This window comes from Oncorhynchus mykiss, chromosome 17 (genome assembly GCF_013265735.2).
Source record: "Oncorhynchus mykiss isolate Arlee chromosome 17, USDA_OmykA_1.1, whole genome shotgun sequence".
Lineage (NCBI taxonomy): Eukaryota > Metazoa > Chordata > Actinopteri > Salmoniformes > Salmonidae > Oncorhynchus > Oncorhynchus mykiss.
In genome coordinates this window covers 64469983-64591878 of record NC_048581.1, presented here as the reverse complement: position 1 = coordinate 64591878, position 121896 = coordinate 64469983, and the positions used below count along the sequence as shown (strand labels likewise).

Below are 121896 nucleotides of genomic sequence, written 5' to 3'. Positions count from 1 at the left end.
GGCTCTCATTGGAATGCATCCACAGCTATAGGGCCAAGAATGATGTATGTTTATTCTAGAACGACAGTAACCCCTGGGCCTGGGCAATATGGATGGAGCTTATTTGCAGCCTCACAATTCTTCTAGCGATCTCAGGACTGCACTTCATTCCAAAAAGATGTCTCCTTCCCTCTGCTCTCGTTTACTTCCTTTCACAGATCTGGATAGATGAGAACAACACACCGGGAACTAGGGTGAGTGATGGAGGCTTACACCTACCCAGTCGTCTCAGGTTTGTGAACGGGAGAGTCAAGTGAACAAGGGCAGAGGGGAGGAGATGCTATTTTTTTTTAAATGAAATGCAGTCCAACCTTCTTCCAGACACACCTTCAGTCCCAGAGCGACTCAGCTCCACACAGTGCCAGACATTCCAGTCTTACAGGCAGGCTGGTTTCTGAAGCACACTGGGAGAATTTCTCTCTCTCTCTAGCATTGTAAACCCAAATGTCTTCACTCTGTAACAGCGGAATCAATGTTAGAAATATGCCAGGGTTCAGAGTACTGAAGCCTACGGCATTCTCTTCCGAGGCAGAGACTTGTAGGAACAGCCTCCCACTGTGCCACAATCAACACCTTTATTTGGTGCAGAGACAAAGCAATAGTTTTACAATCTTTGAATGTCACTCCAATGAAAGAATAGATGGACTTAATAATGACTTCCCAATGAAAGCATGGACAATTTTGTTTCTTGAAATACACAACAACAACAAAAAGCCATGACTGAAATAATGTTTACATTTTCTTATCCTTTATTCTCATACATAGGAAAATAGCATTTCTGGTATTCAATTCTTTTTTTAACGTGTATTTCAGCAGAACTGAATTATTACAGTAGTTAGATAGAGTTACTGGGAGAGAGCGACCCATGGTTGAAAGTAAGGCAGAAAGGGGAATATTTACAATAGGACTGAATCAGAGGGACCCGATCAGCCATGGACACACAGCTGTGGTCGTGATCTAATCAAACAACTCATGTCCAAAGAAAGAAATACTGTTTCTGTAATGGCAAGATACCATGTAATGATGATGATTGCCAGTGATACTGATGATGTGGTGGTCCATTCTGAGTTTACCCATCCAAATGGGTAAATGTGTTTAAAAAAAAGGTTGGCTCATCATAAGTTCTGAATCACTGGGATGGATGGCAAATGTGAGTGATGGACTGGAAATTTGAGTACAATATAAGTGGGTTTAAAGCGCATGTACCCACTCTGGTTTCTCTGAAGGAATATGGGCCAAAACTGCTACCCTGAAAAGTCCATTGTTTTCTCTATATGGTTTCCTAAGTGCAGTAGCCTGTTGAAAAAGCACATTTTACACTCAAATCCAGAGATACAGCTTACATACTGGTAGCAGAGCCCTCAAGTCCTTGGCATAGCATTTAGAAAACAACTTTATTGTCCATGTCTTACAGCACACATCACACACAGTTGAGACAAGCACAGGGTCAAGCTGCAGTGCAGGGCCCCTGGATGGAAAGCATGCTGTGGGGTTAAGGGCCCAACAGTAGAAGAACATCTTTAGGATGTGAATCCAGCAGCCCTTCAGTTACCAGATCAATTCACACCTATTTTTCCAGTGCCCGCCACAGGATTTTAACCAGACACCTTTCAGCAACAGGTCCAATTCCTTAGCCGTTGGGCTACCTATAACTTTTCTCCATGCTTAACCCTCTCCTGCTGAACCTGCTAACATAAGTGCACTTGAGAACAGAGGGCTCATATTGATGAGGTGTGATGGGTTAACTCATTAACGGAAGAGTGAGTCTCATAATTAACTCCCGTCTGGCTGATCTGATGACCCCTCAATAACATTCCACAGTTTCACCAAGCACAGACACCACTGGATAGCTTAACGTACTGACTAAGGGTTTTTCTGGAAAGGAGCTTCTATATGTTCTGTACATGTAAATGTTATATTTTACAGACACAGATTGGACAACGATCAGCTGCCCTTTTCAGGTACAGTACTGTACACTATAAATGACTAGCTTTGCTTGCTGGCCTAACCTACTAACCTTTACTAGTGTAAATGACTAAGCACTTCTTCATATCGGATTGCTTTGCATTGAAAAGCCCATGTATAAAACATACAGCATACACATAAGTAGCTTTCGCCGAGTCTCTTTTGTCAGTTTAACATTGATTTCAAAGACATATAAAGACAGTAAAAGAGCTTATAGGTTTAAGAGTGTGGACCAGGTGGGCTACGGTGTCTGCTGGTTTTCACTCAGTTACTTGCCTTCAATCAGCATCTGACGCAAACCTGGGAAACCAGGTGGCTGTGAGTGGACTCTTAACTAACCAGTTATTACATAATGGACCAGTAAAGCACCATGGTGAAAACCAGCAGACACTAGTCTGCAGCCCTGAGGTCTTTTAGGGAGTGGGAAGAGGCACGAGGTCAGGGAAGTGGTGATAACAGTACTGAATTGGCCGTTAGGGTCAGGGGGGATGTGATTGGGCCAGAGGTTTGGCACTATGGGGAGCAGGAGGGGATATGTAAGAGATTTAGACTCAAACCTGTTCTCTGAGAGAATCTGGCAGCTCACATATCAACACAGTACTTTCAAATTTCAACTGGGCTAATGGCACAGATTATGGGCTAGAATGAGCTGGGCCAGTGGATTTACCTCAAACTGTCTTGAGGGTCTAACTCCTGAAGCAGATTCACAGAGCAATATAATATGTAGAATAGAATGTGTGACAGTGTAGTCTTTTAAACACAATCTAATGACATATACAACATTATCTTCTGAGAATTAGACCATGTGCAGCTGCCTGTCACACTTGTCATCTGCTAAGGGTAGCGAGGTGTGTGTGTGGCAGGGGGATTTGATTTAACCTAAAGGCCTGAAATCCGCTTTAAGCTGAACAATCACATCCTTGAGATGGCCGTTACCTGTTAGTTCACTGTTTAGCACCAGGACAAGCCCTCATCTGCTCTGCTGCAGGAGGGAGGAGAGGAGAGAGTAAAGAGGGCAGAGCTCAGCAGGGTCTGAATCAGATTCAGAACCCTACTCTAAGTTCTGGCCCAGGTCTGCTCCTGTAGCACCAGTGTCCTGATGAGGACTCAGACTCCCTAACAGGGCCTTCCCGGGGAAGGTCTGGGTGGATGAGTGTGATTAGTCTGTTCGCCTGTGGTCGGGTTGAGGTTGGACTGGGCAGGGTTGGGCAGGCACAGCCAGGGTGTAGGTGTGGGACCAGGCTGCTCTGAATTCTAGAGGCAGGTACTAATAATTCTGCCGTCCAGGTCAAGTGCTGCAACGGGGTTAAGGGTGACATCAGGATCACGACTGGGCTGAGCTGGGTTTGCTGTGTCGAGATGCTGGCTGGGTCAGACGGTAGTTCTGACGATTCTGCCAGGCCGGGGGCTGCGGTGCACCTTGGTGTGTTTGGAGAGGTGGTCACTGCGGGCAAACTTCTTCTCACACAGAGAGCACTCGTAGGGCTTGACCCCGGAGTGGGAGCGCCGGTGACGAGACAGCTCATCAGAACGAGAGAACCTACAGAGATAGAGGTGCTTTAATGATTTCTCAGAATTTTAATTGTTTCTACGCTAAACACTTAGCTCAGTTGGTTCCAGCTAAGTGTGTCAGGAGGCCTGCTATTCCCACTGTTTGATTGCCCCCAAATTAGAGCTCAGACCCAGCTCTGAGGGAAATAGGAACACAAAATGGTGGGTCAAACAGTATTTACAATATACAGTGCCGTCAGAGAGTATTCATACCCCTTGACTTATTCCACATTTTGTTGTGTTACAGCCTGAATTCAAAATGGATCAAATATGTTTTATTCTCACCCATCTACACACAATACCCCATAATGACAAAGTAGAAATTTGTACAGATTTATTGAAGATGAAATACAGAAATCTAATTTGCATAAGTATTCACACCCTTGAGTCACTAATTTGTAGAAGCACCTTTGGCAGGGATTACAGCTATGAATCTTTCTGGGTAAGTCTCTACGAGCTTTCCACACCAGGATTGTTTAACATTTGCCCATTATTCTTTTCAAAATTCTTCAAGCTGTCAAATTGGTTGTTGATCATTGATAGATAACTATTTTCAGTACTTGCCTTAGATTTTCAAGTAGATTTAAGTCAAAACTGTAACTCGGCCACTCAGGAACATTCACTGTCTTCTTGGTAAGCAACTCCAGTGTAGATTTGGCGTTGTGTTTTAGGTGATTGTCTTGTTTAAAGGTGAATTAGTCTCCTAGTGTCAGGTGGAAAGTAGACGGAAGCAGGTTTTCCTCTAGGATTTTGCCTGTGCTTACCTCCATTACGTACATTTTTTATCCTGAAAAACTACCCAGTCCTTGTTGATTAGAAGCATACCCATAACATGATGCAGCCACCACCATGCTTCAAAAATATGAAGAGTGGCACTCAGTGATGTGTTGTGTTAGATTTATCTCAAACATAACACTTTGTATTCAGGACAAAGTTAATTGATTTGCCCCTTTTTTTATGCCTTATTACTTTAGTGCCTTGTTGCAAACAGGATGAATGTTTTGGAATATTTGTATTATGTACAGGCTGACTTAATTTAACTCTGTCATTTAGGTTAGTGTCGTGGAGTAACTACGTTGCTAATCCATCCTCAGTTTTCTATCACAGCCATTAAACTCAAACTGTTTCAGTCACCATTGGCCTCATGGTGAAATCCCTGAGCTGTTTCCTTCCACTCCAGCAACTGAGTTAGGAAGGACAACTGTATCTTTCTAGTGACTGGATGTATTGATACACCACCCAAAGTGTAATTAATAACTTCACCATGCTCAAAGGGATATTCAATGCCTGTTTTTTTTATTTTTTTACACCCATCTACCAATATGTACCCTTCTTTGCGAGGCATTGGTAAAACTCCCTGGTCTTTGTGATTGAATCTGTTTTGAAATTCACTGCGCGACTGAGGGACCTGTGTGGGGTACAGAGATGAGGTAGTCATTCAGAAATTATATTAAACACTATTATTGCACACAGAGTGAATGCATGCAACTTATAATGCAAATGTTAGGCTTATTTAGGTTTGCCATAACAAAGGGGTTGAATACTTATTGACTCAAGACATTTCAGCTTTTCATTTTTAATTAATTTATAAAAAATTCTAAAAACATCATTCCACTTTGATATTATGGGGCCAGAAAAAAAGGAATCTCAATTTTATCCATTTTAAATTTGTGCTGTAACACAACACAATGTGGAAAAAAGTCAAGGGTTGTGATACTTCTGAAGGCGCTGTACAAACATTATAAGCATATCCTTTCACATCCTCTAACTACTTTAATAACCCTAAGCCCAATCATTTCCTTACAGAGCTCACTGCAGTTACATATTGGGAAACTGTAACTGTTAGCAACAGTGAGTGTGTTGTAATATCTAATATTTGCTGAGCTTCTTTATTGTTACCATTTCATACCAGCTCTACTCCCTACCTCTGCAGAGACAGAACAATATTTTCTTTATGCTCAGCTTTACAAAAGAATTACAGTGAAATACTGTATTTCAATATCCCAACAAAAATAACAACCGTCATAGAGCATCTGTTTGTCACTGTCATCATCATAACCACTTCATTTTAAACCAGTCATTACAGGCTTTTCTTTCTTCTCCCTCCGTTTTAGTATCCTATCACATGTTAATGGCTAGCCTATATGGTAATAAACTACATTTAACAAACCCAAGGTTCCTGTGTTTTCTCTGCATGTTGACTAGCATTGTTATGATTTAACCCACCTCCAGACACAGTCAGGCCAGCTGCAGGTGTATGGCTTTTCTCCGGTGTGTCTGCGGAAGTGGGCCTTCAGATGGCTGCTCTTGGTGTACATCTTCTCACAGCCCGGGTGAGAACATTTGTGTACCCTCAGCGTCTCTTTAGGAGGGGGTCTGTTGACTCTAGGGGGGGCCACAGATTTGACCACAACCCCTCCACTGTGACCCCCAATGACTGTTGCCCCAACAAGCCCCCCGGCAATCCTCACAGTGATCGGTAGAGGGGCAATCTTCACGTACTTCTGGTCTGGAGCGTCCGTGCTGGCTATGTTGAGAAGGGTGGCTGAGGTGGAGGGCACCTGTGAGGCCAGCAGGGTAACATTCTGCCCTCCGTGGAGTCCCAGAACCAGGTGGGCCAATCTCAGCCCACTGGATGCACCAGGAGGAGAGCCTGTCTGGGGGTGAGGCTGGGCCAGAGGCAAGGACTGGACCTGGAAAACCAGGGGTGCTCCCAGGAACACCGAGGGGGTGAGGGGGGATGGGCTTCGGGTGTGAGGGCAATTGGGGGTTTGTGGGCTGGGGGGTGACAGAGCATTGCTGGTCCCTGGCTCACTGTGTCCCCCTGAGGAGAGGGGTTGTTCCATGGAGCTGGAAGGGGAGGGAGCTGGCTCCTCTATGGGTTCACTAGAGAAGAGAACCCCCTCTCTCACCAGCTCCATCTTCTCCCTGAGGAACTCCTCGATGTCCTCCATGGTGGGAGAGAAGGGTGAGGGCAGGCGGGGGCTGAAGTCAGGCAGACCCTCTGTGGGGGACAGATAGAGTCGGAGCAGGCCCCCTTCCTCTTCGTCATCCTCCTCCTCTCCAGGGCTGAAGCTGAGTCGAGCCCCCATGTCCCCGGCCTCGGGACTGTAACAGGAAGTAAAGCTCCCCCCCTCGCTCCCCCCCTCACTGCCCTCTCCCTCTACAAGCCCCAGGGAGACCAGGCTAACACCTTCCCTAAAGAGGTCATTATCAGAGACCAGCGCTATGTTGCTTAACGACACCATTGATACAGTCCAGATACAGTCCAGATACACAGGAGAACCACGCTTCTCACTACACCTGCATAGAAAACGTTGGGGATACCGCAGTTAAAAACGTAAATGCTGAATCATGAATAAGAATATAATATTTAACACCGATTGAATTAAGTACCTAATTATAGGGCAAAATAAATATAATGGGGATGTATAGAAAGGGTAGTTGAAAGCATTCATTCTCGTAAGAAAGTCAAACTCATTCAATTGAATGCGTTTCATTAGCAAGATCTCTTTAGTTATTACCATTTCGCAACCTGGTAATAATAACTGAAACCTGACAATCTACAAACGACTAGGCCAAACATCCAATCCAATGGGATCAAGGCCTACACGCATGTACTGAAACAGAGCAAATCTTATCACCAAATTAAAAATAATGAACACGTTAGTGCTTTTTAATGTCATTCATACCAATGTAGCAAAACTCTGGATAATTAAATGGATACATTGTGCATAATAATGTGCCCAGTGTAAACAGTAGCAGGGTTGCCATGTGGGCGGTTTTCCTTTGAAAACCATATCGGCGGTGAAAATGTCATTTCTCTTTTATTTGTATTACATTTCACTGTGACCTACTACTACTGATAATCAGGGAGTGATGCAGGCTGTTGCTGAGTGAGTAAGTCAGTGGCCGTGTTCGAGGGGATCATAACCACAATATCATGGGTAAATTGTGACTGACCGATCTACAAATAATAATGAGTTGTTATTCCTGATGCAAGGTTATCAGTCAGTCGGCAGTCACCTGCATCGGCAGTCACCTGTTCGCTGTATCCTGACCACCCCCAGTCCTACCAATCATTACTAGAGCCAACACTGCAAGGGAGAGAAACTGAGAAATAATCATCCAACAGTTTCAGCAAGAGGATCGAACTATGTGCTTTCTCTCTGGGTAAACTATGTAGCCAGGGCTCAAAATTAAGGGCCCCCCGTCGTCCCGGGACGATAAATAAAAATGTCTGGGATGATATAAACAGACTCTAGGACAGTTCTAGGCCGATAGATTCTAAATCATACAACCACTGTACATAAAAAAACAAGTTAAGCAATGAGGCTAATGCAACAGATCAGAACATTTAGCTTAAAATAATGATGAACTATTTCTTCACATTAGTGCAGCAATGTGCACACAGCAGTACCCTACACGCGAATGTTCCAAAATGCAATTAGCGGGAATGCACCTTTCTAAAAAGCCACCACACATGCGAGGGGTTTCATGTGACAGAAATTAAAATATCCTTTTGAAATTTTGAAAGAGGGGAGATCTAAAGATGCAACAACTAGCATGGGTTGCTAATATGGATAAGTTTGAGTCTTTGCCTGCTGGACAATGAAAAAGTTGATTTGAAAATCAATAGAAAAATAGAAAATGTTGGTTTCAAAGGCATAAGGATTTTATTATTTTTTATCATTCCCTCAACATATGGTCTGATTTTGGCTAAGCTACTTTGAAACAAGGTAAGACATGCCTCATGAATAACATTTTAAATGTTATGGCTTATTAGTTTCAAAATGCTGACTGCCTCCACTCAGATTTCAAAGTGGGCGATGTGTGCGGTGCGCAACAGGAACTGGCCTTTCTCTCTGCTGTTGTGACCATTTCATCTGAACGAACCGTGCTTGGAGTATGTCAACAGAATCAAACCTTTAGATGTTAATGTTAATTATAAACTGTGTGATTCCAGCCCTGAATGCTGATTGGCTGACAGCCGTGGTATATCAGACCGTATACCATGGGTATGACAAAACATTTATTTTTACTGCTCTAATTTCATTGGTAACCAGTTTATAATAATAGAATTAAGGCACCTGGGGGGTTTGTGGTATATGGACAATATACCACGGCTAATGGCTGTGTCCAGGCACTCCACGAAGCGTCGTGCATAAGAACAGCGCTTGGCCGTGGTATATTGGCCATATTCCACACCCCCTCGTGCCTTATTTCTTAATTATTTGTATTTTATTTAACTAGGCAAATTACAATACTTTAACTAGGCAAATTATACTACATTATAATTGTCAAACATGACTGGCGTTTAGCCTATATTTAAGTAATTAAAAGTATCTTTAAAATGTGGCTTTGGTATCGGTGTGGACGAGAGGCTGTAACCAATATGCATATTACCTAGTCTACATTTCCATGTAGCCTAATTCTTTTTGTACATTTATGCTAAATAGATTTAAATATTATTCCAATGTCTTTTTAGAGGATTCTTTTGACAGCCCCATTTATCTATTTCGGTAGTAGGCTACTCTTATTAGCCTTTTAAATCTATGAATGACCTATGTCCTATGAGTAGACCCAATTTAATTTGGGACGATTCATCTTCAGTTTGGGACAGTTTAAAATTGCAATTTGGAACGATTTTGGGACAGTGATGAAAAAACGATTGAGCACTGTATGTAGCAAGTTAACATTGGTCAGAAAGTTGAAGTCAGAGGAGAGAGAGCTGCACGCTGCAGCACAGAGCGGAACCGATTAACTCCATTACTATCAAATTATAATAGCAGTGATTGATTAATAGTACAATAAACTCTGTTGATGTACTGGACTCATGATGGATGGTTTCTCTCCATTTCGCTTTCCATGTTGCTCCAGAGGGGTGGATGACTAGGACATCAGACTGCATCCACACATTAACTTACTTTAATTAAATAAAGGAAGCCAAAAAGCTAACTTTTTGGGCTTTTCGATTTATAGTTCAAATTAAATCATTTGGTGTGATAAACAATTAACAAAGGGATAAATGTAGAGAACAAGGTAAAGCAATTTTACCAGCTGTATTTAGATTGTCATTATGGAGACACCTATTGAATAAATGTGTCAACTCTTCACTTGCTGCGGAAATTTTTGGGGGGCCTAGTTCAGGCCTTGTGGGTGGGTTTTGAGCAATAATTGGCTCAACATTTAAGCTGGACCTGGCAACCCTGAACATTGGCCACATGACGCGCATATGTGTATCGGGCGCAAAACAACATGGAGCAGGACCGTAATAAGTGCGTATTACACCGAAGTGAAAACTGTAATACGCCTACAATCGATTAACTATCTTCGACATCCGCAAACAGTATTATTTACAACTTCAACTGCTTTTAAATTCAGCGTATGGGCAGGTGAGGCACATGGCAAAAGGGACCTGACTACAACAGCCAGACAGGAATTCACAAGTTCGGAGTGTAGGGTCAACCGAAAACAGCAAATACCACTAGTGAGGGTGAACTTACCGTAGATAATCATTAACTATATTAAAACCTTTCGAAATGACCGTCCTCGAAGTTTTTCGCCGTCTTATTTTTGCAGAAAGGGATCCCGTCCTTGCCACAGTTCCATGTTGGCATTATTTCTGTGGCCATTACATGACTGCATTGCTGTGCACTAGGAGGCATTGATCCAATTCCGCCGTTCTGATTGGCTAAGCGTACGGAGGCTCGCCCTAAAACAAGGGATTCTATTGGTTTCCGCTCGATGGGCGCGTTTTGCCATTATTTTGGGAACTGTCACTATTGTAGGTTCCTGTCCAAGTAGCCTACTTGAAGGGTGCCGCATTCAAGTGCTAATCGGAACTAGGAAACTGACATTTTCGACTTGTTAACTGGTCTGCTTGTCGTTATACACGTGTCGCCTTCAAACAGTTAACAAGTCGAACATTTCCAAGTTTACTAGTACGTGGCAAATGTATCCAGTGTTTTCGAAATGTCATATACAACGTGGCTCATTCAGTAACTATGTCAGTCATGAACTGAACAAGATGGTAGAGCTTTGCACTGCAGGTATGGTACAATGGCCCTTTTGTTCAACTGTAGGCTATGCATTGCTTAATTCGTATTAACAGTGACAGCCTTCTTCATGCTTAACCAAATGTTGGTGTCACTCAGCCCCGTGGAGAGCACATGTATGAACATGAAACTAGAGACCTCCATTCTGATGTTTGGGAGAGTGCAGCAATACAACCTTTGTATTGCACACAAAGGACTGTTAAAGTCATATCATTTAGATTACATATGAAAAATGTTTTAAAATATTTTATTCATAAAAAAGAGAGAATGCTTGCATATAACCTATTACCGTGTGTAACAACTTAACCTTCTATTATCCTGTGTAAACTTAACCTTCAATTATTATTTTTAAAACACTGGATACATGCAGTGAAATGTGTTGTCTTACAGGGTCAGCCATAGTAGTACGGCACCCCTGGAGCAAATGAGCTATTACCCTGTATAATAACTAATCCTTTCCCTTGATACAATTACAAACAGTTTAAACCGTGAAAAACAAATCAATATATTATGTAAAAATATTTACCACATTTTTGCATTAGGCGAAAGCATGTCTGAGGACACCATGCCAGGAAAACATGGAATAACTGTACATTTCCCACCTGATGACAATGTATTATGACATTCAAGTACATGGTTTAAAAATAAGGCATTTAGCTAGCAGCCTACAACAGAAACTGATTTACCTGCACTGAGTTCCCCGAGGAATAAAATGCCACATTCCCAATGCATACGTTATCAATACATACCATATCACTCTTCAAGTAATTATGATATCATAGCATACCGAAAACAGAAGATTTACATGTTGGGTTAAGGGATAGGTGACAAAGACTTGATGTATTATCCAAAACACAATTGGCACTGTTCATATGACTACCTAGTTCTTCATGTCAACATAAGAAACTATAAGGTTCGTAAGTTCATTACAATTCCAGATAAAGAAATGCCATAGTGGAATGAGACACCAACCAACAGTAGAGAAATACATCTACAAAGCTATATGAAATGTGCCCAGAAGTAACTGCACACAATGTGATTCTGTGGCTGGAAGAAAAAAAAAGGTATGTGCAGAAAGAATGATCCGTCTCTTCGATTGTGTTGTTAACCTCTACCTGTGTCAACACAGCACCTGTCTGTCTCAGAGGTGCTGATGTCAGAGCTGCAATCCCCAACCCTTTGAGGAGTCATACGGCATATTCTTCATGCTACGGGACTCTATAACGGACTGCCAAAGTCCAGTAAAAATCTACAATAGAACACAGATACCAACTAGAATCCACAATGGATTAATCCTTTTGCCCCCTCAGCGTTGGAGTGTCGCCCTTTGACCCTGTGAGCTTGTGGAGGTCGCTGCGTGTGAAGACGACCCCGGTGGAGCAGAGCAGGGACAAGAGGCTAAGGAAGCAAGCGGAGGCCATATAGGCACTGACGCTGTGGGATTGCTGCACTATGGATCCCAGACACAGAGCAGGCAGCACCTGCAGGGGAGAGAACAGAACATTACATTATTAGCCATAATTGTTGAGACAAATATTCGTCCCAAGCAACACAAAAACACATACAAGCACGCACAGGTCAACCGGTCTAACTTGTAGAGAGACGAGCAGCTGTCCTTACCTGGGAGAGCAGGTAGGCACTGTCCAGGATAGCCATGTCCAGACACATCCCTCTCTGAGGCACGGGTATGGCCTCTCCCTCTCTCTCCAGGGGCAGAGACACATGGGGGGAGGCAGAGGTGAGAAGCGGGGTCTTGCCATGGTCGGGGGTAAGGAGCGGCTTTGAGTTGGTGTGGTCGTCACTTTCTCCTTGGTGAGAAGGTCTGCATTTGGAGCTGGAGAAAAAGACCTGAGAGAGAGAGATGCGGTTTATCTACTGTGATTACTTCTGTCAGAACGTGACATTTCGGTCGGCGCCGGCCATTCATCTGGCTCCTGTGTGTGGGGGTTCTGCAGGTCTTGTCCCAGGCCTCTCACCTAGCTGCCCCGCTCTACCCACAGCGCCCCTGCTGGCTAGAGTGGTAATGTGTGTGTGTCTTACCCGTTTGTCAGAGTGGTACAGACACAGCAGGGTGTAGGGCAGGACCTGCAGCACACAGAAGGTATATCCAGTAGCTGCAGCCATGACAGTGACCATCACTACACTCTTTGAGAAGCTCATCACAGCTGTAGCTAACGCTAGCAGGATCACACTGCTAACGTAAACAGCCCGGGTGCCTAGCAACACCATCCAGCGCTCCATCAGGATGGAGCAGACCACTGAGATCAGGCACTGCAGAAACAGACCCACACTCGCCATGCGTACACCTGGTAGATACGAGGGGAGAGTAGATCTATGGCTGCATTGAAAATCTTATAAAAATGTCACAGGGTAAGGAGGAATGGAAAAGAAAAACGAAGAGGTCAAATTCACAGCAACTTTTTGCAGTAAATGAAAAGGATCAAGTAAATGTCTGCCCATCCTACCTTCGTCGTATCGTAGTCTCTCCTGTGTTCCAGGTGTAGCGTTGGGTACTCCACGGTACAGCCCCACTCCCATAAAGTCTGTATAGAACAGCATGAAGCTCATCAGAGCCATCCAGCTGAACAGCTCAGCTACAAACAGCCTCCGTATCACTGCCGGCAAGCTCATACACACACCATACACACGTGGCAGTGCCGACACGCACAGCGACACACACCACCCCACAGCCATCTGTACACACTGGGTCCGCGATAGCAAGGGGTGTCCACAGTATCGGCTCCTCCAATGGGAAGGGCTCAGGGTGGAACTAACGCTAACGCCTTTCCTGGTTCCCTCTCCTCCGGTCCATCTGTCCTCTGATATGAAGACTGTGCTGAGGAGGCAGGTGAGGAAGATGAGGGTGATCAACGCATAGATAAAGGCCTCCTGGCCACCTAGGTAGGCTGCTGTGGGGGCATGGCTCCAGTCCAGGGCTGGGAGCAGGTATCTAGGATGAGACAGAAGGATCACAGAGGTGCATTTTCTGGTTCTCTTTAATGACTTGATCTCTGTCCTATCCACTTTATCTCAGCGAGAGATGTAACCTGCCCCAGGCAGCTCCTGAGGCTGATCTTGAGAGAGAGGTCCCTTACCCAAGGCATCCTCCCAGGCTGATCATCAGTGAGTAGACAGAAAAGGCTCTTCTGCTCTCCTCCTCTCCAGGGAACTGGTCTGAGATCAGAGCTTCCAGCGGTGTGAAACAGGCCTGTCGAGAACAGTCATTTAGGTGCTATAAACTCCAGAAACACACACCACACACACAGTAAGGAGCACTCGAATAAAGTCAAACATCTACATCAATGTTATTGATTTAACAATAATTTGAGTTTCTGCTCCACCTGTCCTGAGAACTCCAGCAGACAGGCTGCCCCCACCAGCAGTATCCCCTCCAGCCATCGGGGGCGCTGTGGGTAGAGCAGGGCAGCTAGGTGAGAAGCCTGGGGCAAGACCTGCAGGCCCAGCAGAACCCCCACACATAGGAGCCAGATGAATGGCCGGCGCCGACCAAAACGACCACGCCACGAGTCACTATACGAACCGATCATGGGCACAAAGATCAAACCCAGAACCGGCCCGACTCCTGTCAGAGAGGTAGAGAGGGAAGATCTACTTCCAAGCTCAAGAACAAATCACTTATTTCAACCATGGTCATAGTGTTTACACCCAGGTCACTCATCCAGAACTACGGTCATAGAGTGTTGACTCACCCAGCACCATGGTCATGTAGCGTTCCTCCATGCCGGCCTGCAGCAGTAGAGGGGGGATGTAGAAGGTCCCTGCAGCCATACACACCTCCAGACCACAGGTTAAAGCATTCACCAGCAACAGCTGACACACACGGCCCTGCATGACTCAAAGTTGCTTCCTCTGCCTATACTTATAACATCCACTCTATATCTCAAGCTCTGGTCTCTCCCAAACAGTTCCTGAGACACCTGTGATACAGGAGTTTATAGTGACTGTGTGGACAGGACAGAATGCTCTTCTCTATGCATGTGTTCTAAGGGTGACTCTTCCAGAGGGAAGTCCTTGGGGTACCTGCACATGTAAACAAGTGGGTGGTGCAGAGGAAAAGGTGGCAGGGTGTGTGTGGCTGGTGTGTGTGTCCCATGCTTCTGTGAGGAGGTTCCAGTGTCTCTACTCAAGATAGTGGAAAACAGACAATATAGCTGACCGGGCGGCTTCCCCATGTATACAGTTGTCCGAGCTCACATTGGACTGGCAGACAGAGGTAAAGGTAGAGTTGTCTTTCTTGCTCCATCTATTTCGGTCTTACGCAGGTAGAGCAGCAGGGTCAATGGAGGTAAGAGAGTCCAGTCCTGTGGTCATGCCTGTTGAGGCCTGATGTAGTTTACTCAAGTCTGCCAATCGCCAGAGAAATCCACACATGGAAACATGGACCCTGACAGAAGTGAGGGAGAACAGGCCGACATGAATAGAGGCACACCGTGACAAAGGATACTATATCATATCTTTAGTCATTACAGGACACAACCAGCTTCCTAATTCTTCTATAGTAATGAGCTTGGTTCTATCTGCATTTGTCAAAATTGAGTTGACATAACATTGAACAGAACAAAGCTCTACCTATATAGTATTCTAAATATCCCAATTCATGTTGTTAGGATCGAAAGAACACAAGGCAAAAATTGCTGACACCATTCAAACCAATGAGGGGTCAGAACTTAAGCCAATTATCTAGGAAATCATATTTTTGCAGATACAGTAGAACCTTAGTCTTAAGCTTTCAATATTTAATTGCCCTAATATTGGGTCTGGACTCGGGACTCATTGGTGGGCTTTAGAGATGGGTCACAATGCTTAGCGACTGCCTTTAAAAAGCAATGAATCCATTTGCAAAAGGTCTACTTGGCATCGATATGAGTCAAACTGTTGTTTAGTGTGAAAATTTACTACAAAGTGTCAATATGATCATTTTGGTCAAAAAGTCAGTCTCATCTAAAACTCTGTTCGTCTTAACGGATAAATGAAGGTTGGGTTTTGATTTGACAATGTCCATTTGCCCACTAACATGGGCTAAACAGCTGCAGTGATTGCTCTCCATCCAACAGCATAGACAGTGCGACAGACCTGCCCAGCAGTTCTGAATTTGTTTTTATAAGACATCTTGACATTTTTTTTAACTTGAGAAATTCCTCACTTAACACCTGTTGGATGTTTTAGTTATGGAATTTTACATCCTCGGCAAAAAACGACAAATTCAATTACAGATTGAGTTATCTGATTCATTCTGGGGATTTTGAGAAAGTGAAATAGGCTTCCGTATCTACAGTGTCTCATGGGGGACAAACATCATTACCATACACAGAATCAGTCAGGAAACACCTCAAAGACAAATCAAATTGGCTCTAGACAGGTGAAATTTAAAGCTTAACACGGGGGGGGGGGCAAGGTTCTATTGTTAGCTGCCTCCTGTAACTTGCAGGGGAAACAGGATGGAACTCCAGTTGATTAAGATTCTAAGATGTGATGAACTCCAATAAGACTCTTCCGGTGAGCTGGAATGTACCTGCCCAGGAGGGAAATCAACTGAGTCACTGTGTACATACACCCTGTCGTGGTGTATGTAGTGGTTGATTCTCTGGAAGGGAAAAAGACCAGCCCCCCCCCACCAAGTTGAGTTCAGCCCAGCCTGACTTGCAGTGTGTACACTGAGGTGTGTCCTATTCTTTCAGTCACGCACACACAACCAAACCCTGACACAATACTTTAATACCTAGTATCAAAATATGTGTACAATGCCTAGATAAAAGGTGTCTGACTTGCATCAGGAAGAAACTGACTCCTAAAGACTTGGCTTCACAGTTGAGGCAACTTGACAAACGAGGGGAGGAATTTGCACATGACTAGTTTGTTCTTTTTTAATGTTAGTGACAATTAGATTGAGGACGAGTCAGGAACAGTAGCTCTCAGAAAGCAGCTCGGAGCCTGAAATGAGGATTTCACAGTGAGCTCTGTTGATTATTTCCCAATTATATTACAAATCAATTATTTATTACAAAACATCTTGACATTTCTAATTCTCTCACCTCAATGAATAAGGACATTTTAAAACCTACCCTTATTGAATTATGTTGAACATGAACCTTATACTGCAGTGGGCTAAATCAGGGTCACAGTGTGTTTCATCATAGTACTGCACAAATCTGCTTTAAATCAAAAGTATAAACTTCACACATATGGTTATGGAATTAGAAAAAATAAGACGGGTACAAACCATTTGACAGCGAAACACCAGATTTTTGGCATAAAAAAAATGTTATTAATATTTTTCAGAATTAAACTTCCCACTCATGAGGCCACTAGAGGGCGATTGTCATTTGACTGCAGGAAAGTATATACTACGTAGGGCCTAATATACTGCTACATCACTTTGACTATTACACTCTTCCTTGCATCAAAGAAAGGTTGTAAAATCAATAAAATTCAAAACTCACTGTCCAACCATAAAATAATCCTGTGTCTCTCGTAGAGCTGTGTCCACTCCTCATGTGCCCATGTCCGTCATCACTCAGGAGGAAGTAAGTCGTGTGTGTGTGTGTGTGTGTGTCATTTCCCATCAGCCAAGCAATGCTAGGCGTATCTAGGAATAAACCACATTTCTAGGTAACACACCTGTTGTGATGTGTGTTGCACCTGTCGTGAGGTAACACCTGTAACCTATTGTCAGCTGTCGGGAGTGCCAGGCTCAGGTTGGGAACTGGAATATCAGCATCCCCATCACGTCCGGGAGAAAGGAGTCACATCAGCAGGGCAAACAACCACAACAGTGTCCCTGCCAGCCAATAGCAGCAGAAGGGTGTGCCCTAAGAACAATGGTCACAACTGATTATAGAAAACCATCTCCTCAGGACACACTCCTGACAACAAACCCCTTAGAACAAGGGTTTCTAACCCTAGTTCTGGAGAGCTTTAGGGTGTAGCAACTTCTGTTACAGCCCAATATAATTGACTCAACAAATCAAGGTTGTTTTGATTGGTTGACTAGTACTGTAACAAAAGCCTACACATCATGTAGCTCTCCAGGACCAGGGTTGGTGACCACTGCTGAAAAATAGACACTCTCTCTGACTCTCAGTGTAAAGATCTAATGATATCCCAGAGGTAAAGAAGCTATCAGTCAGTCACTACCCAGCATGGATGTTTACCGAGGCCGCAATAAAGCTGAGAATCACATCCTGGTCCAACAGACCCACACCTGCCAGGGGAGCGTATCCGTGACAACAACAGGTAGGTAACCTAAACCACCAGGACAGTGAGAGGACACTGCTTCAATAAATCCAAATGAGAGGGCATTGAATGGTCATCATGTTACCAAAGAAACCCAGCTCTGAGCCGTAGCTTCCTTTTCACTGGCACAGAAATTCCGGATGGGCATGAATAATGTTCTAGTCAGGAGAATCAAGTGTTGCTTAACATGAGCAGAGAAATGAGTAATGTAGTAGAGCAAATCAGCACAGTGCTCAATGCTGAAACAAGCACTTTGAAGGCGAACAACACCAAAGTGTTCATGCGGCAGTTATTAAAATTGCTGAATTAAGGGAAAACGGTGCCTGAGGTCACACACACACACAGTCAGTTAACAGGAACTATCAGTGTAGCAACAAAGGATCCTTCATGAGTATGTTTATCCTCCAAAAACAATGAGAGCACCCTGAGATCTTCATCTCTGAAAAATCAGCCCCCATTCACTGGACACACTACATCATTGCAATGTGGATAATATTTGTCAGTTCAAAAGACAGTTGAATTTCCAATGTGTTAGCATTATGCTTCAACCATCTAAAAGCACAACCAAACGGAAAAATAATGTCTGATTTTTGGTTTAGTTGTCACCCAAATGTCGATCACTGTGCTTTCAACCATTTAAAAGCACAGCATTTTTCAAATCGGAATACAATGTCAGATACTTTATTTATAAAATAGATTGTTTTCACTGTTAGCAGAACCAATGGACCTGGAATGCACCAAGGCACTCTTCTTTTAATGAATAAAAATGCCTGTTTTTGTATGGCATGTTCAATGAAACAATTTTTTTTTTTTTTAACTCTGAAGCATTTCGGCTGCTTGGCCTTCATCATGGAGTAAAGATTTCTTGGAACAAAGCAGTTTCCAATCAACCCTGATTTGAGAAGAGGGAGTAGTTACAGAAGAGTCAATATTAATTGGACAACATCTAGTAAACAATACTATCAAATCAAAGCGCTGGCCTTACCGTAAAATGTTTACTTAAAAGCCTTTAACCAATAATGCAGTTCAAGAAATAGAGTGAATAAAATATTTACTATAATAAGAAATGTATAGTCAAAGTAACTTCAAATTTAAAGGAGATGTATCTACTGCTTGGATAGTTCCATCTGAGCCACTGGCTTAATCACATTCTTTAACTGCATTTTTGGTTGAGTTGGAGACATGAATCCAACATATCATTTGTTAACTTGTCGACATGTTAAAAGGGTATTTATTGTATTTCCAAAGTGATATTGAATTGTGTTTGGTTGTCAAAGCAACCAAATATCAAAAAGTTAACTTGGATAGGTCCATCTTAACTTAAAACAAATCAAACTCCAAATGCACTTGAAATAAAGCTCGATTTGATTTAGTCATTTTCTTTAACTGTGGTTGAGATGGAGACGTGACTCCAACATATCAATTATTCATTTGCAGACAAACTGAAATTAAAGCCAGACTAATTAGTGGCACAGACGCAGAAGAAACTCCTTCAAAATGTTGATATTTGGTTGCGTTGACAACCAAACAATTCAAAATCACTAAATATCATTACATTTTAAATCAACCAGAGCTTAAAACCCCAGGTTTATTTTTTTAGTTGAATTCTAGGTTAAACTGAAACAATAGCAGTTGAGGACTTTGCAAATGCTTTAGGCTGAAATAACGTAATTGATATATGAATGATAAAAGTACGGTCACATTAAATGTACTCTGTTAAACCTACCCTTTAGAATGACTTTGATAGCAACAGTAAATCGATTTCGTTTAAGTGGAGATCTCTCAAGAATCTGTCTCACTATAGCACATTGGTAATAGTCAGTGACAAATATCATACCTGGGCTGGGCTTGGTTAACACCTTGGATGGGGAAACCAGAGGGTAGCTGTAGACAGATCAATTCTCCAGGAGGAGATCTGCCCAGCCTATTGTTTTATTGCTGATAGTGGATATAACGTTGAAAATCAGATGTTGCTTTAAAGCATGGGTGGGAATTTCCAGTCTTGATTGGTGTCACAGTTTAGCCTCAGCCCCAGCTAACACACCTGACTCCAATGATCACCTAATCATGATCTTCAGTTTAGAATGCAGTTTGATTAATCAGCTGTGTTTGCTAGGGATGGAGAAAAAGTGTGACACCAATCAGGCCCTCGAGGACTGGAGTTCCCCACCCCTGTTTTAAAAGTTACAAATTAAACATATTTTATACAAGGTTTGTCCATGTTAAGATTTGGTTACCATGATGACCTAATCCTGTTGTTGAAATGTTACCCTCAACAACAGTTAATGACTTGTTGAAATCCAATGTTTTTTTCCATGTAGATTCCATGTCACAATACGTTGACAAATGACATTGAAACAATGTTGATTCAATCAGTTTGTACCCAGTGGGCAGTGAAGTGTTTAGATACCCCCATTGTAGTCTAAGGTGCATCTTCTGAGTTGTGACTTTCTGGCCATACTAGAAAGGACAGGGGTCTGGCACTTCCTATCTACAAACCCCATTAAATTAGTCTGTTCTCATAGGCTAGAGTAACATAGTACATTTAAATCTGGGACACTCAAATTAGTATGACATTATGTTTGGTATGGTGACATAAGAAACAAGGTTACACAAGGCAAAAACGAAAGCAGGGTGAATGGTTGGTGTGGATTTGTGGCAGTATAATGCAAACTTCTAGCAACGAATCTCATCATGGACAACTTTTTCATTTTTAGCTAATTAGCATTTACTTACTACTTTTGAGCTACTTTGCAACTACTTAGCATGTTAGCTAACCCTTCCCCTGACCCTAACCATAACCCTTTAACCTAACTCCTGACCCTAACCCCTAGCCTAGCTAACATTAGCCACCTATCTAAATTGGAATTTTTAACATATCATACATTTTTTAAATATTAACACATTGTACGAATTGCAATTTAACATATCATACGGATTATAATTTGTAGCATATGATACAAAATTGATGATGGACATCCACAAATGAATACATACCATATGAAATGTAACATCATATTGGCATGTACCGGATTTACATTTACTATGTTGCGTCTACCCGAGTCCAGGAGGATTCAATTAAGACAGGTTGATAAAGCAGAGATGAGTTTTACTCAGGGAAGATGGCGGGAAACGGATGTTCTGTTTGAAACTGATGACGGGTTGGGTGAAGATGAGAGTGAGAACGAGTGGGTTACAGTCGTGATGGAAACTAAGAAATCCCTAGATTTGTTTATAGTCAGAGTGAAGGTTTTGGATCAATGTTACTTGGGGGATCTGTTTGAAGTCACGAGGAGTATCATGGCTGTGATGAGTGAGGTGAGAGTCACAACAGCTGGTATTCCGATTCTGTCCGCGGATCAGAAGAAGCGTGCTTTGTGCCTCAAAAATATATTTGTATATAATGTTGTATATGGATTTCCAAAGCAGGGCGACTGTCAAGGGGGTTATCTCTGGGGTTGCAAATTAAGTGAATGCAGATGACATACCTGAGGAAGTAGGTGAAGTGATTAGTGCATGTCGACTGACCTGTATGGTGGATGGAGTAAATAAACCCACTTTGTCCATATTATTGGTTTTAGGACGAGTCTATCCCTTCTCATGTAAAGCTAGGCTTAATGAGATACCCTGTAAGAGCTTTTGTGCACAAGCCCCTCCAGTGTTATGAAGGCAAAAGATTTGGGCATGTACCAAGTGTATGCTGACGGAAAGAAAATTGTATGCCAGCTGAGGTTATATGTTGCAACTGTGGTGGCGAACATGCGCCCTAATCCCCAGATTACCCTGTTAGGGTGAAGGAGACTAAGGGATTTCCAGCATGTCTCCTATCTGGAGTCGGTGAGAAGAGTGGAAGGAGCAAGTGGCGTTGAAGACGCAATGGTAATTGAGACTTCACAAGTGAATGTTTCTTGGCAATCAAGGGATCCTGATATATTACATGTGAAAAAGGTGGACTTTGTAGCATTTATTGCAATGGTCATAAACAGTACAGCACAAACAAAGAAGAAATCTGAGAAAATTAGAATTATTGTGAGTGCAGCAGAACCCTTTTTTGGAGTCAGTGAGTTTACAGCCGAGGCATTGCAAGAAATCCTGTCAAAGGATGTTGCGCCCTCACAGGCCCCTGAGCCTTTGTAGGAATGTGACTTGAATTGAATTTTGTATGAAGCTGTTTTTTCCCCCTTTTTTCCAACAATGGATATTTTTTCTATAGTTTACCACCCATACAGTAGGTGGCGGCATGCACCTCTAACGCTTGTTTGCGGACCGCCATAATACCATAGAAAAAGAAGAGGAAGAAAGCGTAGATGATGGATGGCCCAGCCCATCTGAGCAAGTAAGTTTAACCCATCTCAGTATATTTGCAAATACTAAGGAACATTTTAACAGCCAACAACAGTGGACTGGACTGCAGTATATTATCAGAGTTTCTAAACCTAGAAGCACAACATCGCAAGACTTCTGAGAACCACAGGAGGTTGGTGGCACCTTAATTGGGGAGGAAGGGCTCGTGGTAATGGCTGGAGCAGAATAGGTGGAATGGTATCAAATACATTAAACACATGGAAACCATGTGTTTGATGCCATTCTATTCCACGTTCGAGCGGATCACTTTTGTCAAGACGTTGATCAACGTTGGTCACCACCTTTCAAAGTGTGTTGCATTATGGGTATAAAAATTGTCAGACTTGCGACTACATGTCGACTGCATGACCTTTACAACAACCATGTGATCAAACGTCATGAACTTTCGACTGCAGCCAACTGGACATTTCTATAGTTTATCCTCACCAACTGTAACTTGAAGTCGGAACCAAAGCATTGTGGGAGATTACCTTCTTTTTTGGAAGCAAAAGGCACGACATGCTCATAAATGGTTGATGTCACCACCTATCGTTGGTTATTAACAATGCATGTTTACTGTTTTGGGTGGATAACTATTTAGAGCTTAAATACATCTTTATCCTTACATGTGATCCAAATTTCTAACATAAATAAATGAAATATCCTACTTGTGACAATATAGCTAATGTATTTATCTCGATGTTACTGTAATGTTGTGTCCCATGTTATAGCCTACAATTTGTCTTGTCTGTATTATTGTCACCAAACAAATTCAAATGTGTTGATTGTCTATTAAGTGTGAATAAAATGGAATACATATTGTAGGCTATATATGGGTTATTGTAGGGGATATCTACACTGGCAATTTTAGAGGCTTAATCTGTGTCTGGGAAACTGGCCCTGAATGAGCAAGTACCCCAGACAAAAATTGTGGGGTCAATACCAAGTGTATCTGCTTGGCATATTGTTTATTCAGTATGTGAACTGATGTACATGTAGTCTAATCGTTTGCATAGTGTTTACACAGTAATTTCTATGAACTAATGTACATGTAGTCTAATCCTTTTCATAGTGTTTACCCAGTAATTTGTGAACTGATGTACATGTAATCTAATCCTTCTCAGTGTTTACCCAGTAATTTATGTGAACTGATGTATATGTAATCTAATCCTTTTCAGTGTTTACCCAGTAATTTATGTGAACTGATGTACATGTAATCTAATCCTTTTCATAGTGTTTACCCAGTAATTTATGTGTACTGATGTATATGTAATCTAATCCTTTTCATAGTGTTTACCAAGTATGTGAACTGATGTACATGTAGTCTAATCCTTCTCATAGTGTTTACCCAGTAATTTATGTGAACTAATCCTTCTCAGTGTTTACCCAGTAATTTATGTGAACTGATGTATATGTACACTAATCCTTCTCAGTGTTTACCCAGTAATTTATGTGAACTGATGTACATGTAATCTAATCCTTCTCATAGTGTTTACCCAGTAATTTATGTGAACTAATCCTTCTCAGTGTTTACCCAGTAATTTATGTGAACTGATGTACATGTAATCTAATCCTTCTCAGTGTTTACCCAGTCATTTATGTGCATGTATAGCCTAATCCTTTTCATAGTGTTTACCCAGTAATTTATGTGCATGTATAGCCTAATCCTTTTCATAGTGTTTACCCAGTCATTTATGTGCATGTATAGCCTAATCCTTTTCATAGTGTTTACCCAGTCATTTATGTGCATGTATAGCCTAATCCTTTTCATAGTGTTTACCCAGTAATTTATGTGCATGTATAGCCTAATCCTTTTCATAGTGTTTACCCAGTCATGTATGTGCATGTATAGCCTAATCCTTTTCATAGTGTTTACCCAGTCATTTATGTGCATGTATAGCCTAATCCTTTTCATAGTGTTTACCCAGTCATTTATGTGCATGTATAGCCTAATCCTTTTCATAGTGTTTACCCAGTAATTTATGTGCATGTATAGCCTAATCCTTTTCATAGTGTTTACCCAGTCATTTATGTGCATGTATAGCCTAATCCTTTTCATAGTGTTTACCCAGTAATTTATGTGCATGTATAGCCTAATCCTTTTCATAGTGTTTACCCAGTCATTTATGTGCATGTATAGCCTAATCCTTTTCATAGTGTTTACCCAGTAATTTATGTGCATGTATAGCCTAATCCTTTTCATAGTGTTTACCCAGTCATTTATGTGCATGTATAGCCTAATCCTTTTCATAGTGTTTACCCAGTCATTTATGTGCATGTATAGCCTAATCCTTTTCATAGTGTTTACCCAGTCATTTATGTGCATGTATAGCCTAATCCTTTTCATAGTGTTTACCCAGTCATTTATGTGCATGTATAGCCTAATCCTTTTCATAGTGTTTACCCAGTCATTTATGTGCATGTATAGCCTAATCCTTTTCATAGTGTTTACCCAGTCATTTATGTGCATGTATAGCCTAATCCTTTTCATAGTGTTTACCCAGTCATTTATGTGCATGTATAGCCTAATCCTTTTCATAGTGTTTACCCAGTCATTTATGTGCATGTATAGCCTAATCCTTTTCATAGTGTTTACCCAGTCATTTATGTGCATGTATAGCCTAATCCTTTTCATAGTGTTTACCCAGTCATTTATGTGCATGTATAGCCTAATCCTTTTCATAGTGTTTACCCAGTCATTTATGTGCATGTATAGCCTAATCCTTTTCATAGTGTTTACCCAGTCATTTATGTGCATGTATAGCCTAATCCTTTTCATAGTGTTTACCCAGTCATTTATGTGCGTGTATAGCCTAATCCTTTTCATAGTGTTTACCCAGTCATTTATGTGCATGTATAGCCTAATCCTTTTCATAGTGTTTACCCAGTCATTTATGTGCATGTATAGCCTAATCCTTTTCATAGTGTTTACCCAGTCATTTATGTGCGTGTATAGCCTAATCCTTTTCATAGTGTTTACCCAGTCATTTATGTGCATGTATAGCCTAATCCTTTTCATAGTGTTTACCCAGTCATTTATGTGCGTGTATAGCCTAATCCTTTTCATAGTGTTTACCCAGTCATTTATGTGCGTGTATAGCCTAATCCTTTTCATAGTGTTTACCCAGTCATTTATGTGCGTGTATAGCCTAATCCTTTTCATAGTGTTTACCCAGTCATTTATGTGCGTGTATAGCCTAATCCTTTTCATAGTGTTTACCCAGTCATTTATGTGCGTGTATAGCCTAATCCTTTTCATAGTGTTTACCCAGTCATTTATGTGCGTGTATAGCCTAATCCTTTTCATAGTGTTTACCCAGTCATTTATGTGCGTGTATAGCCTAATCCTTTTCATAGTGTTTACCCAGTCATTTATGTGCGTGTATAGCCTAATCCTTTTCATAGTGTTTACCCAGTCATTTATGTGCGTGTATAGCCTAATCCTTTTCATAGTGTTTACCCAGTCATTTATGTGCATGTATAGCCTAATCCTTTTCATAGTGTTTACCCAGTCATTTATGTGCGTGTATAGCCTAATCCTTTTCATAGTGTTTACCCAGTCATTTATGTGCATGTATAGCCTAATCCTTTTCATAGTGTTTACCCAGTCATTTATGTGCGTGTATAGCCTAATCCTTTTCATAGTGTTTACCCAGTCATTTATGTGCGTGTATAGCCTAATCCTTTTCATAGTGTTTACCCAGTCATTTATGTGCGTGTATAGCCTAATCCTTTTCATAGTGTTTACCCAGTCATTTATGTGCGTGTATAGCCTAATCCTTTTCATAGTGTTTACCCAGTAATTTATGTGCATGTATAGCCTAATCCTTTTCATAGTGTTTACCCAGTCATTTATGTGCGTGTATAGCCTAATCCTTTTCATAGTGTTTACCCAGTCATTTATGTGCGTGTATAGCCTAATCCTTTTCATAGTGTTTACCCAGTCATTTATGTGCGTGTATAGCCTAATCCTTTTCATAGTGTTTACCCAGTAATTTATGTGCATGTATAGCCTAATCCTTTTCATAGTGTTTACCCAGTCATTTATGTGCGTGTATAGCCTAATCCTTTTCATAGTGTTTACCCAGTCATTTATGTGCGTGTATAGCCTAATCCTTTTCATAGTGTTTACCCAGTAATTTATGTGCATGTATAGCCTAATCCTTTTCATAGTGTTTACCCAGTCATTTATGTGCGTGTATAGCCTAATCCTTTTCATAGTGTTTACCCAGTCATTTATGTGCGTGTATAGCCTAATCCTTTTCATAGTGTTTACCCAGTCATTTATGTGCATGTATAGCCTAATCCTTTTCATAGTGTTTACCCAGTCATTTATGTGCATGTATAGCCTAATCCTTTTCATAGTGTTTACCCAGTCATTTATGTGCATGTATAGCCTAATCCTTTTCATAGTGTTTACCCAGTCATTTATGTGCATGTATAGCCTAATCCTTTTCATAGTGTTTACCCAGTCATTTATGTGCATGTATAGCCTAATCCTTTTCATAGTGTTTACCCAGTCATTTATGTGCATGTATAGCCTAATCCTTTTCATAGTGTTTACCCAGTCATTTATGTGCATGTATAGCCTAATCCTTTTCATAGTGTTTACCCAGTCATTTATGTGCATGTATAGCCTAATCCTTTTCATAGTGTTTACCCAGTCATCTATGTGCATGTATAGCCTAATCTTTTTCATAGTGTTTACCCAGTCATTTATGTGCGTGTATAGCCTAATCCTTTTCATAGTGTTTACCCAGTCATTTATGTGCGTGTATAGCCTAATCCTTTTCATAGTGTTTACCCAGTCATCTATGTGCATGTATAGCCTAATCCTTTTCATAGTGTTTACCCAGTCATTTATGTGCGTGTATAGCCTAATCCTTTTCATAGTGTTTACCCAGTCATTTATGTGCATGTATAGCCTAATCCTTTTCATAGTGTTTACCCAGTCATTTATGTGCGTGTATAGCCTAATCCTTTTCATAGTGTTTACCCAGTAATTTATGTGCATGTATAGCCTAATCCTTTTCATAGTGTTTACCCAGTCATTTATGTGCATGTATAGCCTAATCCTTTTCATAGTGTTTACCCAGTCATTTATGTGCATGTATAGCCTAATCCTTTTCATAGTGTTTACCCAGTCATTTATGTGCATGTATAGCCTAATCCTTTTCATAGTGTTTACCCAGTCATTTATGTGCATGTATAGCCTAATCCTTTTCATAGTGTTTACCCAGTAATCTATGTGCATGTATAGCCTAATCCTTTTCATAGTGTTTACCCAGTCATTTATGTGCATGTATAGCCTAATCCTTTTCATAGTGTTTACCCAGTCATTTATGTGCATGTATAGCCTAATCCTTTTCATAGTGTTTACCCAGTAATCTATGTGCATGTATAGCCTAATCCTTTTCATAGTGTTTACCCAGTCATTTATGTGCATGTATAGCCTAATCCTTTTCATAGTGTTTACCCAGTCATTTATGTGCATGTATAGCCTAATCCTTTTCATAGTGTTTACCCAGTCATTTATGTGCATGTATAGCCTAATCCTTTTCATAGTGTTTACCCAGTCATTTATGTGCATGTATAGCCTAATCCTTTTCATAGTGTTTACCCAGTCATTTATGTGCATGTATAGCCTAATCCTTTTCATAGTGTTTACCCAGTCATTTATGTGCATGTATAGCCTAATCCTTTTCATAGTGTTTACCCAGTCATTTATGTGCATGTATAGCCTAATCCTTTTCATAGTGTTTACCCAGTCATTTATGTGCATGTATAGCCTAATCCTTTTCATAGTGTTTACCCAGTCATTTATGTGCATGTATAGCCTAATCCTTTTCATAGTGTTTACCCAGTCATCTATGTGCATGTATAGCCTAATCCTTTTCATAGTGTTTACCCAGTCATTTATGTGCATGTATAGCCTAATCCTTTTCATAGTGTTTACCCAGTCATTTATGTGCGTGTATAGCCTAATCCTTTTCATAGTGTTTACCCAGTCATTTATGTGCATGTATAGCCTAATCCTTTTCATAGTGTTTACCCAGTCATTTATGTGCGTGTATAGCCTAATCCTTTTCATAGTGTTTACCCAGTCATTTATGTGCATGTATAGCCTAATCCTTTTCATAGTGTTTACCCAGTCATTTATGTGCGTGTATAGCCTAATCCTTTTCATAGTGTTTACCCAGTCATTTATGTGCATGTATAGCCTAATCCTTTTCATAGTGTTTACCCAGTCATTTATGTGCGTGTATAGCCTAATCCTTTTCATAGTGTTTACCCAGTCATTTATGTGCGTGTATAGCCTAATCCTTTTCATAGTGTTTACCCAGTCATTTATGTGCGTGTATAGCCTAATCCTTTTCATAGTGTTTACCCAGTCATTTATGTGCGTGTATAGCCTAATCCTTTTCATAGTGTTTACCCAGTCATTTATGTGCATGTATAGCCTAATCCTTTTCATAGTGTTTACCCAGTCATTTATGTGCATGTATAGCCTAATCCTTTTCATAGTGTTTACCCAGTCATTTATGTGCATGTATAGCCTAATCCTTTTCATAGTGTTTACCCAGTCATTTATGTGCATGTATAGCCTAATCCTTTTCATAGTGTTTACCCAGTCATTTATGTGCATGTATAGCCTAATCCTTTTCATAGTGTTTACCCAGTCATTTATGTGCATGTATAGCCTAATCCTTTTCATAGTGTTTACCCAGTCATTTATGTGCATGTATAGCCTAATCCTTTTCATAGTGTTTACCCAGTCATTTATGTGCATGTATAGCCTAATCCTTTTCATAGTGTTTACCCAGTCATTTATGTGCATGTATAGCCTAATCCTTTTCATAGTGTTTACCCAGTCATTTATGTGCATGTATAGCCTAATCCTTTTCATAGTGTTTACCCAGTCATTTATGTGCATGTATAGCCTAATCCTTTTCATAGTGTTTACCCAGTCATTTATGTGCATGTATAGCCTAATCCTTTTCATAGTGTTTACCCAGTCATTTATGTGCATGTATAGCCTAATCCTTTTCATAGTGTTTACCCAGTCATTTATGTGCATGTATAGCCTAATCCTTTTCATAGTGTTTACCCAGTCATTTATGTGCATGTATAGCCTAATCCTTTTCATAGTGTTTACCCAGTCATTTATGTGCATGTATAGCCTAATCCTTTTCATAGTGTTTACCCAGTCATTTATGTGCATGTATAGCCTAATCCTTTTCATAGTGTTTACCCAGTCATTTATGTGCATGTATAGCCTAATCCTTTTCATAGTGTTTACCCAGTCATTTATGTGCATGTATAGCCTAATCCTTTTCATAGTGTTTACCCAGTCATTTATGTGCATGTATAGCCTAATCCTTTTCATAGTGTTTACCCAGTCATTTATGTGCATGTATAGCCTAATCCTTTTCATAGTGTTTACCCAGTCATTTATGTGCATGTATAGCCTAATCCTTTTCATAGTGTTTACCCAGTCATTTATGTGCATGTATAGCCTAATCCTTTTCATAGTGTTTACCCAGTCATTTATGTGCATGTATAGCCTAATCCTTTTCATAGTGTTTACCCAGTCATTTATGTGCATGTATAGCCTAATCCTTTTCTGTACAGTGAGTGTTTTGTACTTCATGTGACTGAATTAAATTCTATTCTTTACATGCTGACTGACAAAAGCAATAAAGGTTGAGAATTTAAGAAATACACAGCAGGCTGAAGTGATGCTAACATGCAAACAATTACCATACAGTAAGAATCCTTGTGGACTCAATCACATTCGTTACAATTCAATGTTGCACAATCACAAACAATAATGGGGAAGGTACAAGGGCATGAAGTAATGGCAAACAACAGAGCATATCCCATATGCTGCAAATAATATATATATATATATATATATATATATAGCCTACATGATGAGATTATTATGGACAAAAGAGCGCGATTTTTTTTATTTGTCAAATGGCAGCAAAGCATTGATTATCACGTCAACAGAATAAGACCCTTGATATTTATTGGAAAGCAGCATCAAGCTCACTTTGCAACATCACCACCCTGTGAAGTTTATCATAATTGAATCTGTAGGCTAATAAACTGCATGCTTTCCCTCCCTGACTTAATGGGAGGACCATACATGTCATCACGTGACTCCAAGTTTACTTCCATATAATGGTTACTATATCAGTATTTGCGCATAAAAGCGTTTTCTACCGATATTTCTAGCATACCTCGACACAAAAGATCCCACCTTGTCTAGCATATTTAGTTTTGTTGACATTTTGTTGACATTTCCATCAGGCCTGTCATTACATGTTTTATCCAACATGTACTTTACTAGCATAAAAAGGTTGGACGGAAACCTGGTTAGAGTTGGGTTTCCTAGAAACAGCAGAAGATTGGCTGTTGGTGCATGTACTTCCACCCTGACTTTACTTGTCCACTTCTGTCCAGTCGACTTGTCACTCAAACACGCCAAATGAGAGAAGTGAAATATTCTTCCAAAATCTAAAGGCACAACCTAGATTCGAACCAATGTCTTAAGTAGTTGAACATGTTATTACCATAACCTTCTTAAAGTGACACATTTTCATTTTTGTCAAAAACAACTTTATATGAAACGAATGCCTCTGATTTGAAGACCAGTGGTGTAATGTACTTAAGTTAAAGCACTTTAAAGTACTACTTAAGTCGTTTTTGGGGATATCTGTACTTTACTATTTATATTTGACTACTTTAACTTCACTACATTCCTAAAGAAAATAATGTACTTTTTACTCCATACATTTTCCCTGACACCCAAAAGTACTCTTTACATTTTGAATGCTTAACGGGACAGGAAAATTGTTAAATTCATGCACTTATCAAGAGAACAACCCTGATCATACCTAAATACAAATGCTTCATGTGTAAATTATGTCTGAGTTTGAGTGTGCCCCTTGAATATCATCCGTAAATTTTAAAAACTTCTGGTTAGACTAATATAAAGAATTTGACATTATTTATACTTTTACTTTTCATACTTAAGTATAGTTTTGAAATTACATTTACTTTTGATATTTTAAGTATATTTAAAATCAAATACTTTTAGACTTTTGCTCAAGTTGTATTTTACAGGGTGACTTTCAATGTGGCACCCAGTTCAATGCGGCCTCTGCATGCTTCTGATCCCCTGAAATTGCGTCACACCCTTCATATCAAGCATTTTAGGATCCAGCATAAATGGGCTTTTAGACCCGATTACGTGTATCTACGCATGAGTTTGGGTAGCCAACGTCGCCTATAAGGGTGCTCGGCTATTTATATTGGAGAAGCAGTGTTAGCCTATATTCATACTGTACTGTCTTTAATGTCTTTGATATTAGTGTAGTCAAAGCCTACTTTCTGTAGATTACATGTAAAATGAGCACAATTCTCACATTGATGTTTGAAAAGTAGCCTACTTTTTGTGCTTACGAAGTTGTTTTAAAACACGTGTTTGTAGTTCCTCGTTCACAGACAGGTTAAGAGCTCATTCCGGAAATGGTAGGCCAAATCGTGATGTCAATACTTTAAAAAGGCTAATGCATTAAACGCACATAGCCTAATTAAACCAAGCTCGCAAACAATACATCAAAACTAATTAAAGAACCAAGTAAAATGACAATAGACTGTTCTAGGCTGACTAAAGCACAGTGTATACAACCCTGGAGAAAAAAAAATATATAATTTACCACATAAAACTCTTCTCGATCACTTCTGTACAAAATGAGAGGTGCGTTTAAAGTTACTGTACCTGTTGAACCCTTGTTGTGGAACCAGTGGCTTCATTCTGCGGAGCCTGTGCGCGCACTTGGAGATGCTTCCCTGTTTAGTAGCGGAGCCAGATTAAAATGTAACTGCCTGACTCTACTGCAGTGGGATTGGACAAAGAAAATTAGGTAGCTATAACCCGTTCTATATCAATATGAGGAAAACGTTCGATGTTAATTATGGGCCATGATAGGATAATTATTGATTATAAAAATAATTCAACAAAGTGTCCACCTATCTAGACTACTAAACTTCGTTTTTTTAAAGCAAACTCACTGCAGAGCTATGGGAACATACTAATGTTCTGTAGACCTATAGTGGACTGACTGAGACTTTAGTACCTATACCTTTTTATGACTAGGCCTAGGCTATTGATGTGACTAAGGTAAACAAAGGAGATGAGGCCGCTAGACTAGACTATTGTGATACAGCCCTGGACTGCATGAAAACAGTGCCACTGTGTGGCTAACAGTGAGTAGTGCACACATTGGGCCCTTGGAGAAAAAGGCTCTTGGAATGAGCCTCACATAGGGTTTTAAAGGGAGGGTCACTTTCGAAGTTTACCAGTACACTACCAGAATGTTGTTAACTTTCAAGGATTTTATGTAATTATTCACAAGTGGCCCTTTTGGTTACTTCAGATTATCTCAGTTATCTGTAATTATCTCTGGCCCTCTGTGTGGCTGGTCTTCTCATTTTGCCATAACTTTGGAAGTATGGTTGGGTCATTGTCCATTTGGAAGACCCGTTTGCGACCAAGTTTTAACTTCCTGACTGATGTTTTGAGATGTTGCTTCAATATATCCACATGATTTTCCTTTCTCATGCTGCCATCTATTTTGTGAAGTGCACTAATCCCTCTTGCAGCAAAGCACACCCACAACATGATGCTGCCACCCCCGTGCTTCACAGTTCGGATGGTGTTCTTCGGCTTGCAAGCCTCTCCCTTTTTCCTCCAAACATAACGATGGTCATTATGGTCAAACAGTTCTATTTTTGTTTCATCAGACAAGAGGAAATTTCTCCAAAAAGTACGTTATTTGTCCCCATGTGCAGTTCCAAACCATAGTCTGTCTTTTTTTAATGGCGGTTTTGGAGCAGTGGCTTCTTCCTTGTTGAGCGTCCATTCAGGTTATGTCGATATATGACTCGTTTTACTGTGGATATAGATATTTTTGTACCTGTTTCCTCCAGCATCTTCACAAGGTCCTTTGCTGTTGTTCTGGGATTGATTTGCACCAAAGTACGATAATCTCTAGGAGACAGAACGCGTCTCCATCCTGAGCGGTATGACGGCTGCGTGGTCCCATGGTGTTTATACTTGCGTACTATTGTTTGTACAGATGAACGTGGTACCTTCAGGCTTTTGGAAATTGCTCTCAAGGATGAGCCAGACTTGTGGAGGTCTACAAATTTTTTTCTGAGGTCTTGGCAGGTTTCTTTTGATTTTCCCATGATGTCAAGCAAAGAGGCACTGAGTTTGAAGGTAGGCCTTGAAATACATCCACAGGTACACCTCCAATTGACTCAAATGATGTCAATTAGCCTATCAGATGCTTCGAAAGGCATGGCATAATTTTCTGGAATTTTCCAAGCTGTTTAAAGGCACAGTCAACTTAGTGTATGTACTTCTGATCCACTAGAATTGTGATACAGTGAATAATAAATGAAATAATCTGTCTGTAAACAATATTTGTGTCATGCACAAAGTAGATGCCCTAACCGACTTCAAAACTATAGTTTATTAACAAGAAATTTGTGGAGTGGTTGGAAAACGGGTTTTAATGACTCCAACCTAAGTGTATGTAAACTTCCGACTTCAACTGTATATCAAATGATTATGTAAAATAAAATAAAATGTATGACAGCTTTTTTTTTTTACAAACTTTTATTTATTTTACTATGTCAATATGTCTTTGTTAATGTGTTGGCACCAAAACAGAGTTAATTGAAAATGCCATTGTTGCTTAATGCTTTTTTAATTAATTAGGCTATTTTCTCTTTAACCATATGGTCTATCCACTAGAAACTCATGAACAATATGGACACAGATAGAACATTTATACTATATATGAATACATTTAAAAGTTATTGAAGTATAAATTACCAAAGTTACCCAAGATTGCCATAGATGACATGTTAATTACCAAAATTACTAAATGTTCTGGTAACTTTGTTAAAATACTTGGTAGCTGTGCAACCCTACTCGCACATGAAACACAGAGCTCGACATCACAAAACAACTAGTTAAATCCGTATAAAAAGTAGGTTGCCTTTATTAGAAGCCGGGAAACCAAAATGTCATCAACATCATTGTTGTCGTTAATACTTTAAGACCACAATATTGCCTTCGTCATCATTACCATCATCGTCGCTACTCACTTTTCCACAACATGCAAAATATTCAACAGTTCAGCGTTCCCATTCCACAACACTAACAAAAGCTTCTCGGCGCAATCACCTGTAAGAATCACAATTTTGCTTACATTTACATTGCCAGTACAATTTAAGATACATAGAAAAAAACAAATGAAAAGCAATATAAATGCAGGGATATTGAAGAAAGGATGGGAAAGAAATAGCAAATCCATTGTTTATCATGGTCATGTGTTCATGTTAAACAGGGGGATTCAAATCTGGGCCTGGAGGTACACAGCACTACTGGTTTCAATCCTTCCCCTGATTCAAACCTCTTACCATGTAAGAGAGTTCTCTGGCCAACCAGTGACATGAATCATTTGATTAACTAGCAGAAAAGAAGCCTAAAAGTATGGACCTTATAGCCCTGTGTGGGATCCCCTACTGGCTGGACACAGAAACCCCACACAGTACAAGCATTGTGTCATTCAGGAACATGATACAAGCCCTATACTAAGGTGACCAATCCAAATGAACTCCTAACCCTAAGGCCCATGTGGAGCCAAGGCTTGAATAGGCAATTTGGTAATCAATAACGTTTGATTTTTGTCATAAAAATGTGCTAATACCCATCTTTGATCTACAGAAGTGCTTGGACCTATAGGGGCCAGTTTGGAGTTAGGCATGTAAAACACTTGTCCACTGCCGTCAGGAGGGTACCAGGGAAAGTGCACCAGAACCAAAGTTTGGTTTGGGTCTGCTGAAACATCTTCTAGGGCACATACTTGCAGTCTTGAGCGATTTGATACCGGTCAGAACATCATTGGGTCTGACAGATAGGCCAAAAAATCTATACATACAGTGGTCCCTTGGTATAATAACAGCTTTGATCTCAGTCAGCTAGGTCTTCTATTTCATTATTTTCTTTGATGACATCCCCTCCATGTCATCCTCTAATACTATGTTAGATCTATGGCTTCAGTTGGTCAACATCCGAGGCAGAGCACTCATTTGCTGAATTCCAAAGCGACCACTAGCCCCAACGCCCTAGGCACTCCTGTAGGCCGGGTGGAATCATTTCAGATCTACAGGTTTAGTATTCACACTAACATCCCTCCAATCCCCATGTATCACACCATACCGAGAGCCTCTAGTTTAGTAGTACCAAGGGAATATAAGGCAATAAGAAACCGAGTCAATCTTTAAGCACCCAAACTTGTTTTAATTACTAGTAGCTTTTATTCTCAGCGAAAACAATAATGAACCCACAGACCAAGAATGCTTTACAATACCATAGGTTTGGCTCAAAAATGTTTTCAACCCAGGGAGGAGTAACAAACATTCTCTTGCACTCATTTCATGCCTTCTCTTTCACTTCTGCCCATGTACACTCCTATTTGCAGATCTAAAACAACCGGAAAGGCATAAGCAGTGGTTTGACCTAGATTCCTTCATATAGAGTACCACAGTATGAGTCATAATACCTAGCGGTCAAAAAAGGAAATGGTTCCAATCGTTTTTTCCACCATTCATTTCTCAGTGGACTTTAGAAACACTTCCAATAAAATAAGGACTGTGTTTGGTGTAGGCTTACCCTGGCGTGCCGTTTCGATAACGGTGTGAATCTCTCTAGGACAATGTGACTTAATATATTGGCCTGTATTTACCCACCTAAAATAGAATGCTAATTAGCTGCTAATGTGGATATCATAAAGAACTACAAACGCCATGATGATCTGGATAAGACCCCTGAATCGAGGCAAACGGTAAGAATCTCTGGGTTAACGAATAAATTGGCTACATTTCTTTAAATGGACAATTCTGTGAACCGTCTTGTGCAAGTTTTACGTTGACAATTTACCGGTTAGCAAAGATGTCAGCTTGAGATGACATGCAGGAGCTTGCAGAGATTTGTAGTCTTGCTAATGTCTACTTTGATGCTAATTAGCATTTTCGAATCACAGTAAATAGAGCCAAATATAATTAATAAGTCACCTTGTCTGAGATATTTACACAGTTGTCAAAACATCACCAGTGTAAGCCTAAACAAAACACAGCCCTTATTTTAAGTGTTTCTAAAAATGTATGGTGGAGAAACAATTAGAACCATTTCCGTTTGACCGCTAGGTTTAATGGGTATTATGGCACCCTGTGGTGCTCTATTGCTCTCACCTATCCAGTCCTATCAGATCTGTGAAGGGCAGAATAGGGGAAATGCAGCTAGTGTGTATTGGTTGTAGAGGAGAGGTATAGAGAAAAACATAAGCCGGCATCACTGTTGACTACATCAACATCCTGACTTCTTCTGTCTGAGGTGAATACGCCGTGTGTGTGTGTGTGTGTGTGTGAGAGAGGGAAGGAGTAAGTATGAGCTGAGTGCAGGAGAGGGAGAGCGCGTGAGATGAGCGATAGAATGAGAGAAAAGGAGAAGAGTGGAACAGAAAGGAGTTACTGGGTCTGCTCCCCCAGTCTGCCTAAACCCAGCAGAAAAACAGATGGATAGGGTCGACTTTTCTTTTTAAAATCAAGATACATTTTATTTATTTTCTTAAAAAACAAACATTACAAAAAATCTGAATAGAGAATTGAAACAAAACAACAAAAAAAAAAAAAAACATTCATTTTAGGGGCTCTCAAAAAAACAACTCTCGATTCAATTAAAAAGGCTTGTGGATGCCTGGCACAAAGGGTTGAACATTGAAAGGATGCTCTGGCCATGCCAGGGTAGTGTGTGTGTTGGCATGGGTGTATGGTTTATGCTTGTGTCATGCCCAGCACAGATGCAGCCAAAATCTCAGAACCACAAACCAATGGTAGAGGGTCTAGGGTGAGGAAACACCAACCCCCCTGAGCGTGTGCTCCATCACAACCACACACTGGTAGTACCAGCACACAGCAAACAAACAGGCTCTCTTAGGGCTGATCTAAGACCTGCTTCCACGACCCCCTCTCACGACATAATTAACCATTTACAGCTCAGAGCAATCTCTCTGTCTAAAGCACAATAACACACTGCTACTCCAAAGTGATCTTCAACTCTGTTCCTTGTACTATGAATGCACTGTTATATTGAATATCATGTAAAAATGTGTTGGGTGTGCGCTGATTGTTATTTGTCCCATGCCAATTATTCTGCCTATTTGCTTTATAATAAAATCAAAACAATTGATCTCAAAGCACGACTGGACAGTTCTATATTCAATAACAAAACAAGCTTTGTGTATGTGTTATAGTGAAGACACAGGGCCAGAGCTTAACTTCGGAGTAGGTGGAAATACAACAGCATTAATTCAACCAAGTTAACATTTAAAATAACAACCGTAAAACCTTCTTTAAAACATATTGTGTTTGAGAGTTTAAAAAGCACTTTGTCAGTGTCGGCACAGCGCTATGGGGGTGAGTGGGCACAGGACCTAAGGGAGAACAATCTAACACGCTTACATATCCTCCCTCCAAGTCTCCAGTGTGGCCTTCTCTGATTAGTCAGCGTTGGGCTGTAACTAAACCAATGGATATTGTGGCACAGTGAATAAAAATAAAAAAGTACTTTGATTGGACAACAGCAGTCCACTGAGAAACCAGGATAGAGATGGAAACCCTAACCCAGACAGGCCCAGGGCTCAGTAATCCCTGATCTTTCACTACTGGATAGGTCAAGCAAGGGTTATACTACATAGCTTTCACCTATCCAGTCATGTCAGACCAGAGATTACATGGAGAGGGGAATGGAGAACTCAGCAGCTAAAGAAAATGTCTAGAATATATATATATATATATATATATATATATATATATATATATATATATATATATATATATATATATATATATATTTATTTTTTTTAATAGAAGGCTCACTTGCGCACACACATCAGCTTGCAGAAAGAAAACGAATGACTCTACACTTCAAGCGACTGTTGAGGACAGATGTCCACTAGCACGGAGTTCTCAGAAAGGCAAACTAACAAAGCCCAAATAACTGTTTTCTGAGCTTCACACAGACTTGTGTAGGAAAGACTAATGCAGCCACTGTGGAGAGGGAGATGAAAAAGAGAAGAGAGGTGTGCCAGTAGAGGTGTAGCTGAGCAGAGGGGACAGGGATGGAGGAATGGGACATGTTCAGAGAGATGGAGTAAAATCTCACTTGTTCTTTCCTTCCATCCCTCACAGCCATATGGTATGCATGTTCTTATGCACACAGATACGATGTGCTCAGTCAGTCAGTCATTACGGGAAGTCAGTCATTACAGGAAGCCAGACACTAAACAACAAACACTAAACAACAAATCCACATGAGGTTCAAACCATTGAGCCAGGCCACCAATGAAACCAAAATAAACTCTGAACCAAGAGAAACAAAAACTTGAGAAGGTAAAGAGAGAGAATGGGGAAGAAAGAGAGAGGTGGGACTTCTGTGGGTCTAGTCTTCCCCAGAGGGCACGTCCTCTTCCGATCCGTCCTCCTCTTCCTCCTCCTCCTCCTCCTCCTCATCTTCCTTTTCCTTCTTCTCCTTCCCGGGTGCCTCCTTTGTTTTCTTGGGAGTGGGGGAGGAGTCCTTCTTCACCACCACCTCCTCCTCCTCTTCCTCCAGGGGGCTCTCTGGCTCCTCCTCTTCCTCTTCTTTGGGCGAGCTCTTCTCCAGGGCCTTGGCAGCACTGGGGCGACCTTTACCCTTTCCTTTCATTGGGCTGGGGGTCACTGGGGGAGGAGAGACACACAAAGTTATGAATACACATTCATTCAATGAAGTTATGAGGCTGGGAAGATACTTACACATTATCTGAAAAAAGCATTTAACAACCGATGCTTGCAGTTCTGAAGAATATGGGTGATTGATTCATGGTGAGCGGTCCTACCAGTGGCCTTTAGTCGTGGTTTGGGGGATTTCTTTTCCTTCCTTTCTGGCCGGCTCCGTTTGATCACCTTCTTGCTGCTCCTCTTGCTCTTGGAGCGGCCATAGTCACTATCATCATCATCCTCAACCATGAAGTCTTCATCACTGCCCGACTCATCAGCTAGAGAGAGGAGGACGAGGTGGTGATTATTGGTCATTTCACCTGACAAATACACTACATGGCCAAAAGTATGTGGTCACCTGCTCGTCAAACATCTCATTCCAGACTCATGGGCATTAATATGTAGTTGGTCCCCCCTTTGCTGCTGTAACAGCCACCAGTCTTCTGGGAGGCTTTGCACTAGATGTTTGAACATTGCTGCGGTGACTTCCTTCCATTCAGTCAAACAAGCATTAGTGAGGTCGGGCACTGACGTTGGGCGATTAGGCCTGGCTCGCTGTTGATATTACAATTCATCCCAAAGGTGTTCACTGGGGTTGAAGTCAGGGCTCTGTGAAGGCCAGTCAAGTTCTTCCACACCAATCTTGACAAACCATTTCTGTATGGACCTTCCTTTGTGCACAGGGGGCATTGTCATGCTGAAACAGGAAAGGGCCTTCCCCAAACTGTTGCCACAAAGTTGGGAAGCACTGAATCATCTAGAATGTCATTGAACGCTACAGCGTTAAGATTTCCCTTCACTGGTACTAAGGGGCCTGAACCATGAAAAACAGCCACAGACCATTATTCCTCCTCCACCAAAATTTACCGTTGGCACTATGCATTCAGCCAGGTAGCATTTGCCTGTTCATCCACCAAATCCAGATTTGTCCGTTGGACTGCCAGATGGTGAAGCGTGATTCATCACTCCAGAGAACGCGTTTCCATTGCTCCAGTCCAATGGCGGCGAGCTTTACACCACTCCAGCCGGCGCTTGGCATTGCTTAGACTTGTGTGCGGTTGCTCGGCCATGGAAACCAATTTCTTGAAGCTCCCGACGAACCGTTCTTTGGAACTCGGTAGTGAGTGTTGAAACCGAGGACAGACCATTTTTACACGCCACAGCACTCGGCAATCCCGTTCTGTGAGCTTGTGTGGTCTATCAATTTACGGCTGAGCAGTTGATGCTCCCAGACCTTTCCACTTCCCAATAACTGCACTTACAGTTGACCGGGGTAGATCTAGCAGAGCAGAAATTTTACAAACTGACTTGTTGGAAAGGTGGCATCCTATGGTGGTGCAACGTTGAAAGTCACTGAGCTCTTCAGAATGGGCCATTCTATTGCAAATGTTTGTCTATGGAGATTGCATGGTTTTGACAATATTGCAACATTATTTTGCTCTAGTTTGCAGTTTATATGCACACACACTACCATTCAAAAGTTTGGGGTCACTTGGAAATGTCCTTGTTTTTGAAGAGCACATTTTTTGTCCATTAAAATATAAAATTGATCAGAAATACAGTGTAGACATTGTTAATGTTTTAAATGACCATTGTCTTCAGTTTCTTGGCAATTTCTCGCATGGAATAGCGTTCATTACTCAGAACAAGAATAGACTGACGAGTTTCAGAAGAAAGTCCTTTGTTTCTGGCCATTTTGTTCCTGTAATCGAACCCACACATGCTGATGCTCCAGATACTGAACTAGTCTAAAGGCGGCCAGTTTTCTTGCTTCTTTAAATCAGGACAACAGTTTTCAGCTATGCTAACAATTGTAAAAGGGTTTTCTATTTATCAATTAGCCTTTTAAAATGATAAACTTGGATTAGCTAACACAACGTGCCATTGGAACACAGGAGTGATGGTTGCTGATAAATGGGCCTCTGTATGCCTATGTAGATATTCCACAAAACATTTTTTGAAAGAAATCTGTCGTTTCCAGCTACAATAGTCATTTACAACATTAAGAATGGTCTACACACAAATCTGATCGATTTGATGTTATGAAAAAATAAAAAAGTGCTTTTCTTTCAAAAAAAAGGACATTTCTAAGTGACCCCAAACTTTTGAATGGTAGTGTGTTTTACATTTTAAAAAATTGTGAGAACCACAAGACATTTTGTGATAATATCGTGATAATACCGTATCTTGAGGTCTCTGGTAATTCCAAGCCCAAGATGTACTCTTAAGGAGCCAAATGTTACCGTTACTCCTTAAGGTTCAAGGACCTTGTTATTTTCAGCGGTAGACTGGCTCTGGCAGGCAAAACAGATAAATACATCTAAACGCAAATCGATTCTCAATTGTGATACGGTTCTAGAACCATAAATCCCTTTAATTTCATATTACATGAAAATAATTTCACAAATGCAAAATACACACTTAAGGCCAGCCTTATCACGTTTGAAGCCAACAGTATTTTTCTGTTACACACAGGTATCCGGTATGGAACGCCTTTGGGGTCTTTGCCTGTCAAAAAAGTTACACGTCAAATAACACTATATTATAGAATGTTGTGTGTGCTGAATTTTCACGTGCAAGTGCCAACACTATCAGTAGCACTGTCAGAGGTGCACACAAGCGCACACAGGCCACAAACAATGTGTTTACAATACCGCGCTGGTATTAAGGACGTATTTATTCGCCCGCAACTTCTGGGGTAGCTAGCTAGCAATGACCAGTAGAAACCGCAGTAATTTTAATTATTCTTAACAATGATATCAGAATCCCTGTGAGTAAGTATTAGCTAGGTAGACACTTGTTGTTCGCCTATTGAAATTGTACTTCAGTTCATGAAAATAAATAGCTAGCCAGCTACTTAACCCGGTTGACCAAAGCTAACGTTATATGCAGCCAGCTAGCTTCATCTGGCTAATGAGGCTCAACCGGACCAGGATGTGTTGTGAAGCTAGCCACAATAAAGATTAGGCACAATAGTGGAATTTGCCTTCAAAATTGCCTTCAAAATAAAAGTACCTCTTTGAAAGTGATGGTTACAATTGGTGGAATCATGCCATATTTATACTAGATCACGTTAAACAAGGTTGGAAGTGAAGCAATGGAATGGGGGTATCAGTCTACTCGGTGACACCCACAGAACACAACTTAAGAGTTTACACAAATGTTAGCGTTGTAGCTCTTATCGCGGGAGTGACTGTGTGAAATGACCTACCCAGTCAGCCTATTGTGTGCATTGACATTCATATTGCACTGTACAGCTTCACCTAAGGATTGGCGATCAATGAAATGGGAAATCAGTCTACTCAATACCAAAGAGATTTTTCTCCAACATCCTCCTCAGAGTTAGCAGACTCCAAAACATTCACACAGTATTGTTTTTCCTCAGGAATAGTGTTCAATACACATTGGTTGACAATAACTGTGGCTCAATTCCCAGTTGTTTCAGAGTTCCGCAATCACATGCTGACCAGACATGTCGCGTGCATCGCAAAATAAATGTAGAAATCCATGTTATTCAATTATTGCACCCACACGGCTCGCGCCCGCCAACGAGCATCTGCGATGCCAAGGGCTAAAATAGAAGTCATTCCTATTTCTGACGCAGATCATGCTGCAAGTCCTGCCTCTACAATCTCCTCATTGGTTTATAGAAGCAGGTACCCACGTGCCATCTCATTGGTTATACCCACGTGGGTGATTGAAAAACAAAATGTTTTGTTGGTCATCGTGGTAATACTATGTTAGTGTAGATGCCAATCACCATATAAATTCAAAGACGAAAAAGCCTGGAAGGAGGAGAGATGACTAGAAACGATTCAGTTGACCGTTTTATGTGTGGATTAATTATTGGAGTTGATGACCTTGATGCATCTCAGGTAAATTAACTCAATGTTTATATCCCGGGACAAATTTGCTAGCAAGTGCAAGCTAACTAGCTAAATTGCCATACATGTTGAATGCTTTTGGACCCGTCCCCAAGTTAATGTAATTGGTTCAGAGTGTGTTTTGATATTTTAACCTGCGTGTCATGATCGCGTTTGTTATAGGGGGACCAAATACATTTATGCATGATAGCGCACGGTGGTGCACGCACGCAGCCGGTTTGGGTTCCGTGTAAGAGCTACGCCGCTAATGTTCTCTGGGTGTTACTGAGTAGACTGATACCCCATTGCATTGTCATTGATCCACTATCCATAGGTAAGGCTGTACAGTGAAATAAGTATGCCCCTAATGCAATTCTAAAGTCTAATACATCCACTGAGATTTAAACAAATCTAATTTGTCACATACACATGGTTATCAGATGTAGCGAAATGCTTGTGCTTCAAGTTCCGACCATGCAGTAATATCTAACAAGTAATCTAACCTAATAATTTCACAACAACTACCTTATACACATACACAAGTATAAAGGAAAGAATATGAATACATACATAAAAATATATAAATGAGTGATGGCCGAACGGCATAAGCAAGATGCAGTAGATGGTATAGAGTACAGTATATACATATGAGATGAGTAATGTAAGGTATGTAAACATTATATAAAGTGGCATAGTTTAAAGTAGCTAGTGATACATTTATTACATTAATTTTGGCTAGAGTTGAGTCAGTATGTTGGCAGCAGCCACTCAATGTTAGTGATGGCTGTTTAACAGTCTGATGGCCTTGAGATAGAAGCTGTTTTTCAGTCTCTCGGCCCCTGCTTTCATGCACCTGTACTGACCTCGCCTTCTGGATGATAGCGGGGTGAACCGGCAGTAGCTCGGGTGGTTGTTGTCCTTGATCTTTTTGGCCTTCCTGTGACATCGGGTGGTGTAGGTGTCCTGGATGGCAGGTAGTTAGTTTGCCCTCGGTGAAGCGTTGTGCAGACCTCACTACTGTCTGGAGAGCTTTATGGTTGTGGGCGGAGCAGTTGCCGTACCAGGCGGTGATACAGCCCAACAGGATGCTCTCGATTGTGCATCTGTAAAAGTTTGTGAGTGCTTTTTGGTGACAAGCCAAATTTCTTCAGCCTCCTAAGGTTGAAGAGGCGCTGCTGCACATTCTTCACCACTTTGTCTGTGTGGGTGGACCTTTTCAGTTTGTCCGTGATGTGTATGCCGAGGAACTTAAAACTTACTGTCCCGTCGATGTGGATAGGGGGGTGCTTCCTTTGCTGTTTCCTGAAATCCACGATCATCTCCTTTGTTTTGTTGACATTGGGTGTGAGGTTATTTTTCTGACACCACACAAGGGCCCTCACCTCCTCCCTGTAGGCCATCTTGTTGGTAATCAAGCCTACCACTGTAGTGTCTTCTGCAAACTTGATGATTGAGTTGGAGGCGTGCATGGCCACGCAGTCATGGGTGAACAGGGCATACAGGAGAGGGATGAGAATGCGCCCTTGTGGGGCCCAAGTGTTGAGGATCAGCGGGGTGGAGATGTTACCTACCCTCACCACCACCCGTCAGGAAGTCCAGGACCCAGTTGCACAGGGCTGGCAGTGTCTCAGGCTTAATGATGAGTTTGGAGGGTACTATGGTGTTAAATGCTGAGCTGTAGTGGATTTACAGCATTCTTACATAGGTATTCCTCTTGTCCAGATGGGTTAGGGCAGTGTGCAGTATGATTGCGTCGTCTGTGGACCTATTGGGGCGGTAAGGAAATTGGAGTGGGTCTAGGGTGTCAGGTAGGGTGGAGGTGATATGGTCCTTGACTAGTCTCTCAAAGCACTTCATGATGACAGAGGTGAGTGCTACGGGGCAGTAGTCATTTAGCTCAGTTACCTTAGCGTTCTTGGGAACAGGAACAGTGGTTGCCCTCTTGAAGCATGTGGGAACAGCAGACTGGGTTAAGGATTGATGGAATATGTCCGTAAACACAGCAGCAAGCTGGTCTGCGCATGCTCTGAGGACGTGGCCGGGGATGCCGTCTGGGCCTGCAGCCTTGCGAGGGTTAACACGTTTAAATGTTTTACTAACGTTGGCTGCAGTGAAGGAGAGCCCACAGGCTTTGGTAGCGGGCCGTGTCAGTGGCGCTGTATTGTCCTCAAAGCGAGCAAAGAAGTTGTTTAGTCTGTCTGGGAGCAAGACATCGTGGTCCGCGACAGGGCTGGTTTTTGTTTTGTAGTCCGTGATTGACTGTAGACCATGCCACATACCTCTCGTGTCTGAGCTGTTGAATTGCGACTCCCCTTTGTCTCTATACTGATGCTAAGCTTGTTAGATTGCCTTGCGGAGGGAATAGCTACACTGTTTGTATTTGGTCATGTTTCCAGTCACCTTGCCCTGATTAAAAGCAGTGCTTCGTGCTTTCAGTTTTGCGCGAATGCTGCCATCAATCCACAGTTTCTTGTTGGGGAATGTTTTAATAGACACTATGGGTACAACATCACCGATGCACTTGCTAATAAACTCGCTCGCCGAATCAGCGTGTTCATCAATGCTGTTGTTCGACGCTATGCAGAACATATCCCAGTCCACGTGATCGAAGCAATCTTGAAGCGTGGAATCCGATTGGTCGGACCAGCGATGAACAGACCTGAGCATGGGTGCTCCCTGTTTTAGTTTCTGTCTATAGGCTGGGAGCAACAAAATGGAGTCTTGGTCAGCTTTTCCGAAAGGAGGGCGGGGGAGGGCTTTATATGCGTCGTGGAATTTAGAATAACAATGATCCAGGGTTTTGCCAGCCCGGGTCTTGCAATCGATATGCTGGTAAAATATAGGGAGCCTTGTTTTCACATTAGCCTTGTTAAAATCGAAGAGAATTCTCTTGGTAGATAATGCGGTCGGCAATTGATTGTAAGGAATTATAAGTCAGGTGAACAGAAGGACTTGAGTTTCTGTATGTTATCACACCACATCTTGTTAATCATAAGGCATACACCCCAGCCCTTCTTCTTACCAGAGAGATGCTTGTTTCTGTCGGCACAATGCGTGAAGAAACCAGGTGGCTGTACCGACTCCGATAGCGTGTCGAGTGAGCCGTGTTTCCATGAAACAAAGAACGTTACAGTCTTTAATGTCTCTCTGGAAGGCAACCCTTGCTCGGATTTCATCAACCTTGTTGTCAAGAGACTGGACATTGGCAAGTAGTAGGCTCAGGAGCGGTGGGCGGTGTGCCCGTCTACGGAGCCTGACCAGAAGACCGCTCCGTCTGCCCCTTCTGCGGCGCCGTTGTTTTGGATCGCTGGCTGGGATCCAATCCATTGTCATGGGGGATGGACCAAACAGAGGATCCGCTTCGGGAAAGTTGTATTCCTGGTCGTAATGTTGGTGAGTTGGCGTCGCTCTTATATCCAGAGTTCCTCCTGACTGTATGTAATAAAACCTAAGATTTCCTGGGGTAACAATGTAAGAAATAACATATTTAAAAAAAATACTGCATAGTTTCCTAGGAACGCGAAGCGAGGCAGCCATCTCTGTCGGCGCCGAAACTTAACAAATAGTCTTTTGTTGATTTTCTATAACATTCCAACCTCATGGCATAATTGTACTATTTATTTGCATCACTGTCAATGGTATAATTTCACTTTGGAGGCAAACAGCAAAGTCCACTATTGTGGCTAATCCTTATTGTGGCTAGCTTCACATAGATGGGTCCCGACCACCATTAATCAAATAAAAACCATCTTATAAATGAAGGTCATTTTAGATGACGACACCTAGTTATATAGTTAGCTAGCTAACTTCAGCTACTGAAACAGGTTGTCGTTTTTGCTGTTTTTGGGGAAGAACATTGTTTGCAGCCATCAGCTAGCTAGCTTTTTATGAGCAGCACTGTAGGTGCGCGAGACAACTTTACCAGCATCATAGCATATGTATCGATGAATCGTTGTGACATATGAAATACGAGTGATAGTGTAATCAATGTGTAATAACTACGTAAAAATAACTACGTTAAATGATTATGTGACGTGCAGTCACATTCAGGTCCTGATCGGTCAAAAATGTTATTTGACCTGTATCCTTTTTGACATGCAAAGGCCCAAACGACGTTCCATAATTTGGATCATGCTAGATAGCTAATTAGCACAGGTGGTCCCTTGGTCTTCCATAAACAGGCGCTGTAACATGGAGATGGGGTTAGTGTTCCCACAGGCCATATCAAAGGTGTCTCCATTAACCTTTTTTTATGATTTACGCTATATGAAGGATAAAAGGCCCTTATACTTCCAAAACCGTGCATCAAGCGATGCGTGTTAATGTTCAAACCGAACATCGGGGTTCTTAAAAAAACTCCCCCTATACAGAAGACGTCTTCGTAAGGCTGAGCGGTATACTGTATTTTACATTATAGCGGTAATGATGCACGAACCTGTTTGGGTTTTTAGCTTACCTTCTACAACGGGATTTGAAAGTTTAGTTTGTTAAATGGAATACGCTGTGTGTACCTCCACTTTTATAGTTTACTTCGCTAATTGAGTCATCTCTCCAAATGCAGCTTTCCACACAGAATTAGCCCCGCCCTGTCACTCAAGGAACACATTTCTTATTCCTCGACCCCAAGACATTTGTGTTCAGTCTGCATGGTCACTTCAGCACATACAACAATGTTGATGACAATGACATTTTCACTTTGCTTCTTAATATAAATCCACTAGCTTACTACAATTACCTTATTCGTTTGTGTTTCTTACATCTGCAAACAGCTAGTTTGTCTTTTCTTGAAGTTGAATTGAACAGTATAAAACAATCAGAAATAAGAAAGACCCATTTAAATCACATAGAATATATGTGTTGCCACCCCAGGGTCACGCACTAAGCAAATTTTATACAGCGAATTATTTAAAAATAATAATAATACCGTGATATTATATTTTGGCCATATTGCCCAGGCCTATGCCTTAAATTCAAATACTTATTTGTAATGTAATGGAACAGAGTCATGATCAAGGGTTAGGTCCGGGTAGGCCCGTTTTGTTTTGAGTGGTTGACTTACGGTCTGCGAAGGCCTCCTCCTTGTCTTCACGTTCCTCGTCCTCACTGCCTCCGTCTCCCAGCAAGATCTCTCTCTGTTTAGACACAGCCTTGGTGGCGGCCTGGCGCACTGTACGCACCTTACGACTCACCTCCTCATCACTGTCATCTAACATACAGAAATGTGTAGCCAGGTTATAACACACAGTCATATTATAACTGGCGTACACACTGACACCTCAGTGTAGGAGTCTTACCTGTGGGTCGTTTTCTCTTGGGTGTCCTCTTAGTGGGCTTTGCCACCTTGGCTGTCTTTCCCTTTTTGCCTCGTTTAGCTTCGTAGTCGCTCCCTCCATCCTCGTCATCTTCCTCTCCAAAGTCGTTGTCTTCATCACTGCCAAAGTCATCTGTAACCAAACAGAAAAACATTACCAGTAGCCCGGTCACATAACTCCTGGCCACTAGCCTGGGCCCCTTCCCATAGCCCTAGTCCCCTTCCCATAGCCCTAGTCCCCTTCCCATAGCCCTAGTCCCCTTCCCATAGCCCTAGTCCCCTTCCATTCTTGATAGTGTTGTCCATTAGCGCCGGGACGGCTAAACCAGCCAGTCACAGACAAATTTCTACTTTGACTTCATATTAACTAGGCTACTTTCCATTTTAAAAGTTTCAATTCACTTGTCTGTCGAGCACTCTCCCGCTAGAATGAACGATATGCATCTTATAGTGAGTGATCTATTGATTAGGCGCCTGTCTGTCACAAAGCGAGCGATATCAGGGAAACTCAGTCTGCCGTCTGTCCCGCCTCCGGTACAAATTTGATTGCGCTGTGGTTGGTTGCAGTCAAATGTCTTTACATGGAGGGAGAGCATGATGCTTGTAAATTTGCACATCCCATGTAATGAAAGTGGTAATGATGAGTCAAAATTGACTTAGCCCAATTATTAATCAAATATTTGCAGCATTTTGCCAAAGATGGACTACATCAAGATCTGGGATTCCCAGGCAGAGCCAGATATTTGTATTTTATCAGAAACATGGTTAACTGAAATAAATGTGGATTCTGAGGTTACTATTGATGGTCTTAGAGTACTCGTGCTGATAGAACGGGCAAAGGTGACGGTGCTGCCATCTATACAAAAAGTCACCTTCCTGTGTCTCTTAAAGGCTACTTCCAATCCTAAACAATTCACATATCTAGCCAAGTCTTCAACTAGGTTCTAATTCTAACGTAACTGTTCTGGGAGTCTACCGCCCTAAGAAACTTTTGTTAACTAGTCCCACTGACTTTGTCACTGGTGACTTTAACGTGTCCTGAGGAACCCAAGACTGTTTAAAGGATTTTTTATAATAACCTAAACCTCACCCAGTTGGTTACCAAGTCCACATGACCAAATCTGTCCTGATGTTTACAAATACTGCAGTGGTGTTGTTTTCTCCCTGGACATTAGTGACCACTGTCCTATTGTTTGTATTAGAGATGTTAGGACTCATAGGACAAAACCATGCATCATTACAAAGAGACATTAACACTTCTACCATTGTGATCTTGATGGTATCTTCGCTATACTGGATTCTGAATTGGCTCTTAAATCACTTTATGACTGTTTTTAACATCACTGCAGATAAGCATGCCCCGTTTACCGATCGCTGCAGCTGTACATAGTCTATCGGTAAATAGCCCACCCAATTTACCTACCTCATACTGTTTACATTTATTTACTTTTCTGCTCTTTTGCACACCAATATCTCTACCTGTACATGACCATCTAATCATTTATCACTCCAGTGTTAAATCTGCAAAATTGTAATTATTCGCCTACTCCCTCATGCCTTTTGCACACAATGTATATGGACTTTTTTTTCCCCTACTGTGTTATTGACTTGTTAATTGTTTACTCCATGTGTAACTCTGTTGTCTATTCACACTGCTATGCTTTATCTTGGGCAGATCGCAGTTGTAAATGAGAACTTGTTCTCAACTAGCCTACCTGGTTAAATAAAGGTGTGAAAAAAATATATTATTATTATTATTTTTTTAACTGTTCAAAATATGTAGACCCATTGTTTCACAACCTGAATTATCTGAGTTCCTACGCAATAGAGACGCTTCCTGGGCTATGGCTAGAAGTACTGACTCCGCCAGGACTGGCAATCCTTCAGAGAATTGAGAATTGTGTGTTTAAAAGCTAAATCTGATTATTATATTAAAAACACTCCTGACTGTACTGGAAATCCCTATAAAATCTGTAAAACTGAAATCATTAAAGGGTTGTACTTAATCTACTCTTCCCTTACAGATGAATGTAGAGTTTGGCCCTATAACTGATTACATTGATATAAATAATTTATTAAATCATTCGATTTCTGCCGATAGAATTCAAAAGCCTACTCAATGCGAGAATTCAAAAGCCTACTCAATGCGAGAATTCAAAAGCCTACTCAATGCGAGAATGTACTGGATGTTGATGGGGGAGCTTTACTGAATAATTTAGAAAATGTCAGTCAGGGTTTTTCCTTTCGGCAATTCACAAACAATGGGTTGTTGACATTAAGATATCTACAGGGCCGACCATTTGGATCCAGGTCATTGTTGGTTCAATAACACACATAGCAGGAAATATTCCTAAGTGTGTAAATGTGCTGCCACTACATAAGGGAGGTGATTGTTGTGATCTTGACAACTATCGTCCCATATCAAGGCTTCCTTGTCTAGCTAAGATTATTGAATCCTTGGTGAGTGTGCGACTTTGTTCTTTTCTTTTTACTTAAAAAAATAAGATCTGTGAACTGTATTTTGAATGTACATCAAATCAGGGTTTAGACCAAGCCACAGTAATATCACTGTAACCACATCTGTTGTATATTATATTGTCAATTCTTTGAATGCTAAGATGTATTGTGCTGCCCTATTTATAGATTTGTCAAAGGTTTTTGATACAGTTGATCATTCCATCTTACTGAGTAAGTTGTCTGTGTTAGTCCTTAGCACTGACGCCCGTTTGTGGTTTCAGAATTTTCTTAGTGACCGAACCCAGGCTATTATGATAGACGGGGTTAAATCCACATTTCTTTAAGTGCTTAATGGTGTATCCCAGGGTTCAATTTTGGGGCCATTGTTGTTCACGTTGTATATAAATGGCATTGAATGTTACAGGTGTTAATAGTATTTCCATCGGGGCGGCAGGTAGCCTAGTGGTTAGAGCGTTGGACTAGTAACCGAAAGGTTGCAAGATCAAATCCCTGAGCTGACAAGGTACAAATCTGCCCCTGAAGAAGGCAGTTAGCCCACTGTTCCTAGGCCATCATTGAAAATAAGAATTTGTTCTTAACTTGACTTGCCTAGTTAAATAAAGGTATATAAAAAATACAAAAATTCATCTCTACGTAGATAAGTTATTTATTCCTGTGCCTCTTCAGTGTAGCAGGCTATTCGTGACCTTCAGCATGATTGACTCAAATAACTTCCGGATCTTAACTTGGTGTTAAATGCTAATAAAACCAACTTTATGCTGTTCTCTAGATCCCATAATGTTGACTGGGGACCTGAGTATTTGCACTCCAAATGGAGTGATGGAGCAAGTTTCTCACTATGAGAACTTGGGTATCTGGATTGATAACAAGTTGTCTTTGGAAACACACATTGAAAATGTGACAAAGCTGAGCTCTATGATATATATATATATTTTTTTTCTTATAGAAATAAATCCTGCCTCAGTTCTGAAAACAGAAGGAAGATTGTTCAAACAACGCTTCTCCCTGTAACAGACTATGGTGACATTTACAAACAACGCTTCTCCCTGTAACAGACTATGGTGACATTTACAAACAACGTTTCTCCCTGTAATAGACTATGGTGACATTTACAAACAACGCTTCTCCCTGTAACAGACTATGGTGACATTTACAAACAACGCTTCTCCCTGTAACAGACTATGGTGACATTTACATGCATGCGGCAGCCTCTGCTTTTAAACCATTGGAGTCCGTATTCCATTCACCAATACGTTTTACCACTGGGGACAGTTATAGGACCCATTGTGTTCTGTACAAAAATGTGGGATGGACCTCTGTAAGAAGAAAGGTGCATTATTTATTCACAAAGCAGTCGTACGGAAACTTCCTCTGTACATCATTTCATTGATTAAATTCAGACGTACAAATGACCAAACCCGTTCTCAGGGATCAATAACTCCTTTTGTCTCCACATGATTTTATTTTTTTGGCCCCTGATGTGTGGAATATGCAGAAATCCTTGCAGTTAGATATTCTGGTGCCTTTCAGGCATTTAAAATTATTGATTTGAGACTTATGTTACAGAATGTGATTGCTTTTCTTAAATATGTTTAATGTGCATTTTATTTGTAATGTCTTTGTAGGGCTGTTGTATTTTATATAATGCGTTTTAATTTATATACATTTAAAATACTATGAAAACCACCATTTCAAAGATTTGCAGTTCATATAAGGAAATCAATGAATTGAAATTAATGAATTATGCACTAATCTATAGATTTCACATGACTGAGAATACAGGGATGCATCGGTTTGTCACAGATAACGTTTTAAAGCTATGGGTGTGGATCAGAAAACCAGTCAGTATCTGGTGTGACCATTTGCCTCATGCAGAATACATAACACATCTCCTTCATAGAGTTGATCAGGCTGTTGATTGTGGAATGTTGTCCCACTCTTCAATGGCTGTGCGAAGTTGCTAGATATTGGGGGGTACTCGAACACGCTGTCGTACACGTCGATCCAGGGCTTCCCAAACATGCCGAATGGGTGACATGTTTAGTGAGTATGCAGGCCATGGAAGAACTAGGCCATTTTCAACTTCCAGGAATTGTGGATAGATCCTTCGGATATGGGGTCATGCATTATCATGCTGAAACATTAGGTGATGGTGGCGAATGAATTGCACCACAATGGGCCTAAGGATTTTGTCATAGTATCTCCGTGCATTCAAATTGCCACCAATAAAATGCAATTATGTTCGTTGTCCATAGCGTATGCCTGCCCATACCATAACCACACCGCCACCATGGGGCCGTCTATTCCCCAACATTGACATAAGCAAACCCCTAGCCCACACAACGACATACATGCTGTCTGCCACCTGCCCAGTACAGTTGAAAAAGTGACATCCCTGAATAGCACACTTATCCAGCGAGCAAGTGGCCATCGAAAGTGAGCATTTGTCTACGGAAGTCAGTTATGGTGCCGAACTGCAATCAGGTTAAGACCCAAGTGAGGATGACGAGCACGCAGATGAGCTTCTCTGAGATGGTTTCTGACAGTTTGTGCAGAAATGGTTTGGTTGCGGAAACCCAGTTTCATCAGCTGTCTGGGTGGCTGGTCTCAGATGATCCCGCAGGTGAAGAAGCCGGATGTTGAGGTCCTGGGCTGGTGTGAATATTCCTGCAGTCAGCATGCCAATTGCATGCTCCCTCAACCTCTGTGGCACTGTGTTCCTTGACAAAACTGCACATTTAAAGTGGTCTTTTATTGTCCCCAGCACAAGGTGAACCTGTGTAACGATCATGCTGTTTAGTCAGCTTCTTGACATGCCACACCTGTCAGGTGGATGGACTATTTTGGCAAAGGAGAAATGCTCACTAAATGGGATGTAAACAAATTTGTGCAAAATATGAGAGAAATAAGTATTTCAGCTCATGAAACAATGGACCAACACTTCACATGTTGGGTTTATATTTTTTTCAGTATAATTTTTGTATTTTTTATGTATTGGGCTTCATTTGTAAATGTATACAGGGCTCTCTTGTAAATAGTTGTATCTCAATGTGACTACCTGTTTAAATAAAGGTTAATAAAGTAGCACAACATTTATTTAGCGATATTGTCAAAACGATAGTCAAAAATAATATATTTAACTATCGAGTCCCCCCCCCCCCCTCCCCATATCACTAGTTGACCCCAAGCTTGAACCATAGCCCCCTCTTCAGGACATTTTCCCTGACCCCAAGCTTGAACCATAGCCCCCTCTTCAGGACATTTTCCCTGACCCCAAGCTTGAACAACATCTCCACTACTGAAAGGGATCATAGATTTATCATAATTTATAGCTCTATCACAAATTAAGACTCAACACAAACATAATTTGTTAATCAACCAGTTGATGAATGGAAAATGTCAGAATGGCTTACCTGCTGAATCATTTTTGGATTTGGAGAGTTTTTCATCAGAATCCTCACTGAAACAAAAAACAACAATTGAGCAACAAGACACCGCAACTCTAGACACCAAGTCTGTTTTTTATAGAACCACCAAATCTTGAGTTGAACGCCCTCAACTCGTATTTCTAAATCATGCATGATGCCTATGGAAGATGTTCACTGAGTCAGGATTCTGCCGTTTGCTGCGGTTCTCCGGGCTCACCTGTCCTCCTGCGAGTTCTTTGACCGCTTGCGCTTCACCTCGCGAGGAGCCGCACGAGGCTTCTTAGGCTTGTCTGAGTTCTTCCCATACTCCTCATCTACAAGGGAATTAAAAAGGGGTTACACACACAGCTTATCTACAGGGGAAGGGGGTTGCAGTTGCACACACATACACAAACTCTTGCTCTCTCACCTGCGTCATCAGATTCCTGGAATTGTGAGTAATTCACCACCTTCTTGTTCCTGTGAAGTAAACACAAACAGAGATTTCCTGTTTCTAGTCGGTAGGATGAGGACTGTTGCCGTAAGACCAAACATGCACAAATAATCATCATGACAGCCTTCACTAGCAGTTACATGCTGTCAGGGGGACCCAGTTAACACTTTTACCCCCCCATCCCTAGCAAACATTGCTGATTAAACTAATTGCATTTTAAACTGAAGTTCCTGATTAGGTGATCATTGGAGGCAGGTGTGTTAGCTGGGGCTGTGGCAAAAATGTGACACCAATCAGGCCCTCGAGGACTAGAGTTGCCCATCCCGGGTACAAGTCAAAAGTCTAATGTGGCTTCCTCTCCATCTGCACCGATTTCAACACACACAGGGTGGATGAAAGCAATTTGGAGGACAGGGCTCTAAGTGAAACCATTTGGGTCACATATGCCCCTAAATATTTTGCTGTGCAAACTGTCATTTTAAGTTGGAGGCACCAGTTATCAGCCAGATTATAATTGTTATAATTGATTAGGCGTCGCTGTGCCGCTTTTTCCTATTCATGAAAAATGCCTACAGAGAAAACTGCTGGTCTCTAGCCTAAACCAATCAAAAGTTGTGACCATATTATCGGCGCTACGATTCGATGGATGCATTGCCGCTGGGGGGCGCATTTTACACTCAGAAACCATTTTTCTTACTTTTGTCATTTACCAGACGCTCTTATCCAGAGAGACTTACATGACCAATTACGGTTAAGTGCCTTGCTCAAGGGCAGACCTTTTTTTCTTCACCTAGTCGTCTCGGGGATTCGAACCAGCAACCTTTCGGTTACTTGGCCAACCTTCTTAACCGCTAGGCTACCTGCCACCCAGGTAATGGGCTGTGAACACCTTGTTCAGTCATGACATTACCTCATTAGTTAGTTAACAACCTGGTAACTTCACCAGTATATCCAAACATTTGGGAGCACAGAAAGAATGTTAAAGGGACGGCTACTTCAGGAGATCAATGATCATAGCAATGAATGAATGATTTTCATGTTATAACACAAACGTGACATTCTTAAAGAGAGTGTACAATTTTCAATGCATTTCGATAGAATTATGCACCGTTTCCTATCCTCCTGATTTCCGCTTACATGGAAAAACCAATGCAGGTAGTACCAGTGACTCGCTCAATACAAAAGTGGTCAGATGATGTGAATGCTACACTCCAGGACTGTTTTTCTAGCACAGACTGGAATATGCTCAGGGATTTTACCTATTCACACCGTGCTTCTGCATCTGCATTGCTTGCTGTTTGGGGTTTTAGGCTGGGTTTCTGTACAGCACTGTGAGACATCGGCTGATGTAAAAAGGGCTTTATAAATAAATTTGATTGATTCACTGGCATTAAGGAGTATACCATCTCAAGTCACCGGCTTCATCAATAACTGCATCGACGATGTCGTCCCAACAGTGACAGCCCGTACATATCCTAACCATAAGCCATGGATTACACCGGCTCTGGCACTCAATGGATGTGGCAGGGCTTGCAAACTATTACGGACTACAAAGGGAAACTCAGCCAGGTGCTGCCCAGTGACGCGAGTCTACCAGATAGGCTAAATGCCTTTTATGTTCTCTTCGAGGAAAGCAACACTGATGCATGCATGAGAGCACCAGCTGTTCCCGGACGACTGTGATCACACTCTCCATAGCTGATGTGAGCAATACCTTTAAACCGGTCAACATTCACAAGGACACAGGGCCAGACGGATTACCAGGACATTTACTCAGAGCCTGCGTGGACCAACTAGCAAGTGTCTTCAAAGTAACCACCATAGTGCCTGTGCCCAAGAACGAGAAAGGGTAACCTGCCTAAATGACTACCGCCCCGTAACACTGAGCGCCTCCTCAACCTCAGGAGGCTGAAGAAATTTGGCTTGGCACCTAAAACCATCAAACTTATATAGGCACAATTGAGAGCATCCTGTCAGGCTGCATCACCACCTGGTATGGCAACTGCACTGCCCACAAACACGGGGCTCTCCAAAGGTAGTTATGGTCTGCCCAACGCATAACCAGGGACAGACTACCTGCACTCTGGGACACCTACAACACCCGATGTCACAGGAAGGCCAAAAAGTTATTTGCAGTGGCCCAAAGAACAACTACCCGAGCCATTGTCTGTTCACCCCGCTATCATTTAGAAGGCAAGGTCATTACAGGTGCATCAAGCTGGTACCGTGAGACTGAAAAACAGCTTCTATCTCAAGTCCATCAGAATATCGAATAGCCTCACTAGCACAGAGGCTGTTGCCTTACATACAGCCGTGGCCAAAAGTTGAGAATGGAAATTAATATTTGTCACAATGTTTGCTGCTTCAGTGTCTATAGATATATTTGTCAGATGTTACTATGGAATACTGAAGTATAATTGCAAGCATTTCATAAGTATCAAAGGCTTTTATTGACAATTACATGAAGTTGATGCAAAGAGTCAATATTTGCAGTGTTGACCCTTCTTTTTCAAGACCTCTGTAATCCGCCCTGGCATGCTGTCAATTGACTTCTGGGCCACATCCTGACTGATGGCAGCCCATTCTTGCATAATCAATGCTTGGAGTTTGTCAGAATTTGTAGGTTTTTGTTTGTCCACCTGCCTCTTGAGGATTGACCACAAGTTCTCAGTGGGATTAAGGTCTGGGGAGTTTCCTGGCCATTGACCCAAAATATTGATGTTTTGTTCCCGGAGCCACTTAGTTATCACTTTTGCCTTATGGCAAGGTGCTCCATCATGCTGGAAATGGCATTGTTCATCACCAAACTGTTCCTAGGTGGTTGAGAGAAGTTGCTCTCGGAGGATGTGTTGGTACCATTATTAATTCACGGCTGTGTTCTTAGGCAAAATTGTGAGTGAGTCCACTCCCTTGGCTGAGAAGCAACCCCACACATGAATGGTCTCAGGATGCTTTACTGTTGGCATAACATAGGACTTGATGGTAGCGCTCACCTTGTCTTCTCCAGACAAGCTTTTTTCCAGATGCCCCAAACAATCAGAAAGGGGATTCAGAGAAAATTACTTTACCCCCAGTCCTCAGCAGTCCAATCCCTGTACCTTTTGCAGAATATCAGTCTGTCTGATGTTTTTCCTGGAGAGGTGGCTTCTTTGCTGCCCTTCTTGACACCAGGCCATCCTCCAAAAGTCTTTGCCTCACTGTGCGTGCAGATGCACTCACACCTGCCTGCTGCCATTCCTGAGCAAGCTCTGTACTGGCGGTGCCCCGATCCCACAGCTGAATCAACTTTAGGAGGCGGCCCTGGCGCTTGCTGGACTTTCTTGGGCGCCCTGAAGCCTTCTTCACAACAATTGAACCGCTCTACTTGAAGTTCTTGATGATCTGACAAATGGTTGATTTAGGTGCAATCTTACTGGCAGCAATATCCTTGCCTGTGAAGCCATTTTTGTGCAAAGCAATGATGACTGCACTTGGTTGACAGAGGAAAAACAATGATTCCAAGCACGACCCTCCCCTTGAAGCTTCCAGTCTGTTATTCAAACTCAATCAGCATGACAGAGTGATCTCCAGCCTTGTCCTCGTCAACACACACCTGCGTTAACGAGAGAATCACTGACATGATGTCAGCAGGTCCTTTTGCGGCAGGGTTTAAATGCAGTGGAAATGTTTTTTGGAGATTCAGTTCATTTGCATGGCAAAGAGGGACTTTGCAATTCATTTAAATTAATTTGATCACTCTTCATAACATTCTGGAGCATATGCAAATGCTGAGGCAGCAAATGCTGAGGAAGCAAACTTTGTGAGAATTAATATTTGTGTCATTCTCAAAACATTTGGCCAAGAATGTACATAGACTTGAAACCACTGGCCACTTTAATTATGTTTACATATTTTGCATTACTCATCTCAAACAGTAAAGGTATTTAGTCAGCCACCAATTGTGCAAGTTCTCCCACTGAAAAAGATGAGGCCTGTAATTTTCATCATAGGTACACTTAAACTATGACAGATAAAATGAGGGGGAAAAAAATCCAGAAAATCACATTGTATGATTTTTTATGAATTTATTTGCAAATTATGGTGGAAAATAAGTATTTGGTCACCTACAAACAAGCAAGATTTCTGGCTCTCACAGACCTATAACTTCTTCTTTAAGAGGCTCCTCTATCCTCCACTCATTACCTGTATTAATGGCACCTGTTTGAACTTGTTATCTGTATGAAAGACACCTGTCCACAACCTCAAACAGTCACACTCCAAACTCCACTATGGCCAAGACCAAAGAGCTGTCAAAGGACACCAGAAACAAAAATGTAGACCTGCACCAGGCTGGGAAGACTGAATCTACAATAGGTAAGCAGCTTGGTTTGAAGAAATCAATTGTGGGAGCAATTATTAGGAAATGGAAGACATACAAGACCACTGATAATCTCCCTCGACCTGGGGCCCCATGCAAGATCTCACCCCGTGGGGTCAAAATGATCACAAGAACGGTGAGCAAAAATCCCAGAACCACACAGGGGGACCTAGTGAATGACCTGCAGAGACCTGGGACCAAAGTAACAACGCCTACCATCAGTAACACACTACGCCGCCAGGGGCTCAAATCCTGCAGTGCCAGACGTGTCCCCCTGCTTAAGCCAGTACATGTCCAGGCCCGTCTGAAGTTTGCTAGAGAGCATTTGAATGATCCAGAAGAAGATTGGGAGAATGTCATATGGTCAGATGAAACCAAAATATAACTTTTTGGTAAAAACTCAACTTGTCGTGTTTATTCTACTGTATCTTAGTCTATGCCGCTCTGACATTGGTCGTCCAAATATGTATATATTTTTAAGTACTTTGAACGGATGGTCATGGCTCACATTATCCCAGAAACCCTAGACCCACTCCAATTCGCATACTGCCCCAAAAGATCCACAGATGACACAATCTCAATTGCACTCCCCTTTCCCACGTGAACAAAAAGAACACATATGTGAGAATGCTTTTCATGGTCTACAGCTCAGCATTCATCACCATAGTGCCCACAAAGCTCATCACTAAGCTAAGAACCCTGGGACTAAACACCTCCCTCTGCAACTGGATCCTAAAGTTCCTGACGGGCCACCCCCAGGCGGTAAGGGTAAGCAACAACACATCTGCTATGCCGATCCTCAACATGGATGCCCCTCAGGGGTGTGCTTAGTCCCCTCCTGTACTCCCTGTTCACCCACGACTGTGGCCAAGCACGACTCCAACACCATCATTAGGTTTGCTGACGACCCAATAGTGGTAGGCCTGATCACCGACAACGATGAGACAGCCTATCGGGAGGCGGTCTGAGACCTGGCAGTGTGGTGCCAGGACAACAACCTCTCCCTCAACACGAGCAAGGTAAGGGAGCTGGTTGTAGACTACAGGAAAAGGAGGGCCGAACACACCCCCATTAACATCAACAGGGCTGTAGTGGAGCGGGTCGAAAGCTTCAAGTTCCTTGGTGTCCACATCACCAACAAACTATCATAGTCCAAACTAGAGGTCAACCGATTAATCGGAATGGCCGATTTCAGGTTTTCATAACAAACGGAAATCGGCATTTTTGGATGCCGATTTTGCCCCCAAAAATGTACACCTTAATTTAACTAGGCAAGTCAGTTAAGAACGCATTCTTATTTTCAATGACAGCCTAGGAAAGGTGGGTTAACTGCCTTGTTCAGGGGCAGAAGGACAGATTTTTACCATGTCAGCTCTGGGATTCAAACTTGCAACCTGACGGTTAACTAGTCCAATGCTCTAACCACCTGTCTCTGGTTGCACTCCATGAGGAGCCTGCCTGTTACGCGAATGCAGTAGCAGCCAAGGTAAGTTGATACTGACATTGAACTTATCTTATAAACAACAATCAACAAATCATAATCACTAGTTAATCTAGTAATATCATCAACCATGTGTAGTTATCTAGCGTGTCATGCATAGCATATAAATCGATGCAACACTGCTGGGTGATTTAACAAAAGCGCATTTGCGAAAAAAACACAATCGCTCCACGACTGTACCTAACCATAAACACCCATGCCTTTCTTAAAATCAATACACGGCAGCATATATTTTTAAACCTGCATATTTAGTTAAAAGAAATCCAGGTTGGCAGGCAATATTAACCAGGTGAAATTGTGTCACTTCTCTTGCGTTCATTGCATGCAGTGTCAGGCTATATGCAACAGTTTGGCTCATTGCGAACTAATTTGCCCGAATTATACATAATTATGACATAACATTGAAGGTTGAACAATGTAACAAGAATATTTAGACTTAGGGATGCCACCCGTTAGATAAAATACCGAACAGTTCCGTATTTCACTGAAAGAATAAACGTTTTGTTTTTTCGAAATGATAGTTTCCGTATTCGACCATATTAATGACCAAAGGCTCGTATTTCTGTGTGTTTTGTTATAATTAAGTCTATGATTTGATAGAGCAGTCTGACTGAGCGATGGTAGGCAGCAGCAGGCTCGTAAGCATTCATTCAAACAGCACTTTTGTGCGTTTTGCCAGCACCTCTTCGCAAGCACAGTGCTGTTTATGACTTCAAGCCTATCAGCCTAATGGCTGGTGTAACCGATGTGAAATGGCTAGCTAGTTAGCGGGGTGCGCGCTAATAGCGTTTCAAACGTCACTCGCTCTGAGACTTGGAGTAGTTATTCCCCTTGCTCTGCAAGGGCCGCGGCTTTTGTGGAGCGATGTGTACCGCTGCTTCGAGTGTGGCTGTTGTCGATGTGTTCCTGGTTCGAGCCCAGGTAGGGGCGAGGAAAGGGATGGAAGCTATACTGTTACACTGGCAATACTAAAGTGCCTATAAGAACATCCAATAGTCAAAGGTATATGAAATACAAATGGTATAGAGAGAAATAGCCCTAGAAATACTATATTAACTACAACCTAAAAATCTCTTACCTTGGAATATTGAAGACTCATGTTAAAAGGAACCACCAACTTTCATATGTTCTCATGTTCTGAGCAAGGAACTTAAACGTTAGCTTTTTTACATGGCACATATTGCACTTTTACTTCTCCAACACTTTGTTTTTGCATTATTTAAACAAAATTGAACATGTTTAATTGTTTATTTGAGGCTAAATTGATTTTTATTGATGTATTATATGAAGTTAAAATAAGTGTTCATTCAGTATTGTTGTAATTGTCATTATTACAAATACATTTTAAAAACAAACTAAAATAAAAAAATATATATTTGTAAAAGAAATCGGCCAATTAATCAGTATCGGCTTTTTTGGTCCTCCAATAATCGGTATTGGAAAATCATAATCGGTCTACCTCTAGTCCAAACACTCCAAGACAGTCGTGAAGAGGGCACGACAACGCCTATTCCCTCTCAGGAGACTGAAAAGATTTGTCACAGGTCCTCAGTTTCTCAACAAGTTCTACAGCTGCACCATCAACAGCATCCTGACCGGTTGCATCACCGCCTGGTATAGCAACTGCTCGTCATCAGACTATAAGGCGCCAGCAGAGGGTAGTGCGTACGGTCCAATACTTCACTGGGTCCAAGCTACCTCCCACCCAGGACCTCGATACCAGGCGGTGTCAGGGAAAGGCTCAAAAATGTCAGCGTCTCCAGTCACCCAAGTCATACTGTTCTCCCTTCTACCACACAGCAAGCGGTACCGGAGCGCCAAGTCGGTCAAAAAGGCTCCTTAACAGCTTCTACCCCCAAGCCATAAGACTGCTGAACAATTAATCAAATGGCCACCCTGACTATTTGCATTGACCCCCCCGACCTTTGTTTTGACACTGCTGCTACTCACTGTTTACTATCTATGCATAGTCACCCTAACCCTACCCACATGTACAAATTACCTCAACTAACCAGTACCCCTGCATATTAACTCGGTATCGGTACACCTGTTGTATTCAGCGCATGCGACAAATACAATTTGATTTATAACTTTTGTATTAGTAAAGTTGTTTTTAGACTATACGTTTTGGATACTGGGCACAATTTATCACAAATTGAGATTTTTAGATTGTTCATTTCACACTGATAAATCCCCCCAGGGAATCAAAAGGAAGATTCAATGACTTCAATGTAACGTAGAGTCAGAAGGGCAAAGATGGGCGTAGATGAGGCAAACATAACTCTAGGAACCACACCTGGTTCATATAAGATGCACAACTCAGTATGGTTATTTTCATCTCCAGTAAGTAGAAAACCTATGCATCAAAATGCAGCTGGGACAATGTATTTCCAATTATTCCAAATCAAGGCGCAACAGGATTTCATCCACCTCAGTTCCGTCTATTCCACCACACCCCCAAATACACTCAGCAATCAATCATGCATCAGCAGTATGCTTTTTGATGTTAAAAAGTTCCTTCACACAGAAGGGGATAGTTTCTCTAGTAAACTGGATGCTTGTCTCACTTCTCCAGTTTCAAGAGCTCATTTGGGAAAGTGGATGAGTGGAATGGGTTCACACACACTACAGAAGACCAGTGCTGTAGGTGACACAGCTGACCACAGGCACGTGCTCAATGTAATACACACCTTCAGAGCCGTGCCATAATATACACACACAGGCATGAGGCATACATAACCTACATACAGTGGTCTTTATCTCGAACACACACCCTTCTATTTTCCCACCCCCCTGACGTCCTAACACACACCAAAGTGATTGGAAACATTGTCTGTAATAGTAACTATAGGCTTCCAAGGTACCTCATATGGTTAAATGTGCTAGCGGGGGCAAGGGAGGTCAAGGCAATAGACGCTTTTACAAGCGCAGGCCCTGTCGCCACCGTGAAGACCTCAGACCGAAAGACAAAGCCCTGACCACCACTAGAAAAGCAATCGCCATGAGCTCAAACGAACCCCCCCCCCCCCCCCCCCAAATGTTTTTTTTTGTGTTTTTTAAAAGAGAGACCCACGCATTACCTGGGGGAAAAAACGGGAGCAAGGGGGGGGGCAACCATCGACGCCACATTGCTACTTTGTTGCATATTCGTGTGCAATATCGGTTACATTGTTGCAACAGTTGCTTGATTCGCTTCCGCTATATTTAATTAACAAGCAACGTCCATGTGTGTTTATCTTGCGAAATAGGTTATTTTCTTCGCTCAAATGCGACCCTCTCGGTCTTTTCAGGCAGCGAAGAGCTAGGCGTGGGGGGGTGACTTCGAAAGCCACTCCGCCCCCCTGCTATCAGTGAAAATGTAGCTCCTCAGCTCTCCCTTTCTCGTACCGCGTTTTCACTCAAAACCAACAGGCTGCCGTCGCCCCTTTCACATTTCATTGTTCCCTAATAAGACCATAGAATAAAAAAAAATGCGTTTCAATGGTGGATAGCCTACTTGGAACTAGTAAAGACTTCGCTAGGCTGCGTGTTAATAAGATCACATCCCATGAGCCGATGTCCACCTCCAGTCCTGTTTTTTATTAACGTTTCAGAGGCTCTCGTGGATGAATGGGTAGCCATATTCCCCAGTCTGATCTACCTCCCATCTCACACAAAATACCATGACATACCACATTCTAGGAACACATAAAACCAAGGTAAATACAACTGAAACATAAGGGTATCGCACCAAATGATATTCGAGTAGGATCGGTTTTTGCAGACATGATTCACACCAGATGCACGCACTCTCGCCAAGGGGCGCGCAATACAGGCATTTTCACCCCGCCATGTCGAACGAACAGTCCACATTGCAATGATCCATGCTAGTAAGTGCGTGCACAAGGATAAAAAAAATAAATTTACATAAATGTTTCATCAAATAAACGGAACTGTAGCCAAAAACACAACATGGTAGAGACGTACGTGTCTCCTGTAAAGGCAGCGTGCACGCCACACTGCCTCAGCGAAGGACATTAGAAAAACGTACCTCACTGGTCTTGACATTTTGCAGAAATACTGTAGAGGTTAAGAATGTAAGAAAGGGGAAATTAAATCCAGGAAAATAAAAATGAAATCGTCCCGCTCTGCAACTCCAATGGGCGTAACGAAACGTTCCAACGCCCGAGCTACTGCGTAAAACGAAATATACGGGAACGAATTTCTTTTCCAAAGGCGATTTTAGTTTAAATTTTACCTTGAGCTACTCAAAATGGTGAATAAAACAAACTGAAACTGCAGCATGTGCGCAACCTAACAGATTGGCCCTAGGGCGGGCTCTTGGCACAGAGGACCGCCCATCGTTGCCGCTGAAAGGATAGTATCAACACTCAAAAGCTTCTATTGGGTAGTTTGAATGATGATTTCCTTTTTGGTTGGATCTTCTAGTTGCTCATCAAACTCAGTTGTTCCACCCATTTACCCTCCCCCTTTCAACGATAGGTTGAGACAGCACTACTAAGAAAACAAAAAGAGGCCCTCAGTATGGATGTAAGTTGCCGGAGTTTGTGTCCGAAATGACCGCAATGTAACTTTTTTTTATTGGGAAAGATGCGCGGCAGGCCAGCATAGTAGTTACATGAATGGCTGTAGTAGGCAATGGATATGAATTTGTAATATATTTTCCACTGACGGGGGCTTGTGGTCCTGACACTGTATGTATCCTCAGACACCACCATACAGCCATTCCCAGGCACCAGAATAGGCCTATCTGGTAGATCTAAGTGTCAACCTGAATTGCACAGAAGACAGTCAGGTATAAATGTTGTTCTACAGTCTGAAAAAGTGAACATTCATAACCTCCACCAATATCATAATGTCCAAACAACAATCTAATGTGAAAATCAAAGAATATTTAAACAGAAAAATTTGTCAGGTTTTACATTCTAGTTTCTCCCTGTCAATATACCAAGTAGCCTTTTCATAGACGGTAATGCTAAACATACCATATACTGCAAATGCATAGACACTGCCAATAAGCCCTGTCTAAACGTAAATACATTTAGACAGAACAGTTTTGGAAACATTTGGAAATTAACTTTCATATCGACGAGAAATAATAATACAAAATAATGTTGAACTACTACACATCGTTAAAAGGCTAGGGTTCCCACAAGGCCATGTACCGTACCTAGATTTTTCTATGTTTCTTTTCTTTTGTGTTATTGACTGTACGTTTATTTATGTGTAACTCTGTGTTGTTGTTTTTGTCGCACTGCTTAGCTTTATCTTGGCCAGGTCGCAGTTGTAAAGGAGAACTTGTTCTCAGCTGGCCTACCTGGTTAAATAAAGGGGAAATAAAACAAAAAAAAATTAAAAATGTTTGTGTATGGAAGACTAATGCGACCACCTGATTTAATTAGCAACAGTGCCTTCAGAACGTATTCACACCCCTTGACTTTTTCAAAATATAGGCGTTTTACAGTGTACATTAGAAATTGATTAAATTTACATTTTGTGTCACTGGCCTACACACAATACCCAATAATGTCAAAGTGGAATTAAGTTTTTAGAAATGTTTACAAATTAAGAAAAAATCAAAAGCTGAAATGTCTTGAGTCAATAACTATTCAAATCCTTTGTTATGGCAAGCCTGAATAAGTTCAGGAGTAAAAATGTGCTTAAAAAGTCACATAATACATTGAATGGACACTGTGTGCAATAATAATGTTTAACATGATTTTTGAATGACTTCATCTCTGTACCCCACACGTACAATTATCTGTAAGGTCCCTCAGTCGAGCAGATCATTTCAAACTCAGATTCAACTACAAAGACAGGGGAGGTTTCCAAATGCCTCGCATTGGGCACCTAGTTGTGGATTGGTAAAATAAAATAAAACATGCAGACATTGAATATCCCTTTAAGCATGATGAAGTTATTAATTACACTTTGGATGGTGTATCAATATACCCAGTCACTACAAAGATACAGGCGTCCTTCCTAACTCAGTTGCCAGAGAGGAAGAAAACCGCTCAGGGATTTCATCATGAGACTAATGGTGACTTTAAAACAGTTACAGAGTTTAATGGCTGTGATAGTAGAAAACAGAGGATGGATTAACAACATTGTAGTTACTTTACAACACTCATGTGGTGAAAAGAAGGAAGAATGCACAGAATACAAATATTCCAAAACATGTATCCTGTTTGCAATAAGGCACTAAAGTAAAACTGAAAAAATGTGGCAACGAAATGAACTTTATGTCCTAAATACAAAGCATTATGTTTGGGACAAATCCAACACAACACATCACTGAGTGCCACTCTAAATATTTTCAAACATGGTGGTGGTTGCATCCTGTTATGGATATGCTTGTCATCAGCAAGGACTATGGAATTTTGTAGGATAAAAATAAACGAAATAGAGCTAAGCACAGGCTAAATCCTAGAGGCTAACTTGGTTCAGTCTGCTTTCCAACAGACACTGGGATACAAATTCACCTTCAGCAGGAAAATAACCTAAAACACAAGACTAAATATACACTGGAGATGCTTACCAAGACCACATTGAATGTTCCTGAGTGGCCTAGTTACAGTTTTGACCTAAATTGGCTTGAAAATCTATGGCAAGACTTGAAAAGGACTGTCTAGCAATGATCAACAACCAACTTGACAGAGCTTGAAAAATTCTAAAAAGAATGATGTGCAATTATTGTAAAATCCAGGTGTTCAAAGCTGTTAGAGACTTACGACGTGAGACTCACAGCTGTAATCGCTGCCAAAGGTGCTTCTACAAAGCATTGACTGAGGAGTGTGAATACTTATGTAAATTCAATATTTATTTGCAAAAATGTAAAAAAACATGTTTTCACTTTGTTGTTATGGGGTATTGCGTGTAGATGGGTGAAAAAAATAAATCCATTTAATCCAGTTTTAATTCAGGCTGTAACACAACAAAATGTCAAATAAGTCAATGGGTAATATTACTTTCTGAAGGCACTGTATCTATAGCTTCTCCGAATACCTGTGTGTAACAGAAGGACGCCAGAAACGTGTTGTAACTTTAAAATATTGTCGGCTGCAACTGTGTTAAAATTAAAACACTGAAACAATTAAAACGGTTAAAACATTGTGCAGTAAATTTATATTTATATGTATGAAATAATTTTTATGTGATATGAAATTACAGGGCTTTAAGTTTCTAGAACTGTATCATAATTGAGAATCGATTTACGTTTAGATTAAGTTTTTGGCTGTTTTGTCTGCCAGAGCCAATTTACCTCTGAACATAACACATAAGGTCCTCAGTACATTCTTGGCCTATATACTGAGCTGATGAACATGGGCTATTCTTACACTAAATACCTTCGTGCTGTATTGATGACAAGACAATAGTACTATGAAGGGCGTGCTATTCAAAAACAATCTTTATTTAAAACATTTCCTGCTGTTTAGTCATATGCTTTTCTTTGTTTACAAAAATCCTTGAAATTTGAAGAGATGGTCTTATGATGAATGAGAGGATTGTGCTGAGACTGTTTGATTAACCTATTAGAATATGTACAGTGGGGCAAAAAAGTATTTAGTCAGCCACCAATTGTGCAAGTTCTCCCACTTAAAAAGATGAGAGAGGCCTGTAATTTTCATCATAGGTACACTTCAACTATGACAGACAAAATGAGAGAGAAAAAAATCCAGAAAATCACATTGTAGGATTTTTAATTAATTTATTTGCAAATTATGGTGGAAAATAAGTATTTGGTCAATAACAAAAGTTTATCTCAATACTTTGTTATATACCCTTTGTTGGCAATGACAGAGTCTTCACAAGGTTTTCACACACTGTTGCTGGTATTTTGGTCCATTCCTCCATGCAGATCTCCTCTAGAGCAGGGATGTTTTGGGGCTGTTGCTGGGCAACATGGACTTTCAACTCCCTCCAAAGATTTGCTATGGGGTTGAGATCTGGAGACTGGCTAGGCCACTCCAGGACCTTGAAATGCTTCTTACGAAGCCACTCCTTTGTTGCCCGGGCGGTGTGTTTGGGATCATTGTCATGCTGAAAGACCCAGCCACGTTTAATCTTCAATGCCCTTGCTGATGGAAGGAGGTTTTCACTCAAAATCTCATGATACATGGCCCCATTCATTCTTTCCTTTACACGGATCAGTCGTCCTGGTCCCTTTGCAGAAAAACAGCCCCAAAGCATGATGTTTCCACCCCCATGCTTCACAGTAGGTATGGTGTTCTTTGGATGCAACTCAGCATTCTTTGTCCTCCAAACACGACAAGTTGAGTTTTTACCAAAAAATTATATTTTGGTTTCATCTGACCATATGACATTCTCCCAATCTTCTTCTGGATCATCCAAATGCTCTCTAGCAAATTTCAGATGGGCCTGGACATGTACTGGCTTAAGCAGGGGGACACGTCTGGCACTGCAGGATTTGAGTCCCTGGCGGCGTAGTTTGTTACTGATGGTAGGCTTTGTTACTTTGGTCCCAGCTCTGCAGGTCATTCACTAGGTCCCCCCGTGTAGTTCTGGGATTTTTGCTCACCGTTCTTGTGATCATTTTGACTCCACGGGGTGAGATCTTGCGTGGAGCCCCAGATCAAGGGAGATTATCAGTGGTCTTGTATGTTTTCCATTTCCTAATAATTGCTCCCACAGTTGATTTCTTCAAACCAAGCTGCTTACCTATTGCAGATTCAGTCTTCCCAGCCTGGTGCAAGTCTACAATTTAGTTTCTGGTGTCCTTTGACAGCTCTTTGGTCTTGGCCATAGTGGAGTTTGGAGTGTGACTGTTTGAGGTTGTGGACAGGTGTCTTTTATACTGATAACAAGTTCAAACAGGTGCCATTAATACAGGTAATGAGTGGAGGACAGAGGAGCCTCTTAAAGAAGAAGTTATAGGTCTGTGAGAGCCAGAAATCTTGCTTGTTTGTAGGTGACCAAATACTTATTTTCCACCATAATTTGCAAATATTTTCATTTGTCGTCCCCACAGTGACTGTACGTACATACCCCATCCAGAAGCCATGGATAACAGGCAACATTCGCACTGAGCTAATTGGTAGAGCTGCCGCTTTCAAGGTGCATGACTCTAACCCGGAAGCTTATAAGAAATCCTGTTATGCCCTCCGTCGAATCATCAAAAAGGCAAAGCGTTAATACAGTGCTAAGATTGAATCATACTACACCGGCTCCGACGCTCGTCTTATGTGGCAGGGTTTGCAAACTGTTACAGACTACAAAAGGAAGCACAGTCACGATATGCCCAGAGACACGAGCCTACAAGACGAGGAGCTAAATAACTTCTATGCTCGCTTCGAGGCAAGCAACACCGAGGCATGCATGAGAGCATCAGCTGTTCCAGATGACTGTGTGATCACGCTCTCCATAGTTGAAGTGAGCAAGACCTTTAAACAGGTCAACATTCACAAGGCTGCGGGGCCAGACGGATTACCAGGACGTGTGCTCCGGGCATGTGCTGACCAACTTGCAGGTGTCTTCATATATTTTCAACATGTCCCTGATTCAGTCTGTAATACCAACATGTTTCAAGCAGACCACCATAGTCCCTGTGCCCAAGAACACTAAGGCAACCTGCTTAAATGACTACAGACCCGTAGCATTCACGTCGGTAGCCATTAAGTGCTTTTAAAGGCTTATAATGGCTCACATCAACACCATTATCCCAGAAACCCTAGACCCACTCCAATTTGCATACCGCCCTAACAGATCCACAGATGATGCAATCTCTATTGCACTCCACACTGCCCTTTCCCACCTGGACAAAAGGAACACTTATGGGAGAATGCTATTCATTGACTACAGCTCAGTGTTCAACACCATAGTACCCTCAAAGCTCATCATTCAGCTAAGGATCCTGGGACTAAACACCTCCCTCTGCAACTGGATCCTGGACTTCCTGACGGGCCACCCCAGGTGGTGAGGGTAGGTAGCAACACATCAGCCACGCTGATCCTCAACACTGGAGCCCCTCAGGGGTGCGTCCTCAGTCCCCTCCTGCACTCCCTGTTCACCCACGACTGCGTGGCCAGGCACAACTCCAACACCATCATTAAGTTTGCAAACAACACAACAGTGGGGGTGTCCTCGGATGGGGCCACAGTGTCTCCTGACCCTTCCTGTCTCAGCCTCCAGTATTTATGCTGCAGTAGTTTATGTGTTGGGGGGCTAGGGTCAGTTTGTTATATCTGGAGTACTTCTCCTGTCCTATTCGGTGTCCTGTGTGAATCTAAGTGTGCGTTCTCTAATTGTCACCTTCTCTCTTTCTTTCTCTCTCTCGGAGGACCTGAGCCCTAGGACCATGCCCCAGGACTACCTGACATGATGACTCCTTGCTGTCCCCAGTCCACCTGACCGTGCTGCTGCTCCAGTTTCAACTGTTCTGCCTTATTATTATTCGACCATGCTGGTCATTTATGAACATTTGAACATCTTGGCCATGTTCTGTTATAATCTCCACCCGGCACAGCCAGGAGAGGACTGGCCACCCCACATAGCCTGGTTCCTCTCTAGGTTTCTTCCTAGGTTTTGGCCTTTCTAGGGAGTTTTTCCTAGCCACCGTGCTTCTACACCTGCATTGCTTGCTGTTTGGGGTTTTAGGCTGGGTTTCTGTACAGCACTTTGAGATATCAGCTGATGTACGAAGGGCTATATAAATACATTTGGTTTGATTTGATTTGATTTGGTAGGCCTGATCACCGACAACAACGAGACAGCCTACAGGGAGGAGGTCAGAGAATTCGCTGAGTGGTGCCAGAATAACAACCTATCCCTCAACGTAACCAAGACTAAGAAGATGATTGTGGACTACAGGAAAAGGAGAACCGAGCATGCTCCCATTCTCATCGATGGGGCTGTAGTGGAGCAGGTTGAGAGCTTCAAGTTCCTTGGTGTCCACATCACCAACAAACTAACATGGTCCAAACACACCAAGACAGCCGTGAAGAGGGCACTACAAAGCCTATTCCCCCTCAGGAAACTAAAAAGATTTGGCATGGGTCCTCAGATCCTCAAAAGTTCTACAGCTGCAACATTGAGAGCATCCTGACTGGTTGCATCACTGCCTGGTACGGAAACTGCTCAACCTCCGACCGCAAGGCACTACAGATGGTAGTGCGTGCGGCCAGTACATCACTGGCGCTAAGCTGCCTGCCATCCAGGACCTCTATACCAGGCGGTGTCAGAGGAAGGCCCTAAAAATGGTCAAAGACCCCAGCCACCCCAGTCATAGACTGTTCTCTTTACTACTGCATGGCAAGCTGTACCGGAGCGCCAAGTCCAGGACCAAAAGGCTTATCAACAGTTTTTACCCCCAAGCCAGAAGACTCCTGAACAGGTAATCAAATGGATTCCCAGACTATCTGCTACGCTCTGTTTATCATATATGCATAGATACTTTAACTATACATTCATTTACATACTACCTCAATTAGCCCGACTAACCTGTGCCCCCGCAGATTGGCTATCCGGACTATCTGCATTGTGTCCCGCCACCCACCACCGGCCAACCCCTCTTTTACGCTACAGCTACTCTCTGTTTGTCATATATGAATAGTCACTTTAACCATATCTACATGTACATACTACCTCAATCAGCCCGACTAACCGGTGTCTGTATGTAGCCTCACTACTGTTATAGTCCCATAACTGTAATTTTTCACTGTCTTTTTTTACTGTTGTTTTTATTTCTTTACTTATCTATTGTTCACCTAATACCTTTTTTTTAACTTAAAAATTGCACTGTTGGTTAGAGCCTGTAAATAAGCATTTCACTGTAAGGTTTACACCTGTTGTATTCGGGCACACGTGACAAATAAACTTTGATTTGATTTGATTAGAATATGAATAAAGAGTAGGCCTACTCCACAGAGTCTGCACGAGTAGAATGGACAGAGTTTTTTTCAGGGGAAAAGGGATTATAAATAACTGATGTCCATCACTAACGATCCAAATGGTTGTGTAGTAGAGGTTTCAATAACTCAGGGTCAAGTGGCCTGTTCAGGATGCAACATTACACTATGTTTAGATATACAGTACCAGTCAAAAGTTTGGACACACCTGCTAATTCCAGGGTTTTTCTTTATTTTTACTATTTCCTACATTGTATTTTGATAGTGAAGACATCAAAACTATGAAATAACATACAGTATATGGAATCATGTAGTAACCAAAAAAGTGTTAAACAAATCAAAATATATTTTATATTTGAGATTCTTCAAAGTAGCCTTCTCTCAACGAGCTTCATGAGGTAGTCACCTGGAATGCATTTCAATTAACAGGTGTGCCTTGTTAAAATTTAATTTGTGGAATTTCTTTCCTTCTTAATGCGTTAATCAGCCAATCAGTTGTGTTGTGACAAGGTAGGGGTGGTATACAGAAGATAGCCCAATTTGGTAAAAGACCAAGTCCATATTATGGCAAGAACACATCAAATAAGCAAAGATAAACGACAGTCCATCATTACTTTAAGACATGAAGGTCAGTCAATCTGGAAAATTTCAAGAACTTTGAAAGTTTCTTAAAGTGGAGTCGCAAAAACCATCAAGCGCTATAATGAAACTGGTTCTCATGAGGACCGCCAAAGGAAAGGAAGAACTAGAGTTACCTCTGCTGCAGAGGATAAGTTCATTGTAGTTACCAGCCTCAGAAATTGCAGCCCAAATAAATGCTTAGTAACAGACACATCTCAACATCAACTGTTCAGAGGAGACTGCGTGAATCAGGCCTTCATGGTCGAATTGCTTCAAAGAAACCACTACTAAATGACACCAATGAGAAGAAGAGACTTGCTTGGGCCAAGAAACACAAGCAATGAACATTAGACTGGAGGAAATCTGTCCTTTGGTCTGATGAGCACGAATTTGAGATTTTTGGTTCCAACCGCCGTGTCTTTGTGAGATGCAGAAGTTGGTGAACGGATTATCTCCACATGTGTGGTTCCCAGCGTGCAGCATGAAGGAGGAGGTGTGATGGTGCTTTTCTGGTGACACTGGCTGTGATTTATTTGGAATTCAAGGCACACTTAACCATCATGGCTACCACAGCATTCTGCAGCGATACGGCATCCCATCTGGTTTGCGCTTGTGGGACTATCATTTGTTTTTCAACAGGACAATGACCCAACACACCTACAGGCTGTGTAAGGGCTATTTGACCAATAAGGAGAGTGATGTAGTGGTGCATCAGATGACCTGGCCTTCACAATTACCCAACCTCAACCCAATCGAGATGGTTTGGGATGAGTTGGACCGCAGAGGGAAGGAAAAGCAGCCTAAAAGGTATCAGCATATGTTGGAACTCCTTCAAGACTGTTGGAAAAGCATTCCAGGTGAAGCTGGTTGAGAGAATGCCAAGAGTGTGCAAAGCTGTCATCAAGGCAAAGGGTGGCTACTTTGAAGAATATAAAATATAACATATGTTTTGATTTGTTTAACACTTTATTGGTTACTACATGATTCCATATGTGTTATTTCATCGTTTTGATGTCTTCAATAGCATTCTACAATGCAGAAAATGTTGAAAATAAAGAAAAACCCTTGAATGAGTAGACGTGTCCAAACTTTTGACTGGTACTGCAAATGTTTCATGTAGAACAGATAGGGGTATTTGTCATAGAATATGGAATCATGTCAGATTTATTCATTCTGTTTCTATCTGCACCATTCACGTTTCACATCACTGACTACAGACCCAGTTTTTCTGTTAGATTTGTCCCTTGACAGATTTTTGTTGATTTTGGTTTGTGTGCTTAAATGAATAAGCCCAATTGTTGAGCACAAAACATGCCAATAGAGTAACATCCCCTGGATCCAATGGAAATATAGAAGGCTGTTGTAAAGTCATACCATTATCAGACATTCATATCAGACCGTCTGAGTGGACCCCTGCTCTTTCTCCTTTCATTCCTCTAACCTCTAGTGTCAATCATTTATGTGCACCAGTCATGGACGAATCTGAGATAGACAGTTAATTATGTCAAATGGAGATGAATTACACACAGGTAGATGTAACACTGGAGCTTGACAAAAACTAGAAGTAACACAGGATCTTAACAAAAACCTTAGTTTTTTAGGCTGGTGTAATTTAAAGTCTGCCCCCACACGTGCGGTAACTAAGAGTAGGCTTTGCTCAAATTGTAGGCTGTGTTCAGTGCTGGCTTGGAGAGGGAAGTGTTGTCAAAGAGCTGTGTGTGTGTGGGCGTGCGCGCGTGTGTGCATGTGAAATGTTTTCAGTTATGGTTTGAAGTCATGCAGAGCTGAGAATTGGACTAAACTGCTGCAGTGTTGATAGATGTTATTAGAACTATGTAGTGAGCATAACTGCGTAGAGATCCATGATTATGATACTGTGTACATGTATAAAACAACATTGTGAGCAATACAGGTGAGCAATGCAACATTGACATTTTAAGTGTAGTATTGAATAAAAAATACATTCACTGATACATGACAAACATTGTGAGGTGTGTTACAGTCAGAGGCATTGTGTGGTGTGTACGGAAGGTGTGTACATGAGACCTGTGGATTGTAAATGTATGAGGTGAGGGAGTTTTAAAAATGCATGCTGTCTGTCTTCTCGAGTGTTCTGTGTGAGATCAGACTGTGCTCTGGCTGTCTGTGCTCAGGGCTGATACTGGAGTAAGGAGAAGAGACGTTTCTATGGTAACCAGGTGAGAGAGTTTCTCCCCTCTACATCCCCTTCTTCTGCTTTCTTTCTCAATATTGGTTTCGATGTTCAATGTAGCCACGGTTGTTTAGAGCAGGGGTTTCCAATCTTTTTATAGTCCTGTACCCCTTCAAACATTTAACCTCTAGCTGCGTACCCCTCTAGCACCAGGGTCAGCGCACTCTCAAATGTTGTTTTTTGCCATCATTGTAAGCCTGCTATACGATACATTTATTAAACATAAGAATGAGTGTGAGTTGTCGTCACAACCCGGCTCGTGGGAAGTGACAAAGAGCTGTTATAGGACCAGGGCACAAACAATATTAATCAATAATATTATTTAGCCTCCTTACATATGAAACCTTATTTGTTCATCTAAAATTGTGTATAACTCACCACAGGTTAATGAGAACCTGTGCTTGAAAGTATGCACATAACTCTGCAATGTTGGGTTGTATTGGAGAGTCTCAGTCTTAAATCATTTTCCACACACAGTCAGTGCCTGTATTTAGTTTTCATGCTAGTGAGGGCCGAGAATCCACTCTCACATACAGTGGAAGTCGGAAGTTTACATACACCTTAGCCAAATACATTTAAACTCAGTTTTTCACAATTCCTGGCATTTAATCCTAGTAAAAATTCCCTGTCTTAGGTCAGTTAGGATCACCACTTTATTTTAAGAATGTGAAATGTCAGAATAATAGAAGAGATAATTATTTATTTCAGCTTAAATTTTTTTTATCACATTCCCAATGGGTCAGAAGTTTACATACACTCAATTAGTATTTGGTAGCAATGCCTTTAAATTGTTTAACTTGGGTCAAATGTTTCGGGTAGCCTTCCACAAGCCTCTCACAATAAGTTGGGTAAATTTTGGGTCATTCCTCATGACAGAGCTGGTGTAACTGAATCAGGTTTGTAGGCCTCCTTGCTCGCACACGCTTTTTCAGTTCTGCCCACAAATTTTCTATAGGTTTGAGGTTAGGGCTTTGTGATGGCCACTTCAATACCTTGACTTTGTTGTCCATAAGCCATTTTGCCACATCTTTGGAAGTATGATTGGGGTCATTGTCCATTTGGAAGACCCATTTGCGACTAAGCTTTAACTTCCTGACTAGATATATTGAAGCAACATCTCAAGACATCACATCATTTTCGTACCTCATGATTCCATCTATTTTGTGAAGTGCACCAGTCCCTCTTGCAGCAAAGCACCCCCACAACATGATGCTGCCACCCCCGTGCTTCAAGGTTGGGATGGTATTCTTCGGCTTGCAAGCCTCCCTCTTTTTCCTCCAAACATAATGATGGTCATTATGGCTAAACAGTTCTATTTTTGTATCATCAGACCAGAGGACATTTCTCCAAAAAGTATGATCTTTGTCCCCAAAACCGCCATAAAAAAAGCCAGACTATGGTTTGCCATAGTCTGGCTTTTTTTATGGCGGTTTTGGAGCAGTGGCTTCTTCCTTACTGAGTGGCCTTTCAGGTTATGTCGATATAGGACTCGCTTTACTGTGGATATAGATACTTTTGTACCTGTTTCCTCCAGCCTCTTCACAAGGTCTTTTGCTGTTGTTCTGGGATTGATTTGCACTTTTCGCACCAATGTACGATAATCTCTAGGAGACAGAACGTATCTCCTTCCTGAGCATTATGACAGCTGCGTGGTCCCATGGTGTTTATACTTGCGTACTATTGTTTGTACAGATGAATGTGCTACCTTCAGGCATTTGGAAATTGCTCCCAAGGATGAACCAGACTTGTGGAGGTCTACTTTTTTTGGGGTGAGGTCTAGGCTGATTTTGTTTGATTTTCCCATGATGTCAAGCAAAGAGGCACTGAGTTTGAAGGTAGGCCTTGAAATACATCCACAGCTACACCTCCAATTGACTCAAATGATGTCAATTAGCCTATCAGAAGCTTCTAAACCCGTGACATAATTTTCTGGAATTTTCCAAGCTGTTTAAAGGCACAGTCAACTTAGTGTATGTAAACTTATGACCCACTGGAATTGTGATAGAGTTAATTATAAGTGAAATAATCTGTCTGTAAACAATTGTTGGAAAATTACTTTTGTCATGCACAAAGTAGATGGCCTAACCAACTTGCCAAAACTATAGTTTGTTAACAAGAAATTTGTGGAGTGGTTGAAAAACAAGTTTTTATGTAAACTTTTATGTAGACTTCAACTGTAGGTACGTGGTTGCAAAGGGCGTCAGTGTCTTAACAGCGAGATATTCCAAGGTAGGATACTCTGAGCACATCCCAATCCAAGAATCTGGCAGTGGTTTCTGATTAAATTACATTTTCACAGAAACGCTTATTGCAATTTCAAAGTGAGGCTCTCTTGTTCAGATATCGATAAGTGGACTGGAGCCAGGACATGAAAGGGATAACAAATCCAGTTGTTTCAAATCAAATCAAATCAAATCTTATTTGTCACATACACATGGTTAGCAGATGTTAATGCGAGTGTAGCGAAATGCTTGTGCTTCTAGTTCCGACAATGCAGTAATAACCAACGAGTAATCTAGCTAACAATTCCAAAACTACTACCTTATGCACACAAGTGTAAAGGGATAAATAATATGTACATAAAGATATATGAATGAGTGATGGTACAGAGCGGCATAGGCAAGATGCAGTAGATGGTATCGAGTACAGTATATACATATGACATGAGTATGTAAACAAAGTGGCATAGTTTAAAGTGGCTAGTGATACATGTATTACATAAACATGCAGTAGATGATATAGAGTACAGTATATACGTATACATATGAGATAAATCATGTAGGGTATGTAAACATTATATTAAGTAGCATTGTTTAAAGTGGCTAGTGATATATTTTACATCAATTCCCATCAATTCCCATTATTAAAGTGGCTGGAGTTGAGTCAGTGTGTTGGCAGCAGCCACTCAATGTTAGTGGTGGCTGTTTAACAGTCTGATGGCCTTGAGATAGAAGCTGTTTTTCAGTCTCTCGGTCCCAGCTTTGATGCACCTGTACTGACCTCGCCTTCTGGATGATAGCGGGGTTAACAGGATGGTTGTTGTTCTTGATGATCTTTATGGCCTTCCTGTGACATCGGGTGGTGTAGGTGTCCTGGAGGGCAGGTAGTTTGCCCCCGGTGATGCGTTGTGCAGACCTCACTACCCTCTGGAGAGCCTTACGGTTGTGGGCGGAGCAGTTGCCGTACCAGGCGGTGATACAGCCCGACAGGATGCTCTCGATTGTGCATCTGTAAAAGTTTGTGAGTGCTTTTGGTGACAAGCCGAATTTCTTCAGCCTCCTGAGGTTGAAGAGGTGGGTGAACCAATTCAGTTTGTCTGTGATGTGTACGCCGAGGAACTTAAAACTTACTACCCTCTCCACTACTGTTCCATCGATGTGGCTAGGGGGGTGTTCCCTCTGCTGTTTCCTGAAGTCCACAATCATCTCCTTAGTTTTGTTGACGTTGAGTGTGAGGTTATTTTCCTGACACCACACTCCGAGGGCCCTCACCTCCTCCCTGTAGGCCGTCTCGTCGTTGTTGGTAATCAAGCCTACCACTGTTGTGTCGTCTGCAAACTTGATGATTAAGTTGAAGGCGTGCGTGGCCACGCAGTTGTGGGTGAACAGGGAGTACAGGAGAGGGCTCAGAACGCACCCTTGTGGGGCCCCAGTGTTGAGGATCAGCGGGGTGGAGATCTTGTTACCTACCCTCACCACCTGGGGGCGGCCCGTCTGGAAGTCCAGTACCCAGTTGCACAGGGCGGGGTCGAGACCCAGGGTCTCGAGCTTGATGACGAGTTTGGAGGGTACTATGGTGTTAAATGCTGAGCTGTAGTCGATGAACAGCATTCTCACATAGGTATTCCTCTTGTCCAGATGGGTTAGGGCAGTGTGCAGTGTGGTTGAGATTGCATCGTCTGTGGACCTATTTGGGCGGTAAGCAAATTGGAGTGGGTCTAGGGTGTCAGGTAGGGTGGAGGTGATATGGTCCTTGACTAGTCTCTCAAAGCACTTCATGATGACGGAAGTGAGTGCTACGGGGCGGTAGTCGTTTAGCTCAGTTACCTTAGCTTTCTTGGGAACAGGAACAATGGTGGCCCTCTTAAAGCATGTGGGAACAGCAGACTGGGATAGGGATCGATTGAATATGTCCGTAAACACACCAGCCAGCTGGTCTGCGCATGCTCTGAGGGCGCGGCTGGGGATGCCGTCTGGGCCTGCAGCCTTGCGAGGGTTAACACGTTTAAATGTTTTACTCCGCATGTTTTGGTTGCGGGCCGTGTCAGTGGCACTGTATTGTCCTCAAAGCAGGCAAAAAAGTTATTTAGTCTGCCTGGGAGCAAGGCATCCTGGTCCGTGACTGGGCTGGTTTTCTTTTTGTAATCCATGATTGACTGTAGACCCTGCCACATACCTCTTGGGTCTGAGCCGTTGAATTGCGATTCTACTTTGTCTCTATACTGACGCTTAGCTTGTTTGATTGCCTTGCAGAGGGAATAGCTACACTGTTTGTATTCGGTCATGTTTCCGATCACCTTGCCCTGATTAAAAGCAGTGGTTCCCGCTTTCAGTTTCACGCGAATGCTGCCATCAATCCACGGTTTCTGGTTTGGGAATGTTTTAATCGTTGCTATGGGAACGACATCTTCAACGCACGTTCTAATGAACTCGCTCACCAAATCAGCGTATTCGTCAATATGTTTGACGCAATACGAAACATATCCCAGTCCACGTGATGGAAGCAGTCTTGGAGCGTGGAATCAGATTGGTCGGACCAGCGTTGAACAGACCTCAGCGTGGGAGCTTCTTGTTTTAGCTTCTGTCTGTAGGCAGGGAGCAACAAAATGGAGTCGTGGTCAGCTTTTTCGAAAGGAGGGCGGGGGAGGGCCTTATATGCATCGCGGAAAGTACATGCCTAATTGAGCACCCAGGTGCTTCGCTATATCACATTTGACATTGTCCGTAAGCTTGAGTTCATTTGCACACTAAATATCATACAATGATGGAAAGACGTGTGTGTTGTGCTTCTTAATGCAGACAGAGAAGAGCTCCAACTTCTTAATCATAGCATTAATTTTGTCCTGCACATTGAGTATTTTTTGCGGAGAGTCCCTGTAATCCTAGATTCAGATCATTCAGGCAAGAAAAATCACCCAGATAGGCCAGCCGTGTGAGAATCTGGACATCATGCAAGCGGTCAGACAAGTGAAAATCATGGTCATTAAAGAAAACTTTAAGCTCTTCTCTCAATTCAAAATAATATGTCAATACTTTGCCCCTTGATAACCAGGGTCCGGATTCACAAAACATTCTTAAGAAGAAATTTCTTCTTAACTGCCATTTTTTTCCTTAACTATAGATTTAAGAAGGAAGTTGAGCAAAGTTGCTATTCCTCAATAAAGTTATTAGAAAAGTTCTTAAGGTTTTTCCTAAGTTTCCTGAGAAAAAAGTTAAGAAGAAATGGGATTGAAAATAATGCTTTAGGATTTCTTGGAAATGTACTGAACTTTAGGTAAACCTTTGTCTTGAGACGAATGGATACTTTTGTAACCATGAATGTTTTCTTGCGCCACAGACACAGTTGGCTACCGGACATTTAAATACAGCAAGAATACAAATTAAACACGCATTATCTAGCTTGCTAGTTAACAATATATTACAATATTCTGGAAGTGTTAAATAGCTAGCAATATCTTGTGAATTTGCAAAGAAGTAGTTGGCTAACTTAGCTAACTTTACTGTCGTTAGCTATTTTGGCTATAATGTCTTTACACGTTAGCTAGCTAACGTAGCAAACTAAATTTCCAGATGCACAGTCCCTCTACCACCTTCTCTATGATGGACGACACCTTCTCCTCCAGCTGGTCCACATGGTCTCTCTGCTCCCTTCTTCTTAATAGCAGACTTGATGTTGGACCACTTATTTTTTACTGCATCACTGTCCCTTGCCATACCCCTGATGGCAGAGACAGACTTGGCCACTTGCCCATCCTGTCTTTTTGGTCTCTGCAGTTACCCCGCAGTTATCAAGTCTCCCCAACAGCAAGCTTTTCCTGGCTGGTTATCCATTTTTTATTTTGATATAGCTATAGTCTGATGGCTATAATGTATGGAAAATAGCTAAATAACCAAATCCGATCACATAGGGGTTTATTTATTGGTTTCAAGCACGTCACTAATGTCAATGCTAAATAATACGTTTTTAAGAAAGATATTTACAAAGTTCCTAAGAAAACTATGAATTCCTAAGAACATTTTGAGGAATTGCATTTACAAACTATCTTATGAACTTTCTATTTTTTTCATTAAGAAACTTCTTACATTTTTTCATAAGTAACCTTTGTGAATCCGGCCCCAGCTCACTTCTGTATGTTGTAAAAGCGTTACATGGTTGCTGCCCATATCATTGGATAGTGCAGAAAATTTGCGAGAGTTCAGGGGCCTTGCTTTAACAAAGTTAACCAGTTTCACTGTAGTGCCCAAAACATATTTCAAGCTGTCAGGCATTCCCTTGGCAGCAAGAGCCTCTCGGTGGATGCTGCAGTGTGCCCAAGTAGCATTGGAAGAAACTGCTTGCATGTGTGTTACCACTCCACTATGTCTCCCTGTCTCCCTGTCATGGCTTTTGCGCCATCAGTACAGATACCAACATGAGCAGCAGCTATGTTTGGCTACATAGTGGTGGAATTCCCGCGAGGGAGTAACGGTTAATGTGATTGGATGTTAATTATTTGACGAGGCTACCTGTATTTGACATTGTGTTGTTATTTTGCTGAACACTAGATGGTTTAATTTTATTTTTGGCAGTGAAGGCTACTCAGACTACTAACCCAAATGTATAGCCCCGTAGGAAAATCTGTTTGACTGTTTGAAAATGTGAAGAGAAACTAATGTAAAAAAAAAATATTATAAAAAAAAATATATATATTTGGTTTACCACCCACAGCATTGCAGTTTGGGAATACCTGGTTTAGAAGAAACAGTTTGACACTCACCTTAGCAAAATGTCAAAGATGACATCTTTCAGTGTTTCAGCTTTTCAGTGAACGTCAGGTACATAGAAAAAAGGAATTGATACTCTCTGCTACCTTGCCTTGCATCCATAGATATTTTATATATACAGTGGGGCTCAATACTTATTTTCCACCATAATTTGCAAATAAATTCATAAAAAATCGTACAATGTGATTTTCTGGATTTTTTTTCTCATTTTGTCTGTCATAGTTGAAGTGTACCTATGATGAAAATTACAGGCCTCTCTCATCTTTTTAAGTGGGAGAACTTGCACAATTGGTGGCTGACTAAATACTTTTTTCCCCCACTGTATATTTTTTGTTTTGTATTTTACCTGTGATGCACTCAGGCGTAGTGGGTGCGGAGTCAGGCGCAGGAGGCAGAAGGTACAGAATAGTGCTTTTATTTCGGCACAGGTAAAATCGTACACGCCAAATAACAGGACGTACTTCCACGATTAGACCAAAAACAGGACCTAACTAGTCCGGACAAAAACCCAACACGAAACACACTACCACACATAAACACAGTGGAAAAATAAGCCCGCGCGATGAGAGGTAGCGGGTAACTAAACCCCACTGTGATGGAATTGAGAAATCGATAATCAATGCACGCAGACCTCACTCCTTTTTCTTCACAAAAAGAAACTTGAGGAGACGGGTGACATGGAGGGCCGAATGGACCTCTGTCCCAGAGATTCTGTGACATATGTCTCCATAGCCAACGTCTCCTCCTGTGACAATGGGTACACGTGACTCCTGGGAAGCAGCGTTTACCTCCAGCAGCGTTTAACTGGAGGTTTATCGCACAATCCCCCTGTCGATGAGGTGGAAATTTGGTCGCTCTCTTCATACAGAAGGCCAAATCGGCATCCTCAGAGGGAATGCGCACAGTGGAAACCTGGTCTGAACTCTCCACCAACGTGGCACCGATGGAAACTCCCATACACCTACCTGAACACTCCTCTGACCACCCTTGGAGAGCCCCCTGTTTCCACAAATACTGGGATTGTGACTGGCCAGACAGGGAACCCCCAGCACCACTGGAAACGCAGGTGAATCGATAAGGAAGAGACTAATCTGCTCCCTATGATCCCCCTGCATTACCATGTCCAGTGGAACCGTGGGCTCCCTGACCAGCCCTGACCCTAATGGTCGGCTATCTAAGGAGTGCACAGGGAAGGGGGGATCTATCGGCACCAGATGAATTCCCAGCTTACGGGCGAGTCCGCGATCCATAAAGTTCCCAGCTGCGCCTGAATCGACTATCGCCTTATGCTGGAGAGAGGGAGAAAATTAAAGGAAAAAAAATGTATACAATCCCAACAGGGGGCTCTGGGTGAGTTTGATGCTGACTCACCTGGGGGGACCGAGAAGTGTTCTGCCTGCCCTCTCGACTCCCAGACGGGCTCCTCCAGCACCAGTCGGACGTTTGTCCTCTCCGACCACAGCTGGTGCAGGAGGAGCCTCCTCCTCCGGTACCCCTCGAAGCGGCCCCCCCTAACTCCATAGGAATGGGAGCGGGTGGAACTGACAGGACCCTTTCTGAATGCCCGCGGGCAGCTAGCAGATTGTCCAGCCGGATTGACATGTCTATGAGTTCGTCGAGGGAGAGAGTGGCGTCCCGACAAGCTAGCTCCCTGTGGACGTCCTCCCGGAGGCTGCACCGGTAGTGGTCCATCAGGGCCCTGTCATTCCACCCGGCCCCAGCGGCCAAGGTCTGGAACTCCAACGCAAAGTCCTGCACGCTCCTCGTCTCCTGCCTAAGGTGGAATAGCCGCTCAACCGCCGCTCGGCCCTCCGGAGGGTGGTCGAACACGGCCCGGAAAAGGTGGGTGAACTCTGGATAGTCATCCCTCGCCGAGTCTGGTCCATTCCAGACAGCGGTGGCCCACTCCAGAGCCTGGCCCGTCAGGCAGGAGACGAGGATGCTCACACTCTCCTCCCCCGAGGGAGTCGGCCTCACGGTAGCCAGGTACAACTCGAGCTGGAGTAAAAACCCCTGGTACCCAACCGCTGCTCCATCGTACTCCCTCGAGGGCGCAAGACAAAGTGCGCTGGAGCCGGACGCCGCCGGAGGAGTAGGTTGACTCGTCGAAGGAGCTGGATGTGCAGTGGGGAGACCACTCCTCTCCCATCGGTCCATTCTCTCCATCATCTGGTCAATCACAGACCCAACCCGATGGAGGATGATGGTATGATGGAGGACGCGCTCCTCCATCGATGGAAGGCGGGTGGCCACTCCTCCTGCTGACTCCATTCTTAATGGTGCGGGCTTCTGTGACGCACTCAAGCGTAGTAGGTGCGGAGTCAGGCGTAGGAGGCAGAAGGCACAGAATAGTGCCTATATTTCGGCACAGGGAAAATCGTACACGCCAAATAACGGGCGCACTTCCACGATTAGCCCAAAAACAGGTCCGGAGTCCGGAGAAAAACCCAACACGAAACACACTACCACACATAAACACAGTGGAAAAATAATCCCTCACAAAGAGTACGTGAGCCAAGTAAAGCCCCCATGGCCAAACCCTCCCCTAACCCGGATGACACTGGGAGAAATGTGTGTCACCCTACGGGTCTCTTGATCACAGCCGGTTGTGACACAGCCTGGGATCAAACCCGGTCCTGTAGTGACGCCTCAAGCACCGCAATGCAGTGCCTTAGACCTTTGCGCCACTCAGGAGGCCCCTAGACATTTTACATATCTTATCAGCCTCTATGGGTTCTTGAGCTGCCATGAACAGGTACTCCATTTCAAGAATACTCTCAATTCCCTTGAACCTAAAATCAGTAACAGATTTAGGTCTGGGAAATCAGAGCAATCTCTGACATGAATGGTTGAAAGCTAGTTTCTAAGGAATTTCCGACGCCTGGGATAAGAGCTAAGTAAAGTGGCTAAGGACTGGAATAGAACCAGGCCAAAATCCCAGTAGAGCTGTTGGATCAGTAATACATCTTTCCCTGTGTTGTACTGTCACTTAGTGGTTGAAAAATTATACTACACTCCATCCATATAACTGTCTAATCTTGTTTGTTAATATAATTTTTTTCATGTTGAATTCACTTCACTATTAAACCACTCAGGGGCAGTGCAAGACTGCCATTGGCAAAACAGCATAATCAAGTTCTCCCATCCCGTAGCCTACTATGATCTATCCTCAAGTCAGCAAATCTGAGGATGCCCATGACCAAATTCAAACTTTGATTCGGGAAGTCTGATTCAATTGTTTGCTGACCTGAGAGAATTCTGGGTTCCCTGTTGATGAGCTTCAACTTGTCCTTCAACAACTTATGTGTTTGTCCTTTTGGTGCTCTTAAGACTGAGAGAAAGAAAGAGAGATAAAGAAAGAAAATACTCAGGGCTAAAATGAATTTCCTATTTAAAGACTTACCACATGCCTTCTGGCAGAGAAGTTTTTTTTATCCCTTGCTTTCTCTGTACTCCCTCTAAATGAGTTGCTCTGGGCGGTTCAGTGGAGGAGTGGACCCTAGTTTAGGAGAGAGAGGGGGAGCGAGGGAGAGTCAGAGAGAGAAAGAGAGTGATTGAGTTATGTGTGTTTGTATTTGTCCCACAGAGAACTCTGCAGTTTGCTGCGTTCCGCTAGCTAATGTTATGTCAGAGATGGCTATTCTCGTCATGTCACCAGCTCTCCATTTAACCCTTCCATTCTAATTCTCGTACCAATAACAGCATGTGATTTTCTTTGTTGAACATTTCAATAAATGATATTCTAATGAATGACTGTGTGAGTTAGAACCCATATGAGAATGAGGCCTATTCCAATTCTGTATATAATGAAGTAAAGAGTTTGAATGCTTTTCTCTATTGAAGATCAGCATTTATTCAGAGATTCATCCTCCTCATCATCTTGACAACAAAATGATAATATATCTATGAAAGGTTTCATTTTGGTGGTTTAAGTAATCTGTTGCTCTGTGCATATTTAATCAACTACTGACCTTGCTCAGCCAAATCCCTTTTTAACTGCAGTAGTTTGATCTCTATGTGATCTTCATTAATACTTGATGTATGAGTTAGTGCCATAACTGCAATCCTAAAAGGAATCTAACTAAATGTCATTGATTAGTCAAAATCAATTTGAGGTACGTTTGAGATGGAACTAATCATAACAGTCCATTATGCACACACACAAACGTAACAGTCTCGAGTGGACACAGATCTGGCAGGTGTCGTGGCTCTCTAGGTTTTGATAAGTGAGTGAGCTGGAGTGGCCTAATCAGACCACTGATGACTTCAGATGTCTCATTAAGACATGGGAAACACCAGCCTGACACCTGCACACACACACACACACACACACACACACACACACACACACACACACACACACACACACACACACACACACACACACACACACACACACACACACACACACACACACACACACACACACACACACACACACACACACACACACACACACACACACACACACACAGCCCAGCTCAGCTGACCTTGTAGCTCTACAGGTCACCTTTTAGGGCTTCATTTGATGACCACATCCTCCCTCCTGACTGATCAATACTCTGCCAATGATTTGATGAGTCATTTGTCATCCCATTAGCTGATTGGATAAGAGCTCCCTGTAATTGATTGGCTGTTTTGGGAGATTTGGTAATGATGCTGATTTTATTTCTGTCCAATAAGCAGCTGCCTCTGATGGCTGATGGATGCCTATCTAGAAGCTAGATTGATAACTCCGGGTGAATGTTTACTCGCTGCTGCTTTGAGTTCATTTGCTCATTGGTTGATTAAAATTCAGTTCCCATTATTTGCTTTGTTTTGTGCTTTGATAGATGTTCCATCTTCACTTTGCTTCATTTGCAAAGTTTCAGAGGAACAACAACTATAGGCTTAAAGAGAGTGAGTTTGTAAAAGCCAGCGGAAGTTACTGTACCTGCCATGCACCGTCTCTGAAAAGGAAGTCAATTTTGACAAGCAAAACTGTGTTTAAAGTGAATTCTGACTGTTTTTACCATGTTAAACTCTAACACAAACATCTGAACACAGCATTTCTACAAACAAGGATGCAACCTAAGCCTAGATGAATTCTGTTAATTTAAATACTATTGTTTTCATTGATATAAGAATATTCTAACACAATGCCTTCAGTGAAGAGGTTGAATTGACTCTAGGGACTGCACGTGTTTCCCCCACAAATCCCCACTCTCTCAGAGAACAGATTTGCTTACAGTCCTTCGGCTTGAATTGCAAATAAGTCCACTATTAATATTCAAGCCTACCCCCCATATGCTACTGTGTATGTGTATGTGTTTGTGTACAGAGAGAGGGAGCAGTAGGGAATTGGAGTGTATTTGATCAGACTCCCCATGGTACAGTGTGAATTGCAGAATCAGAGGTTCAGATGCGGGACAGTCGATAAAACTGAGTGCACTGCCATTGTTTCAATTCATATTTGTCTTGCTTTTTTCAGTATTTCACTGGGTGTATGAGGAAGTGTGAGCTGTTGTTTTGCTAGGTTAGGTGCAGTGGCTGAGACACGGCATATTGGACTCATAACGCATAATGCTCGTGCATCATTTATTTGTATGTCCACTTGCGCGCGTGTGTGTGTGTGTGTGTGTGTGTGTGTGTGGGGGGGGGGGGGTGTTCATAGGCCACATTCACCGGTAAATGAACCCTTGTTGTTGAAAAGCTGACTGACACAGAAATCCCTGTCGCTGCCAACTTCTTGCTAAACCCAGGCATTTATCCTGTTTACTCAAACACACACACACACACACACACACACACGTACAGTGCATTCACCAGCCAGTCACACTGTATTTCTGCCAATGTGTCTACAATAGTCACCTCCTATGCCCAATCCACGGATGGGCGAGATTTAGCAAAAAATGATCATGGTTCTGTTGCTGGTGGTTAGAGTAAGTGTGTATTTGTAGCATTTGTTTGGGTATATGTGTTAGAGTGTGTGTCTGGTTTGTACACCTCTCCAATCTCTAACCCATATGCTGCGTGCTAGTCAACATGGTCCCAGAGACACACTCACGGCTGGTCTAATCCCTCTCCTGATTACATGGGGGATTGTAGGCTGCTGGACAGTTTGTTTGGAACATCTGACCATCTGAACGAGGAGCCTAGGAGAAAAGTTCTCTCCATCTATTCCTGAGCTTGTAGAGACATGGTTTGTCCTGTCTGTCTGTCTGTGTACGTGGGTGCGTATGTGTACCTTGCAGAATGTGTTGCATTTAACCCAGCTCCAGGGCTGTTTGAGTCCATGTCTCACCTCATGATGAGCACCTCAGCATCTCTCTTTCCCCCTCTCCACTTTCCTCCACCTCTCCCCCTCTCCTCTCTTCTCCCTCATTCCACGCTTGTTGAGGAGCTGTCATCTTCCCTGTGTGTCTGCAGGCACGGATCAAAGAGGGGCGGGGGTGGAGGGAGAGAGAAATAATGAAAGAGAGAGACGGGGGAAAGAGAGTGAGTGTGTCTGTTTTTGGGGTGAAAGAGAGGACATGGTGGCTCTCTGACACAGATACAAACCCAGCAGCAAATGTGTACTGAAGAGGAGCTGCAGCCTCTATAAACCTGTTCCTTTAACCCCTGCAGGAGAACCAACCACATGAAGCTGTCTGTTGTTGAACGTTCTGACTGATCCTGATTCATGACAGTGGGAAGCTAACCCAGGTCCTTATGGAAGTGGGGAGATTTGGGATAAAACACTGAACTCCATTTCAACTGCTCTTTATTTGGAAACTTTAACAGAATGGCATGAAACAACCACACAAGTATGATCTTAGTTAAAAACAGAACACAGAGGAAGAAGGGGGAGAGAGGGAGGACGATCCCTCAACTATATAGCTTTGATACATGAAGGATTCAGATGAACATTAATTATGTTAAGTAAACAAACAGTGCTACAGCAGTGGGGGGGGGGGGCATGGTTGAGATGTTCATCTTGTTTCTCTAAATGTCTAATATTCACCCCTCCATAAAGGCTTGTTTTTTATTTAACCCTTACTTTACTAGGTAAGTTAACTGAGAACACATTCTCATTTACAGCAACAACTTGGGGAATAGGTACAGGGATGAATAAACCAATTGTAAACTGGGGATGATTAGGTGGCATTAAGGCCAGATTGGGAATGTAGCCAGGACACCAGGGTTAACACACCTACTCTTACAATAAGTGCCATGGGATCTTTAGTGACCACTGAGAGTCAGGACACCCATTAACACCCCCCTACACAGGGCAATGTCCCCAATCACTGCCCTGGGATATTTATTTAACCAGAGCAAAGGGTGCCCCCTACTGGCCCTCCAACACCACTTCCAGCAGCATCTGGTCTCCCATCCAGGGACTGACCAGGACCAACCCTGCTTAGCTTCAGAAGCAAGTTAGCAGTGGGATGCAGGGTGGTATGCTGTTGAATCAGCTGTTGAATTGAATTGTATAGAGCAAAGGCAGGCATGTATTTGGGTAGAATGTGAGAAAGAGAATTAAATGTTGTGTTTGTGTAGTGGTCTTTGTTGCCACTGGGTGCCATCCTTGGATGTATCCACTGGAACTAAAGGATGATTTCCCATTTCTGACTGACCTGGAACAGTGATAAAATCACAGCTGCAAGGATGCTAAATACTCTAGGATCATGCAGGGGATGAAGTTGTTATGAAGAGAAGAGGTAAGAGGACTTTGGATATTGGAAGGAGTGTAGTTGTACTGTGTAGCTACCAAATGTCACGTTTCAATAGAGAAAGTACAATCCAATTCCTCTTGAAATTAGAACAAAGGATCAATGTAGTGAATGATTGCTGTACCTTGAACAAGGACTGATTATTCAATATGTACTAAAAAGGAGGATAGAGGGAGAAGTTTTAGTTTTCCTGTATTAGCAAAACATGGAATAGAAGAAAACAGATGCAGAGAGAGGAAAGAAAAAACGTTCCTTAATCTGGTGTTCAGGGTTAGCCCCAAGCTCTCTCCAGGCTATCGCAGGGTGGCTTTCTCACTGTGCAAAACCTGAGTTAGCAAAGATGTCACATTTAGCCTTACACAAACTTGCACACTAGAGCTAGGGCAAAAAGAATGTAAAAAGTACAGTATTACTGTAGAAATCAGTGTGTGTCCTATATAAGACTACTGTGTCTTCTATCCCTATACAGATATATATGCCATAGTAAACGATGGATATATATAGGTTGAATGCATCCGGACTGATAACCGTGTACCACACAGCTGCTCTCTCCTGGGAGATGAGTATGGATCCCAGACACGTCCTGTATACACTGTATGTGTGTGTATGTGTGTGTGCGTGTGTGTGTGTGGAGTCACAATCCATTTCCACTGTCCTGCAGTGTGTGTAATTACAAATGGCCTCTTCAAACAGATTTCATCATCCCAGTGTGTGTTCATGTACATGTGTGTGTGTACGTGTGTGTGTCTGTGTGTATGTATGTGTGTGTTTCATGACTGTGTGAGCAGCTGTCACAGGAGCAGACAGGACAGGTAGGTAGGTCAAGGTTAAAGGGGGTGAGACGAGGAGGGAAACAGAAGGGACGAGGACTCCTCTTTGAACTATTCTACCCTGTTCTCTCTCTCTTTATGTTTGTCTTCCTTACCCTCTGTTTTTCCATTTAGCTCTCCCTGCCTCTCTAGTCTTTCTTTCACTCTCTATACCATTTTCTATTTCACCCCCCCCCCCCCCTCCGCCCCCCCCCCCCCCCCCCCCCCCCCCCCCCCCCCACACACACATTAAACCAGCATTAACACAATTTTCAAATAAAGAAACAATTCCAGAGCAGATTTTGGCCCCGCGCTCTCCGTCTCCACAGTTAATTGTTTTTTTTACTCAAACAGGCACCATCCGTCTGTAAAGTATCTCGCTCTCTCTCCCTGTGTGTGTGTGTGTGTGTGTGTGTATGTGTGTGTGTGTGTGTGTGTGTGTGTGTGTGTGTGTGTGTGTGTGTGTGTGTGTGTGTGTGTGTGTGTGTGTGTGTGTGTGTGTGTGTGTGTGTGTGTGTGTGTGTGTGTGTGTGTGTGTGTAGAGAGAGCAGAGTGCCCTGTATGGAGCTGCTCTGCATGTTTACCAAGGCAATTGCACTGTGATTATGTGTCCCAGCAGCCCTAGAATGTGCGTGTGTGTATGTATGTAGACAGGCATGCACAGAGACAGGACTTTGATCTCTCTCAGTTCACATAGACTGAATAGGGAGGGTTTGACAGTTACTCAATTGGGGAGGAACATGAGGAGTGGGGAAATTGAAAAGATAATTCTCATTTGCTCAATACAAAAATAAGGCCTGTCAGAACAACTGTCATACCTTCACTATACTCAAAAAAAGTCACATCATAGGAACCAGAAGGAATTACAAGTCCATCGTGTCAAAGTTGAAGTGATACTTCTGCTTCTAAACCAGGAAACTTTCATGAAGACCCTGTTCTGTCAACGAGCTTTGAATAACCAAATACATCCATCAATTTTGCTATGACATACAGTTGTCACATTTAGTTCAGTGTGCTGCAACTCGGACAAGGAGGAGCATCCCTTATTTTATCTGCCAATCTATCATAGGCAAATAGGACTCTACCATGGACAGTGCCTTCAGAAAGTATTCACACCTGTCACGACTTCCACCGAAGTGGTTTCCTCTCCTTGTTCCCGCGGTGTTCGGCGGTCGGCGTCACCGGTCTTCTAGCCACCGTCGATCCACTTTTAATTTTCCATTTGTTTTGTCTTGTTTTCCTACACACCTGGTTTCTATTTCCCTCATTAAGTGTTGTGTATTTAACCCTCTGTTCCCCCCATGTCCTTGTGTGGAATTGTTTGTTTGTAAGTGCTTGTACGCTATGTTACTGGTGTGCGTCGGGTTTTGTACCCATGTAGGTTCTTTTTGTATTGCCACGGGTTTTGTAATTAAACTGCTCCGGCTATTACCGATCTCTGCTCTCCTGCGTCTGACTTCACTGCCACCAGTTTCGCAACCCTTACATAATTCCACACCACCCATATGGAGTCTGCAGGAGCAGGTGCCCCTGGTATAGTGGCCGAGGAGCGCATCCTGGAGCAAGAGGCGATGATCCACCATCTCGGCACCGCCACGGACCATGTTGTCCATACCATGGACCGCTGGGAGAGACAGGGAGTTTCTCCAGTGCCACCCCCAGCACAACAGTGGCCTCCACTACTCACTCCCCCTGCACCCGGTTCCAGTGGGATATGCCTCACCCTCCAGGGGGAGTACGATGGGACGGCTGCCCGCTGCCAGAGTTTCCTGCTGCAGTTGGAGTTATACCTGGTAACCGTCCACCCAGCTCCTTCGGGCCGTGAGATGGTGTGCGCCCTCGTCTCCTGTCTCTCGGGAGAAAACCCTGGAGTGGGCCAACACTGTGTGGGTGGAAGGAGATGCGGTGCTGGACCACTTTGAGGAGTTCACCCGTTGTTTCCAGGCAGTCTTCGACCACCCATCCAAGGGCAGAGCGGCGGGTGAACGCCTTTTCCACCTACGGCAGGGGACGAGGAGCGCACAGGAGTTCGCTTTAAACTTTCAAACCCTGGCCTCCGGAGCGGGATGGAACGACAGGGCCCTGATCGACCACTATCGCTGCAGTTTACACGAGGGTGTCCGTCGAGAGTTGGCCTGCAGGGAAACCACCCTCACCTTCGACCAGCTGGTAGACCTATCCATTCGGCGGGATAACCTGTTGGCTACCTGCGGATGTTCAGATCGGGGTCTATTAGCAACACCACTCCGATGCCCATGGAGTTGGGAGGTGCTGGGAGTTGGGAGGTGCTCCGCTCAGGGAGACCGGAGGAGGTTCCGTCTCATGCACCATCTGTGGCCGCAGAGGTCACACTGCCGTGGCTATGCCCTTCCCAGTTTATGCCTTAGATAGTAGACCATTAGGGTCAGGGTTGATTGGGGAGGCCATCGCTCCTCTGGGCATGAAGACGCAGGGTCACACGGAGAGAATCAGTCTCTTTCTCATTGACTCTCCTGCATTTCCTGTGGTCCTAGGCCTACCCTGGTTGGCTTGTCATGGCAAAGGAGGACTCTCAGGGGGTTGTCGCGAAAGTGCTCGGGGGGGGGGGGGGGGGGGGGGGTGTGTTTAGGGGTTCTACTACGGTGGAAAGTCCAGACCAGGTCTCCACTGTGCGCATTCCCCCCGAATATGCCGATTTGGCTCTCGCCTTCTCCAAAAAGAAGGCGACTCAATTACCACCCCATTGACGGGGGATTGCGCAATAAATCTCCTGGTAGACGCTGCACTTCCCAGGAGTCACGTGTATCCTCTGTCACAGGCAGAGACGGTGGCTATGGAAACATATGTCTCCGAATTCCTGCATCAGGGGTACATTCGATCCTCCACTTCCCACGCCTCCTCGAGTTTCTTTTTTGTGAAGAAGAAGGAGGGAGGGCTGCGCCCGTGTATTGACTATTGAGGCCTTAATCAGATAACTGTGAGGTACAGTTATCTGTGCCACCGCAATTGAGTCAATGCACGGGGCGTGCTTCTTCGCCAAACTTGACCTCAGGAGTGCTTACAACCTGGTGTGTATCCGGGAGGGAGACGAGTGGAAGACGGCGTTCAGTACGACCTCAGGGCATTATGAGTACCTCGTCATGCCGTACGGGTTGATGAATGCTCCATCAGTCTTCCAAGCCTTTGTAGATGAGATTTTCAGGGACCTGCACGGGCAGGGTGTAGTGGTGTATATTGTTGACATTCTGATATACTCCGCTACGCGCGCCGAGCATGTGTCCCTGGTGCGCAAGGTGCTCGGTCGACTGTTGGAGCATGACCTGTACGCCAAGGCTGAGAAATGTCTATTCTTCCAACAGTCCATCTCCTTCCTAGGGTACCGCATTTCCACCTCAGGTGTGGCGATGGAGAGTGACCGCATCTCAGCTGCGCGTAATTGGCCGACTCCCACCACGGTAAAGGAGGTGCAGCGGTTTCTAGGGTATGCCAATTACTACTGGAGGTTTATCCACTGTCCCGGGTGTATGAGACAGAGGTGTGGCCCATGGATCCCAGCCCCATACTCCCAGCCTCCTGCCTGGTGGTGCTGGTAGTGTGGGAGCTGGATGCGGACATTGAGCAGGCGTTGCGTGCAGAGCCCGCTCCCCTCCAGACCGGCTGATCTATTGGGCCCACAGGTCACCCTCCTCTGGTCATCCAGGCATCAGTCAGTGCGCTGTCTGAGTGGGAAGTACTGGTGGCCCACTTTGGCTAAGGACGTGAGGGTTTATGTTTCCTCCTGCTCGGTGTGCGCCCAGTGTAAGGCTCCTAGGCATCTGCCCAGAGGTAAGCTACACCCCTTACCTGTTCCACAGCGGCCATGGTCCCACCTGACGATCGATTTCCTGACCGATCTCCCCATCACAGGGAAACACCACGATCCTGGTCGTTGTAGATAGGTTCTCTAAGTCCTGCCGTCTCCTCCCGTTGCCCGGTCTCCCTACGGCCCTAAAGACTGCGGAGGCCTTGTTTACACACGTCTTCTGACACTACGGCGTGCCTGAGGACATAGTGTCTGATCAGGGTCACACGAGTCACACAGTTCACTTCGAGACTCTGGAGGGCGTTCATGGAACGTCTGGGGGTCTAGATCAGCCTTACCTCGGGTTTTCACCCTGAGAGCAGGTGGAGAGAGTTAACTAGGATATGGGTAGGTTTCTGAGGTCTTATTGCCAGTTCCGGCCGGGGGAGTGGGCAGCGTTTGTGCCCTGGGCAGAGATGGCCCAGAACTCGATCCGCCAATTCTCCACTAATCTCTCCCCCTTCCAGTGTGTACTGGGGTATCAACCGTTTGTAAGTGCGTGTACTCTATGTTACTGGTGCGCATTGGGTTTTGTACCCAGGTCGGTTCCTTTTTGTAATGCCGTGGGTTTTGTAATTAAACAGCTCCGGCTATTACCTATCTCTACTCTCCTGCGTCTGACTTCACTGCCACCAGTTCCACAACCCTTACAACACCCCTTGACTTTCCCCACATTTTGTTGTGTTACAGCCTGAATTTAAAATGGATTAAATTGAGATTTTGTGTCACTGGCCTACACAAAATACCGCATAATATCAGAGTGGAATTCTGTTTTTAGATACATTTTTTATATTAATAAATAAAATGTCTTGTGTCAATAGGTATTCAACAACTTTTTATGGCAAGTGTAGTGTCTTTGCTATGCCGGATTAAGTGATATGACATGCTATTATATAAAATAATTTCTCTGTAATTAATATTAACACAGATTCAACCACAAAGACCAGGAAGGATTTCCAATGCCTCGCAAAGCAGGGCACCTATTGGTAGATGGGTAAAAAAAGCAGACATTGAATTTCCCTTTGAGCAAGGTAAAGTTATTAATTACACTTTGGATGGTGTATCAATAAACCCAGTCACTACAAAGATACAGGCGTCCTTCCTAACTCAGTTGCCGGAGAGGAAGAAAACCACTCAGCCAATGGTGACTTTAAAAACAGTTACAGAGTTTAATGGCTGTGATAAGAGAAAACTGAGGTTGGATCAACAACATTGTAGTTATGCCACAATAATAACCTAAATGACAGAGTGAAATAAAGGAACCCTGTACAGAATAAAATTCTTATAAAACATACATCCTGTTTGCAATAATGCACTAAAGTAAAACTGCAAAAAAGAAAGAAAGAAAAAGAAAGAAAGAAACTTTATGTCCTGAATACAAAGCGTTCTGTTTGGGACAAATGTAACACAACACATCACTGAGTGCCACTCTTCATATATTTGAAGCATGCTGGTGGCTGCATGATATTATGGATATGCTTGTCATCGGCAAGGACTAGGGAGTTTTGTAGGATAAAAATAAACAGAATAGAGCTAAGCACAGGCAAAGTCCCAGAGGAAAACCTGGTTCAATCTGCTTTCCACCAGACACTGGGAGATGAATTCACCTTCAGCAGGACAATAACAAACCCAAATCTACACTGGTACTGCATACCAAGAACACAGTGAATGTTCCTGAGTGGCCGAGTTACAGTTTTGACTTATATGGCAAGACTTCATTTTTTTCCACATTCATTTTATATCCTGAGATTTCTGAGTATTCTGAAAATATCTTTAGCAAAGGGGCAAAAAGGTTTCAATATTGGTCAGTTATATCAGAAGATATATCCAAATGTATGTGTACACCCCTTCAAATTAGTGGATTTAGCAATTTCAGCCACACCCTCTGCCGACAGGTGTGTAAAATCAATCACACAGCCATGCAATCTCCATTGACAAACATTGGCAGTAGAATGGCCTTACTGAAGAGCTCAGTGACTTTTAACGTTGCACCGTCATAGGATGCTATCTTTACAACAAGTTTGTTTGTCAAATTTCTGCCCAGCTAGAGCTGCCCCGGTCAACTCTAAGTGCTGTTGTTGTGAAGTGTAAATGTCTAAGAGCAACAACAGCTCAGCTGCGAAGTGGTAGGCCGCACAAGCTCACAGAACGAGATCGCTGAGTGCTGAAGTGCTTAGAATGTAAAAATCATCTTTCCTGGGTTGCCACACTCACTACGGACTTCCAAACTGCCTCTGGGAAGCAACGTCAACACAGTAACTTTTTGTCGGGAGCTTCATGAAATGGGTTTCCATGGCCGAGCAGCCGCACACAAGCCTAAGATCACCATACGCAATGCCAAGTGTCGGCTAGAGTGGTGTAAAGTTTTCCGCCATTGGACTCTGTAGCAGTGGAAAGGCGTTCTCTGGAATGATGAATCACGCCTCACCATCTGGCAGTCCGACGGACAAATCTGGGTTTGGCAGATACCAGAAGAACACTACCTGCCCCAAAGCATAGTGCCAACTGTAAAGTTTGGTGGAGGCTGAATAATGATCTGGGTGTCATATCTGCTCCTGCAACGCCCTCTACTGCTAATCCTGTGTCCCCTTCCCTCTCTCTCTGTGTGTGTGTGTGATTGTGTGGGCGGAGACAGGTGTGCTAGAGTCAGAGCAGATCCCCACCAGCTGCAACCCGTTCCATAATCAAGACCTCTACAAATACTCAGTCCTGCCACTTCCACACTGCCAGATCATAATCTCTGCTCTGTCAGTCTACTGTGTGTGTTACCCTGCTGTGCCTGTTACCCTGCCTGAAGCTGTTTGTCTCTCCGCTGCAGTTCTGCCCGCTCTGACTCTGGTCCCTGTCTCCTGTCCCACGTCTCGTCATCCTGCTACTCTGTCCTGGATTCCCCACTCTACTACTCCCTTGGATTCCCCTCCGGACCTGCTTACCCTGTCCCAACCCCTTTCGCTCCAGCCTCAGCCTCCGCACCTAGTCTCCAGCAACCCGCCAGAGCTTCCCCTGTCCTGCACGCCATCTTCCCCCTGTGTTCCAATAAATACCTTGGTTACTTCATCCTCGTCTGAGTCTGCTCTTGGGTTCACCTGTTCCCCTCCACCTAACACTGTTTTTCATGGTTCGGGTTAGGCACCTTAGTTCCAGTGAAGGAAAATCTTAACGCTACAGTATACAATGACATTCTAGGCGATTCTGTGCTTCCAACTTTGTGGCAACGGTTTGGGGTAGGCCCTTTCCTGTTTCAGCATGACAATGCCCTGTGCACAAAGCAAGATATATACAGAAAAGGCTTGTCGATATCGGTGTGGAAGAACTTGACTGGCCTGTACAGAGCCCTGACTTCAACCCAATTGACCACCTTTGGGATGAATTTGAATGCCAACTGCGAGCCAGGCCTAATTGCCAAACATCAGTGCCCGACCTCACTAATGCTCTTGTGGCTGAATGGAAGCAAGTCCCTGCAGCAATGTTCTGACATCTAGTGGAAAGCCTTTCCAGAAGAGTGGAGGCAGTTGTAGCAGCAAAGGGGCGACCAACTCCATATAAATGCCCATGATTTTGTAATGCGATTTTCGACGAGCAGGTTTCCACATACTTTTGGTCATGTAGTGTACTTTGAACATACATTGGAATGAAGACTGCCGCTTAAGCGCTGTGTTGGATTGTATTACCTGATAAATTAAATGAAAGTATAGTGGCTGGTGGGGGTCTACTTGGGGTGAGTGGGCCCTCCGATAGACTGAAATTAGATGAGTGGAGGCCCCACGCACACCTCAGAAGTGTCTGATACCCTCCCAGTCACCCCATCCCAATCCCCAGTTATAGCCCCTCTCCATTCTCACCAATAACCACCATTACATATTAATTGTAACAACAAACAAGGAATAAAATGAGTTGCATCCTTTCCTAATCTGTCCAGAACTTATTATTTTGCAACTGATTTACTAGTCATAACAAAAATAAATACAATTACATTGTAGTATAATTAATTCCTTCTCTCTCTCCAAAACCAAATCCATCCCTCTCCACCACCCCTTCCCTGTTCTCCCCTCTTTACGCCACCCAAGCCTAACTTAACCCCACCTCCCAGCTTTACTCCCCCTTTCCCACCTATGCCAAGCTTGTCCCACCCTCCCATCCTTACCCACTTTTCCTCCCCAAGCCAAGCTTATCACCACCTCCCCCCCATGCCCTCCCTTACCCACCCAGGCCAGTTTATCCCATCCTGTCTTTTCCTCCCTCCCCTCTTCAAAGATACATTTACACCCCTCTATATATCCACCCACCCACCCACCCACTCATCCATTCACACACAACTTAAACCCCACACCTCCGCACACCCACCTTCTCCCACCCTCCTACACATAGGGGGAATATTGTTTCAATTTACAAAAAACTGGATTTAGGCATCACAGTATGTAGCCTAATGTACTCGTCTGTTTTTTTTCCACTTCTGCCTCTCCCCAGGGCACTGGGCTTTCTTCAACTTCATTCTCCGGAGTTCACAGATTAATGTGCAAATAGTGAACACTCCAAGTGTGCAAAGCTCTTAGAGACAGCTGTAATCGCTGCCAAATGTGATTCTAACATATGTCAACACACATGTAAATTAGATATTTATGTATTTAATTTTCAATACATTTGCGAAAGTTTTCACTTTGTCATTATGAGGTATTTTGTGTAAATGAGTGAGAGGGGATTGAATTCAAGCTGTGACACAACAAAATGTGTAATAAGTCAAAGGGTATGAATACTTTCTGAAAACACTGTAGTTGCTGTATAATTGTGTGTGTGCATGCGTGCATGCGTCGCTCAGAAAATGATGTATTGAGCCAATCACTGAGTGACGTCTCACACATAATTGTCATTGCAGCATATTGCCCCCAATCCTCTCCTTATCTCGTTACGTCTCTCTCTTGTTCCCCCTCTCACTCTGTCCCTCTCTCGTCTCTATTTATGGATCACATCATGGAAAGAATAGATAAATAATAACTTGTATATAAAAAAATAAATTGTTTACTTTGACAATGTAAGCGTTTTACTTTCCATGTCAATAAAGTATACTGAATTGAATTGAATTAATAACGCTTTCATGAGACTTTGTAAGACAAAAAAAGGATCTGTGACACTTTTTGATAGATTGTTTTCTCACCTCACACATTCTGCACTAACACAGTGCAACATTTATACTGTGTATAAAGAATGTATTTTGGCACATCACCTCTACAACATTGTGTTGTATGTTCAAAGCTGTAGGCCCTACGTTAAAAGAAATAGAGAAATCAGGAAAATTGGATGCATCTCACTTCTGTGGTGAGGGAAAGAAACAGATACTATTTTTTTGGTCATAGTTTGGGTTCTGTATCAACCAGCCATCAATCTCTCTGCTGGCCTTGCTGAATCAGGTGAATCAGGAGCTGGGTTGGAACAAAACGTCTGCTCATTCTGTACCTCTCCAGTGATGGTCCCCAACCCCCCTAGAAACAACACATACTGTATGCAGCTCAGTAGCCGACACTCCAAAAAGCTCCAGAGTAGATTTATGTCAAAACTGTAACTTGAACACTCTGGAACATTCACTGTCTTCTTGATAAGCAACACCAGTGTAGATTTGGCCTTGTGTTTTAGGATGCATGTTTTGCAATATTTGTATTCTGTAGAGGCTTCCTTCTTTTAACTCTGTCAATTAGGTTAGTATTGTTGAGTAACTACTATGTTGTTGATCCAGCCTCAGTTTTTCCCTATCCAGCCATTAAACTCTGTAACTGTTTTAAAGTCACCATTAGTCTCATGATGAAATCCCTGAGTAGTTTTCTTCCTCTCCGGCAACTGAGTTAGGAAGGACGCCTGTATCCTTGTAGTGACTGGGTGTATTGATACACCATCCAAAGTGTAATTCATAACCACCAAACTCAAAAGGATATTCAGTGTCTGCTTTTTTTTAATCCTTACATATACTTGTAATGTATGTGTTGGGCACAGAGATGAGCTAGTCATTTAAAAATCCATTTAAACAATATTATTGCACACAGACTGAGTCCATGTAACTTATTATGTGACTTGTTAAGCAAATAACAATTCCTGAACTTATTTAGGCTTGCCATAACAAAGGGGTTGAATACTTATTGACTCAAGACATTTCAGTTTTAATTTATCATTAATTTGTAAACATTTCGAAAAACATATTTCCACTTTAACATCATGGGGCGAAAAAAATATAAAAGTTGAATCCTTTTTTAATTGAGGCTGTAACACAACAAAATGTGGTACAAGTCAAGGGGAGTGAATACTTTCTGAAGGCTCTGTTAATAAATCAGGACTTTAGACAGAGCCAGCAGATCCAACTGACAGCATCTTAGTAAGGTTTTATCCTCTCTATGTGTACCTCTATCTCTCATTCCCCTGTCTTTCACACTCTTACCTTCTCCCCAGCTAAGCTGTGAAACCAATTGCTATTCTTGGATTAAAAAAAAACTTGACATGGTCAAATAACTCAATTAAAGATGGGTGACTTTTTTCTAATTTGGGACACAGAAACTAAAGGCCATGAGTAACTTTGTCAAAAGGAATGACCCTGATTGGCCTATAGGTGCCACTGTTATAAGAAGTCTCACTTAAACCCTCATACCTTCCACCCCATTTGACCAAGAGACTTGAATGTTGTATGTAAGTTGCCTCAAGAACCCACAAGGTCCATCAGGATAGATTTTCTTCCATCTTGGAAATAACACCAAATTTGGCTGAGATATTGATAAATCATGAAATCAGATTTTACATGTCCATTTCAATTCTTTGTAAATCCACTTCACAATGTCCAATCAGCTTTTAAAGGCCATCAAAAACATTACCACGATGAACCAAGTTAAGTTTGGCATTAATATCTTAAAACATAACGCTTTAAATAATCATAAACAATCTTCTTCTCATGTCAGATTCACTCCAAATTTGGTCTTTGGACTCATCACCATAGTCCCTAAAGAGTTGAAAAAATGACGTATATGCATTCAAAGATGGCCACACTATACAAGTAGATCAGGGTCGTAACCAGGGTTTGGTCTGGATGGTTGGGGTGGGGGGCTTTCTTTTTTCTTTTTGGTACTTTTTACCCTGTTTTTCTCCCCAATTTCATGATATCCAATTGGTAGTTACAGTCTTGTCCCATCGCTGCAACTCCCTTATGGACTTGGGAGAGGCAAAGGTTGAGATCCATGTGTCCACGGAAATACGACCCCGCCAAGACGCACTACTTCTTGACACACTGCTCACTTAACCCGGAAGCCAGCCGCACCAATGTGTCAGAGGAAACACCATACAGCTGACTACCGAAGTCAGCGTGCATGCGCCCGGCCGCCACAAGGAGTTGCTAGAGCGCAATGGGACAAGGACATCCCGGCCGGCCAAACCCTCCCCTAACCTGGACAGTGCTGGGTTAGGTGCGATTACAACTCAGTCAGATCAAGAATATAAGCATTCTGAGCTTCGATCTACGCTGTGAGCAATATTTAGATGTTGACAAGTAATTTATTTTCTTTATTGTGTAGAACATGTATACTGCATTTGTACTATAATATATTTTCTTTAATTAGTAAAAGATGTAGTTACGGCCATGCAGTAGATGCCTTTTAGCACATACACTAATATGCTATGCTAAACATACTTCAAAAAATCTTCTTCTCATCAACCGTAGGACCAAATGACACACACTTTGGAATGTAGGCCCATGGTACATCTTAACTTAGTTTGATAAAAGCTAAGGGATTGGTCAAAAAATTGCAGAGTTATTTACAGATCAAAAATCTGATTTTACTTGTCCATTTAAAGCACTCTGATCTTGTGTCCTTTCTGTCATCCCTTGAACCCCGTTCACAGCTCTCTCTCTCTCTCTCTCTCTCTCTCTCTCTCTCTCTCTCTCTCTCTCTCTCTCTCTCTCTCTCTCTCTCTCTCTCTCTCTCTCTCTCTCTCTCTCTCTCTCTCTCTCTCTCTCTCTCTCTCTCTCTCTCTCTCTCTCTCTCTCTCTCTCTCTCTCTCTCTCTCTCTCTCTCTCTCTCTCTCTCTCTCTCTCTCTCTCAGGGATTAAACATAATTCCCACACAATGCACATCAATGTGATCAAGAGCACATAGGGACACATAGTATTTCCCATAAAAAAATATTCCTGTGTATGTTTCTGTTATGTTGAACAGCTTATACTCCCCTAGCACAGCTCTTCTAGTCTACAGCGTACACCTTAGAATCTGAGAAAAGCATTAGAGCAGTCAGAACAACAGGCCCTCAGACGCAGCTGGACATTCTTACGGATAAGCTTGCAGCCAGGTATGCCTGGAAAGGTGTTACTGAGGATGGGAGAGGCCTCAAACCTATTCCCAGGCTTCAGCCCCACTAGGCAGACACAAGGCGGTCATTATATCCTGGTCTGGCTCCCATAGTACCAGAATGGGGATGGAGAAAGGGAGAGAGAAGAAAAGGAGGGTTGGAGGAATGAAGGGGGATCAAAGGGATGCACTCTCAGGCCTCAACAGAGAGACACATGACACCACTGAGAATGGAGAGAGAGGAGGGTGAGAGAGAGAGAGCAAAAGAGAGAGAGAGCGAGAGAGAGCGAGAGAGAGAGCGAGAGAGAGCGAGAGAGAACGAGAGAGAGAGGGAGAGAGAGAGAACGAGAGAGAGAGAGGGAGAGAGAGAGAGAGAGAGAGAGAGAGAGAGAGAGCCTAGCAGCACCTACCACTGAGGTACACTTATTGGAGACACGTTGGAGCATCAATTACTGAAAACCAAAACCTCCTGTTTCTATTAGAATACTTTATTCTAAGCATCACAGCCAATCCAAATGGGCCGTACGCTCATTATCGTGTTTATGTCAAAAGCTCCCCTCCAAACCTCTATCCCCCCCCCCCCCCCCCCCCCCCCCGTCCAGCGCTTCTTTCTCATCTGGGGATAAAAAGAAGTATTGGATCAAAGCGTCCACGCTGCTGATCGAGCCTCGTCGTAAACACACATGCACATACCACACGCACATACGCAAGCACGCGCATACACAGAGCCCTTCCATCTGAAAACCAGCACGACTCATCCTCAAGGAGTTGGAGAGAAAGAGGAAGAGGCAGGGAGAGGAAGCAATTATAAGATGGAGAGGAGAAATGGCAGTCTTATGTCAGTGCTCTCACACTCGTCACAATTAAAGGTCACAGATCCTCGCTTTTTCTTCTCTTCTTTTCCCTCCTGTCTTCTCTTCCTTCCTGCTGTCAAAGGCCCCTCTCCAACTTAAACTCTCCTGTGATGACTGAGTGTTAGAATGTGTGTGTGAGAGTGTGTGCTAGTGAGAAAGGTATGTGTGCATATGAATGATCAGTGCAGTGTGTGTGTGTTTGCTTGTTTGTGTGTGTGTGTGTCTCTCTGTGTGTGTGTGATCAGAGGGAGTGTGAGCTGTCATATCTGAGCTGCTCTGCAGGTTCATGCTGAGGTTAGGTGTTTCTCAGGGGTCTAATACTCATGCTGAACGAAAGATCAGAAAACAGAGAGAGAGGAGAGGAACGGAGAGATTAACACTGTCCACACACTGGCATCCCATCAGCCCAGCCTCCCCGTAGGGGAAGAGTGTGTGTGTGTGTGTGTGTGTGTGTGTGTGTGTGTGTGTGTGTGTGTGTGTGTGTGTGTGTGTGTGTGTGTGTGTGTGTGTGTGTGTGTGTGTGTGTGTGTGTGTGTGTAGCCCCTTCTCTCCCTCCGGCTAGCATTGTTCAGAACCTTTCTTCTCCCATATCAGATTTGTTATAGAGAGAAAGTTGAATGGACAAACACACACAGGCAGTGGTACATTAGAAACACAAGGTTTTTCTGAAAATAGTTTCACTACTATAACTTTGCTATATTAGTGAGTGTGTTGCAATTACACCAGTGTCAGTAGTGTGTATGCACATGTGTGTAACTAAAAACGATGTAAGGTGTGTGTCATTAAAAACTCCTGATTACAAACCCAATGAATTCCCACCAATATATATCTCTGTGAAGGAACTGAAGCATCTCATCGAAGCATCTCATTCCACATTAAGAAACATGAATGTTAGAGAATGAAATATAAAACGATGGCTGATAAAAGGAGTGACGGTTTTGATCCATCAGTGATGTCTTTCCCACTGGAAGACAATCGTTTGGCTCCTCTTTCTTCCCCACAGATGGAATGAACAGGCTCTCATCTGGAGGTTTCGTTAACGAAGAGCTCTCTGAAGCACACACAGGGGCTTCAAACAATACTGTGCCATTGGGTTTGAAAGTGTGTGTGCATGTGTGCATATGGGTGTGTATGTGTGTATTTTCCTGTGTGTCTGTGTAGAGGCTCATTTGATGAGTAACCTTGCATCTGAGTCTTGAGGACTTGAGCATTATCTCAGTGGAGTAAGGCATTCTTGAGTCGCACGGACAACCCTGGTCCGATACCCGTCATTCTTAACTGCTCATGTGTGCATTAGTATGCCAACAAAAAGCATGTAGGGAATAGAGTGGAATGATAGAACAGAGTACTACTCCCAGAGCATCCTACAGGGACAGTCAGACCCCAGGGATTTATAGTGATCCTATTATCATCATTGTTATGGCCCTGATATGAAAAAGAGAGAGGGGATTTTAGTGATAATAATTACAGATAATAAAAATAATATGCTCATTTTGCAGACGCTTTTATCCAAAGCGACTTAGAGTTCTAAAACATCTATTCAGAATATGTGGCCCAAGATGGAATTAAACCCACAACTGTGGTGTTGACAACCAACTAAGCTATGGGAACCACGTTTATACTGCATCTACAAAATGGGCCTGCAAGCATCCAATTATCAACCAAGAAACCTAACAAACCTGTCCCAGCGGATTAGCCGCCCCCCCCCCCCCCCCCAAAAAAACAACACACATCACAACACGCTGGTTCCCTCCGCTCCCCTTTTTACATTTGTACTGGCCAATTATCTCCCTCTCCTTGCACCTGCCTGAGACTGGGGTTTCCAGTAATGGGAGAACTCCCCCATTCTCTAATTGAAAGGATTTCCGAGGATTATCGAGAGGTCCGAAATAAATTTGTTTTAGAAAAGTCATAAACACAAGCTTTTCTGCTACACTGTTGAGGAATATTTTCCAGTAGCCCTTTAAGAAGACTGCAGACCAGAGCAGCTTATCTCTCATTGAATACTTAGGAAGTAGTCAAGTCGAAAGCTGTCTGGGAGGGAAGGATGGATGAAACGAGGAAGGTTTAAATGAGAGAAAAGCGAGTGCATGTGCAGAGTTGGACCTGATTTATGCTAAATCATTAATGAGTCTGACGTGTCATGTTTTCGAGGTGACATGGGGGTTATTGATCGTGACACACACACACACCGTAATCAGTCATCTGCATGTTGTCAGAGACCTCTCTGTGTAGCATGTTCCTGAAGCATATAGTCTGCGTGCCATTGCATAACCCACACTGCTGAGGTGAATGTGGGTTAAGCATGTAGCATGTAAGCCCATAGCATAAAATAACAATTTACTACAGATGAGACCGTTTAAACATGCCCTATTTCCCTCAGTATGGTCAACATGACAGAGGGATCACACTTTAGAGAGGAACTAAAAGGCTTCAGGGTGGACAACTTTACTGTGTGGTGTGCATGGGTGTGTGTGTGTGTGTGTGTGTATATGTGTGTGTGTGTACAACTGTAATGGCTAGTGTGCAGTGTGTGTATAGAACTTTGCTACTTGTCTAGCGTGCAGGGATCTAGGGCTCTGAGCGAGCGTGTGTAACCCTGCTGAGCCCACTGCAGGGGGTTGGCTTTGTATGGGTGTTTGTTTGTGTGTATGACCGGAGAATGTTTCAAGGTGTAGTTTGTAAAGGCACCTCACCCATTCGTGACTCTAAATCAGAGAGATCTCTAGACACTGTCCCGCCAAGGGTGAAATCTAGATACAGCCAGCAGGGATGTCATGCGAGAAAAAGAGAGAAAGAGATGGTGTTTGATGCACATCACATTTCACAGATGGTGTGTCAATGTGAGAAGAGGTCTATTTATGGCATCATTACAGTTTTTCTTCAATTGTTTAAGCACAATTTTGAAAACAGGGCCCAGTTTGTCAAAACACTACACACAAGTAGCACAACCCTACGCTAAAGTAGCACAACACTTCAGATCATTTGCAAAATGGAACACTTTTATCAAAACTAAACACAACTTCATAAAAATAATATTTTGTTACCATACGAAACACACATTTCAGACGACTTCAATCTTTTTGAACCAGTTACACACTGCTGTTGCTAACCTAAAACACTTTCAGCAAGTCTAATTGTCAGTGATTAGAGTGCTGTAAATGAAGTACACAGAGAAAGTGCAACTATACAAACACTACACAAGACCAATGCTGCAGACTGAGGACGATATCATTTATTTCTCTCCATAAACCCAAATCTGTCAACATGTCAACATGGAGAATCACAAGAAAACATGTCTCAGTTTTCATGCTACTACAGTAGTGTGCATAACACTGTTAACTCAGCAAACAGACAAACGTAAAATACTGTATCCAGTACAGGTTACAATTACAGTAAATAACAACATAAAACAATTCTGAAAAAAAACGGACAATATTGTACAGAAAATACTACAGTAAACATACTATACATTATCTCTTCGCCTAGCTGGTTCTGGCCAGAGAAATCCATCATCACAAGCAATATCGTCATTAGCAAGACAACGCTGGAAGAACCGTCTTGAATGTCGAATCCATCCTTGCACAGCTGCGGCGTGGACTTGGTCACAGGCGTCCTCCATGGCCTGAATGAGGGGTACCTGAGCCTGGGGCTGGAGATCGTAAACCTTCCACCGCCATGCAGAGAAAAACTCTTCGATAGGGTTTAGAAACAGAGAGTATGGTGGAAGATATAGTACTGTCATCTGTGGATGGTGTTGAAACCAATTCTGGACCAAAGCAGTGTGGTGGAATGACACATTATCCCAGATGTCCGTGTATTGCATCTAGTGCATTTCATTACCTGCTGAGATGATGTGGTGCAATCGGTCCAGAAATGCGAGAATGTGAGGTGTTGTAAGGGCCCATTTTGGCATGACGGAGGACAACCCCATGCTGTGAAATGGCAGCGCAAAGGGTGATGTTACCCCACGTTGCCCTGGGACATTGATTATAGCCCTGTGGCCAATGATATTTCTGCCTCTCCTTCTTGCTTTTGTGAGGTTGAACCCTGCCTCATCAATATATATGAATTCATGCAGGATTTCCTCAGCATCCATCTGCAAAACTCCCTGAAATACAGTGAAAGACAAGATTGTGTAGTTCAGGATAGGTCTAGTATACAGTCAATGTAAAAAAGTAATGTGTGCAGTATGCAACATCACAGTGCTAAAGTGAACAATACAAACCTCCACATACTCATGCCGCAGCAGTTTGACCCGCTCTGAATTCCGCTCAGAAGGCACTCGATTAAGTTGTTTCATTTGAACCTATGTAGAGAATAATACATGTAACTTACTGTACAATGTCACAGGAAGGGGCATCACAGACAGATCTTTTACCTGTTTTCCTGTCGAAAAGTCCTTATGACAGATGCCACTGTATATCTGCTCAGATTTGGCTGAACTCTCAGTCCAGCCTCCCTCAACGTCAATCTGTGGTTCACAACATGGTCCACTAGTGTTGCACGAATGTAATTTGATAAGTTTGGTCCTCTTCTTTGTGCAGGTTCTCCTCCTGCTTCAGGTCTTCCTCGAGCTCTGGCTCGGCCTCTTCCTCTGTGTGCTCCTCCTCTCACCCTCACTCTTCTGACTCCTTCCATTTTGGTTGAAGGCAGGTGAACCTACCTGCTGCATTTTTTATAGTGCTTAAACCTGATTGGTGTGTCTACAATTTAGCAGTCATGTGTTTGTGCACCTGATGGCTGTGTTTAACAGATTGGCTCATAGGTGTGGTAATTTGACAGTCAGTGCTTTGGAATGGCAAGGAAGTGACATCATGATATACTTCTGTGTCTGAGTGTGTTTAGTGTTTCGCAAATCACTGTGTGTAATGTTTTGCAACTAGTGTAATTGTGGGAAAAGTTCAATTTTAGTGTGTAAGCAATTGTAAAAAACTGTAAACTCTGAGGGATATACAGTGGGGCAAAAAGTATTTAGTCAGCCACCAATTGTGCAAGTTCTCCCACTTAAAAATACTTATTTTCCACCATAACTTGCAAATAAATTCATAAAAAATCCTACAATGTGATTTTCTGGATTTTTTCCCTCATTTTGTCTGTCATAGTTGAAGTGTACCTATGATGAAAATTACAGGCCTCTCTCATCTTTTTAAGTGGGAGAACTTGCACAATTGGTGGCTGACTAAATACTTTTTTGCCCCACTGTATGTACATATGTGGGTTTGTTTGTTTGCTTGTTTGTGTGTGTGTGTGTGTCCGTGTGTCTGCATTATTGTGTGCTTGCTAGGGACTTGACATGAGAGGCATGATTTGATGCACAGAATTTGTGAAAATAAAGCGATGATGTGTGGAAGGCTGTAGAATACTGATAATAAAGTAAATAAAGTGATGATGTGTGGAAGGCTGTAGAATACTGATAATAAAGTGATGATGTGTGGAAGGCTGTAGAATACTGATAATAAAGTAAATAAAGTGATGATGTGTGGAAGGCTGTAGAATACTGATAATAAAGTGATGATGTGTGGAAGGCTGTAGAATACTGATAATAAAGTAAATAAAGTGATGATGTGTGGAAGGCTGAAGAATATTGATAATAAAGTAAATAAAGTGATGATGTGTGGAAGGCTGTAGAATACTGATAATAAAGTGATGATGTGTGGAAGGCTGTAGAATACTGATAATAAAGTAAATAAAGTGATGATGTGTGGAAGGCTGAAGAATATTGATAATAAAGTAAATAAAGTGATGATGTGTGGAAGGCTGTAGAATACTGATAATAAAGTGATGATGTGTGGAAGGCTGTAGAATACTGACAATAAAGTGATGATGTGTGGAAGGCTGTAGAATACTGACAATAAAGTGATGATGTGTGGAAGGCTGTAGAATACTGATAATTAAGTGATGATGTGTTGAAGGCTGTAGAATACTGATAATAAAGTGATGATGTGTGGGAGGCTGTAGAATACTGATAATAAAGTAAATAAAGTGATGATGTGTGGAAGGCTGTAGAATACTGATAATAAAGTAAATAAAGTGATGATGTGTGGAAGGCTGTAGAATACTGATAATTAAGTGATGATGTGTTGAAGGCTGTAGAATACTGATAATAAAGTAAATAAAGTGATGATGTGTGGAAGGCTGTAGAATACTGATAATTAAGTGATGATGTGTTGAAGGCTGTAGAATACTGATAATAAAGTGATGATGTGTGGGAGGCTGTAGAATACTGATAATAAAGTAAATAAAGTGATGATGTGTGGAAGGCTGTAGAATACTGATAATAAAGTAAATAAAGTGATGATGTGTGGAAGGCTGTAGAATACTGATAATTAAGTGATGATGTGTTGAAGGCTGTAGAATACTGATAATAAAGTGATGATGTGTGGAAGGCTGTAGAATACTGATAATAAAGTAAATAAAGTGATGATGTGTGGAAGGCTGTAGAATACTGATAATAAAGTGATGATGTGTGGGAGGCTGTAGAATACTGATAATAAAGTGATGATGTGTGGAAGGCTGTAGAATACTGATAATAAAGTGATGATGTGTGGAAGGCTGTAGAATACTGATAATAAAGTGATGATGTGTGGGAGGCTGTAGAATACTGATAATATAGTAAATAAAGTGATGATGTGTGGGAGGCTGTAGAATACTGATAATAAAGTAAATAAAGTGATGATGTGTGGGAGGCTGTAGAATACTGATAAAAAAGTAAATAAAGTGATGATGTGTGGAAGGCTGTAGAATACTGATAATATAGTAAATAAAGTGATGATGTGTGGAAGGCTGTAGAATACTGATAATAAAGTAAATAAAGTGATGATGTGTGGAAGGCTGTAGAATACTGATAATAAAGTAAATAAAGTGATGATGTGTGGAAGGCTGTAGAATACTGATAATAAAGTGATGATGTGTGGGAGGCTGTAGAATACTGATAATATAGTAAATAAAGTGATGATGTGTGGGAGGCTGTAGAATACTGATAATATAGTAAATAAAGTGATGATGTGTGGGAGGCTGTAGAATACTGATAATATAGTAAATAAAGTGATGATGTGTGGAAGGCTGTAGAATACTGATAATAAAGTAAATAAAGTGATGATGTGTGGGAGGCTGTAGAATACTGATAATAAAGTAAATAAAGTGATGATGTGTGGAGGGCTGTAGAATACTGATAATATAGTAAATAAAGTGATGATGTGTGGAAGGCTGTAGAATACTGATAATAAAGTGATGATGTGTGGGAGGCTGTAGAATACTGAAAATAAAGTGATGATGTGTGGAAGGCTGTAGAATACTGATAATAAAGTAAATAAAGTGATGATGTGTGGAAGGCTGTAGAATACTGATAATAAAGTAAATAAAGTGATGATGTGTGGGAGGCTGTAGAATACTGATAATAAAGTAAATAAAGTGATGATGTGTGGAAGGCTGTAGAATACTGATAATAAAGTAAATAAAGTGATGATGTGTGGGAGGCTGTAGAATACTGATAATAAAGTAAATAAAGTGATGATGTGTGGAAGGCTGTAGAATACTGATAATAAAGTGATGATGTGTGGAAGGCTGTAGAATACTGATAATAAAGTGATGATGTGTGGAAGGCTGTAGAATACTGATAATATAGTAAATAAAGTGATGATGTGTGGAAGGCTGTAGAATACTGATAATAAAGTAAATAAAGTGATGATGTGTGGGAGGCTGTAGAATACTGATAATAAAGTAAATAAAGTGATGATGTGTGGGAGGCTGTAGAATACTGATAATAAAGTAAATAAAGTGATGATGTGTGGAAGGCTGTAGAATACTGATAATAAAGTGATGATGTGTGGAAGGCTGTAGAATACTGATAATAAAGTGATGATGTGTGGAAGGCTGTAGAATACTGATAATAAAGTGATGATGTGTGGAAGGCTGTAGAATACTGATAATAAAGTGATGATGTGTGAAAGGCTGTAGAATACTGATAATAAAGTAAATAAAGTGATGATGTGTGGAAGGCTGTAGAATACTGATAATTAAGTGATGATGTGTTGAAGGCTGTAGAATACTGATAATAAAGTGATGATGTGTGGGAGGCTGTAGAATACTGATAATAAAGTAAATAAAGTGATGATGTGTGGAAGGCTGTAGAATACTGATAATAAAGTAAATAAAGTGATGATGTGTGGAAGGCTGTAGAATACTGATAATAAAGTAAATAAAGTGATGATGTGTGGAAGGCTGTAGAATACTGATAATAAAGTAAATAAAGTGATGATGTGTGGAAGGCTGTAGAATACTGATAATAAAGTAAATAAAGTGATGATGTGTGGAAGGCTGTAGAATACTGATAATAAAGTGATGATGTGTGGAAGGCTGTAGAATACTGATAATACAGTGATGATGTGTGGAAGGCTGTAGAATACTGATAATAAAGTGATGATGTGTGAAAGGCTGTAGAATACTGATAATAAAGTAAATAAAGTGATGATGTGTGGAAGGCTGTAGAATACTGATAATTAAGTGATGATGTGTTGAAGGCTGTAGAATACTGATAATAAAGTGATGATGTGTGAAAGGCTGTAGAATACTGATAATAAAGTAAATACAGTGATGATGTGTGGAAGGCTGTAGAATACTGATAATAAAGTAAATGAAGTGATGATGTGAGGAAGGCTGTAGAATACTGATAATAACGTGATGATGTGTGGAAGGCTGTAGAATACTGATAATAAAGTAAAAAAGTGATGATGTGTGGGAGGCTGAAGAATATTGATAATAAAGTAAATAAAGTGATGATGTGTGGAAGGCTGTAGAATACTGATAATAAAGTGATGATGTGTGGGAGGCTGTAGAATACTGATAATAAAGTAAATAAAGTGATGATGTGTGGAAGGCTGTAGAATACTGATAATAAAGTAAATAAAGTGATGATGTGTGGAAGGCTGTAGAATACTGATAATAAAGTGATGATGTGTGGAAGGCTGTAGAATACTGATAATAAAGTAAATAAAGTGATGATGTGTGGAAGGCTGTAGAATACTGATAATTAAGTGATGATGTGTGGAAGGCTGTAGAATACTGATAATAAAGTGATGATGTGTGGGAGGCTGTAGAATACTGATAATAAAGTAAATAAAGTGATGATGTGTGGAAGGCTGTAGAATACTGATAATAAAGTGATGATGTGTGGAAGGCTGTAGAATACTGATAATAAAGTGATGATGTTTGGAAGGCTGTAGAATACTGATAATTAAGTGATGATGTGTTGAAGGCTGTAGAATACGGATAATAAAGTGATGATGTGTGGAAGGCTGTAGAATACTGATAATAAAGTGATGATGTGTGGGAGGCTGTAGAATACTGATAATAAAGTAAATAAAGTGATGATGTGTGGGAGGCTGTAGAATACTGATAATAAAGTGATGATGCGTGGGAGGCTGTAGAATACTGATAATAAAGTAAATAAAGTGATGATGTGTGGAAGGCTGTAGAATACTGATAATAAAGTGATGATGTGTGGAAGGCTGTAGAATACTGATAATAAAGTGATGATGTGTGGAAGGCTGTAGAATACTGATAATTAAGTGATGATGTGTTGAAGGCTGTAGAATACGGATAATTATGTGATGATGTGTGGAAGGCTGTAGAATACTGATAATAAAGTGATGATGTGTGGAAGGCTGTAGAATACTGATAATAAAGTGATGATGTGTGGGAGGCTGTAGAATACTGATAATAAAGTAAATAAAGTGATGATGTGTGGGAGGCTGTAGAATACTGATAATAAAGTAATGATGTGTGGGAGGCTGTAGAATACTGATACATGTCCATGGTTTGTGAGATTATTGGACATAATTTAGTATTTCTCATTTCTACTTCTTTCTTAACATTCATACTTAGTCAATTATGTATGGCATGTTTTACTGAAATCCCCAAAAATGTAGACTTGCATACACATGAATGAAAATCAGGTCAGACACTTAAAATATGTGTGCATGCCTGAGTGAGTTTGTTAAGTAACATTGTGAGAGTGCTTCTCTCACTCAATGTCACACTTAGACATGTGTGTGTGCGTGAGAGGATGAAGGAGAGAGGGGGAGAAGAAAAGAGGGAAGGTATGGAAGAGAGAGGAAGGGTGAGAGGAGAGAGAGAGACAGTGGGTCGTTGGGTGGGAGAAAGGGAGACAGAAATGGAAGGAGAGATGCAGAAGGAGGAAGTTTGAATGTTTTTTCATGTGGCCCTGAACAAAACTTCACAGATACAACGATTTATTTTGCTCACTGTCACACAACAACTTTTTTCATCTCACTGGCTAGAATACAAAGTTCTTGGGGAGCCTTCTCCATCCAGGCTTCTAGCTTCTTACTTCCTGGTTTATTAACTCTTCTTCTTGGATTTGTTGTCAGGGATTCTTCTTGAAGGAAGTGATTGGCTGACTACTGTCGCTGCCCGTATCTTTCATCTGTGCTATTTTAGCTTGTATGCTTGAACAAGATTGGACCTTTTTCTGTTGTGACAAAGTAGGTTCATGGGATTTGCATATATTGGTTGACTTTGTAAATTAACATATACTATGGAGTGGAACTATGAATGACTGAATATGTCCAGTAAGGGTTCAGACAGCAGAAATATGAATGTAGTCTCCTGTAACAGCCATGTTTATGTTCCCTAGTGTCCTTCAAGTGCTCCCATGGCCCTCCCTCTGACTTGTCCATCAGCCCCACTGCATCTCCTCTGGTCCCTCAGGCAGTCTTGGAAGTGTGTGTGTGTGTGTGTGTGTGTGTGTGTGTGTTGAGGTGACTGCCAGTGGAGAGGATAAGTGGTTGGAGTTTGCCTCTGCCATGAGAGCAGTGGAGAGGAGACTCTTGGGTAAAGGCATGTGCAGCACTTAAGAGCCAATTACCCACCATGTACCCTCCTCCTCCCTCCTTCCATCCTAGTTTCCTCCTTTCCCTCACTCCTCCATTCCCAGCAGCCCAACCAGATGGCTCAGGGTCCAAGGCGAAATTCGATGTCTGTTCAGGTAGCCAGAACGTCGGCCGATGACTTAAAAACTGTCAACTAGGGGCAAAGGTGAGTGCTATTACGCTATTAATGCCTAAACTTAACCATTTCGTTGTTTCTATTGTAACCACAACCCTGTCCCAAACTAAACCATCAAAGAAACTTTGAAATTTGACGTTTGGAGAAACTTTGAAAAATGACATTTGGAAAAATGTTAGTAAAACCATGAGATCTCGTTGAGCAGCCAACACGGCACGCATGACTTGTGTGTATAGAAACCCATGATATACCCATGGTATGTGCACCTGAAATCTCTCTCTTGCTCCCTGACCTGCATGCACACACACACACACACACACACACACACACACACACACACACACACACAGGAACGCACACACACTCTCATCACAATTTAATGCGTCTGAAGAGGAGGCACTCAGTAGAACAGCAGGGGGCTCCCTGGCAAGTCACGGAAGCAACAAGGACACACTCTTGCTCACGCTAGCAAGAAATCACACACACACACACACACACACACACACACACACACACACACACACACACACACACACACACACACACACACACACACACACACACACACACACACACACACACACACACACACACACACACACACGCAATCATGCCAGAACTCTAAACAAACACACCCACACGCATGCAGTATCACTAAACATTCATATACGGTATGCATTATATTCTTGCAAATACTGTCATACTGTAAATACAAACACAACCCATCACATTATATCCAGTCACACAATCACATGGACAGACACACACACACACGCTAACACGGACACACACACAGTGCTCTTGAGTGCAGTGGCTCATGTAGAGCAGCAGCAGCTTGGAGGTCCTTGCAGAGTGACAAATTCCGTTATCAGTGTCTGTCGTGTGTTCCATGTAACACTGCAACTGATCAGATATGCAGTACATACACACATATGCAGACATACAGAACATACACACATATGCAGTACATACAGTACATACACACGTATGAAGACATACAGTACATACACACATATGCAGACATACAGTACATACACACATATGCAAACGTACAGTACATACAGACAGCACATACACAGACACACAGCACAAACACACATGCAGTACATACACACATACACACATATGCAGTACATACACACATATGCAGACGTACAGTACATACACACATACACAGACACACAGCACATACACACATATGCAATACATACACAGATACATACATATGCAGTACATACACACATAGGCTGACATACAGTACATACACACATATGCAGACATGCAGTACATACACACATATGCAGACATACACACATTTGCAGATATGCAGTACATACACACATATGCAGATATATACTAATTTGTAGATATGAAGTACATACATACATATGCAGACATACAGTACATACACAAATATGCAGTACATACACACATATGTAGAAATACATTACATACACACATATGCAGACATGCAGTACATGCAGACATTTGCAGACATACACATATATGCAGACATACATGCATATGCAGACATACACACATATGCAGACATGCAGAACATACACACACATATGTAGACATGCAGTACATACAGACATTTGCAGACATACACACATATGCAGTACATACACACATATGCAGACATACACACATATGCAGACATACAGTACATGCAGACATTTGCAGACATACACATATATGCAGACATACATACATATGCAGACATACACACATATGCAGACATGCAGTACATACACACACATATGAAGACATGCAGTACATACACACACACAGACATACTCACATATTCAGACATACAGTTCATACACACATATGTAGACATGCAGTAAATGCAGACATTTGCAGACATACATACATATGCAGACATACACAAATATGCATACATGCAGTACATACACACACATATGCAGACATGCAGTACATACACACATATGCAGACATGTAGCACATACACACAAATACAGACATGCAGTACATACACACATATGCAGTACATACACAAATATGCAGACATGCTGTACATACACACATATGCAGACATACACACATTTGCAGATATACAGTACATACACACATATGCAGACATACAGTACATACACAAATATGCAGACATGCTGTACATACACACATATGCAGACATACACACATTTGCAGACATACAGTACATACACACATATGCAGACATACACACATATGCAGACATGCAGTACATGAACACATATGCAGACATGCAATACATACACACATATGCAGACAGACACACATGTGCAGACATACACACACATGCGGACATACACACATATGTAGACATGTACACATATGCAAACATGCAGTACATGCTGACATTTGCAGACATACAATACATACACAAATATGCAGACACACAGTACATGCAGACATTTGCAGACATACATACATATGCAGATATGCAGTACATACACACTAATGTAGACATGCAGTACATGCAAACATACAGTACATAAACACATATGCAGACATACACACATATGCAGCCATGCAGTACCTACACACAGAATTAGACATGCAGTACATACACATATATATTCAGACATGCAGTACATGCACACATATGCAGTACATACACACATATGCAGACATACAGTACATGCAGACATTTGCAGTACATACACACATATGCAGACATGCAGTACATACAGACATTTGCAGACATACACACATATGCAGACATGCAGTACATGTACACATATGCAGTACATACACACATATGCAGACATACAGTACATGCAGACATTTGCAGACATACACATATATGCAGACATACATACATATGCAGACATAAACACATATTCAGACATACAATTCATACACACATATGTAGACATGCACTACATGCAGACATTTGCAGACATACACATATATGCAGACATACATACATATGCAGACATACACACATATGCAGACATGCAGTACATACACACACATATGTAGACATGCAGTACATACAGACATTTGCAGACATACACACATATGCAGATATGCAGTACATGCACACATATGCAGTACATACACACATATGCAGACATACAGTACATGCAGACATTTGCAGACATACACATATATGCAGACATACATACATATGCAGACATACACACATATGCAGACATGCAGTACAAACACACATATGTAGACATGCAGTACATACACACATATGCAGACATACACATATATGCAGACACACAGTACATACACACATATGCAGTACATACATACATATGCAGACATGCAGTACATACACACAAATACAGACATGCAGTACATAAACACATATGTAGACATGCAGTACATGCAGACATTTGCAGACATGCACAAATATGCATACATGCAGTACATACTCACATATTTAGACATACACATGTGCAGACATACAGTACATATACAAATATGTAGACATACAGTACATACACACATATACAGACATGCAGTACATTCTCACATATGCAGACATTCAGCCACTAATGAACATATACACACTCACACAGAAACACACAAAGTCGTTGTCCAAGCAGGAATCAGGTCTTCTGATTTCAGAATGACTAAAGTGTTTCCTCACTGTAAACTCTGTATTTGAATGTCCCTCTCCTTGAATGGGGAGCCTCTCTACTGACATAAGAGCACTTGCTTTTCTCATAGTTGGCATAGTTGAACCAATCCCTGAAAGACAGAGGTCAGAATTGTGACCCACTGTCTGTATGTACCCTTTTTACATACTGGGATGTGATGTAAGACAATGTTTTTATTTTTGTGAAAAGCCTTCAAGTGGAGTAGAGCATAATGAAAGAAGTTAAGAAACCACTGCAGTAAGGCTCCAAAACCATAGTTCTTCTCCTGCGGCAGTTTGAATATCTATCATCATCATTTTACACTATCTCTGCAGACACACACACACACACACACACACACACACACACACACACACACACACACACACACACACACACACACACACACACACACACACACACACACAGTTGCTTCACTCTCAATTGCAGAGAGATAATGATGTGATACTGCGGTTCTCAGGCTTAATTGAGGGTGAGCTATCTCCAGACACACACTCCCAAAGCAGACACACACACTCTCTCTAAACACACTCAGACAGGGCTGACACCAAGGGGACTTATCTAATGAGGAATGCCATATCTGATGGACGTCAGTGCCACGAAACACACACACACACACACACACACACACACACACGCAAGCACACACACACACGCAAGCACACACACACATGCACACACACACACTCACATGCACACACAGGCAAGAGCTGCGTTTGAATACCCATACCAACATACTGTATACTGGATACTTAATGAGTATATACTACTACTATATACTATTAATTGATTTTAGAATACTGTAAATGAACGGTATCGTATCAGTTGATCGTACTAGTGCTACGCCTGTCTACCGGAAGTTGATGCTGTTGCTATGCAACCTCTTGCTAGCTTGTTAGCATAACAAATTACTAGCTAGACTTCGGGTGTGTTTGTCAATTCAATCTGGAGTGCCAGAGTGCGCTCTGGGCGTTCGTAAATTCAGGGCATTGTCAGATTGTCCGTTCATAAATTCAGAACGTTTTGCTCTTGGAGCGTTCAGAGCACACACTGGACGCCCTGGCCGAGGAGTAGGGTTGATCCAAGAGTTCTGACCTCACAACGGCAGTCAAGCACCCAAGCTAACTGGCTAACTTGCTAGCTTCTTCCAGACACAAATGAATGAACACCTCTCTCTGACCATTTTACTCGCCCTAGCAGAGCTGGTTAGTCAGTTTTCATGTTATCCATAGTGTTGATGACTGTAACTGTGGTGCTGGCAACAATTTAATTAAGCGACGTTTACTGATACCGGTCACATTCAACAGGTGTTGAGCGTTTGTAAATTCATCAGTTATTCTGTACTCTGCCTCTGGCAGTCAGACAAGAGTGCTCTGAAATCGGCGTAAATAGCAAGAGGGAATTTACGAACGGACCCGAACGACTATACCACTTAGCTAAGCTATGAATGACGTGAATAATCAAGTCAATAAACGTTGGGTAGTTAGTTGGATAGCATGAAGTAAATATACTGTTAAGTTCGATGTACTAGTAGCCAACTAACGTTACAATAGGTAGCTAACATACCTGATAGATACCGCTGTAATGATATGCTGTTCATAAGGATAGCGTAGCTAACAAATTGTCAGCCAACATAACGTGTAATGTAACTTATTTGAAAATTCATGACTTTATTACATTGCTCAACATTTTCTTAACATTTGTTATAATTAGTTAAAGCAATGAATTTGTATGCACTCTCGTCGGACTTTGGCTGCATATTTTCCGCCATTTTCTTCGCATCTGAAAACGCTGTGAAGCCACGCCCATTTTGTGAATAATTGCATTATGGGCCCTAAATGCACAGAAATAGTGTCCACTGAGTGTATATTTCGTATTTAGGCAAATTTAGTAAGACATCCGGGAACTTTTAGCATACTAACTATATCCATACTATGACCAATAAGCATACCATAAACTCAATTTACATCACAAATAGTATGGTTAGTGCTGTTAGTATGAGTATTCGAACACAGCTACTGTTTATCATCATTTGAAAGTAGTTCTCTGCTTCTCTGGCAACCTAGGTTCAATACCCAGTCAGATACTAGTTTCACAGTAGCAAAACAGCAACCTAACTCAAAACATATAACTGTCACGTTCTGACCTTAGTTCCTTTGTTTTGTCTTTGTTTTTGTATGGTCAGGGCGTGAGTTGGGGTGGGCAGTCTGTTTGTTTTTCTATGTTGGTTTTTGTGTTCGGCCTAGTATGGTTCTCAATCAGAGGCAGGTGTCGTTAGTTATCTCTGATTGAGAATCATACTTAGGTAGCCTTTTTTCCACCTGGGTTTTGTGGGTGTTTATTTTCTGTCTAGTGTGTGTTGTCACCTTACAGAACTGTTTCGGTTTCGTTGAGTCACGTTTATTATTTTGTTCCAGTGTTCAGTTGTGTTTTTGAATAAATCAACATGGACACTTACCACGCTGCCTTTTGGTCCGATCCTTACTCCTACTCAGACGAAGAGGAGGAAATCCGTTACAATAACATAAATTAAGTGAACTTTGAAAAACAGTATTTGTGGATTTCCTTATTTCTTAAATTAACTTCCTCTGTGAAATAATTCCAATGTAGTGTTTGTAGTTTATGTGAGTGTTCCATGGGGACAGCCTGCCTGTGAGCAGCGTTCATAATGGACTTTAGGCACAGTGAACTGGGACAATGGCTGTTTAGTTCTGCCAACAGTGAGGACAGAGTCATGGGGAGGCTACTGGGCTGAAGTTCATTAGGACCACGTATAATCCTGTTTTGACTCTGTAAACACACACTCATGCACGGGACGCAGGCACAAACAAATCCAAATCAAATGTTATTTGTCACGTGCGCCGAATACAACAGGTGAAATGCTTACTTACAAAACCTTAACCAACAATGCAGTTTTAAGAGAATACTTAAAAAAAGTAAGAGATAAAAATAACAAATAACAAAACACCCCACTGACCTTAGAGGTGACAGGGTGTCCCAATGTGTGTGTCGATGACATTGCGTTGGTCACCAAAAAGGGGTAACCCATTAAAAACATCCAAATGTATTACCTTTGAAACTACTAAATACTGCAATCATAAAATGTATGTGGATCTAACAGTCCACGTGTGGTACCCATTTTTTCCTAAAATGTTACTTTTAGAGGATACAATCCTTTGTGGATCATAGTTGAGAGGACGGCGCGGCTGGTGGCTATACGTTATTAACAGCTGTTTCACCAGGACTAGCAGAGTGCATGCTGGGATGCTTCAAAGTCACTGGTGTTCTACAGTAAATGCTGTGGAATCCTTAGAGGATCAGCATTATTTTTCTCTGCACTAAATATAGTCTAGCACTAGTCTAAACACATACTCTCAATGGCAAAACAATACATGCTCAATGGCAATGAACATTTATAGGAAATGTTTTCATTTAAAGCGTACATCTATGCACTTTAAATGGTACAGTTGGTTTTGGTAAAACATCCACACTTTAAGGTCACTCAATGGCTCCATTCCATTACCTTGCCACACCTCTTTTTGTTGTATTTTTTTTATTACATTTTTTGGCACAATGTGTTAATTGGTTTAATGCA

The 121896-nt window shown here is 42.2% G+C and overlaps 3 protein-coding genes across 6 annotated transcripts; all 3 read right to left on the bottom strand.

Annotated features, from left to right (window-relative positions):
- Positions 1-1414: 1414 nt before the first annotated feature.
- On the bottom strand, positions 1415-10213 carry si:ch211-117k10.3 (Krueppel-like factor 15). Of its 2 annotated transcripts, XM_021569389.2 has the most exons (3): positions 10062-10213; positions 5782-6858; positions 1415-3544 (listed from the first exon to the last, which is right to left on the bottom strand). In XM_021569389.2, the coding sequence occupies exons 2-3, from the start codon at positions 6801-6803 to the stop codon at positions 3376-3378; spliced, it is 1191 nt and encodes a 396-aa protein (XP_021425064.1). In that variant the 5' UTR covers positions 6804-6858; positions 10062-10213; the 3' UTR covers positions 1415-3375. The 2 variants fall into 2 exon arrangements, with proteins under 2 accessions (XP_021425064.1, XP_036806335.1); XM_036950440.1 differs by lacking the exon at positions 10062-10213 and having other exon boundaries at positions 5782-8605.
- A 523-nt stretch (positions 10214-10736) lies between these two features.
- LOC110494383 (solute carrier family 45 member 3) lies at positions 10737-19876 on the bottom strand. 2 transcript variants are annotated; one of them, XM_021569386.2, is made up of 9 exons: positions 19705-19876; positions 17253-17443; positions 14324-15018; positions 13955-14196; positions 13709-13821; positions 13079-13563; positions 12654-12919; positions 12234-12461; positions 10737-12094 (listed from the first exon to the last, which is right to left on the bottom strand). In XM_021569386.2, exons 3-9 carry the CDS (start codon positions 14463-14465, stop codon positions 11903-11905), a joined length of 1668 nt encoding a protein of 555 aa, XP_021425061.2. In that variant the 5' UTR covers positions 14466-15018; positions 17253-17443; positions 19705-19876; the 3' UTR covers positions 10737-11902. The 2 variants fall into 2 exon arrangements, with proteins under 2 accessions (XP_021425061.2, XP_021425060.2); XM_021569385.2 differs by lacking the exon at positions 17253-17443.
- Positions 19877-38523: 18647 nt separating this feature from the next.
- On the bottom strand, positions 38524-64806 carry nucks1a (nuclear casein kinase and cyclin-dependent kinase substrate 1a). 2 transcript variants are annotated; one of them, XM_021569383.2, is made up of 8 exons: positions 64515-64806; positions 54603-54652; positions 54411-54507; positions 54179-54225; positions 48271-48420; positions 48036-48182; positions 39233-39391; positions 38524-39074 (listed from the first exon to the last, which is right to left on the bottom strand). In XM_021569383.2, exons 1-8 carry the CDS (start codon positions 64529-64531, stop codon positions 38797-38799), a joined length of 945 nt encoding a protein of 314 aa, XP_021425058.2. In that variant the 5' UTR covers positions 64532-64806; the 3' UTR covers positions 38524-38796. The 2 variants fall into 2 exon arrangements, with proteins under 2 accessions (XP_021425058.2, XP_021425059.2); XM_021569384.2 differs by lacking the exon at positions 39233-39391.
- Positions 64807-121896: the final 57090 nt, after the last annotated feature.

Coding starts and splice junctions, on each gene's coding strand:
- si:ch211-117k10.3 (XM_021569389.2), bottom strand. CDS start 6,803: ATGGTGTCGTTAAGCAACATAGCGCTGGTCTCTGATAATGACCTCTTT. Junction 3,545..5,781: donor TGGCCTGACTGTGTCTGGAG/GTGGGTTAAATC, acceptor CTATCTCTGTAG/GTTCTCTCGTTCTGATGAGC.
- nucks1a (XM_021569383.2), bottom strand. Junction 54,508..54,602: donor CCAGGAATCTGATGACGCAG/GTGAGAGAGCAA, acceptor ATTCCCTTGTAG/ATGAGGAGTATGGGAAGAAC. Junction 39,075..39,232: donor ACCACGACTAAAGGCCACTG/GTAGGACCGCTC, acceptor CTCCTCCCCCAG/TGACCCCCAGCCCAATGAAA.
- LOC110494383 (XM_021569386.2), bottom strand. CDS start 14,465: ATGCAGGGCCGTGTGTGTCAGCTGTTGCTGGTGAATGCTTTAACCTGT. Junction 14,197..14,323: donor CTACATGACCATGGTGCTGG/GTGAGTCAACAC, acceptor CCTCTCTGACAG/GAGTCGGGCCGGTTCTGGGT. Junction 12,095..12,233: donor GTGCCTACCTGCTCTCCCAG/GTAAGGACAGCT, acceptor TCTCCCCTGCAG/GTGCTGCCTGCTCTGTGTCT.